Genomic DNA, 144,179 nt, shown 5'->3' on the forward strand with positions numbered 1-144,179 from the left:
TGTATGAAATATTACAAGCATATATTTTTGTGTAGGTGCCCAAAAAATCTATATATACCTTCGACATAATGGAAAGTAGGTAGATGTGCACCGTAAATATATAAGTAAAAACAGTGGGTAAGTCATGGATGCCGCTCTGCTGTACAGTAGGTTACAAGTGGGTTACTTTAATGGATGGAACTAAATTTGAATCCAATGATATTATATCATTGTATACTAAAAACGATTCTGAGCGGAGATGGTTTATCTGTCTAGGATATATTATAGATTATTAAAAATTTTCAAATCTTAGATTTAAAAAGAAAAAAGTCGCTCAAATGTTTTGAAAATTTTACCATGTCTAGGTAAGGTTAATATCACCACCCAAATTTAAAGTTTTTACGAATGTTTTTAACCGAATTACAACAAACAAAACTCCCAAAATAAAAATGTATATAAATAGCTAAAACATAGTTAAAATATTCCGAAATTTAAACCGTAAGGAACAAAATCTAAAATACAACAAAAAAGATCTCTTGTCAATTTTCATTTAAATTTGAAGTAATATTTCTGGTAGAAAACGTCGTCCGTAATTATTTAATATTATAAAATCGCTTACCGCTTTCATTTCGAGTACCGTTTCGAAAATCGAAAAATGACCAGCTCAAGAATATTACCTTTCAGAAAAGATGTTACACTTGATACCTTTGAGCAAGTTTAGAGGGAGAAAAAGTGTTGACAAAATAAAAAATAAAAATAAATAAACATCATTGTAACACCAATACATTCCTCGCTCCGCTCAGAATCTATAATATAAACAGGAAAATGACATCTTATTTCTAAATATATGATTATGCAATAATTTAATAATAGATTTATCTGTTCGATATATTTTTATTTAATAATAATAAAAATTATTGCATTATAATAATATAATTATTGAACTGCAGCTATCTGTTCATTTTTATTTGCAAAACAAACTAATCAGACGATACAATATTCGTTGATATGTTTTCAGAAAATATTGTGCTTCATATTTCTTCCTTGTTTTCCATTCATATTTCTATGCAGATTATTTTGTCTTGAAACACATCATACTATATATAGGCACAACTACGTCTGAGTCAGTCGCATATTTTAAAAACAATCATAACGATATACTTAATATGATGGTTGCATCGCTATTATAATCGTTAGAAAAGAAAAAAATTCTGACGTGCGGTAGGTAAGTATAATATTATATTAAATTATATTATTATATCACGTATATATATAATATAGGTATTATTATTATATAGCTATTATATATACCTATTATACGCGTGTATGAAGAAAGAAATAATCGCACGCGAAAAAGCCTACACGCATACCCACACACGCACGCACATGCCATATATGTATATATATATATATAACGGTAAAGCGTATAATCGCTGCTTATACGACGAAATCGCGCAGGTCCGACTATATATATGTACGTACACATACGCCGCTGGGATCAAAGAGACGATGACGACGTTAGATGAAGACGTGCCGCTTGCGGGATATAATTAACCGACTATTTTTCTGCGATTCCACTGCGGACCGAGACGGATTTAATTGAGACCTTTCGCCCGACGGATAATTCCTATATACCTCACACATCGTATAGGTTTATAATGCGCAGTGTATACATCGCTGAGGGACGACGACCCCCGTCTCCACCTCCATCACCACACTATACCTACACCACCGTGGTGCGCGGATGGAGTGCAGTATATTATACATACCTATGGTATAATATAATATCGTGTCGTATATCATACTATATGTGTAGTTTTTGGCGGACAAAAGACCAAAAAAGGGGCGTCATTCAAGGTGCAAAATAAATATATATGGGATAGCGTGCTGACGCGCGAGAAAAACGACGTAATAATGAAAATCCATCTAAAATTATCATAATAATATACCTATACCTATTATATACAAATTATACGCGTGAGTCGCGGCCGGGCGATACGACTAAATTAAACATTGTTTATTATTGAATTCATATTATTATGTATGTATGTAGGTACATTATATGAATATCTATAGTTATACGCGTTGTAGGCCATTTCAGCGTGTCGTGCACTATACCGTCGTCGTAAAAACATCACTCTGATCGGACGACGAACGACTGCGGCAGCAACAGCAGCATCATCATCAGCAGCGCGACCGTTCGCGGCGATGACCCGCGGGGGTCTCGGGGCCCGTGACATAATAGGCTGCGGTTATTAGGCGTGCACGTCAGCCCGAGGATCGCATCACATACACTCGGTGTATAACCAATTACGAGGTTCGGGAGGCGTGTCGTGTAGTCGGCGGCGGAGGCCGTTTTCTCGCTCGCTCTCTCTCTCTCACTCGCTCAGTAGTATATATATATATATAACTTACCCGCACTCCCAGCCGTTCGTGTTTCCCTCTAGTCGATGCCGCCGCCGCCAACGACGACGACGATGACGACGACCACGGCGGGGCATTAAAGTCTCCGACGTCGAACGGTTCGCGTGCGCACGCTCTCCTCCGTATACGTATACGCAAGTGCATGTCTCGCGATCGTAAATTACATCGTATAAGCATGCAATAATAATACCAATATATTTATATTAAAGCAATATCGATCGTACGCGACGCAATTCGAAAACACTGTGACAGTGCGTTTCGCAGGACCGGTCTAAAAATAGCTCCGGACCGACGTGCTTTACGACCGTGTTGCTGTTGCAACTTGCATAAAATATTCATATATTACCGACGGACCTGCTGCAACTGCAGTTGTAAATCATATTAATATGATGAATCGTGATCTTCTTCAATATAGTATCGAGTGCAGATGACATTTTGATTCATCTCGATTTGATGTCCGTCGCCAGTCGATAACTGCGTCGCGGTGGCGCGCGAATTCCGTCGGCCCTCGGCGGGCACGGAAAGCACGCGTGAGTGACGATAACGAAACGCGAACAGCCGACCGTGGCTGGCGGTATACGGGACGGCCCCGGGGGCATGCCGCCGGTTTCGTAGGGCTCCACTGGCCCATTATGCGCACAGTCCGGACGGGTATCATCATCAAGGCGTTGTTTTGGAACATTTTGTTGGCCGTCAACTTCAGGTAAGCTATAATAATATTAATATACTGCAGGTATTAGGTGCTATGTATACTATGATTTATGAGAAGATATGACTTCCGAGTTGTGCTTTCGTACATCTAATATTATAAAATACTTATTTGTTTATAGTTGTAGAAACTATAATAGTAATAGAAACAATTAACTATACCAATCAAATTAAAAAATACACATCCAGCCACTCAGTGGAAGATTCAGATATATATAGTACCTATATTAGGTACATACGTTACATAACATTATATAGATTTCGTGCACTGTCTTGTAAATTTTAGTAATAGGTATATAAGAATTAAGAATATATATTATAATATATTATAATATATAAGTAATATTATGAATCAGTAAGACACTATTTTAACATTTTAATAAAAGTATAATGCTTAACGCTGCACTATGTATTTTTTTAATACTTGTTATGTTATGGAAAAGTTATTCGTTTACAACATATAAGCATGTGCTCAACATTTACCATAATACCTGGTATTTGCAGGTACTCTGATTTTTGTTATTAGGATTTATATTATTATACATACAGTTGACTTAGCGATGCTGTAATAAATTAACAATCAATTTTTTTGGCATATATTGAACTTATACCTTTATATCACATATTACATTATATTATTTCTCCCTTTAATAATAATTATAAACGTTTTACTTCAGTCTTCAGACATATGATTTTTGAGTATTCACTATCCACACATTAATAATTCAACTGTATAAATACATCTATTTTTAAATATACAGCGTATATTATATTATAATTATACTGAAATCACTAAAGACTGTAGTCGAAACGAACAAAATTAGCATATTTTTTTTTGTATTTATTATTTATATAATACATAATATAAGCTTCAATACTAAGTTATTGTTCTACAGTCAACACGATGACACTAATCCTATATATTTTATAAGCGTACTATATTATTTTAATCTATTTTACTTCTCATGTTGTTAGGTAGTATAAACAGCAAACTCATAATCGTTGTTGAATAAATGGTCCAAACTAAAAAAAAATGCCACTTTATACAATAAAATTCAAACAGAGCTTATAGGTAATCGCATTTTCCGGATTTTTGTTCTTCTTAAATCCTATTTATAAACCGAACCAATACATCCCCCTTTACCGTGTGATTAATGCGATAACCGTCCTACAGACCCCAAACCACGACGAATTACCCCGGAGGGCTTTCCGTTATTCGGTTTACAACCAATGCGAGAGGGAATTCGACGAACAAAAATGTATAATGGACACTAGCGCGCTTATCGTGGGACGTATTTCATTTTTTATCGTCGGCAACGTAATAAAATACGATCGAACTATATACATCGATTCACCACTAAATCGAATAAAAATCGATCCTTTTTCATACAGACTATATATAGTCATAATATACAGCATATTTTCAGTGAATCCAGCTACTTATACATATGAGTATATGATGAATTAACAAGCAATGTACTCTGTATGTATAATATCATGTATGAGTGTGTCATTAACCAAATGTTGATACCTAATTAACTATATTAGGGAAATGTATATAAATGTATACAATTTTGTATTTTATATTTAAATTTTACTTATTATATGATGTACAGAAGGCTAATAATATATTCTTAGTTACTAAAGCCTAAAAACAACTTTATTATTATTTCAACAAAAACAGCTTATGTTTTATGAGTTTACATTGACTCATCTGCAGTATATAATAGGTATACCACGAAAACCATTATTGCTATATAAGGTCCTGAAGTAAATTAGGATTAAATGAATGTCGCACACGTTCGAGTATAGTATCCAAAAATGACATTCATCGGAAAAAGAATAATGCTACTGTTGCTGAAATGTCACATTTGTGTGCCACTAAATAGTGGCCTGAAAAATGATTTAGGCTTCCCAAAATTAATATCATACTTATTAGATATATTATTATCAAATACATCATAGCAGTATATGCAATCGAAAATTAAAATGTATAACATTATTTTTTAATTCAACTCAATATTATAAATTTTTTTTAAATAAAATGTCATTAATTTAATTTTTAGTTTTTTAAACAAAATTCGTATTTTTATAACTTAATCGACTATTTACATTTATAATTCTGACGTAAAATTACTTTTGGCAAAAGGCTTGGGAATAGGGCAAATGTAAATTATATATAGTGTTTAAACCACGTACCTAAATCTCATATATATGGAAGGAGCTACTTTGAATTTATACATTTTTAAAATTTGTAAAACTTAAGTTATTTTTTATTGTTTAAAATTAAAACTAGTATTTATCAACAATTTTGGATTGGTTTAAGATATATTGCTAAAATTTATAAGTAACTCTTAAATCAAATTTTAACTATTTACCTTCATTTAAATGATTCAGTGTGTATATTTAAAATAAAACTGTTTGGCTGTGTTAAAAATAGTTAATAATTGTAAAAAACTAGTTTAACAACACACAAACGCGTGTGATATCAAATTTTAAATAATATCCACGTACTTCTCACTCATAATCAAATAGTTTGATTGTGTTAATGACCGTTTATATCTGCTGAAGTACAGACAGTATACTTATCGTATTGTATAGATTGTTTCTAATAAATCTAGAAACCCCAAATAGAAGACTGTTGCGGATGTCAGCCCATCGGAGAATGCTTCACTGCACGCGCGCGGGGTGCACCTCTGCAGCAGCAGACGAGCCCTTGAGGCATCATACGCGCACATTGCCGCACACCGCAACGTTATAATAATATTACAACAACCAGTTGGAAATACCTTCGAAATACTCGGCCGGTCGTAAATAATTACGCCATTTAAAGAAATTGAGAGAGAAAAGAAAAAGTCAAACGCTCGTAATAATGTATTTATCGGCGTTTCATTGTCGAAAAATCGATTATAAATCAAATTCGCTAAAAAACGGTTTCGCATATCATATGTATATTATATATTACATACATATCGGTACGTCCCGCGGCAATGGCGTACGCGCGAAACTCTCGAAGTCATTTGTATAGTAATACGTTACGTATATAATACTATATTATATTTATATGCAAAAGCAAATATAGCATATGGTATATTGGTATATATATACATGTTGTAATAATAATAGTGTATACGTTTTTGAACAATACGTAATAAACATTCACCAAACGCCGCTTATATAGGTATAGTGTATACCTATGTATTAGAATACAAATATGTACCTACCACTCATGTACCTACCTTACATACATTAAACATCCACCATGGACTATATTATATTGTCACAGTTTATTTTAATTCTGTCGATCGATTTTCCGGTCGAATCTCTTAGCTCACACCAACGCTCGACATCGTATCATAATATTGTATTATTTTATCGTCATTACAATAATAACAATAACAATAATAATAATAATTATTATTTATTATTATGATAATTGTACGATGGTCTCGGTATACTGCAGACCATAGTACAACACTATATAATATATTATACAGCTCTTATAATATTACTTATGTACATGTCCTTAATACTATACATACCTACGATACGGATTAATGATGATACTGCAGGACTCGGGAAATATACGTTTGACTTACCTGCGGCCTGTACAATGCAGGTACTTAAAAACCGTATTGTGCGCGCGCGCCCGCTGACCGTCCATGAACATCGTATTATTTTATGCATATTATTATTATTATTATATTATTGGGCACGATAATAATGTATATATTAAACCGGCAGTAACTATAATAATATTGCCGTATACTGCCTCGTCTTGTGTCTTTGCGACGTCCAATAATATAATGTACGACGTCTGTCCGTCCGTCCGTCATCGGGCTATAAATGTTTTGTCAAAAGACTGTTATAACACTGCTTCTTTTACTATTCATTGAATACATTATACCTACGTGAAATCGATCAAAGTCGGTGTCGTTATTCGTATAACGTAAAACGTACCTGCAATCCTTTTTTTAACGATTTATATTGAACATTGAACTACCTAAAACACTATTAACGAGTACAGTTAAAAGCTAATAATATATCAGCGCTGATAATGTACAATAATAATATAATATTATGTCGGAGACCGGAGTAGTGATTGAGGTATAAAAATTCCCAGAAAAGCTCGTGCATATCAAATTATGATATAATATACAAAGCGTGATAGCTAGTTGTACGAGCACAACAAAACTGTAGTTGTATGGCTATGGTTTTTTTTTTTAAATATAATACTTGACTATGTTATTAGTTATTACTTAATTATATATTATTGTTTTCTTGTGACCGATTAGCTTACCCCGGCAAACGTTGTTTTGTCCATAAATCGCTTTTATTAATTATAGTTGAACGGCTCTGCCCGTTAAAATAATCACGAGTTAAATACCCTCCAAATTCCAAATTTTTATTGAATATTATGTATTATTATTTATTGAACGATGAAAAAAATGTGTAGCCCGTATCATTAGATACATATATTATGGTAATTTATTGTTAATTTTTATCTTGGGGTAACTGATGAAGCCTATGCAGAGAAATCAAGTGTTACAATATGATCGCAGCATAATATTGAGACTGATGGAGGTGAGCTGTTTACATATAACTACTAACTATAGGTACGCAACTCACGCTTCTCACAGAGTTCTACAATAATATTATGTATCCAAAATTTGAAAACGAGACCCATACAACTTTACTGAACTAATAAATTTTAACAACTCCTACCATTAAATAGATTCAAATCTCCGCAGAGGAAGTAATAAATTAGTGTAAACACTTAACGAAAATTATGATGCACATAGTAAATAACACGTCTCGCAGTTTTCTTATTCTCTACATACATACATATTCGATTAATAACTGTGGACTGTATAAGAAAATTAATTTAATATATTTTATTATGCCGAACTATAATTTAGATTCATTTTACTGCACCATCGTGATCGGTGAAAAATGGCTAACTAACTTTTATATGAGTCATGCGATAACACAACGGCATAATTTACAAATCTTATCTTATTGTGGATTTGTCCCAAACAATACCTACAACGACTACAACATTTTATGTGATATACCAACTGAATAATTTAGCTTCACCAGTTTGCAGTTTTTTGTGTTGTACCTTACGGGGGTTATTTTTTATATTACAATTAGAGATTGCTTGTAGATAATTAGTCATTACTATTGTGAATATTATAATTACAATAATTATTTTTATTATTAAATGATTTATTGATTCATTAAAAATATTTGTTCGAAAAAGTTATAAGGCATGATGGCATGATTTTACCCCATGTGCCCGAGTAAAAAGAAAATATACTTACTTTACTATTAGTTACTGTAATAGCAATCATTTATAAACAAAATGAATTTGTTTCCAAGTTGAATCTTAAATGATGAATTCTACATCATAAAACGAAACTACTAACAAAATGTCATACTCGATCAGAGGTTCCGCTGGTTCCGGCTTGGTGATGACGAATCAATCAGTCAGGACAAGTTATTTATATATTATATATGATACAAACGTACTAGTAATAATATCATATCGACATATCCTCTGTTAGACGATAACTATACATAGGGTTATCGAAACTAAATTTTAATATTCGTCTGTGGCCGTTATGATTTAACGAAATCAAACGGTTGATATTGGTATCTACCTACGGCAAAAAATAAATATAATTTTAATTAATGACGATTAATCATCGTATACTACTGTATAGATATTCCGATAAGTATAGCTATTATTTTTTAAACTGTATACATATTACAGAAACACCGAAAAACATGTAAAGGTTCCACAGCATTTCTATATGACTATACATGTGAATTACGTCATCGTAAACATCCGATGTCAGCGCCATTAACGTATTACGAAAACTCGTGGGTTGGACGACCATAGATCTCTAAGGTCTATGCGTTTTGCTCGGTAAATGAGGTACATAATAACTACAAATATATTATTTCACCATATTATTATTATATATATGCGTGTGTGTAAATATATATATGAAAACATTTTTTTGTTTTTCTTAATGTATAATATATTTGCATTGTTAATTTAAGTGAGATACAGCTCGTAAGTCGTAAGCCTTCGCTAATAAATCAAGTTTTTATTTCTATACGTGAAATGCATATTAAACACTAATTGAGCTGAAATGATTTGCTAAAAAATTATTGCGCGGGATAGTTTTCCATTTTATAACATGATGTTATAGCGTATTGTCGTGTTTTGTTTCAATTATAATCAGGACAGGGATAAGGAGGGCTAAGAGTGCCAAGGCCCCGGAGTCCTCTGAGAAATAGATGGCCCAAAATGTATTTAGTATACCAACTGCAATACACTATATACGTTATACTATTTAACTATAACTTATGTTATAGTACTATAATTTTCTTAAATTGTTTTTTAAAATGTATAACCTGAACAAAAATGAAATAAATTAATATATAAAAATATTTAATTTAGAATTTTTAAATTTGTATTTTCCTAAATTATTATTTTTCTGTTATGAATATGATCATTATATGTATAGGAAGGTACAATATATAGATGGTATATTTATGTAAGTTATGGTTATTTTAAGTTTTTCAATTATATATTTGCCTATTTATATAAACTATCGAGTAGAACTTCGTTAATCATTAATAAAATAACACCATTTGAATAAATACCCATTTTTTTTTCTTTTCCGTGACAAGCTCCGTAATTTTCTTGTCCAATGAAAAACAAAACATAATAATATAAGTACTTACGTCCGAAATATAACATATATGCTCTGTTTAGTCTCAGGAGATACCGATTCTGTAGCATCTACAAGTGACATCCTGTTGTCAAACCCAGTTCCACAATGGTAGCGCGTGACGCGAGGTGATGTGCAGAAGAATCGATGTTTGTCAGGTCACAGCTTGTTGTCTTGTTGAACAGATGAATAATAGATATAGTCACTCGCAGTTCTACGCACCAAGTCGCAATATATACATTTTTTAACGAGATCAACCGCAAATCTGAAGAGTTACTAGCTTTCATAACACATTCGAGTAGTTATCGCACACGTCAATTCTTATATATATATGTAGGGTTTATAATATCGTCACAGTGATTATAATGTCGAACACGGTTTTTTATTCGCACTGTTATTATAACGTTGAAAAGTCATTGGACGGGTGGTTTTTTTTATCATGTCGGCTGGTTGTAAAATATGAGACCTAACACCATCACTCGTATACTATATGATATCATATAATGTACAATTATCGTCATAAAGATTTCTCGGACGTCCGCTGCATGATGTAAATTTTTCTCAACGCGATCGACGACGATTTGACTGAGTAATAATAGAATATTTTACAATAAATGATAATCATATGGTATGCAAAAATAATATATCACCTAATAATGGTTCGCGAACAACTGACGGTGACTTTCTATCCACCCACTAAAACTTCGACCACGATACAAACTGGGAGATGAATACTACTTATAGGTATATTAAGATTTTGTGTGTGCTAATGTTTATAACGCACATTATTGAGACGAAATTATTATTATCCTTACTGTAAGTTGTAACCTCTAGATACCGGAGTAACCACGCCAGTCGTCAACTGCTGCAGTAAGCGACGAAAACCGTTAAAGTCAATAGTGATTCAACTCCGTATAATACGAATATGTAGTATTTTTTTGCTTGATTGTACATATTAATTATGCATAATTATTATATGATTATTAATCCATTATTTTTTATTCCCAACAAATTCATGAAAACGAATTGGATTTTATTTATTATTCTTACGAATAAGATATAATAATAATTATAACCTACCTACCTGAACATCTGGCCCAGAAAAAAACCACTAAAAAACAAAATGATGGGGGTACACCTACAAGGGTGGAAAATGATCTAATATACCCGAAGTATTATATATACATACATACATACATACATACATACATACATACATACATACATACATACATACATACATACATACATACATAAAGATATCAGATGAAGTACCTATATACGCGCGCGTCCAGGTGTTTTCGCAAGCCTATTATATTTAAGACAATCTTCTTTTATGAAATGTGGGCAGTAAGGATAGTAACCGGCAAAATGTTTCAAAGGGAGGTTGTGTAGTATATAGTATTATAGATATAAGTTTATAAATCGGGCTAAAAGGATACATAATATTATTACATTACACGCATCTATAGCTATGTCCTATATATATTATATACAATAGGTAACTGTGTGCCTAGCCCACAACGAATTGCGTATATTCTGTATTTATATATAATATATATATATAATAAAGTGCTTAACACACACATATATATATATATATATATATATATATATATATATATATAGATATATTATCGCGCTGCAGCAGATTCGATTTCGATTTTTCAGTTGTCTTGTTTCGATGACAGACACAATTTTTTTTCAAAAACGATAATAGGTCCACGGTTATACAACAGTATGCTACATTTGTTTACCGAAGCGTATTTTTTTATTTTTCTCAATGAATCTTTCATCATCATCATAAAAAACACGTTACGGAAACTGGTTTTTAAAAATGTTCGATTAGCCCCGAAAAAAATAGCAAGCATTCGATATACCTATATTATACTGCTGATGATAGGAATCTGTAACATCCGCGGAATCAACAAAGTAGATGCATTATAGGTAGGTATCTTCAAATACGATGTCTGATATGCGCCCGCTGTAAAATATTACAAATCGGCATAATACTTATAATGTTATGCTATAATATATTATTGTAGGTAGTAACATATATTATATACCTATTATAATATCATCGATCGTTTCCTATCCATGGCAACATTGCACGTATTAAGCGCATAATAAAATATAGGTATAGTAATTTTGTGTTGGTTTTGGCGAGTCTTACACAATAATAGACTCGTCGCCGTCGTCCTTCCTGGCTGCTCTTGATAGTCGAACCGGTCAGTGCTATATATTATAAATATTATTGTATAATACTATACCTACATATTATTATATTGTATTTCAATGGGCGGTGTGCATAAACTACTACTGCAGCAGCCGTCCCTATTGATATCGGTGGCCCCGCGGTGAAAAAAGACGAGAGATTACCAAATGTACACCGTGCTGCACCCGAGGATTACACACGTTCAAGTACAAAAAAAAAACAACAACAACGACGACGACGACAACCACGGGCCTTTGTGTGGCTGATTTCTCGTCCGATTTTTCGAGCAAATCTCCACCTACTCCTCCTCTAGTAGACGGCGGTCTGTCTCTCAGCCATGAAACCCTCTGGGGGTGTGCGAATTGAACATTATTATATTTATTATATTATATTATATACCTTATTATTTATTATTGTACGGTTTTTTTTTTTTTGTATTGAACGTGTGTCTGACGAGACGCGGAAAGACACACGATCGGGCGTGGAACAGGGGGTTGTGGTTGGACTGGTTGAGAGGGGGGGGTGAGGAGGCCAGAAAGCGGCAATAAACAGTAACGACAATATAATTAGAGTGCGCTCGTGAATGGGATATTAGGAGGTCCGTGTCTCGGTTGGGTGCCGGAGATATTCGTGCGGTGTAAGCGTACATATATTATATATATTGTAATATGTATATCATCGGTGCAGTATAGCGCCAGCGGGATACCATTACGGTAGCCGGATAACGTTACCGCGGTCTACACCAGGTGACCAGGTGCAGCTTGTAGAATAATATGTATAGTGCTATCCGGCAGTGTGTGTGTGTGTAATAGTCGTCGTTGTATTATATATGTATTAATTTATGTGTTATAGTCAGACAGTGGTGATGTTGCTGCGCAACAAAAGCGATCGCGAAAGAGACGACTATATGAATGTATCATGTATGACAATAATCCACGGATTTTGATGTACTAGGAAACTATAGAAAGCAATAAAGATATGAAAATCTTTTATTTAGTAAATAATAATACCATTATATTACATTTAACTTAACGGCTAACGTATAGCTAAATAAATACGAGCTTGTTAAAATTTAGTGTTACAAAATCGGAGAGGATTCGATGAAAAAACTATGTGTATTGTCCATAGATTTTGTTTCGAAAATTTCCTCGACCCTGTATTATATTATCCTGGGTGTCAAGTACTACAGTGAACTGGTGAAGTTTAGTTGTAGATTATAGTTTGGAGACAGGTAGACAAAATAAAGTTAAATGTTACGCCTCATAATTATATATTATGGTGAGGAGTGGGTTAGAAAAGTAGTAGTAAGTAGTTAGGCCTTTTTTCCATCTGGTTCCAAACCAATGATTCTATTACACTTACGCATAATGCATATGAAAGATGTGACCTATATATATATATATATACTTATATATAAATTATATACACGCGCGTTCTTCTATATAATGATGTATATATATACATAGATACATGTCATTTTTTATCCAAGGAAAATGTAATAATTCTATTTATAAAATATCGTTTTAAACGATCATCCCATAAAGATGAAACATCACAAAGAGTCGACGCCACTCCGCCATGCGTAAAAGTACGAGTATAATAAAACGAAAGTCTGGCTTTTTGTTGGCCACTCCGTATGTAAAATATTTTCCTTTGAAAAAGAAACACCGTTTAAGTATAATTAGGTACCACTGAATAAATAGGAAAAGTATTTTAGTATTATATATTTATATCTCGGACGCGTGGTTTAGTGACGCTGATTTTTTTAATTTAATTTCTTGTTAGGAAATCAATTATATTTAATTCTAAAACAATGTTACAGATATTTTTATAAGTAAGTGTACGTACTCACAATTTATGGTAGATCTGCCAATAATGAATCCCCTATTTTTTACTGAACATTATTAAGTGAATAATTTTTTGAACATTTTGATGTATGCCTAATTTAAAATTCAAACGATTAATTTCTAAGTTATTAAAATGTTTGCAGGAAGTATAATAGTTCTTTGCAGTTTTATAAAAATATAAAATAGATATCTATTTATCTTATGTAGTGTTGGATCTAGTATTAATTATACTTAGGTTCTTTATTTACAAATTATAAATGTTGTTAGATAAATATTAGTCACCAACATTTTCAAATCACCATAGCCTACATATTTTACAAACCTATTATCATGAACCTATTATCCTCAGTACTCAAAGTTGATAAATCAAAAACTACTCACATGAAGTTTCAAAAAATGTATCTACTAAATAATTAATAGTAGAAAATATTGGTTCTTCTCGTATTTCAAAAAACAAAAGTTTATATCTCCACATTCTCCACAGGACACCCCTTAAGTCCTTGAATAGTAAAAAAACTCTCAATGAATTTGAAAATATTTTTCAATAAGAATATTCCAAAAATCCAAAAATCCAAAAATCATATGTTTAATAAATTCATTATTGAAGAAAAGGGGGTGAGTAGACACGTTCACCAACTTAACCACTCTATATATGTATACAAGTTCAAAGTTTGGCGCTATTATATTATGTTAAATTATTTTAACAGAACTAAAAATAAATAGGTATTAATTGAAATAATATTTTAAAACTCGACAGAGTCGTGTTAATAATCGAATGGACAGTTTACCGCTACAACAGCTATAATAGGAACGCAAACAAAGAGCGTATATATGAAGGTTCAAATTGTTATTAATCGACAAAAATCTCATTCATCTGTACGATGACCGTCTCGAACGAACAAGTGTTATTAACGTTTGATGATTCAATAATGTTTTAAGAACGTGGCGTTTTCAGTTGATTGATGTTCAGCCGTACTTTGCTTAAATAGCTGATTTACCATTATACTCAATGGATGGATATTTTATTATTAAGTGCTATTAACCTAAAGTATGTAATAAGCTATATTAAATATAATGTTTATTATATACCATGCGTGGAAACACTCCAATTTTTTTTATATTAAAGCGAAGATTTAATGTTTCTATCAAATTAACGTTTTCATTCCTCTTGCAAAAAAAACCTAGTCAAACTCGCGTTGTTTTAACGACATCGGTTTTACAGAATTATTTTTGTTTTAATGCTGTGTACAGGTTTAGTCGCGGACACAATAAATCAAAGTCAGATAAAAATTTTTCGGACTACCTATTTTAATTCCAAACGGAAAAAACTAAATAGCTTTTTATGGTACCTGTATGTCCTGCAGGTATTTTTATTAATTGATAAACGAGTATAATAATTACTGCACGAGTTATGAATAGGAACCATTGGTAACTACATTAACATTTTTTAATTTTCAAATTAATTTATTCGTATAATTTTTTTGTCCATTCGCAATTATTCCAACCGTCGGAATCGTCGGATTCAGAATCGTAAAATATAATTTCTATAAGCTGCGTTCATTTTAATCGCCGAACTTCTTTGAAGTTTGAATTTAAAATGAATACGTATTGCTTTCCATTTTTATTATTCGTTTTCGGGTAATATAATAATTATGATAGTGAATATCATAAAATATGGCTTGCAATATTATCATTAATATAGTGTGTACGGCTACCGGACATTGCGCCAAACGTGTTTTACGGGGTTAAAAATCAAAATCTTACCATACCCAATAATTATACAGCCACTCTAATTAAAATATTATATATTAAAAGATACATAATGTTATACTTAATAATCGAACGCGTACATTACATTTTATGTATGGGTAACGTTCGTACACCATTAACGTCGATGTTCGTCATTATTATGGCTTTTGTTTATTTCATACCTGTCATATTTTACTGCTCGCCCGACTATACCTAATATACTGCAGCGATTGATTTCGAATGGTCGTTTGTTCTTGCGTTCCTTCAGATTTTCGTAGCGTGTGCATAGTTTCCAAGAACTTATATTATATTAGATTATGTATGATAGCTTATACGCAAACAAGACACAAACATATAATCATAATAATAATAATATAAGTTTATGTCCACATAAAATGAGTATCGATCAAAAAAAAGCAGAAATATTTTTTATATATCTATAAAAGGACGCACGCCGTGTTGTGTGCACATTGAAACTAATAGTTTCTGACATGATGTAGCTTAAGCGAATATTATGACAATAATTATTACGAGACTCCGTCGTATGTATTACCTGCAGTGTACGAACGTTGAACGAAATGTGACGTAACAAGAGGAAACTGGGCGTGGGAAGATTTTTAGTCGCATGATAATAGTCGTGAACCGTAGGGTACACGCACGCCGCGACCACGGTCGAAAATCGGCCCGAACGTCGGCCTTTCAGCAACATCAAAACGATTGACCGTGGTACATCGTACACAGCGCCGCTGGTATATACCTACCTCGTCAAACGTGCGATGCGCGAATACATGTTACCGGGTAATGGGTATAGGCGAGGAGGGAGGGTTTAAACTCTAAACAGTGTCACCAAACGGACAGTCCGTCCACGCGCGGCCGTTACAGTACAGTGCAATAGGTATATAATATAATATAATACTATAACAATCTCTGTCGCCGCCGCAGCATCTTTCGGGCGCCCGACATAATATTATGTATATATAATATACACATTACACATACCTAGTTAGTAGTTGGTATCTATTTGGAACCGTCACCGTATACCTGGTCGTCGTATGTTATATTATACGTGATTTTTATTTTTACTTAATTCGTGAGCGCGAGCGCGCGTGTGTGTGGGTGTGCGTGTGTGCGCTTGTGTGATGCGTGTGTACTGCACAGTGTGCCCCCCGGAGAATATTTCAGCTCATTTCACACGCGACTCACGTTTTTGAACTCGTTATAAATTATAACCCATAGCATGAATATAAGATATATATAGTCTCTCTAATAAACAATCATAATACTCGGAGCGCATCAACCGAGTATATTATAATACCTACCAGCCAGTGCAACTATCAGTCACATCAAACAGGTTCTAAATCAAATTTCCTTCTTGGTCCCAAACCCGAACCACAGTCGCAACACGCAGTCGCTGTTGTTGTTGTTTTATTATTATTATTATTCGATATAAACGTCTTTTTTTTTCTTTTCATAATAGATATATGATATTATTAATATATTATTATTATAACATGTATAGTATATGCGACTATCATCGTCGACCCTCATCGTGTATATGGGACGTACACCTTCACACAAAAGATACTCTAATGGACTTATATATATATATATATGAGTTTTTTTTTATTGTATACTAAAGCATTAGTACATACATAATGAGAGACTAATCGTCCTCGTCAAAGAGAGAGAAAAAAAAACCCAATAAAACAACACAGCCATATTATTATATTCCGTAGGTCACGCGCGACATCGCCACTGTCACCGCCGTCGTCCGCCGTGTCACGCGTGGGCTGCCTACAGCACGCCCGGGTGTTGGGCATATCACATATATTATTATAATATATTAATTAAAAAACGATAAATGGAAAACCGACATAATAATATATTATATTGTTATTTGTGTTAGATACGACCGGATTTGTTTCGTATACACACATGTCACGTGTATTTATATACATATAGGTATGGGTACCTATAAGGCTTAAACGCATGGTAATTATTGTTATAATCATATGCGCACTCACTCACTGTTCGATAACCATAACAAGTTTCGGTAGCAGACGTGACCGATATATCTGCCGGTGGAATGGTACCATTATTATTGCCTTGGTGCAGTGTGTATGTGTGTGTGGTCTTTATGAGTATCTTTTTTATCAGGCGAAATAATTGCACGGATGCCTAACAATAATATATTAATTTATGCTCAGTTTTCTATCGTCTGGCAAAATTATTATACGGACCAAATGGACCAATAATAACTTGTTACTCGGTTGCATGATTAAATAATATTATATCATATTTAAATTAGCACGTATAAATCAACGCACTAGTAAGTAATTATAAGTTATAACATCAATTCCAATAGGTATAATATTAATAAGTGTATTACCGATATTATTGGCATGTTTTCCAGTCAGTTTATTATGTTGATAAAATATAATCGATCGTGTTTTAAATATTATCACCAGTCGGTGTGCAATCGTTGATGACTTGGTCTTGGTGAATTGTATTCATGTGGCTACTGCCTTGCGACCTTGGGTCGGACTACTTTTATTGTTCAGTACCTACTGCCTTTTTTAAATAATATAGCTAATATCCGATCGATGAAAAATTATTTCACATTATGTCTGCCTAATAAACCAACGATACGAAATGGCCGTAGAATACGTCGCAGTAGGAGTTAATTGCTCATAATACCGCTACCAGTGGTGGTTTGGAGGGTATACGCGGGTATACGACGTATACCCGTGAACCATCTTGGTGATTTAGCGTATACCTAATAAAAGTAACACCAATAAGCACGTATACGCACGTACACGCTCGTATACCTACTTCATAAACAGAAAAAAATCCATAGGGAACAGTTTATGTTTAGAAAATTTGTTATTGGTAGGTTAATAATAACATTGATAATTGATTATTATTTATAGCCATCGATTATCGTCTAGGTATATTCATTAGGAATCAAATTATAATATATCTACAAGCGACCGTTGACGTTTCTATACAAGAATATACTAGTTAGTGTGGCGAGTGCTATTCCGGCTATTCCGAGTGCAGACTTCCTGCGGCATTGCTCGTCTTCCGTTATTATTTATTTTACATTTTGTTTCTTGTAATATTTTTTTTTTTTTGTGGCTTGTGAAGTGAAGTGTTAAGTGTTAAAAATATGGATTCTACACACTCAAAAGAAAAAAACACTTTATTTTCTTATTTTTCAATAAATACAAATAAAAAAATCCGTTAAAAAATGTTGAGGTAAGTAACTATAAAAATTAATAAGGTAATACATTTTAAATTGTATTTATTTTATTAATTCGTTTACTTTTTATGCCATTTAGGTGGCGTCTAAAGAAGTAGAAACTCAATTATTGCCATCTACCGCATCCACACCAAAACCTACGACAAGTAGTCCTCAGCTGATACAATTAAAACCGTTCGGTAGAATTTAAGTTAATAAGTTAATAGAAATCACTTCACGTTTCAATTATTTGAGTCAAAGTAGTACCTAGTATATACAAATTACATAAAAATTATTAATTTTTTTATAATTAATATTAATTAGCTTTAACTAACATAAACAAAAAACATATATTTTACTTGGATGTACATGGCTGTAGGTCCTATTTACTTAACATGACTGTACATTTTTTATTTAATCTATTCAAACAAATTTTAATTTAGGTACTCAATTTAAAAATTATAATTCAAAATCCACTTGTTCTTTTGTACTCAATTCGCCAATATTTTAAATTTTTTTTAATTTTCAATTATAAAACCGAGGATAAAACTATTCACAACCTAAACATGGTGACTTGGAGGGCTTCAGACAACTGGACCCTCCCAATAAAACCACCATGGCTACTGAATACTGGCTATGCAGACTTATTAGGGACAATATGTGGACAATATATTCAACATCGAGTTAACAGTAAAAAGTTTTTTTTTCGCATACTTGAGAATAGTTTTAGAGTCAGCTCGTTTATCATATTTTGTAAATAGTGAGAAAAAAAATACGATTTATTTAAATTTTAAATTATTATAATTCTTTTTAATATTATGGTATATAAAAACACCTGAAAAAAATTATTTTAAACCATTTATTTTACTATAATTTAGATATATCAAAGGAATATTGGCTTTTATGTTGCAATATATTGATATATTGTATAATATTATTATTTTATAAGTATGTGTATTGTCTTAGCTGTATATTATAAAATCTATGCTATAGTGCAATTCAAGTATGCAATTGTGTACCATTTATTTAAGGAACACTTATAACTTATAAGTTATAGTGCCATAATTTGTCAACATAATAAAACTTTTCAAGATTTATCTCACCATTATTAAAATACCTATAAGTATTCTAAAAGAATACCATTTGGTAATTTGTATTATTTAAAATTAAAATTAAACTTTCAAATAAAACTTGTTTGAAAAAAAATATGATATTTTTAACTCCTTTTTATTAAGTATAGGTTCTGTTAAAGTTATATATTTTATATTATTTGCCTTTAAAACCGGGCAATTATTGAATTTTCCATAGAAACTTTAAATACTTGGATAAACCAAGAAATAATATGGTATAAAATTAATACACATTTTTTTTTTTATATAAAAGCTTATACTCGTGAATATGAGATCTAGAAAAGACTTGAATATTCGCGAGCGAAGCAATTTTCATTTTGAGTGATAAAATCTGATATGTTTTGATCCTAATAAATACACAATATAGTCATTGTCAAAAATTCTTGCGCGTATACCCTCCAGTTTTTTTGCCAAAACACCACTGACCGCTACATAAACGCTATACAAGGTATAGGTACTATAAATTATATAACTATGTAGTTAAAGGAAACAAATATTATATAAACAGGTAGTTATTAGATAATTTTTATTAGTTTGAATAAGATAATATGGATGCGTATTAGATGAAAAAAAATGAATCGATTTTTAGTCATTCTTTATCAAAAATGTTTATTTTTGCTTTATTTGAAATATACAATCTGTACCTATGAGGCGCAATGAGTACATGATATAAGAGATACATCGGTTAGGTTATGTAATAATATGCAGTAACTATACTGAATAAGATTTATTTAACAATACTGTCTAAAACTCTAAATTATACCATAATCATGCTATATTATGCCGTCGTGTTCTGCTAATAAATCGTTGTTGTTAATTTCTGTATAAAAATACATTTTACCCACCAGTAGTTAACTTATGCAGGACACGTAGGATTTATTTTCCGAGAGGGGTTGTTCTAATATTAATTTTTCCAAATTAACATATACTACTGATTATACTATAGAAGTGAAGACAATTTTATAAAGAAACATTTCCAAGAAATGTTCTACGTACTCTCGTTGGGTATTATATAAATTAGTTTTATTTTTTCTGAAGAAATTATATCTCAAACATGTATGTCGTTTTCTTATAACTCCATAGAAAACTCCCGAATCAATAGCATATATTCTGAAAATAATTATGGAGGAATATCTAATTTATATATGTTATCTCGACTAATTTTCTTATTTGTAATTTTACATTTTATTACGATAGTATTATGTCAGGGATCAGTGGCTTATTAGCTTATATCATATTTTAACATGTACCTACCTATTATATTGTACATGGATGTATATTATAATTATAATTTATAGGAAAATAATTTTTCATCAAAGTAGAGATCTACCTAATATCAAAATATAGTAATTAAATTGCATTATAAAATATTTAAGCAAGTCATAAAGATTTACTGTTGATAAAATACTAAATAAGTATTGATTACATTTTTATTCAGATTGAAGATAAAGCTGACGATAAAAAATAATTGATTGGTATTATAAAATATTATATTCACTGTGACAATTACTGAAACATTTTCCTTTTTTTAACCCCTAAAGTACTAAAAAATCAAATTTGCACTCCTCTCATCGACTTGAAGATTGAAACAAATTACTAAAAAATGAATCACTATAAAAATCAATGCATTTTTAAGATCAAAACCAGTGTCCCAAATAATATTCATATATATATGGAAATATTACGTTTTTCGTATTTGATGTTATTTCATGTTTGTTTCTATAAGTAGTACCTAGTTATAAACTTATTATTAAATTGGGTAAAGATTAAGAATCTTTACATAGTTATTTGAATTAAACTTTTCTTCTAGATTTATTACGCTTGTTTTCAAAAGTTTACATATCGTCGTATATGTATGTATTTCAAATATTTATTGCAATAAATTCATATTGAGTGTAGACAACTGTCTAATTATAATTACTTTTTATTGTGTACAATATTTTATATCTATATAATAAATATAGCGTATCTGCAAATCGTTATGCGAGTACTTAAAACTTTCAAGCCTTTTTTAATAGTACAGCATACAAGTGAAATGGGATTATTATAAATTATTTAAACAGTATAGTTACAGATTGGAAATTATAATTATACCATATTCAACATGTTAATGCAACTATAATGATGTATTCCCGTTTCCGATGAATAATTAATAACATAATAATTCAACTAAATATCGTAACTTGTCATAGGTATTCGTTGATGATACATACTAAATATATATTTCATTTTATTCAGAATAAGCGCAGGGAAGGACTTAGTTACAGCAGATTAACACAATTTTAAGTTTAAATGAAAACAAAACAATAGATTATACTACATTGATATAAACAAAAGTGCATACTTTAATATATCTATTATACGTTGTTGTAATTGATAATTTAAATATATATTTATAGAGTTTATACATAGAAATATAATATAGTATATAAAAGATAATTTTGGTATTCATTTAATGAAAACAATTTGAATACCGGGTGAATTTGTTGAGTATGACAAAATTATATTGCGTCCTCGTCCATATTTATTTACTTTTTTCTCAACATAAAGAAATTATATAGATATTCTTAAAAATTATAAGAAAATATTATTTTTACTAACTTTTAATTAATTTCGCTTTTGCGTTCATAGCCTATAATTACCAAATACCAGTCGATCTGCGGTATATTCTTAAACTTTTACTAAATTTATGATAAAACCATAAAACCAATATAAATCAATATATCGTTTAAATAATCAAATAGAACCCGAGAACGTACCACCAAAAATTTGATAATATACTATTTTAATGTTATTTATAAAAATATGTATAATCAATGAGTTTATAATAAATACGTTTGATATAATATTAAGTAATTATATTTATAAATTATACTGGGTGTAACAGCAAAACTTGACAAATAAAATAACTTTTTTTCTAATCAATTTTATTTTTACTATACATAATTTTCGACGTTTGCTTTGCATGAATAATATGAAATTTTTCAGTTTTAGTTTTAAAAACTGAAGATTAAAAAATTAAAACCAGATGTAATTTTTATATAAATAATTCAAAATAGCCAATTTTATATTTAGAAAAATGATGATTGAAAATCATTTATTTAAATCTTATAGTTTATTTAAAAATTTTATTTATTTATTAAATAACGTTGATTCAGTCTAAAAAACATTTTGAATTGAAAAGTGTATACTTTTTAAAATATTTTATGAAAATCATATTATTATTTTTTCTAAATAAATATCTTGTTAAAATCTTATTAAAAAAAAAAAAAAAAAAATAGTTATAGCTTTTCAAATTACGAGTTACTTCAAAAACTGTTGAAATTTACATCAACTGTATAAAAAATAAATTACTATTGTTTCAGACAAATATTTTAACAATCAAGTTTTTTAAAAACCAGATTTACAAATTGATTATTTTGAATTTTTCAGGCCTCCCTGTTCCACTCCGTATACTCGTAGTAATAAAACGTGTAACTAAGAATATAATGAATGCCTATAGGATATAGTGACATCATTATTTTTAAATTTCAATAGAATAATATTTTTGCGTTTATAAAAAAAAAATATAATATTATGATGAAAATGTATAAATTGGAATTATATTATTATTAGATAAGTAAAATATAATAAAACAAAAAATAGAATAGAAAAATGTTATATAGTATATGATGAACAGTTAAGTTGTGGGTTAGTTTAAGCTTTTGTGGGTACTGTGTTTGCACTTAATGATATTCATATTATCTATATTCTATATTATATAATAAATATGTATATATATAAATTATATGAACTAACTCAAAGTCGAATCGTTTCCCGCAACTATTGATGATATTTCAAACACGGTCTTATAGACCGCAATTTATGTCTATTGTTTCACAATTATTTATCAATTCATTGTAAATCCCTCACGGTACTGGCGAGAATCAACTGTGTGATTTTCATGAATTAGAACCGATTCATAATATAAAATATATTAACTGGAATATTGAAGCTCGAATGTCCGTTAAATATATGGCAATATTATTTTGCATTAAAACGACTCGTTCAGATATATTTAATGTATGGTATAACATTTAGTACTATTGATTTTTCCTATCTACACCTATATATAACAGGTCATTATATATACTTGTCGAATTCAGCTTCTGCAAAACCGTTTATCAGAATCGTAAATTTCATTCATGATTTTGAAAATAAAATATGTATATATTCTAAGAATTAACCTGTTTTTCAAGCACTTTTAAAATTAATTTATTGGAAAATAATCAAAGTACCTATCAAACATCAACGAATCGTTTATGAATACTAAGGAAATTGAATGGAATTTATATGTACATAACAGCGGAATTCAGGATCAATTAACTGCAGACACGGGATAATAATAATAATTGCTATATCAGATTTTTATTTTTGAATAATCATACAACCTAATATCGAATATATCTGCATTATCTATTATATTTTGCACGCATATAAAAAAATTATCGTTGAAACGAAAAATAAACAATGTATTATAAATTGCTGTATTTTAAAACCTTTTTTCCCTTGTTGTTAAATTAAAATTACTTAAAAACTTTAACCATAAAAAAAAATTACTTTATAAAAAAAGTTGTTTGGTAATGAAATACCAAATATCAATGCAATAACTCAAATTTAATTGCTAAAAAATTCTACGCACCAAACATAGTCTATAGTATTCGATGCCATTGTTTCTCATGCATGCCGTATACAGGAATTCTGTTATGAGTTCCATACGTTTTTTGTTAATGAAGCGCGTCAATCTCTGAAGGAAGGTCAATTTTTTTTTCGTTTACTACAGTGAATCGTAAACATTTTTAGTAGAGTATCACCCAAATTTGATCTGCACGTTTTTATAACACTATTAGTCGATTCATACAACGGAATCAATAATTTTTATAAGAACACAATGTCTAGTTTTCAAAATTATAAATGGTTTTTTACTATTTTCCTGTTTTATGCGTTAAAAAAATCTGTGTAAATGTATCATACAATCTAAAGAGCATGACATAAATTCAATTTTTTGAAAAAAAAAATTCAAAATACTTATATATATATATTATATGCCTTATACTACTATTACTAATAGGTATTATGTTGTTTATCCATAAAATATTGTGTTATTTTTTTATTACACTTTTGACATTTATCGGCAGTTTGCTGAGAAAACTCTCTGAGAACCATTCTGAAGTCGAGATAGTTTAAACTGCTGTATAAAATAATTTCAGTCTCGCACATTTATCTCCACTAGCCAGTGTTTCAGTGTTATATTTATTTTGAGTACCTGCCTTTGTATTTTACAATATACAACAAAAGAATATTGTTAATCGTGTCACGAAGGTTGCTCAATACTCACATATGCGTAATTATAGTGTAAAAAATGTGTCTTTTATACCGTAGTGTTTTTTTCCTAGTTTACCGGGCTATGAGTGCACAAGTGATTGATTTTCGTTTAATTTTAATCGCTGGAATTAATTGTAGAAAAATTTGTATTTGTTGGCATATTAGTACCTACCTATGCAACACCGTAAATTTTTATATACATTTTCAAATATATATATAATTTATTTATTAATATATTATATATATATATATGGTAAAATTCTGAAAATACTCTATACTGCAATATCTTACATCGGCTATTGTGAATAATGATGTTATTTCTATGATAAAAAAAAATCCTATACCTATATCTACCTACATAGGCTACATATATGTATTATATTATAGTATAATTATCGATAATTTATCGGTATGCACACGTACGACTTACAAACAGCTCATATTATTATTTCTAACATTAAAATGTTGAGTACAAAACATTTATTGTACAGTGCCCGTGTTATGCATAATATATATTGTATAATATCAAGTGTATTATAGGTATGATTCGTATGGAAATGCGGTTATGGACTAGACGCTGCCGGGAAATATGGTAATGGTACCTACCGTACAATAATGATGACGTATAATATTATCATGTATCTTATCACGATATTATGTATGTTCTCATTCGACTTGTCTTTTTCGGCTCCTCTGAAAATGACATCGAAACGATCGCAGTGCGGCGTGTAAATGCTTATAGGATAGAGGTCACATGATAATTATTAATTATTATTACTACACACAATTTTTTAGAGATTCGAAGCAATTATTTTAATTTTCGTTTTATGAAACTGTACAACTCACATATTATCTATGATAGTTTTATTATAATATTTTTAAATATACCACGTACGTGAAAAAAAATTACTTCCGAGTACCTAGGTATATTTATGATAATAACGAGTGAGCATGTTAGCTGTTGAATGAATCACGCTATATCATGATGCGTGTACCTATAGCTCTACTAACATACATAATAACTTAAGATATATATATATATATATAATATATATTACGTATGCGGGTACCTTTGCCATGCGCTGGGCTGTGGGAGTTTGAAAACTAAAATCTTCGTGGTTTGATAATGTGAATGTATATATTAATATGTGTTCAGTTTCAGTACATGTACAAACGCGTATGCGGTTGAAAGTTATACAGAATTAATTAACAAAATAGAATTTCTCATCCGAGTTCTCGTCCCACAGTCACACTGCGGACACACAACAAATACACATTGCTATCTAGACTCGGGTACTGGAGTGCCTATAATAACATAATAAATTATCGTAGTAACCGTATTTGCAACACATAAACCGTCTTCCGTTCGTTCGCAGATGTAATAATTTTTGTTTTTTTTTTCCACTAAAATTTTACACTCTCATGAGATATACCGCGGTATAAATGACAAAAAACGGTGTAATATTTTAATATATAATATAGTAAAATTGAGTGACATATTATGTATATTTAAATATTCAATACGACGTGTACCTTATACGTGTTAATGGAACGAGCGATCGCATCACCACCAAGTCACACATCTCTTGCCGCGAGTCGTTCAGATTGGCATTATTTTCTTGGCCGAAGTTGCAAAAATAATATTTCATCCCTCGTCAAACGTTTCCCCTCCCTCTTCTGTACACACTGATTGGGACTTTCCAGCGGGTAACCGATATTTTAATAATAATACCCTGGCGGCCAGGACTATCACGTTATTTATGACACGAATCATCCGGGAGCCGCGAGAGATTAAGCGGTGCGGTGCTCGACCGTCTTCTGATTAATATCGGGATACACGTTAAACGCGCAGCTCGGAAAACGTCCGATGATTAATTATTAACGACTGAGCTATATCGCTTAAATATTATATAATAATATACGTATTGTCTGCCAATTTTCGATGAATTTTGTCGGTCAGAATAATCGGCCCGTGTTACAAGTATGCATTATTATAATAACACGGTACCGTCGGTCAAAAATTACATGGGATGTAAAAGTATATTAAGTATCTATTATATCATAATCGAATATTATACCGAGTGCATATGCGCCCTAAATTGATTGCGCTGACGTAAATCAATTATGTTGTGTTATGACTTAAGTTCAAAAGCATAATTATATTGGAAATAAAATAATATTATTATCTACCGCTGTTATACGAGTAAAATTATATTTGCAAACATTATGCCAATATTACCAATACAGATAGGATTGTTGCACATCGACAGGCGAGTTATTGATTAACAACATTATTTTAAAAACTACCAATTCGACTCGCTCTGAGCGATGAACAAAAGCTATAAAGTTGTATAATATACCTAGAAGCTATTTTAATTTCTAGAAATGATTTTCAGTGGAAAATGTGCGTAAGCGCATACCGTATATAATTATATCTGCAGGATGGATGAGCTTAACACGAATCAGTCAGTAATTACTAATTAGTTAATAATATTAGAAAATATTCTACGAGTTTACAGTTATTTATTTCTACTTTTTATTTATTCAAACGATATCAGCATATTTAATTTTAATATTGAGCAATGATACAATGATTTTTATGATATAATTAACCTGACCATGATAATATCATTAGCTAATAGCTAGTCTAATAATTACTAATATACTAAATGTACGTGTATCAACTATCAACTATATATTCCCAGTCTCGTAGACCTTAGTTAAATAGTTAAAAATAAGTAAAACCTAACTTAAAAACAGCTCGTTGGAATTTCAATATTGCGATACGTCAACAGTTTCAGAAAAATTGTCTGCTAAATAATTTGCGTATACCAAAAGGGAGCCCTCATTTGAAAAATACAAGTTTTTATCCCGCAGAACATCCCTTTAAGTAGTACAAAAAATCTCAAGAATAACAAAATATGAGACTTGTGTTTGATTAAAAATTCCAAAAATCAGATTGAGAATAACGATATAGGATTATTGAAGAAAAAGTGAGGATCGCGTGAATCACCCTATATTATACAGTGCGATATGAACACGTTGTATCATACAACATATTATTTCGTATTGCTCATCTCTTGCGTGGTTATATTTTTATTATTATTATAACATTTCGACCGTATAAATGCAATGCGTCTAACAATACTGCAGGAATTTGATTTTGAGCCCGAAAAATCGACTTAACAAGCGACGTACGCATACCTACATTATATTATAATACCAGTTATATATTGACGGCGGCATCTGCATTCGGATATGATAATCAATAATAACGATAATAGTATAATAACATATTATACCTACCATCGAGCGTTTGTTTTTATTATTTTACGGAGAACCGCCGGCGGCACTATTCCGCGGCAGCGTTCGTGTAATATATTATTATGTGATATTATTGTAAGAAGGTGCGCGCCGCTGTCTCTCTGCGACGTCAATTAGCGACGGACGTCCTCGTCGTCGTGTCCGCACGCCCACCGGTGGTCACGAACGATTCCCACAAAACTGTATGGCGCTCGAGGTTTTTCATTCGTAATATTTTTTTTTCTCTCTCTCTCGTTTTATCACCGCACGATAACTCGCGGACGACACAATTTGATCGTTGCCCGTGTATAAAATATAACAATATAATATATATAGTAATTGCTAGACGTCGTAACATTATTATTACATATATATATATATGTGTGTGTGTGTGTGTGTATGTGTGTGTAGTGTACATATACGTCGTCGCCCGGTCTTATATATTGTCCGTCATATAATATATGTATATTCATACGTGTATAAAGTTACTCTGGCCTCTGGAGAGCCCACGACAACTGCACCGCCGCGGCTGCAGCGCACACATACGCCGCCGCCTATTCCTCGGAAATATAATTTAACTGGATAAAATAATATAATAATATACTTTCGAGACCAGTCGACCGACCGTTTCCATTTCAGATTCGCTCGGTGATAAAAACAAATAAATAAATGTGAACGTCATGTGAACTCGGAGACTGTAATAATAATTATATTGTGTACATCACGACGAAAGTAGCCGGCATACTGTGCAGCCACCGCCGTATCATGACGAATCTCTTGGTGAACATCACATCATATAGATTATTGCGCTATCGGACAACGATCGAAATTATACGCCCGTGTGGTGTATCGGGTGGATAAAAGAACAGAGTTGTCTTTGATGAGCGGTTAATTTTCTATTTAAAAAAAAAAAAAATATTTGGTGACGGGCGCGAGTGGTTGTTCAATATAAAAGTGAAAAATAATCATTACCTACATAATATTATAATATTATGGTATATAGTAATAGCGTAATACTATAATACTTATAGCATCACTGTGGGTCATCAATTGTTGGTTGCTCATGACTTATTTTATAGGTTCGTTTAGCGACTGGAACTGCGGTGTTTGCTGATAAAAAATACGGAGCTATTATAAAATGCTATAGGCTTGAATATCTTCTACACATCACGCAAAAGATTTCCATACAAAATATTTTTCAATGTAAATTTTAAGCGCGACGCCCTTGAATACGTGAGTCCTTGGACAATTGCCCCGCTTTGACCCCCCTCCCCCCCAATTAACTCCAACGGCCCTGCTACGCATAAACATACGCAAGCTAGACAAGTCAACTGCATTACAGTTATAGAGACCTTAATTTTACAGTTGAGTTGAGTCCGGATGTAAAGTATTATTGTAGAATAGTAAATCAATTCTTGTTATTTATTATCGTTCGGTTTCCAAAATATTTTTCCACTATAATTCATGTAATGTATGAGGTTGTCATTTGCACATAGGTCCGCGCCTAAGTATATAACTAAAGAATAGATTTAAACTGTTTTGTGGTATAAGTTTAACTGCCGTTAAAACTAGCTGAAGTCGGAGTTGTTTGTGCGCGTAATACCACACCTAGTGTAATAGGCACAATCGTACATAACCTACCCAAATACAGGGTCCCTACAAGGAGGGATTGTTAGACCTGGATTTCAGGGTCCTGGCTATTTTAGGTGTCCGTTGAAATGAATTTGTATTTTTTTATTTCAAATGTTGATAGGAATACTTATTTTATACTAAATAATATTTTGTAGGGCTCGCAAAATTATTTAGTACAGAGGCCTAAATTTTTATGTAGAGGCTTTCCTACATCTAACTTAGTGGAAAAAAAAATAAAAGAGAGTGCCCAGGGTACACTAAAGGAATGGCTGAAGATGCTGTAAAAAAATAAGAAACGAACAGGTTGTTATGAGTTAGGATTATATCACACATGCAGAATTACTGACGAAAGGAAAAGGGCTAATTCTATATCACTTGCATATTATTATATATACGTATAACGTATATTTATTTTATTTTTCAGATTTAGTTTTAACCCTATAAAATACAACTCATTCCTACTGTATTTCATTTGCATTATTTACATACACGATTATGTGCACTTTGACAGTCATTATGAAATATGTTTGCTTTGACAAATAGAATATTATTATTTTGCTTGACCGCAAGCTGAACTTTTTTTTTATTTGCAAACAAATTTATAAAAAATGGTTTGTGGTATGAAAAACTATTTTATAATATACATTTATTTATTAAAACAATACACGATACATAATACGATAAATTTAAACTGATTTTTTACCTATACATTTCACATTGTTGCAATGCAAACCGGTTGAAAAAAATATTTTTAGTCTTTTAATAACATATAAATCTTTAAATTTTTCTGTTTGAAAACAATAGAACCAAACAAATGGATTTAAGATTAGTTTGAATATTGCTTTTTAAACATCGTTCGTTCAATCATAAAGTGGTTTGGTTTCTCAAATACAAATATCCACAATAATACGAAAAATACCTACCTAAGAGTATGTTTAACATTTTTGTTCTAGTTAATAATCATCATTATTTTATATGATATTAATTATATTAATAAAACTAAACTTAGAAGTTTATAATAGTAAAATATAATAATTATATTAATATGCCACCCATTTGCATTATTGACACCAAGTTCACGATATTAATAGGTATTATATTAAATGTTAATAAATAACAAATTTTATTCAACATTAAATAGTTTAACTTACATACAATTAATTGATTTTAAAACTTAAGTAGGTATAATACGAGTATACGACTAGCAATTAAAATCATTGATAATTTCTTTGGAAAGATTTTCGAATCGGACAGAACTTTAGGGTTCACTATTTAATTTCTACATACAAGTGACAACAATCACATTTTGAAATGCGATAGTTATATTTTTAGCCTAATCTTATTCCAATCAAAATACGAACGTGCGTTTAGAGGAATTTTAAATTTACACAAAACCTCTTTGCGTCCAATAGTCATTCCAAACAAACTCAAGACTACAAGACAATAATAATTTATTTCACACTGATAAATTAAATTAAAGCATTCCTTTGTCATCGCATTTCTCTTTGAATATATTTAATTCGTTATAATTTACTTTTATAATATTTTGTCATGAATAAACTTTAAAAATAATTACGAAATAGTTTTTGACTGACTGGAGATTGGACCTTCATAATTACATTTAGGCACAATAATATGACCAAGTATTTAATTACACATTTTGAATCCATTAATTTATTAAACAGACACTATTACACTAAACTTGGTTAAATACAGTATTTTTTTGCTGAATTAATTAGGATATAGTTTAAACTTTAAAGACAGTTCATTTATGTTTATTTGAACTTTGTAGATATCTATAAATTAGTTACAATATACATTTTATTAAATTAGAAAAAATAAATTTCGAAAATGCATTTTAATCTTTATTCAAATAAAAAATAATATTATTATTTACTAGTACATTACTTTTTAATGTGTATTGGTTGCATATTATAATTATTTACTTCTGCCGAAAACATAAAAAATATTTATTACATTTCGTATTCCAATAATAATACCATAATTTCCACCCAATGGCTGATGTCTACAAAAGGTTTAATCAATAAAAAAAAAAATAAAAACTAGTATGAGTATTATAGAATATTAACTGTGCATAATATTACCATAATTTTGTAGTTTTAGGTTTGAGTTGCGGTTAACATCACACTCTTCACTCATAATAATATTATAGCGGGTACCAAGGTAATGATAATAATAGTGTATTGTTATCTAACAATGATAATATTATAATCTAAGCAACACTGTATGGTATTCTATATTTTACCCATGTAACGAGAATTCGAAAAACATTATCTACGGACCTACGGTTGGTTAATATTTTTTAATATTTGCGAACAAGTAAAAGTTATTCATTTTTCACACGAAGAGGATTGGGTAAATGGCAATAATTTTAATCATACGGTACTGATAAATTTTAATTAAAAAAAAAGGAACATTTATATACACTAGTGCCCATATTTAAACGCGCCTATATCTGTAGTACTAATTAATCTTACATAACACTTTATGTAGCCATATTATGTTCCAACAGACACAGATCTTCATCAACTCCTAGGTGTTTTTGGTAGACACATATTATGTATCGAGACTCTGGACACCTTTTACCCAGATTCTCGATGAACTGATAATATAACCGGTTCAAGAAAAAAAAAGTCTTGTAGTTGTTTTTTGTTATATTAATATTATTTTATTATTTCTCCGTCCGTTTAGTGTACTACCTACATTATCAACACAGCATTTTATTGGAATCGTTTATTACGGCCCTATACTAATACAAATCTATATAAATAATACGAACGATATCGTTAATTTTAGAGAGTATGAGAATTTTCCTCTTTAGATTTCGAATGTTTAAACATGTTTTTTTATTATACATTATATACAAACGTTAAACATTGTTAAACGTGGTTACAGTCTCTCAATTTAAAATTAATTTCAAATCTTATTAAATTGAATTAAAATACGAACATTATTTGAATACCGGTGCAAAATATCTGGTAATGAATCGTATCTCATTTTAGACAATTTAGATGAATAATATGCGTACATAAGAACTAAGATTTAATTATATATTCTAAAAACGAATTGATTGAAATTTAAGACTTTAATTAAAAAAGTTTGTGTTTGACTGATATTCAGCTAATTAATTTCACTTCTAAACTATCATACGAGTATATAGTTTTTACAATGTATATGCGTTTAAGATTATCAAAAATAAATAAACAACCAATATTAAAATTATTATTTAGATGAATCCAAAATAGCATATACCTTCATCACGTCAACGCATGTACATACAACGATATTAGTACTATATATATTATATTTTGACATTTAATGCGTTTAATAACCAACTAATGGTTCGTTGAACCATATAATTAAATATAAACATTTTTTACTGTAATATTTATGTTTTTTATAAATATTAAATCAAATCCATTTATGGGTACCTACCTAATAAAATAATTTTAATATTTTACTTGCTTGATTGGCAACACATCCTAGGACGTACAAAAGAAATATTCATCCTATTTTCGAATTTATGTCATGTATTTTATAAGTGTAAGATTTAAATTTTTGATTTTTACAAAAAAAAAAAATATATATATGGTGAATTAAGAATATTAATTAGTGAGACAGAAAATATTTTTTTTTCTCCAAATATATAATATATATACATCGGTCGATAAATTAATTAGGTCAAAATGGTGTGATGAATCTTCTAGTTGGTCATTTTTCATGGCAATTTTATTGCGTTAGTTACGATGTCTTGAATGGATGATCCTCAAGGGATTTTTAAACAAACGAACCATACATGTATAGGATTACTTTCCACAGACACAAATTATACATAAAGTGACTGGAGTAAACGATCGAGGTAAAATTATTACTCACAAAAAGAGTCACCCTCTTATATAAAATAGTTTTAGGTACGATTTTATAGTAAAAGTTTTCAATTATATTCTCAATAATTTATTATGCAAAGTAAAAAGGTAAAACTTTTTCAAATTCCAAAATGCTTTTTCCTAACCAATTCATTTTGCAAAAAAAAAGATTAGGTGAATGTATGAAGGTGTTTCCTTAAACCGTATGAGTTGAATACTGTAAACATGATAGTAATAATACAATCATAAAAAAAAGTCGTAATTATTGAAATAAATAAAACGAAATTCAATAATTCTACTTATCCCAATTCAGAGTTATTAAGTTGTCAAATAATATTATATTTAAACAGTATGTATTTTGTAATTGGTCATAAAAACGAATGTATAACACGAGCTATATATACCTACTATCTTATATATAAGACGTGGTAGCTCTGTTTCTCTGTTAAAGGTGAAATAATATGTTGTGAATCATTGAAAACATATAAAATATCTTATGGTTTACACTGTTTTATACTGTTAGACAGTTTAAAAATAATTAAATTTGTGATATACTACGCGTGGAATGAATGTGAGATAAATTGGAGAGTGCTTTGGCCATTTGTGATTATTTAAAATGTTCCTTACAATGTTTTGATATACGTATAGATGACTCTACAATTTGTGCTTATACATAAGTCATAATCATAAATATGATAATATTTAATTCTTTAAAGTGAAATTTAGTTATATTTATAATATACCGGCACTTCCATTTTGATCCCATAAATATATTGCTAGGTATTAAATAAATAAGTATTTAAATATAGAGACTTATAAGTTTTCATCTTATTATCATATAAATATTTGTTTGATATTGAAATTTAATCGGATATTTGGGCTTAACAGTTTATAATACTTATTGATTTATTGAACTATGTTTGGTTAATTGCTTTCGTGATTACTACATAGTATTAGTAATCGAGAATTCGAGTAGATACTATTGAGTATAAAATAAACTAATACTAGAACCAATTCCCAACGTGAAATTAACTTAAAACTAACGATTCTAGTATAATTAATAATTATTATACATTGGTGTTTTGTACTATACTGGTAGGTCGTAGGTACCTAGGCACATACCTAAGGTTTGAAATTAAACATTCCTTTTGATTTAATACTATAAGTATTAATATAATTACTGTATTTTGTTTCATGATGTTCCTATAATCAAATTATAATAGATACCTATGGTTATGTTAGAAATACAAACTAAAACTTTTTGCTAAAAATAATTGTAATGATATGTAGATATAGTGATAACGATTATCACTATTCATTATTCTTATAACATAAATTATAAATTATTATAATCTAGATTTAATAAAAAATATTTACATTTTGTTAATGCTTGATAAATTGTTTTGATTGCAATAAATTGTAATACCTACGCAATGAGAAATATTGTTGAATCACCATTATGAATAATTTATGACATTATTTTCAGTAGGTATACCTATAGGATACTTTTAATAATTGATTGATTTTCCAATGTATGTATAACATGCAAAAATGTATTTCGCACATAATCAATATATAAGTAATAATATACATAAATATAATTTATGTAACCCAATGGCCTATGTCGCTGAGCGTTTATTTCGTTTTAATAATAATAATAAAAAATAAAATATAATTTACTTTTGCCGCTCGGAAGTTTAGTCTTAAGTTGCCATATCTCCTATAATCTTTCCATGAAAAACGTTATAACACTTAACGACATACCTATGGAATCATTTTAATTATATTTACAAAAATCGTTATTGTTTGAACATAAATATAAATAGTATTGTGTAGTTATCAAGTGTTTGTGATTTCAGGGCGTTGGCAAGCGCGTTTGGTGCCCAAGTAATTTGCAACAAGATAGTCGGACTGACGGCAGGTCAACGGAGGATTTGCGCCGCTGCGCCTGACGCGATGGCCGCCGTCGGTCACGGAATACGGATGGCCAAACAAGAATGCCAACAACAGTTTAGTACACATAGGTGGAACTGTACGGGACCGTCGAAAGGCAACCCGTTCGGACATTTACAAATCACCGGTAAGCTTTATAATATATAGGTCATGCATGTGTGTGTGTATCAGTTTTTCTCAAGAAGTTGATCGTACTGTTGAATATGTTTTTTGTGTTGGACCTTAAGTTGTGTGTCTAGATTGGTGATGTCGTACTTTCTGAGGTCACTATAATGAGTATATTTATTTGGATGTTAACGATATCATATTTGATCCATAATACTCTTTATAATGTATGTGATGTGCGCTTGTATTTTATCGGCCGTAGTCAGTTTGCATAAAAACGTATTCAAAATATAAACAAAAAATTGTGTAATTTGCACAAACATTTTTTTTAAAATGTGTTTGTATAATCTCCATTGAAATTCAAATCAATTTATATCTAATATTTCTATTCATTATTCTTTCGATAGTTTACCCAAATAAACGTTTAAATAGAGTGCAAAAGATAATTTTATTATAATAATAAGATAATTATTAGATATGAAGAGCTTATAAATTCGCAATATTCCATTTTAGTTTCTGAGGTATAATAACCTATATTCGTGCCGTTCTACGGTACGGAAATATTGATTTTAAACCTCCTTCACAACAGTAATAATGTAATACTATTAATACTTCAAAAAAGACATATAATATATTCTAATAAAGTAACAAGTAATAGTTAATAATATATTAAATGCATTATTTTTGTCAAAAATGAATATTTATACTGGGTAATAATAGTAATAATGTTATTACCACAAGTGATATTGCCCGATGAAGCAGCGGGTAGTTAGAAATGTCGAAAAATTATTTAATATTTTTATCCATCACTGTATTTAGAAAAAAAATGTCATGGTCTAGGCTATATCTTAAAAATACATGGCAATATTTATATAAGAATAAATCACGACAATCATTGAACAATATAAAACAGTGTTTAAAAAAAATAAAAGTAGTAATTAAAATATTTCTTTCAGTAGTACAAAACATATATAATTTTTGATAATCACCACTATCATGTACCTACACCGAAATCTAAAACACTATTTTAATAATGTATTATTGTTAAAATCTCGTTCAGCAACCAATAATAAGCTTCGCCAGTGTGCGAAACAAACCTCGAATATTTCGAGAACTCCCTCCTCGCAGCCGCGCGTCGCCAGCCAGCATGCGTTATCGATTCGTTGCTACTTACAATACAGACCTGTTGTCACTGGATATTATTCATCCAACATATTACCTATATTGTGATTAAAGCGAATATCAGCTATCTGGGTCATACACAAAAATTACGTCTTGGCGCGTCGTGGCACGTCTATTAAACCTATTTAATGTTAATATATATATTACTATAATGTTACATTATATGCTTAAGCAGTGGTCGCAAGAGGAGGTCGGAGTCTGTTTATATAGGCTAAAAGAGATTACCGGGGCTGTTACATCTTTGAAATGTAAATATTTTGACGCACCACTATGTACCCATCATGTACCCCGTGTACATAATATTATATAGTATCTATACATATTATAGGTTATAATGGTAGATACCAATAAATTATAATGTATACACTTCCTACACTATATCCATATAATATTAGTGTATGGCTATGTAGTATGTATATATTATGTACAACATGATATGTATATTTTATGTACTAGAGACTAGAGTACACTTTAATCTACAGAATAATTTCAACACATACACACATATATATTTTTATATCATCGTTCATTAAAATAACCTTAATTTATTAAATTGATGCTCTTGGGGCACACGTAATTATTGTGGCTTTGTGCAAGAGATTTGTCTGGCAAAGATAAAAACATATCACACATTACACATAGTGTTTACGTTACGTAAAATGAAATATAAAAAATTGTTATGGAAAAAATAATAACGAAAAACAACAACTCTCTGATAGAATCGTAATAATATTAATAATGTGTACTTTGTTCATGCGGGAGTACATGAGTTGAGTCTCATAAACAAAAGGTATATACGAATTGAGTCCCAAAAGACCAGGGACACAACTCGTGTATTTTAATCATGGTTTTTTTTAAACAATTAATAATTAAATAGATAACAATTTCATTTTTGAATGTATAATAATACATTAAAACTAAAAAGCAACGTAGAATCGAATTAAAATCAAAATGGCCAATAATAAAATATAGCCATATGAGGAGGTTAGGTAATGGATAAATATCGTAAACTAATCAAGAATTTCTTTGTGGAATATAAAAAAAAAATTGAATCTATCAAAAATTAGTTAATAGTAATATAAAAAACAAATACATAATTAAAATATATAAAAATAATTCATGAATCAATTAAACATGCGTCAAACAAAAATAAGGTAGTTTATACATTTTTTATACGTAAGCTTTTTACAAATTCCAACCTTGTTGTTTTATTTTCATTGTTTTTTTTTTTTTTTTTATTTAATTTCGTTGGCGATTATTCTACTTGTTTTTCACTTGGATCTGGACATAAATTATGCTCAAAACAAAATCCTCTCACGTTTATCGCAATTTATAATATTATTATGTGTAATATATCTAGCAATATAGTATCAGAGTTAGAAACCCCCTAATAAAAGTAACATGGAGTACCCTTAAAAGCGCAAAAATAATTATCCCACCCGACCAATAAAGTGAGACGCAGTTCGTGCGTACCTATACATTTTTAATGGACATAAATATTAGATGGCTATAAGTCACACACCTAATAGTAGACTGCAGTATTCAATGCAATATCATCTCTCCAGTACATACACCATTCCAAAATCATTTCAATAATCAATAACACTTTAATTTAAACCATATACATATGTGTATCGTCGGGAGTTATTCATTTCCATCAAAAAACAATAATTCGCATTTTTTTTGTTGTTCTGCATAAACTGAATTTGAATTGGACCACATTGTGTAGTGTGGGTTATGGAAATGTAATATGTTCTAAAATTTAATTTTCAGTATACCATAAAATAACCATCTTTATGTTTTTAGCGGAAATAATAGTTGGTAGAAACGATGCATGCTTGTATTATGTACATATTATGGTATGTCTATGGAATAGTGCATGGTGGTTATTTTCGATTTTCTTTAAATGTTGAGTTTTGGTCTTAATATCTGTTTTATCTTGGACAATTTTTTGTGCAAAGTTGTAAAAAAAAAAACAGTCAATTAAAAATAATATAGGTAAGCCTTGTCAAACACCTACCGGTTAATGTTTGAAAACCAATAATATCAATCGAAAAAAATACATGATAAAACCGGGTGTGCTAGGTGTCTGATTTATGAGAAGAGGAGTGTGTCGATAATTGCCAATAAATACATATACATATTAAAAATATAATAATAAATAATAATACCTTTGAGCAATTTTGGAAAAATATCGAAATTAACAATTAATGATTATCATAAATATTTTTATGTAAATTAAAATGTTTATATTATTTTATATAAAACGACAGTCGATATCACTATAACCTATGCGTGGATTGTACTTAAACGTCATATAATTGGTGGTTTAATGTTCAACGATATTCTAGGTTTAGGTTTTGTGTGTAGTTCAGCCCTTGAGGGGGCGTTATCGTTGTCCACATGGAAATTCTCTCTCAAAAACGGAAATACAAAATATTAGTTCTTAGATGAAGAAATACTCATCGTGTATATGGTTAATTATTATCATCATCATCATTCGTCATCAATGCACACGTTTGGCATTGCCGACCAAATCTTTCCAATCACCTACGTATAATATTTACGAATGCAGTTGTTGTTTCGGTTAAACGACCATTTAATATTATTTATCTGCAACGCGTTCGTGATTAAAATTCTACTAGAAATAAAACCATTAGCACCTACGCTCTACATATACCGTGCGTGTAGTGTGTATGATATGTAGGTATACAATTATAAATATAGCATAATAGATATGATATCACGATAATATAATTTAATCGTATCTCGTATGATGGTGGTTAATAGTATTTATAAACAGAACGGAGAAACGATAATCAATTTTTGTTTACTTAGAGAAATGTTTTGTACACATAACATATTTCTAAAAGGAATTCATTGTACGGCGGAAGCAACGAATACGCAAATATTTTTTTGAAACATATGTCTTGAAAAAAATATTTAAACAACGATTTTTCAAGACGTCATCTATTTATCTTCAATCACCTGCAGTGTAACGTTAAACTCAATATTATTTTTCTTTGCTCGTTGCTCGTTTTTTTGGTTAGGTTATGATGTGGAAATATAATAATATGCATACCTTATACTCCAGAGTGATAAATTTAAACACATAGTCGCATAGCATATCGTACTTTGAAACGATCTACAAACTTAGCGAATATTTCCTTAAATATTCTGAGAAACAACCATCATGAAACAAATTCCTAAACAGCTGGTAAAATTGATGCGATATTTCATATTATTATTATACGACGCATATTAAAATGGTATTATGTTTTATATTATACTCGCAAATACACAATGCACAAACACACATTATACTTTATCATTTTCGTCGGGTTTATACTCCTAGTATGGAAGACGTTACACAATAATCTCCGTTATTCGTCTTATTAAAAAAATATATAAATACATATATACGTAAACGTTATGGTGGTCGGGTTAGGTAAATCGTTAAAAAAGATCCGAATGGGCAACTGTTATGGTTATGACGTATGCATCGTGATTTTATCATATCATTGAACAGTAATTTTCTTAAATGTTTTCGAAAACATTTTTATTTTCACATAGTTTGATGAAACTGCTCACTAAAACACAGTATTTAAAAAAAAAATGTGCTCCGATTCGCGTTGAATAGTCAATTGGATAAATATGAATGTTGAAAACTTACTCGAGTATTAACTGCGGGTCACTTGATTGAATTTCATTAGAATACAAATGTGATGGAAGTGATGTGCAGTTAATAAATATAAATAAATATGTGAAGTCAGAAGTGTTTATTGGTTCAAGTGGCTGATATTATCGTCTACAAATCGTAGTATGATAATTAATATTATATACAAAAGCGTGTCGTTTATATTAATTATAATGACATTGATTGACGCATATCCAGTAATATTGTGGGTATAAAAACCAAATAAATATTTAATACCTAGTTAAAACACAAACGTTAAAATAATAACACGTTTTGATACGAACAATTTTTTTATTTAAATTATCCTTATCACGATTCAAATAAATAACTTTCCGTGAGTATTTGGAAATGAAAAGTATATATCTACTTATTATTTACATTTTACAGGCGTATTAAATCACGTAATTGCAGATTTTACGTTTGAAATATTGTCTCTATGAATTGTTACTTATTTATTTTTACTGTAAATATTAAAACCATTTTTTTTTAAACGATGAATTAAAATACTAAAAAAAATTCACAAACACGAGTTAAAAAAAAATATATATAAATAAAAAATATCTTAGATATAGATATACTACGGAGTTTAATAGACTAAGTTGCTAAAATATAACATGTTATACGTGCTATCTAAAATTATTTATAGCTTTAAAATAATAATACAATTTGATGGTTTAATCATTCATTATAAAGTTATTACTTGTTTTTATGGAAATAAATCAAATTATTTGATTTTCTATTGGGAATTCATTTAAATTTATGAGCAATAACTAAACAGTCTAAACCTGATCTTTAATGGAATAAAAATAAAAATAATAATGCTTTTTTGCAATAAATTTTAGTTTATAAATGTTGATGTATTTACATTAAAAACGTAAGCCAATTAATAAAATATTGTTATTACTTATTAAACTTGTAAGTTATAAGGCTATAGATCTGAAAGTTAGTGCATTTTAAATATATCTAATCATTGTTTGATTATTTTTCAGTTGAAAATAAATAAAACAATTTTACAAAATTTGTTCAATATTTTTTTTTTATATATACAGATAATTTGTATTGCTTTACTTTACGTTTTCATAATGATTGGGTAGTTACTGTATAAAATATTTACTATGCACGTAAATTGAATTGTCTTTAAAAACGTTTCGTAAAAAATCGTTATTCAAAATACATGGATTTTCCAGTCTCTTGTATTTTAACTTTTTTTTTTATTGAAAACTCAATTCAAAGTTAAATTGCAAGTTAATGATTTAAACTTTACGATGTGTATATTATATCATGATGGTGTAATTGTATTGTATAATCTGAAATTTATATTATAAACTCATTACTCAATGTATTTACAATATTATCATAATCATATCACGATAAAAATGTTGTACACAAAAAAATATATATAATGAGTTTTTGACATTCGGAAGTATTTTATATTTTATACTTAAAAATAAAAATAATATTTATCTACTCAAAAAGAATTATTATTCCAGTGCTGATATTTTCTAATTTATTGTAGTGTGTTGGTGGTGGGGGGGGGGGGTGATCGATGAACCCACGTACCAACTGGCTACGGGTTTGATGTCTTTATTTTTTGTACTTAAAAGAAATAATATTGCATTCAAAAAAGTGCTGAATAGAACTTATTTTACATAACAATTATGAAATGTTTTAGATTACAATTTTAAAAATAAACATTCCATTACAACTATTTTTCCCTTGTTACAATTTTCCAGGTAACTATTAAACTTAAAAATAACCTTTTTAATGTGATGTATATTTTACTGTTCTATATCTAATATACTAAGTATTACCTGAGACTTTTTAAGCTTTTTTACTGTTCTAAAATTAGTTTTTCAAAAACATCCGTAAAAGGGACACGAAATTATTAAAAAATCAATATACGAAACTTCCCCGAGGGAGGTTAGGTTAAAAGCATTTAATACAAATTTGACCTTCTTTAAATTATTTATATTAGATTTACATTTAGTAGATTTTCCATTTTGAATGAGCATTTATTTTACAATATATTTACTTAGTACCTATAGTATCTCTTGTGTATTTAAAATTTAAACGATTTGGATAAAAGAATTACATCTCGAGTATCATTTGTTCTAAAATATAAAGAAACATTTTAAAGTTTTTAATGTTATGAGCTATACTCATATAAGTATATATTTTTTATGATATTACTTTTTAATGGGCTGTATATTGGTGTATAAATTATGATGATTTTATGGTGTTACTTAAAAAAAAATGTATTTGTTAATATTAAACTTAAAAAAATTAAATATAAAATAGAGAACTTGGAGAGAAAAAATGACTTGACTTTAATGTGTGTTTTAAAAATACTTCTTAAATAACAAAATATTAATAAAAAATAATAAATTCTTGTATTTTGTGATCTAAAAATACAAATAGAAATTATGTGTAAATGTAAATTATCTTTTATGGTTGTTTTATATTTACTATTTCAGTCATATTTAACATATTATTAGTATAGAAAGATGAGTTGTATTTTTTTTGCGCTGTATTCTTGAAATTAATATTTTATTTGTTATTAGTTGGGCTTGGATTTTATGCAATTGCATATTCTTCTACATTTGACTAATAATAATTCTGATTAATAACATGACGGAAGTTCTGTAGAACGTAGATTCTGCTTTTAATTTTTTTTTGCATATTTGCATCAAAATGCATAATAATTGCATATCTCTGGATAATTGTATAAAATGTGCATGTTTTATAAATACTTAATTAAATATTTTAAATTTTACTTAAAGTTTGATATATTATATCGAAAACGCCGACATTTCTCACAAATATAACTCGACCGAATAAAACAAAATATTTTACCTAGGTACTACAGGGAATACCGGCGACAGACTATAACGTTGAATAACAATAAGAGCATTTTTTATTAGCATATATATATGTATGGGTAAATATATATTAAAAATTGATTTTCGGGACATAATATTTAGGTAAGCATTTTTATATTAGTTACTGATTGTTATTCGTCGCTGTAGTGTGTCCATGGTTTTCTTTTTTTAATATCAAACCTTAAAAAAATCCCAAAAGCGAACAAAAGAACATTATTATATAACCAAATAAAACAAACGGAGGTGTATTATTTTGTACTTTTTGTTGTATCGACGTATCATACAATAGAAAATCACAGGTTACTCAACATTTAGAAACTTTAAAACACATAGGAAACTATAAGTTTAAATCTAATAAAGAACAGGTTAATTGACAATTAAAAAAGAAACTGTTATATTTACTCAAGTTAAAACAAATAACCAACATTTAAATGAGCTTAACAATGATTTAACAACTTTATGGTAGCAAATGACATTCCTTAATGGAAATTAAAAAACGTAGAATTCAAATCTTTTTTTTAAAAGTATATTAAACTAAAATCATTAGCCAATGAGTTGACTGAACGGAAAAACTATGTTCCATTATACAGGGTGATTCTTTTATCAAACAACACTTATATGATGTTTGTGTGTAAATACCACTTAACATACACCTATAACACACAAACACCACCCAAAACCACCCAATTTTGGGAGGCTATATCTTGTAAACGGATTAACGAAAAATGAAAATTTAAACGTGAAAATTCATTGAAAAAATATGCTTTTTAGTTTATGAAATTTTAAGTATAGGTTGTCATTTGAAAATCAAAAGTTGATAATGGTTAACCTGGTAAATATAAGGGTGAAAATATTTAAAAAATACATAGTTCTAGAACAAGATATTTCTAAAATTAAAAAAAAAAAATTTTAAAAAAGTCAATAGTTTTTGAAATAATGAGTGTTGTTTAATAAAAGAATCACCCTGTATTACGAAAATCAAGGAGAAAATAGAGAATAGTTTTATTTCGTCATTAGACGAATCTGTTGATGTCCAACTGCGCAATATGTCACAAATGTAATAATTGGTTTTATTCAGAAAATTCAACAAAACTGATAGTTTTAATTGTTGAAAATTTAGAAAATACAATTTTACAAACAATTTCGAATTTATTTTATGACTCAATTAGTATATTATTGGCAGAAAAAGTATTGAATAACAGAGTGTTATTGTATGTCACAGTCTAATAACTTATAGTTATAAGTGTTTATTATTTTGTAACTACAGTAGACGCCGTTTATAAGACTCACTTTGGGACCGGCATCAAGTGAGTCTTATAACCGAATGAATCTTATAGGCGAAGTGAAAAAAAATTAATTACGTATTTATAAATTTTATTTTACTACATAATTATTATTTTGCTTTAATTTTAATACTTTAACACATATTGCTTATTACATACTTATTATTGAATAAATTTAATAATCCTGATAAAAAAATAAAATTATAATAGGTAAATATTACATATAAAAATTATAAAGGCTGTATGTATAATGTATTTATTATTTATTTAAAAAAATTATTTTGAAATTATATAATTGCATTATATGCAGTTATCCACAGTTTTATTTTTTATTTTTAAAACAATTATAATAGTCATTAAATTCCACCATAATCTTATAAATGCTTATTGCAGCACTTATTTAAATAAAGCTTGGGTCGTATTGAAAGCGAAATCTATACGATTTCCTAACACTTTCACTTAACCTAATCGTCCTAATCTAACCTAATCTACAGCTATAATAATGTATGAAACGTGTTCGGTTTAAATATCCGCTCTTCGATGAGCATTAATTGTAAATAATAAATGCGTAGGTACATTATAGTATAACACTTAAATACTCGTATGTATACACGTGTATGTGCCACCTATACATCTGATTAAACTAATTTTTAACAAACGGCCAATATTATACCAATGATAAAAGTATTTGATAAAATAACATTTATTATTGTTGCTTTCGTTATATTCTATGAAAAAAATAATATAATAAATATTCTAATAGCAAAAAAAAGTAAAAACAGTAAAAAGTAAAACATGGTATGGTATATCGACACAAATAGTTGGTTACAACCAACTCATACTCTTTTCACATAATTTTTGTTTCTCAACTTCAACTTAACTATAGTCTTAATAAAATGTACCTAATATCAAAGAGAACCTACAATTACTTCTTTTATGCATTTTTAAGCCGACATATTACCACAATGGATGTTTTACATTTACTGCAATTGGTGTCCTGGAGAATGGGATCTCCTTGACACGCTTAATTCGGGTTTTGTTCTTATTGGAAAATTTAAGAAAACATATGAGGATTTTCTACAGCTGGTTTGTCTATCTCTATAGACATCTCAAACGATAACCAACTACTCCTCTCCTTATGGAAAAAATAATTTGACTAATACTAACGTCTAATATAAGATATATATATATATTATATTATACAGTTAGAATTGTAAAATTACCTACACCAACATATCAATTATTGGAAAATGGAAAGTAACCTTTATACCGTGGCGATCAAACGAGGGCTGATGAGCGGGATATATTATCCCCCATGATCTTTTTATCAATGTTTAAAACCTGATAACCATAAATCATGTTTTTATAGCCAAATAGTGTGTGTTCAACATCAGCCATATACCTAATCTAACCTAACCCTCCCCATGACAAAACCATTTGACTGACCCTATGTCCTATCACATTAGTTTTGTTGTATTATGAACGATTAGTATTTTAATATAAACCGTATTATTGTATATTTGTATGTAATATACATAGGAAATTTCTACCGAATGACGATACTCTATTGATAAATATTATAATATAGTTGATGATCGATCGACCTCATTCGCATTGAGACGCCTTGTCGTCGTGATAACAGAATTATTATTACCTATAATGTATTTTCTCGTCACGAGTGTACCTATACACACATGCATACAGCCATGCATGTACTGATGAACACGCGTACGCACTCGATGGCATTATAATATTATGGTGTTCGCGGGCTCTTGAAACGACACAATGGGTTTCAAGTTTTTCGACCAATATTTACCAACCTAATTCCGATGACGAGAAAACACTCGACTGGTCATTTACGAGTGTGCTGCGTATTAACACCTCCTACCCGGGTTATGGTAGTTTAGATAAGTATATAACATTAAACCTATACCTATTTTACGTAGACACACACACATATATATATATATATAATAATATAATATTGTGTTGGGCCGGTTGTATTCATCACGAGAGGCGGTGGCGGTATATAGTAGTATATACGGACACTAAAAACGAGTGTTGTCCGTCGTTTGAATTTCGATGTAAGTACGTCTCAAATTTATAATATTAGTATTATTTATTATTATATATATATATATAAACACACACATGCGCGCGCGCGTAAATGTGATATTTTACGGTGGTAAATTAGTACGGTATGTGTATAACATCGATGTACCTTGTGCTATTACAACGGAATTATCCGGAGCCGTGTATACGTAATATATATATATATATATACATTTTTTTTTTTTAATGGTTGTCATAAAAGTCGCGGCTTATCCATTAGCACATATGTCGATTGTTCGTCTCTGTGTTCGATTCTCGCGTACTATGTGTACCTATATATATATATATATATATGATGCGCGCGCGCGCCCGTGTGTGTGTGTGTGTGTATTATATTATATTACATTATACTATTATATAGTCTTCTCCCACCACGTGCCCCAAAGCGGCAAGGCCCATAAACTTATTTTGTCGGTGTATATCCATACATTTTTTCCCGTAATTTTTATTCGTATGTTCTTCTTCTTTTTCGTCTCGGTTTTTTTCCTCACAGGTGTTATATATTTTATATCCATAATACTGCACACGTGCTATTAAAATTCGTTTCAGACCGCTGTTTTGTGTTATTGTTTTTTTTTTTTAGCTTGTAGTATTAAGATTTTTGTTTCTCTCTTCTTAAATCAAATCTGCGCTGCAGGCTGCAAGGTTTCCGGGAAGTAGAACTACAGTCGTGCCTCGAGCCTCTGACCGTTTCGATTACGACGTGTTTTCTTTGCTGATTGCCGCGGGTAATAGCTTGTGACCAGCTTACCTGCTTCTGCTCGTCTTATTGGCGTATCGATCGTTATAACTTATAACTAACGCTAAATAGAGCAGCGTTAAATAGAGATATTATTCGGCCAGTACTCATTAATTTATCCGAACAAAGGGATGGATTCAAGTGGTTCTAAAAGTTTATTTTGCAATTTTTCTATAGAGAAGTATTGTTATTTTTCATCAATTCTGATATTCCGAATCATAATAATTAAACTGCCAGAGTCAAAAGTTAAAATATATTGATAGCGCATATATTAATGATAATTTGGACATTAAGTCATACTTAATATTTTTGAGATAGTTTATAATAAGGCCACCTACTTTTCACAATTAATAATTATATTTTGTGTTCAAAAAAAAAAAAAATAGTAAGGAACTAGCTACTTATAAAATACAAAATAATTGTTCTAAAATGATATAATTCAATATTATTCTTGGACTAGTGTCTACGAATAAATAGTAATAATGCATAAAATGTGAAATAAATGCATCGTTCGTGGTAAGCGGCTTATATTCTGACGGCCACTTTTATCGCGAAGACGCGCTCCAATGTAAATAAAATCTATGTTTTGTACCGAATCACGTATCACATGTCATGTTAATATGTTATACCGCATTATTTATTTTATTCGTTTTTAATCATGTCAACTTCAACGCATCTTTTAGTCAGTATACTATTATATTATAACTAGCTGATCATAGCTATACATACTCTATGCGTGATTCAAAATTGTTGGTTAATTCGTCGTTTACAACACATGATCAAAACTTCCCGTGACAAATTTCCGTGGATTTACCCTATCTTAATCTCCATAAAACGTTTTAACACAGTCATTAAAATTCGAGACTAAAAGTATCTATTGAATCATAATATTTTATCGCATTTTTAGCTTTGTAAAGGTGAAACAATTTTTAAAATTGGTACCTTATAACAAATTGCTAATTTCATATTCTTCCATACTAAATTGTATAACTTATAGCAACTATATAATACACAAAAATATATTAATATTATTATTATTTCTATAATAACTCAAATTTGCAATAAAAAAATTAAGGGTGACTTATCAAAATAAAATATAGCCTATAGATTCATAGGATTGTGTAGCTTTCTGATGATAAATAATTTTAAAATCAGTTAAATAGTTCCAGAGATTAAACCGATCAAACATTATTATATATAACTTTAAACCGCTGCAAGAGTCAAATTTAGAAAAATCATATATTCGATGGTTTTCGCATTATAAAATTAACTTACTGACACAATTCTATACTAATATTTTCAGTTGTTCTGGCAAGGCGATTTTTTTTTAAATGTTTAACCTTTTTAACTCCGTTAAGGGTTGAATTTTTAAAAATCTTTTCTTATTGATTGTCTACGCCATAAAACAAAACTAACTTCCAAAGTTCATACTCATCACTTTGGCTGTTCTGACTAGGTGATTTTATCATCTTTACCCCTTTTAACCCCGATAGGGGTTGAATTTTGAAAAATCCTATCTCAGTGGGTGTCTATATTATGAAACAAAACTACTATCAGTACTATCCAAATTTCATACTCATAATAGTGTCAGCGGTTTCGGCAATGAATCACCCAAGTCAAGTCATTTTATATGTATTTACAGATTATATAAATTACTTTTTAGCGGACCCCGAATTATAGTAAGTGTATTATGCCATGTCGAAGAATAGCTGTTTTGTTAACCACGGACCGGAAAAACGGACACGGATTATACGGTTAATTGAAACTATACTGAAAATATGATATAATAACAATATTAGGCCCTTGTGTGACATGGTGGTTGGCCTCAGTCACAAACGTGTTTTGAGGTCAATCGACGCCTGGCCTAACTAATTCCCGAAAGGATGACCACCCGGATTTTCATGACGAATCCTCACCTTATTTACAAGTGTTCCGAACTAACCGTACTCCCACCCCTAAAGTAAACATCGGTTAATAACCATGCAGTTGAAACCTTAAGTATGAAAAAAAAAATAATAAAATATAAAATATTAATGATATCACGGATTATAGACAAGAAAACTGCAGTGCTAGGGTAATACCACCTATGAAATAAAAAGCTACACATGCATAGATACATAAACATTAAACATATTGTTTTAACCTTGTAACTGTCTTGCAAAGTTTATAGATACTTTGGTAGAGTAGAACCAAACTGTATATCAAGGTGTTATACTGTTAATTATGTCTTTAATTTTCCGGTAATATTGACAACGCCCGATCAGCGACGCGTTCGTGTCTGAGAATTTTACCATTATATAATATACTTGTAGTAGTCCGTTGTTTTTAAATCATAATATAGTAGGTAACTTACCTAAGGTAAGTATAATTTTGTACAAACATCGTTTAATTCAAACAATACATACTTGTTATACTTGCTCGTACGCTGTCATATACTTTAGGTAGATACTGGATACACGAATAGCGCGGGGATCGCGTGTTTTTTAATTGGACCGTCGCTAGGGGATATTTTGTTCTTTATATCTATCTACTATAGTAATAATATTATGCTTATAATATATGTACATTTATGTACCCATTTATTTACACGAGGCATGGCGTGTGCGGGGTAAACACGCGCTATATATAAGCTGTACATAATAATAGTAGTAATAATAATAATAATAACATATACAACAATAAGCATTGTCTAAAGTCTTGATCGCGCGCGATATCCACAGAGAATGGCTTAACCACGAATAAGAGAGGTAAAAATTTACCCGACAAACGATAATAGCAATATTTACAATTAAACAAAACACTGCATTCCTTATGTATATATATATATGTATTATGTACTAACCATATGTACAAAGGTAACTTATATATATATATGTATATAGGTATATTATATTAAAATAACACTGCATCACTGCATATATCAGTAATACTGATTTTACTGTAATTGCGGAAACAGGTTTCCGTCGAAAATAAATCCTCGTCAGAACTCGTCGGTGGAATAAATTATGGATTTTGAGTAAAAAATATTGTTATAGTCCATTTTATATAAATTGATATTTACGAATAAGTACCTAATAATAACTAATCAATCTGCGTACGAGCACATGAGTTTACACACAATTTTTACACCCCACGGATCGACAGTTTATATAACTATTATACGATTTGGTGCTCGTTCGATTTCCACGATATATTTCACCTCACCCGCGTCAGTTATTAATTTTCACGGAATTCGGTGGCTTATTCAACATTACCACCACCATAAAATTATAACCGGATGAATATTATTAAATAATTTTATACTTTAGTAGCAAATGTAATACTATGTAATCCGTTGAAATTTATAAATAATCATTACATTTGTACATTGTGTAGTAGGTAATATCAATATTATATTTTTAGTAAATACGAAATATTAATACTTACAATTAAGATCACACGTAGTTTAATTTAATCGTTTACGCATAAGACATTCCTTATTACCTAATCACTCTTTTAAACTTGGACATAACAACTCGCCGTTTTGTACACTTCATTTCAGGGGCGTGTACAAGGGGGGGGGGCGATAGGGTCGATCACCCCCCCCCCCCCGGACATTGTTGAATGTGTTTCATGTATAGGTGCTTACATATTTTATTATATAATATTATATTAAAAAATTAAAAATACAGTGCATATTTTTTCTTAATGGAAATGGAATAAATGGATAATGGTTATCAAAAACCTGTTATCAATTAAGAATGAAAATAAGACTGATTAAAATCAAAAGATTAGAGATATCGTGGCTATAATCACAGATATATACAATAATTATTATTGTTGTTGTATCTGTGGCAGTGTGTCTATAATAATAATTAATTGTGATCGTCTACAACTTACAAGATTATATTATTATTATTTTTTTTTAATGGTCCGCACTCTGCAACCTTATTAGACATTAGTATAATACTATGCTATGGGTTATGAAAGTGGGTAGAAATCAATTATTGAAGTTAAAGTATGCGAAACGATCAAAAAATTTTGATCCGCCAATTTATTTATAATCTGTAGGTACACTGTCGTTTATGTACAAATTTTTTTCATAAGAACCTATGATTTGAGTTCAAATTTTGCCCCCCCCCCCCCCTGGAAGAAGAACTGAATACGCCTCTGCATCACTTAATAAGTGAATCTGTGACCTCTCTCATATTTTATTTAACTGTCATGCCCTACGGCTTAAACGAAAAATTCTATTTAACACTCTTAAATCGTTTAATATTACTCTCAATATTTACTCTATTTTAAACATCAAATCAGAAACAGCTATATAAACAATAATCATATTTATATTGGAGGCTGGCTTTATAATATAGTATATGAGAATTAATATATTGTTAATCTAAATTCGTATTATTTTTATTTTTTGTTTTATAACTATTAAGTAATCATAGTTGTATTCTACTGGCTTAAAAAAAAACTTACAATATTGCTATATACAGAAATAAATCAATAAAGTTTTTTGTTGAAGCTGGACCATAATAATATGGAAATAGAAACATATCTTATTGGTTGAACAAAGTATATGCATTTTTTAGATATGAAAATGAGGTCATTTATAATGTATAATAGGAGATAGGAGTGTTCAGAAAGTTTCATATTCCAACAATTTTGTCAGGTTAGCATTACCATCTAATCATCTTGTGATTAATGATGAAAATGAATACGTACTCTGTTTTTATTGTAATTTAGATAATAATACAATTGTGAATAATACATTATGATATTCAAATTTCGTATTATAATAGGCATTATAAAAGTTTAAAAAATAGATATAAATAAAATTATTAAATCAAAGAAATTTGTATATGTATTTTCATTTATGCTCATTATTATGTACTTGGAGTTACCTAGTAAGTTTAAAAGTGTATAGCTATTAGTCAATGTCACACAATAGATTAAATATTAATAAGTAAGTTTTTAAAAACATTTTCTGGTTTTATAATATTTTGTAAAATAATTGCTGTTAAGTGACTACTCACAATTTATATAATTGTAAAACATTCAATATTCTTCACCTACATCGAATCACATCTATTATTTTCATTAGCTCTTAGACGTATTATATAAAAAAAATATAAAATAAAAATCGTTTTTAAAAATATCACAATAAATCGATTGTCACTTTGTGTAGAATCGTTTTTCTAAAGCGATGCTTATCATTATTTTTGAATTTAAATAATCACAGAACTTAATGCACACTATTGTCGTTTTGCGAAGCTACAGTCAATATAATATTGCTGTTCGGTTTTGTAGATTATGATAATAATGTTATATCTTATATGCATTGAATATAATATTTACACAATAGTACTATTTTATCGAACTATATTTCAATAGGTACCTACAACGACGATTACTGTTCTATATTTCCATCACTTAATGTGCGAATAGTACCGAAAACATTGCATGGTTAATATACGATTAAACTGGAGATTTATAATGATATAATATAGTTTGCAGCGATTATATATCATTATTGATTAAATGCTAAATACCGCAGTCGACTTGAATATATTTATCATTTGCGTATCTCCTGTGATTTACGGTGGCTGTTGTGCAGGGTCGGAGTGTGAGGGGACACTGTATTTATATCGACCGACATCGCAGTAATCGCCATTTCACACATGACTGATGTTCATGAAAGGGGAATGGGGGGGGGGGGGGGGGTGTGAAAAATCGAACGTTACAATTACAGAAACGGACTAATGAAATCCCGATTGCAGAGATCCGTGTAATGATGGTCCGCGAGGAAGTGTCACGAAACTGTATCACGCACTCACCGCAAACTCGAACGAATATTATTTTAAAAAAATACTTCTAAGAAAACTCACTCAACGACACGCAACGGCTTTATAACTTCTACTATAGCTGCAGCTTAAACGTTCGATATAATATAATAATATCATTATAATATATCCAGTAGTGACTAGTGAGTAGGTAACCAGTAGGTAGTATATAATATTATACAGATCATATATAAAAAATAATTTTGATAATTTCAATTTATTTATATCTGCTCCCTCCCCGCATTAGTGATAACCATGGGCTAAAAAATAATCATAGATATATAAAACAACACTTTTTGAAATTCTAAACACCTCCGGAAACTATAATAAAAACAAGGAAGTGTACATTGGGAAAGTTGCGAGAGTTTGTACATACATTTTTATAGATGAAATGAAACAGAGTCAACAGTAATTCTTGTTGGAAGAAAGCCTATAAGAGGCGTCCAATGCAACAAGATTCTTATAGTTTACAATTTTACATTGATATTATATTATGTAGATACATTAATATTATATTATTATAATTATAATTATTATTACACTAAAAGGCAAGAGTGCTTACGTGAAAGTCGTATCGATATTAGATTCCATCCGACGACGCAATTTTAAAATTCGAACGGCTTTAAAATTACGCACAACATTATATGAACGTATAATATATTAATATGTATGTATATAGATAATTATATGCAACTATACCATCCCCAGACGCAATGACCTACATCTTCTTCTTCTTGTTCGTATGAAATCAAACACAATAATATATATCTAATATATAAAATATAATATGTTGTATATGAAGGCTATACATGTATGTATACATACGTGTATGTCGTATATACGTATTGACACGATATACGACTATATTGAATCATATTATTTTACTTGTCAGTAAATCGTTATTTCGATATCGTAACGCAGTCGGTTTGTCAGTCAGCCGGTGTTATTCGAACAAACAGCCCACAAAGTATTTCATATTGTTGCGAGGGAAATACACATCATTCAGGATGTGTATGTGAGTGTGGGTGGGTGTGTATAATATAACAAAAGCACCTATAAGGCTATAAAGCTTCATTTTTGCGAGTTTTTCAATGATTTTCGGAAAACTCTAAAAGGCCGCACAAATTACGTATTGTTCAAAGATTCTAGTCTATTTAAGATCGACTGGGATTCTTTTTTAAATTATTGCAATACTATGATATCGTTGATTCAAAAGTTTCTGTGGCCCATTTTAACTTTATATTCTATATCGTGGTTTTGATAAATAAATATATAAATAATTTTAATTTGTTTGCTTATTTTCTCACATATATGATCTAGATAGCGATTACGATAATAAATATTTATTCTTTATAGCTAATAGCTGTCAGTATATATATATATATATTCCAAAACTTGGTCGCCTAAGTTTGGATAAGTTTTAATGGCTGTGGTATATGTACTCATATTTACACAATATTTCGGTATGTTATTTAATTTTCAGTGGGTGGTTAAAAAGTTTAATAAACAATACTCTCCGAGACGGTAAATTCAAGAACATCACAATATTCACAACCATTTATTAAACATTTACATTGAACAAAATTAAGCATTCATAAAAAAAAATTTAATCCCATTACTGACGTAGTGGGCGCATTTGATAAAAGTATATAATATACAGCAAGTATAATTTTTTAATTGATATAATATGCATTATGCTATGTGCATAAATGGGTTTACTTTTGGTAAAATATAAATTCTGAAACAATTTATAAGTGTTGCTATTAATTAAAAATATTCAAAGCCGAAAATGATTATACAATTTTAAGTTCTATAACTCGTCACAATATGATAAAATGTGGTATGTGTTAATACAAGTATGCCATTAATTTAACGATAAAATTAGAAGTATCATTCAATTAGTACTAACATTAATTAAATAATATAAAACCGGGATTTGGAAATAAACAAACAATTTGACAAGATGTTATTTTTTATCAAAGGAAAACGTTATTCGTTTAATTTTATTGGATGGATTAGTTTACGAAAAACATGAAAGTTTTAATTTACGAATAATTGATTTAGACAATACGATGTTTCAATGTTTGTTACATTAAAAAATAATATTCACCAACTGCTGTAGACAGATTAAAATATATTATTATTGATACAAACTATTATCAACATTGTATAGTGCCAATCACATCTGTATACTAACTGCGTTATGTACCTTTGCCCTTTGATAATAAATTCTAATTCGTTTTTGCAATATTTGCTCATATTAATATTAGATAATTTTTTGCTCTTCTTTCTATACAACTCAAAGTCATCAACATTTTTTGAAAGAGGAATATCTGGTTTATATTTTAATTGGTAGATAATATTATCACAACAATTTTATATTTACAATGGTACCAGGGACTTTATGATTATTATAACTATTATAATACCGGAAATGATAGGTTTTATACCTAGATAGGTAATTCTAATTTGATGTTTTATTAATGTAATTTATAAATTATAATAATAATTTGAACTCATAAATTTTATTTCTAAAGATACTAATAAAATATTGGCCTATAGTAGAAAAAAGAAACAGTTGAGTTTGTATCATAAGACAAATTAGAAATAAAATTACTGAGAAATTAAAAATTGAATACAATTCAATAACAACATTGTGTGAAGGCCAGATATTCACTATTTTAGAATTCTAAAAAATGGTTAATTTAATTTTCGAATTTTGAAGCTAGGTATGTAAGAAATAGATTCCAGGCGCATAGATTCCTGCAACTACTCTTTATTCTTTAATACATATAGAACTATCTGACATTAAAATTAGGGGTTCATAGGCTATGGGAAGAGTACAAAACACGGTAGGTAGTAATATTACTATCGATAATTGTATTAAAATTTCGATATCATGATAACCAGTGGCCATGATAACCGAAAAGTACCATGTTTAAAAAAATCATATTTAACGTATATACTATATACCTATATACTGTAATATATAACCCAGGAGGTTCAGAATTTGAGCCCTGGCCCTGAAAGTACGGAAACTTAATTATTTTACGAAAGAAAATATATTATGTAATATATACAATACCTATTACAATTTCATTATTTCAGATTCCTGACATCCATTAAGTGTCAAACAAATTACAAATTTGTTTACAAATAATTGATTACTTTAATTAACTTGCCGATATATATTATCATACAGGTAATTTAATTGAACACTGTATCAAATCTTTATTTTGCACTGTTTTTGTAAAAAATTGAACTTCTCTTCTCAGGCAGATGCGCTCACAAATGTATTTACATAGGCACATGGAAACCTATACAAAACAGTTGAACGATATTTCAAACTTTAAAAGTCCTTATAAGTCGTATTGCGTCATTGTCTACGAGGCGGAGACGAAGTTTGAGCTGTTTTGAGTTTCCAAATTTCAAACATATCCACCGCCTTGATGATTATTCGTCTAGTGCGCACTCAAGTCGTCCACCCTATAGGATTTCGCTTGCGAGATGCGTGGCCATCTGATGATGCTGTGCTTTCGGATTAAGTATATTCACTTTCCGGTTTTCAACACACCTGAAACCATTCAAATATATATATATATATATATATATATTATTATACAGCAGGAGTTCGATACTGATGAAAGCATGAAATATTATTTTTTCCAACGGTTTGAACCTCTGTCAAGGGCGGCATCTCTTTTCGGGCAGTCGCGATGTCTGGAGAGAGAGGACGTTATTCTCCACCTGAGCATGGCAGAAACCTACGAGTGCCCACTAGAAATTCTGCCAAACACACAAGTGTTCCAAAACCTACAGTCCCAAAAACCCAACAGTACCAACCAACCAACCAACAGCTAATGGCCTCAGTTGTCGAAGCTTAGAAAAAAAAAATTCCAAGCCGCGTTGGTAAACCACACACGCGCACAATAATAACAACACATATTGGTATTATAATCTGTAGTGATAATGTACTATAATAATGGCGATTTCGTTATCATAACACACGAGTCGAGTCGTACATTGTACACATATCCATTATATTATCATCATAATGAAACTGCACTCGGAAGTCGGCTGGACGACGACCATCATTGCAGTATATATAATAATATGGAGAGCACTTAACTAACCTAGATCGACGCGCGCGATGCACCCCGGCCACAGGCATCATCGTTTCGTAATCTCGCTCTCTCGGGTGTGTCAGGCTGCACACTAAGGTGAATAGAGTGTTGGAGATAAGTAACGAAAAACAAAACAAAAACGCAATTACATACATTCTACGCTTGTATTATTATTATTATTATTATTGTTGCTCTGTATACATATGGCATAGGTACAGTGTAAAACTGGTTTTTCATTATCTATACGCGCGGTAATTGAAAGTCTGGATGTCCACATTGCACGTCCCCCACACCGACCGCCGTGCAATAGTGGCAGCTGTAATGTTATACTATCTCTCTTTTTACCGAACGACCGCGTGAGTACATAATATAATATCCTCTCCACATGCGCATCTATCTACATATACATATTATATTGAATATTGATATATATATAAATATATAACTTCTATATTAGAACTAGGCCGCAATAAAATTCCAAATTTATCGTTTCCGATCGAAAAAGAGACGACGTGGACGTGTGTAGTAAGACACTGCACGTTACTGTATTACATATCTACATTTTAATACACACTCGTCACGATGCGGGGGACGATAGAGAGAGTGCTGCTGGATGGGGGGAAGAGGTAGAAGGCCATTTGTTTAGTCTCAATTATTATTATTATTACGAGACGGCACTGTAAGATCGAATTATAACCGTTTTAACGCACTTATGCTTTTAACTCAGTTATAGATTTTGTGATCTAAGTGTACATATTATATTAATAAAAATACGTACGTTTCCACAAAATATCGTTAAACCGATTTTGTGTATATGAAACAACAGACCTCCAATCGATATTCGATATACATATTATTATATTATTATACCGTACCTGCCTAATCAAAAATTTGATGATATCACATACGATAATATTGTCTATGTTATACATTATGTCCTTGTCCTTTATACGAGAGAGAATTTACGCATGATATAAACATCGTTTTTTGTAAAGTATTTATTATTTATAAATGTTTAAATGTTTGATGTTGTCTCATAAGCAAAATCGATTATCCTTCATCGATGATGAGTTTTAAATTTTAACCTTCCTGTTTTTACTACTGAGAAGTAATCAATTCTTATAATTTTTCCTTTTTTTTCAACTGATTCAACAAGCATAAAAAGAGGGTAAGTCGTGGATGTCTGTGGGTTACTGTAATGGATGGAATTACATTTGAATCCAATGATATTATATCATTGCATACGAAAAACTATTCTGAGTGGAGATGGTTTATATAGATTATTAAAAAATTTCAAATCCTAGATTTAAAGAAAATTTTTTACGAATTTTTAGCTTAAAATTATTTGCTCGAATTTTCGTGATTTTTATGTATTTAGTCAAAATTTGAACTTTAAATGCTTATAAAAAAAAAAATCACGCCTATGTATTTTTAATTTTTTTCAACTGCTATTTTAACAATATGTTAGGAGCCTTGTATTATATTTTCAAGCTTTTCTATCCAACAAATACATTTTTATCGATATTAATTTAAAAACAACTAATAATTATCAAAAATTGCATATGGCTATAAATCGTTCAACTTAAATCGAAATTTTTTGAAAATTGCATGGTGAATAGAATATACTTATATAAATATTGGATGAATATTTCATGTATCTATGGTCATTTTTTTTTTTTTTTTTTTTTATTAGAAATAAGCCTCAGAAATGGCCATTGGCTGATATTCTTTACATTATTTTTACCATAATTTTTTCATAGGTCTATGGTCATTTGCTTTAAAGTTACATACATCAAAAACTAAAATCTTTTTAGTTTGTTTATCCCGATTATTTAGAAAAATATTGAGAATTTTTACTTTTGATCCCCCTAAGTACCAACTAGATTCATTTTAGAAGGTAATAAACTGAAGTCAAAAATCGAAGTATTTTTACTGCCCCAAAATCTGATGACAGACACGAAAAATAATTAAAAAAAAAAAAAACACACACATCATGGTAAAATCAATACATTCCTTGCTCCGCTCAGAATCTAAAATATAAACTATCATCAACCCTCGAACATTTGTGAATAAGTATCTTTAACAGCGTGGTTTCAACCGATAGTATATCATTATATCAAATCCACTCAAAATCGATTACAGTAGCGAATGCTATAAATTATCGTTGTTCTTAGACTGAATAACTGCACACAATACACTAATATAAAAAAATTCTACACTGAGGTGAGCGAAACGAGTGTACCAATATCTGAGCAGTGTAATATATTTGTATTCTGCTTATTTTTATTATTAATATATATAATTAAATATAATAATATTTTTTATAACATAAATTTGTGTACACATAATTGCATAATATTATAACCAATGTTATTCCTTATCCATTATTTACCGGTTTTTATGCGAATAAACGGTTAAACAAATAATTGTATTATACTAGTGATACAATAAGCGTAAGAAAAAAAATTATATGCACATACAATAATAATATATATTATACTATAAAATATAAATTTTTGGTTTTTCGATCACACAAAACGTTCGTATAAACATGCACTCATACAGCTTATCATTGTTTGAGCTAACCTACTATGAATGATTAGGTATATTTATTCGAAGTTTGCAAAAAAATGATTTTTTATATCCGACAGGTACTAACCTGCAGCTGTAAACGTATTTTCGACATTATAATAATGCTAAATAAAATGCTCAACATACTTTTCAATCATAATATACGATATCATAACATTTATAGTAACCATGTCTGGTATTAATGTAATTTAATATTATATCAGCGTATATACATATTATAATGTATTTTGTTCACATTTACATTTATAATATAGCGTTGACATGATTGGTTTATTTATCGGTATTTGCAGGGTATAAAAAATGTTTAACTATACTAAATTGCATAAACTCTGTTACCTACTCTCTTTTTACGCTTAAACATTCTACAAACGTATTAATTAATTAATCAATCAATTTAAACGTATAAAAGCAATTATTATAAAATGGCTCCAATATAATGCATATAATATATATTATATAAACATACCTAATAAATGTATATGATAATATATTTATAGACATACACTCGTTGGTTGTGAATTCCTATAGCCGTTTCTTATGCATTTATTATATTATATCTGCATAGTACATAATATAGTGATAATGTTGGAACATCACTGATAATTACATTCATGAATAACTTCCATTAATTGCATGCAAATTCATTTACGCCGTACTTTCAAAAATGTTAAAAAAATATTTTATCATAATTTTCATGCGTACCTACTGTTGAAATATTCTAACTAAACTCCATTAAAAATCACATTTACATATTTTATATAAAATACTGTAACAAACGGTTTTTAGAGATTTGAATCGTACGTACAACATTATGATGATAAATTTACATGAATTATTAAATTAATAAACGTTTTGTAAGCACGACACGTGCATTTTTAATTAAAATTTTAAAGCATTGTCTAAATATTTTTACTACTATTTTTTTTTAATTATTATTATTATTATTTACAAAATAACAATAAAAATAATAATAAATATTTGTATCATAACAGTCGGGTAAAAATATAAACTTATAGTTTATAAATTGAGAAAATTGGTTTTCGTGTATTTTTGTTGTGAACCCATCATAATTTGTGTATTCCAATATTGACACACGCGTGAATTTAAAAACTTAAAATATTTACTATGGGTTTATTTAAAAATTGCGATAAAATTAAGTACCAAAGTTTTTATATGATCACAATAGTTGTTCACAATAAACAATATGTCAATTTACAATACATATACGTTACCTGTTTACTATTTAGTAAGCTAGTATATTCAATATCCATTCATGTAAATTTGAAATTGTATATTATAATACATCGATACATGAAACTACACATCGATAAATGTCCTTTACACATAGTTGATAAATAATGGATAGGTCATCCGTTTATTAAGCACCCATCGGGCATCGTTTTCGAAGTTACAGTTTATGCCCCAGCAATACCACCAATGCCATCGTTACCAGTAAAAAGCAATTGGTAATCATTCTAATATTCGCTATTATGTACTATATAATTATTGTAATAAAATAAATATTATTTGCTGTTGGAAATTTGAATCATTGGATTATTTGAAATTTTCAAAAGTTTGAACAGAAAGTATATAGACATATTTTTCTAAGCATGAGAGTATAATAATTATTAATTTTAAATAATTACATTTTTTTTAAATAATGAAAAAAATAACTTGTTCATAGTATAAAAAATATATCACCTCATAGCTTATTATACGGAATGCTCTGTAGAAAGGATGCTGCAGATAGCCTATATATATATATATATATATATATATATATATATATATATAATATATATAATGCATTATTGTCTATGATTAAATTATTATAACAATAATAAATAAATAATTATTGATTATGTACCGTATTATACACGAATCTTCGTTTCTATTCAGTATAATAATATTTACATCGTAATATTATTAACTTCGTACCGATGAAAAGTTTAAAATCTGTCGTAAGTACGTGCGCTGCAGCGACGCAGTTAACTATAATATAATATAGAAACTACAAGCATAGAAATGTCGCGAAGTCCATTATGGTTGCAGTCGCTGGTTAAAGCTGATTAAAAACTTGACTTTTATACAGTATAGGACTTTCACGATAGTTCTATGTAATATTGCATTTGCGGCGCGAGTTCTAAGCACATACTTATACATACAAACACATATTCTCAGGGGTATAAGTGCATAAAATAAGTATGTGTGTGTGTGTGTGTTCGTGGAGAGGTGGATATACGCGTGTTATAGTCCACTACAAACAAATATTATTGCATTACTATATAAATTATATTAAGTATATATACAACAATAATGTAATAAAAGTACAGCCTGCTGTAGTAGTCCACACTGAGAACCATAATTATATATTAATTATGTGTATATACCATAGGCTTTAACATCCGACTGAATCATTTTATTTTTCTCTTCTTTGTGTCTCGTTCGCTCTCTCTTTAACTCTCGCTCACCAGTTATCACGCTGCTCTTTTTCAACTCAATTTATTTATTTGTCTGTAAATCGATAATGTCGATGCCGACACGAATGGCAAGTTAAGCCCGAGTGTATCATCAACAGCAGCGCACTATTATTTTATATAATTACGCCACGTACAGCGTTGCAGAGGGTAAGACATATCGTTCGCGATTACTACAGATTTTATTTTTATTTTACATACATATAAATGATATAGTTTATAAAGACAAAGTGTTTCAATTATGCTTTGTCGGGTTCAATATGAGCAACTTCGTGAAAATCTTATCCTAACCATATTATATTAAATTCTTTACCAAAACTGCAGTAAAAAATTCCTATTGAATGCATATATATGCATAATCAATAAATATAAAATGTGTTATATTATACGCGGTGATTCACCACTCAAGCTCCCCCATCATTTTAATTAGTAATGCAGTTGTTAAAAATCTGATTTTTTTAATTTTTAAATAACTCTCTGTTTTTTAACATAATTTGTTTTATACTATTTAAGAAATGTCCTGTAGCGTGAAAAACATCTGTTTTTTAAATGAGAACCGTCCTTGTTTACTATTTAAATTATTCATCAAATATTTTCTTTTGAAAATTTTTGAATTAAAATTTAAAGAAATAGTTTTTTACTCATTTAATTTTTTGTATTAAGAATACAAATCATTGGTATTACTAATCTAGACTATGGCTATACACAATTTTTAATAATATTCCTATATTATTTATTGCTTATTTTACTCAGCTTTCATCGAATCTCTTATCTCTAACTATTTATTTATAAATATTATATGATAATAGATTTTATGTTGATCTATTATCCTTAATACCTATAATGTTTAATGACTAAAAAAAGTCACGTACTGAATTTTAAAGTAAAAATGGGTGGTTTTCAATTATAAAATAGAAGTTTGTATAGCTATAAGACGTCAAGACACGCCCTAAAATGTTAAGCGAAAATTTTCAAGTAGGTATTTAATAATTTAAAAAAACAGATCTCGATTAGCTAAATCATCGTATAACAAAAAATCGTAACTTGTGAATCACCTTGTATTATTCTTACTTCATTTTATTATTTACATTTTACTGCGTATGTAATATGTATATTAGATAACGATTTAAAAACATAATAGGCATCTTAAGACTACAGTGCTACCTTTATTTATCTGCGAATAATAAAAATAATTACCATAATATAGTTTACGTTGAAATTAGCATATTTTCGCGGAAGTACTTTTTTCTCTCGTTCCGATTACGATATAATATATATAATATTCAAGGGATCAGCGTTCATCTGAATCTAACGACCCGTAAATGGTACCAGCCACTTTAAAAATAAAATTGGAAATTCGCACAGAGTGCACAAAGCGTAGCAATGTACACACTTTCACAGCGGGACGAATGTACTTATTCTGTTATATAAAAGTGTGGTATATAAAGGCGTCATTTTTGCTGTGTGGGGCGCATGGCGTAGGGACAATAAAATTGGCTCCTACCACATTAATGCCCTCTAATACCCCGTCATAATTACTTTTAATATTATTATAATGTGCACGTTCATTATTATGATAGGAATATACATTTTGAAATATGTATATATATATTTTTTTAATACGTTATCAATCGATATATATTATTATAGAATTATCTTACTAAATAACGGCTATACTGGTGAAGTATCACACCGGACATCATCATAAAAGCTATATGGTACAACGCCTGAAAGACAAAATTAACCCAATCTAGCTATATGATTGAAATCTATACATTAAATACATTCGATATGAATGGTAATGGAAGTCGGAAATAAAAAATAAAAATTGAGAATATTTACGTTTATTTATATTATATATTTAAATTAGGTATATTACGCGGCCCGGTCAAATGTTAAAATTATCGTGTCAAAAAGCTCACACACCCGGAAAAAACTGAAATAGTGAAATGATGCCCTTGACATACCGTCAAGTATTACCATACTTGGTAACTATACCATACCTACACAAATTATAATTAATAAACCAAGTTTCCTGCATAATGTGTTATTAATAAAATTAAATGTACCACGTTTTAATATGCCTCGCCTTTATATGCGATTAACACGGACGTTGAAGGAAATTTCCGCAAAATGTGACCTGATGTTTGTACTTCATATAATTTTCTCGCTGCAGGCCGATCAGCACAGTAGTCAAAATATCAAACTTTTTGACGAAGAATAAACGTGATAATACGAGATAGAGAGACAGGTAGAGAGAGAGAGAAAGAAGAAAGAGTCGTTGTAAGTTACATGTGCAAGAATTTGATGGCAAATATTTACCCACGTTCAGCACACACTTAAAATGTAAAATAGCCTCCCCCTTCGATAAGCTATAAGCTGCAGCAGCTGTTGCTTGATACTTGCATTCTAATTTATCTATATATAATATACAACATGTAAATAGGTATAAACATAAAGAATAATACATCTTATATACTTATGTATATAGATATGTATTTTTACTTTGAATCAAGCTCAAAGTCATTACTATCGATTAGATGTTACATTTCACACAACTGGCTATTGTCTCTAAAATGTCGATCGAAATGAAATCTAATGAAAACTGTGATGTGGTCTAGAAAAAGCAGCGTCATGATAAATTGATAATGTACGAGTATTATTATATTATAATATTTCATTAGTTTTGGTTTTAAGTATTAGTGATTAAGTTTTGTTGTTCAAAGTCTTATCTATTGCTTGTAATAACGTATCAAACAATCGCATCAACGCGCCGTGCAAATCGATAACGCGATAATGCTAGTCAGAATGTCAGACGATTGCAGTATGTTCGGTTGCGTTCCGATCTCGAAAAAGGAGTTCTGTTATATTATTATCACAGGTATTTTAATTAATATTGAATACACTAGCTAGTGATTGTCGTCGTATAGATTTATCGTAAGGTTTTATTTTCCGATAGAAACCGAAAACGTTGTATTATATAGTACAATATAATAAATTTACAATACGACGACAATAATATGACTTTAAAATATCTTAAAATAGATATTATATCGATACCGTAAATCGTTGTTCAAGTCACCAAGAAATCGTCAGTCAAATACTCAAATTTCGTGATTAAAACGATTGAACGATAACATATTATATTCCAGGTTTACTAATTTATCGATGGTTAAATTGTTCGTTCATCTGTAGGTATAAAACTCGAATTTTGTGGGTCCTCCGTTGAATAGAGCTGCGCAGTTTTGACGATAATGGTTATAATATAATATCCGTGCATAAAACGCCGTGAAATGATAATATAAGAAAATGTAACGTGTCATTAAAAGTCATAGGCATAAATCTATTAAAATTTCAGAGAGATCTCATATTATTTGTAACATAAACGCAAGACGTAGGATCTTCTATCCCAGACAACTAACAGGTGTCTTTTTTTAGAGGGATAGAGAAATATTTTATGCAGGCTTAGCCCTATACCCGATTTTCACCTATGTCTACTGAATATTAAAGACGATAATTATTACCGTTGCACCATGATACAACGGCGAATGCGGTATGAGGTTTGCGGTATGGAGTCTCTGAACTTGATACAATGATCCCCTCACCCATAACCGAGTAATCGGTCATATCTTAAGGGAATAAAACTCATAAATGTATAATTTCGTTTTAATAGTACTACGATACAATAATAATAATAATATATTAAATGCACCAATACGTATAATTATTATATAAAAATATTTGTATAGTCTGTATACAAAATAAATATAAACACAAATTACATTTGAATTTTGTTTCGTTCGAATCGTATACTTTATAGCTTAAATATAATTGTTGATAAATTTAATGATTTATAAATTTAACTATAAGTTATAAATAATATTATGAACCAGTCACCGCTGTCGTCTGAAATGGGTCTATCTTTCTTTAAAAAAACTTAAATACTAACCAATAATAATATTATATTATACTATTACGGTATGTTGAATAAATTATAAATATTTTACGGATTGCATTTTTTTTTACGGTTCTAACCGTTTCCTGTTTATTCACACTAATAATACTGTAAAAAAAGGCAATGTCTGTTGAACGACGAATGGAAATAAAAAATCTAATTATGATACCATGAACGGTTACGTCCTAATAGAATGTATTTATTGGTTATTAAAAGAGTGTATACACAATAACCGGAGCAGTATTAAAGACAAGTATTTTGATAATTCAACGGTGTTATTAATGGGGATGCGGTGTCGTTAGGGTTGTATATAATTAGAGCAGAGCATGGAAAATTCGTGTTTATACACCAGACCAAATCAATATTTAATATTTTTTCGTCAGAGCCTCCGAAAACTTTGAGAACTGACGACATCTTGCCGTTGCGGGGCAGCGATGATATTGTATTTACGTGGTAAAATGTTGCTTCCGCGGCGGCGTGTCCCATTTTATCGATCGGACGCGCGCGCTGACCGAGGAGGCGCGAGGCGGTGGCCTCTCCGAATTAGGTATATAATGTGGCGAAAAAAAACTCAGAATTTCGCTTGTAAAGAATTTTGGTAAGGTCGTCGCACCAAAGATATTATTCGAGAATTAATCATATTCCGTGGCATATTAATTTGTATGGTGGTGTTAATTTATAAGTGCCTATTACAGCTGTGATGTTGTAGTGCGATGTTTGATTCCAGGAAGTTCGTCAATTTTTCTCTCCTTCCCCAACTCCTCCCATCAATAGTATTCCGTTGGACCGGAAAAGTCCAGTAATGATAATACAACATCTAAATACGATTACAACTTACCTGCGCGCCAGAACGGCGTGTGTGCCTATATACATAACTACTCGTGAGTTCTGCGCTTGTTTAACCTCAGCTGATTTAATATTATTATGGGTTATCAAATTATCACCACGCGTACTGATCAATCTGCAGCCAACCGTAGCATCATGATAAAACATCGACGGTGGTAAAAAAAAATCGTACTTTTGTTCGAATCGCTTGATTGATGATGGAACTTGTAAATATAATAACTGTAATAATAATAATAATATACAATAATAAGGACCGAACAGATAAATCCCTAGTTTCGGGATCCACCCCCGAAATTACATTGTACGTATTTATTAGGTACATTGAATATATTTTAGAAGTATTTGGCGTCCATAAATCAACTCATTCCTAGTCTGGCAACCCGTGTCATTGTATTATATATATGTATGTATAACTGTATAAGAAAGTATAAAATATATCTATAATAATAATAATAATAATAATAATGTATTACAAAACATTTTATGGTAATGCTGTGACCGCAATAAGCTTTTTGTGCATAATTAATTGCTAGATGAATGTGATTTTAAATTTTTATTCGAGCTCTCGGCAAACAGACTTCTCGTCACGCGATGTATACCTCACCTATAATGTGCACCTGATGTATCTTGCAGATTTTGTTTCTAATCATAAATTTTGAGGCTAACGGTATCAAAAGTAAGCGGACGTTTGATGATCTCGAAATTATGTACCACGCAGACTACGAAGTCTCTAATGAATAATGATGGATGACGAACTAATAATACGTCCGGTCCTATGGAAATTTGATTGTTCAAATTATTGAGTAATGTCAGTAATACCTTATATAGGTCCTATAAGCAACGGAGCAGCAAGAGGGTATTATACTTCACCCTCCTGAAATATTTTTTTTAGCATGTTCTCTCATATATTTTCTAGTTGCGCCACTGTGTATACGCAATCTATTATGAGATGTTTCACTCTTTATATTATAATTAGGTAGATGTGATTACGCCTTAAAATTTCTGAACAACGGCTCATAAATAATAATCGTGTTTTATATATCGTATTAACAGCAATAATAATATGATCCTCGTTGATCATTGTAAGTACCTACATATATATTATTATTAGGCGCACAGTCTGATTATTTCTAATTATTTCCAACCCGACTGTGGAAAACAGCTAAACGACCGCGACAGTGGCGTGACGTGAAACTTGTTGAATCTAGAGCCTATAGATGGTGGAAATCACCCCTTTTAATGCTTAAACATATGAAAATTATATAGAAATAAAACTATATAGTATAGTATAGTTGTCAATTAATTGTTTAAATATACCTATAGTTATAATGTCTAATAATGCTATTGAAGCTGATAAAAATATTATAAACAACAACATTGTACTTACTCATTGTATGATATAGTGTAAACTTAAAATTAAACTCTTTGAGCTTTACTAACGATTTAATCTTTATTTAACGATGAAAGTCATGAGTTTCTCCAACTTGGACATCTTTCATATCACTGGACCGTGATGCCGTTAACAATTAATACTCTCGCATCGCTTGACACGCCTAAATAATATTATACGTGTACATCCGATACCGTTCTGGCAAAAACTTTAGGTAATGGTATAATATAGTAAATTTATAAAGTCACGTGCAAACAGCATAAAAAATCCGGATCGAGTTTCATCGTTCTGAAAAATTAATTCCATATTATTATGTTGTTTCTTTGCCTTGACGTATCCGTATATAATAATTTTTTCTACTTTATATAATATTCTGTGTTTTTTTTTTTATACAATTTATACCTACATATTCAAATGTAAATTATTATTATATCTTAATAATTCTTAAATATTTTGTGTACATTTTTTAACCAGGACACGTGTTTGTCTTAAAACTTTAAGATACGACGATAACAATATCGTGCCACGTAATCCAATTTAAATCGAAGAACGCAGATAGCGTAGTTTTATTCTATTTAAGACACGTAATAACCTGTAATTTATTCATTGATTGACATCCATCAAGCAAATTACGGCACGAAATGTCATATTATCATTATTATACGATTCTATTATATACTATCATAACATATGTAAAATAAATAGCTAATATTATATCATAGTGCTACTACAGTACTACATTGCATTATATAATATTACTATATGTGATGAATACAGGTAATATATGTACAATATACTGCGTTTATTTTTATTATAGTTCTTAAACAGGGGTAACTTAAATATCCTATACTGATATTGATGATCAATTATTGTTGTTTTCGTTGTGACAGCCTATAACGGTTGGTAATTGGTATTAATATATGATGAAACCTGTTGAAAGATTTTCGGGTTTGTCTTAAAATATAATCAAAATTATTGAAGAGCAATGTTGATTACAGAATAAAACAAGCTAATAATTTTAGAAACCAAATTTATTCAGTAAGTTCATTATAGTTTATTATTTTAACTCTACGGAAAACGATTAGGCATACATAATAAATATAAAAACATAATATTTGTAATTACTAAATTGTAGTATGTACGTATATGTCACGGACAGTGATGAAAGATCAACGAAAAATGCAATAAATATAAATTGAGAAAGCGATCCTTTACACCCTAATAATTTATTTCAATATCAGGTTTCTGGTCATCAGTATATTCAGGTAAATCAAAAATCAAAACAAATGTTTGAGTACCCATAACTGATAATATTTGGGTTGATATGGGTACAGATATGAAGCCAGATTAAATCCCATTCCAACCACTGATTGAAAAAATATTCCTGATAAAAATTACTGTCAAACAACTAATTAGGAAATCGATAAATTCAAAATGATCACATGAAAATTGTAAGATAAAAAATTATCTGGGTTTTGGTTAATTCAGGTGATGTTAAAATAGATGTTCAGATTATTATATGGATTTTTCATAAAGCTTTTAAGGCTGTTATAGATTTATGTTAATTCGGGTACCTAACCTCTGAGAAAGTGATTAAAGAGACAGTTTTCTTTGGAAGAAAAACAATATTTGTTTAAAATATTGTTTGCATATTTGTTAACACAACTATCGCCGAAACTTCATGATCAAAAGTTTTAAACATTTTTCGTTATAATCCATAGGCTTAATCGTAACTTCAAAACTTTGACATTGTATATGAACATAAAAATATAGTTGACAAAAAATTCGGTTTTAACATTTATTTCAAACTTAATTTTCTTAGTTCTTGAATTATAATTATAAATTGTTTATTCTGTTTCTAGCATTCTGCCATGCGTTTTGAATATGAATTGGTCTTTGAGAGTTGAAATCAAAAATAGTGAAACATATGTTTCACTGAATTGTATGTAAATACATAGTACCCATATCCTGATATAAGAAATTATAATTTTACTCCGATGAATGTTTTGTTTTGTAAATAGGAGCGGTATAATTTTTTACCCTTAGGTTTATTTCCCAAGTGCATGTAAATTTCAAAAACTAATATCTAAGTAAATATATTTTAAAATTTTGTTTTAAAAATCTCCACTGTTAGTGTGCAGTTTCCTTGGAAACAGTGCCTTATAAGATTTTTGAACATTGTATTATCAATTAATACAGACTATGATAACGATGAACTTTTTTATTACAAACATCAAACGAAAAATGATTTATGTACTATGATAATATATGAATGCGATACTCATTGTTAGGTAACTAGAATATTCAAACATTATTCAACGTGCCTGCATAAAATATTTAGTATTTTAATGAAATATATATTTCAATTTCATAAGTCCGAAACGCCAGGTGATTACTAATTTTATAGGTAATATTGTAGTGATATATTTTTAAGTTTACTAATATTCCATTTACGATTTAAAATACCACGGTCCACGATATTAATTCTAATACCTACTTATATATTTATATTATTTTTAAAGATGTTGTATTCTGATCAACCGATCGACTAGTAATATTAACTCCATACGAATGTTTGTTACATGTGAGAAACCAAACATATTTAAGTTAAAAAAAAAAGCCTAGTACAAAAAAAATTCATCATAACATTATGAATACGTATTAAGTGAGTAAAAATTACATAAATGAAAATATAAATAAATTGTATTTTTGTTATTTACAATAATTAACGAAAATTCTATTTCAAAATGTAAATATTGCAAAAAAGTAGGCCGATGTTTAATCGAAAATTAAAAAATAAAACTTTTTCCTCGTTTGTCAGACGATGATATTCATTATATGTGTAAACAACTACGAACAGGATATTTTATTTTTAAGTGCAAACCTGTGTTTTGGCAATGTTAAAAGTTTATAATACAAAAAGCTTAATTTATAATATTTTATGAATAGTTGACAAATAATACCTACACTTATTTACACCTAACTTATAACAAATAACTCGTACTTATTCGTACTATCTACATAATTAGTCACACCTTTACCACCGGAACTTAGAATTCTAATTTTATATAAGACTTACAAAATGTCTATCGAGAACGTGTGCATTACATTTTCCCATCATTGTTCTTTGGTTTGTATTTATTGACCATAACAAATATATCAAAAATAAATTGTACTTAATATACCGATCATGGTTACTTAAAATAGATTTGGAATTAAACTTAGGTATTATAAATTATTGTTTATAGTTGACAATCTATTGCTAATGATATAGCCAACCGTCGATTATGGAAAAGTGTAACTCTACATTCATTGGGTAAAAGTGAACTGAAATCCGGTACAAACTTTTATAATATCCTCGAAGGTGAACTGTTTCATAGTGAAAATAATTCCAGTATAACATCCTTGATTCAGCTGAAGAAGTTCAACCAACTCCACTGCGATAGGGTAGATCTATACTCTGATATTGAACTATTTAAATTTTAGGCACAATCTGTGTAGATCTGTCGACTAACTTTTTTGGGAATTATCAATTATTGTCGTTCGAACGCCGTCATCGTGGTGTTCTAGTTACGTACTGTTATACTATACATAACGTATTCCGTTGAACTTTCTAATACTATACAATTAATCTAGTAGTCAAATTAAATACGGCATAGTTCGAAGTAAAATTTACTAAAACTTTTAGGTGAATGTCTCCTATATATAATAGTAAGGGAACCAAATAATAATGTGGAAAAATAATATAAAAGACAATTTCTCAACCATCGTTATATTATAGGCGTAACTGGCATTGTTACACTCACTGCTTGAGCTAAATAAAATGAATTCCTTATTTATCATTAATAAATAATAGTATTTTAGTAACGAATCAGCATATTGATATGAAAATTCTTAATGAAGGGTACAACCAGGGGCGGACTGGCAGGACGGGTAAGTGGCCATACCCACCCAGGCCCTCTAGACATTTTATGTTTGGGCCTTGAGCTATATTTATTATGTTTAATAATTTTTCAATTCCACACAGTAATCATTACCACGAAAACGAAGACTACAATATTACAATAGGTACTATTTACAAAAATTAAGTAACTGGAACAGTCAGACTGCAGCCGCGAAGGCTATGAAAGTTATTTTAGATTCATTTTTGGAATATGTGTAATTTATTAATTTTTTAAAACAATATTAGTAATTAGTATTAAAAATAGTGTTTAAATTAAAAACAATACATTTTTTTATTTCTACCTGAAAAAGATTTAACATTTTAATATTGAAGGAACTTGTTTTTTTATTATGTGGAACTTGGTTATATAAAAAAATTTTTTTATTCATTTTATTTGTATAATAAAGTTTAAACATTTTAATATTGAAGTAATTTGTTTTATTTTATTATGTTAAATTTAGTTGAGTATAAACCTACAGATTTTTTTCATTTTGTTATAAGTTCCTTAAAAAATGATTTTATTTAAAATAAACATTGTAACACGAGTCTCTTATCTGGTAGTTTTAAAACTTATACCCACCTGGGCCTTCAGGGCCTCAGTCCACCCCTGGGTACAACGCCAAAAAATAAATGTGTAACTAAATTATGTTCACGACACGATATTATGTCCATGACAACGAAAAATATAAATAAATTATATATATATGGTTATTATAGTACCTTTATAGTGATTAGTGAGAGCTTTATTTTAATATTATACAGTATGTTCACGATATGAGGTAACACTAATTATTTCATCTGGATGACCTTTGATTGAAATAGAGTTTGTGGAGGTGATTGTATGAACCTGAATACTCATTCTCAGGTGAATTTTAAATTTATAACTCTCTCGGTACGCAAATGCATACACTGTATACTATAAGACTTATAGTATAAGTCAATTGAATTTATAATTATTGTTCAAGTTGAAACGATTATTGGTTATAATAATATTTAAAAAATATTTTTATACATTTACTGGTACATTTACAACATTAAATATTTACGATGATAAGTTGATTTTAACTTAAAACTTAAAAAAAAACATAATGTCTAAAATTAATTTTTAATGACATGAGAGTAAATAAAACAAACAGAATAAGTAAGAATACTCACACAAAATACAAACTTGAACCTAAAATCTCATCAGTTCATGCAGGTCAACTTTTCTGCGAGATAGTTCATTTTCAGAAAAGCTAGATATCACTAAAAACTATCGAAGAAGTTTCACTTCATAGCGTAGTGATGCTTACTCGACCACGTGGATTTTTTCTACCGCCAATCCTATGATATTATTAAACTAGATTTGTGTTGTTTGTTCACAGCTAGTAGAGAAGCGGCTTACATGTACGCTGTGATCAGCGCCGGTGTGACGTATGCGTTAATGGATGCGTGCAGTAGAGGCAACATATCCATTTGCGGATGCGATGCACACTACCCAAGCGCCCTGGAGGACGGACCGGCGGCATCAGCGTGGAAGTGGGGTGGATGCAGCGTTGACTTAGGTTTCGGCATGGGGTTCGCTCGAAAGTTCCTGGACGCCCAGGAATCGGACGCTGGCGATTCCCGGAGTCTGATGAACTTGCACAACAACAAAGCCGGCAGAAAGGTATAATAATAACAACAATAATAATAATAACAATAACAATAGTATAATAACGCGCGTTCTTACATTACAAAATAACAATGGATCACTATTGGCTGTGGTCTGTTTAATAACCCCGAGGTAGTTAACAAATTATTAGAGTGCATGTATATTAGTATATTAGTGTGCCTTATATATTACTAATAGAAGGGGTTTAAGATTTTCAAAGCCTAACCTATTTTGTGATCTAACCACAATGAAAATAATATAGTTTCGTTTTAACCATTTTTCTATTAAGAAGTATTAAATTATGCTGAATATTTTAATTATATTATTTTAACTCTTATTCCCAGGTCTAAGCTAATATATTCCTGACTATCATCTACTTGTTTATATTTATTGGACATTATATAGCGTATAAGTTATAAACTAACTATATATACGACTGGAATTATATATATCACACCTATCTTCAAAAATTTGAAGAATACTAATAAAATATCAACACAAATAAACAATATTCGAATTTGGAAAATAGATTTTCTCAATAAAAATGTAGAGTTTTAGTTTATTATTTTTTAATTTCAAAGAAAACCATATAATCAAAAGAAATTATCTGTTTTATTAAGTTAGAGGAAATTTTTTTTTTTTTGAATTTGGCAAATAAGGAACGATTCTCTATTACACAGAATATCCAAGAACATTTTAGCTGGTTATGCATGTCAATGGTATTACGATTATGGTCACACGGCGTTCTGTTTAGGCAATTCGGGTACACCAGTGTCGTAGATTAGTGTATCAAGACGTGTTGTTAAGACACAAAGCTTATGAATGTTGTTATACGTCTTATTTAATAACTATAAAATGTATTTTGTTCTGAAAATCAGAATTAATTTTTAAATGTATGTAATATGTGTGAGGACGAAAGTACATACTGTTATAACGTGTATAACAACGAATAATACTCAAAATCGGAATGCATTATTAATCCGTACGCACTGAATTAAATAACTTTGATGATAAACGTATAGGTTAGGTTTCTTGGTTTGTACCTATAATATGGTGTTAGCACTCAATTCTATATATACGCTCATAATATTACACAGTTCAGATATAATGTTAAATCACACGATTATGAAGACATAGAAAATAATAATAATGATATTTTACGTCGTAGCCAAGTTGGAGTATTATAAGTTATGACTAGTTGGCAAATTGATTTAACCGTTCCAAGGTATTACTATAAAACATAATATTCAAATATTTTAGTTGAAACAATAAGTGTATACCACTATACTATACAGTATCATACATGTATTTATTAAAATCAATAATGAGTTCAATATAGAAATTATAATAACAATTTTCGTTTGCCAAGAATACCTACATTTATTTTAATTTATTGGGGTACCACATAGTATATACTTGATCAAAAATAGTAAAATAATACTCCCCAATAAACCTTATGGCTCTCCATTATACATGATATAGGCAGAATTGTGGAAGTAAGATATTGAGTTAATTTTAATTCTATAAAGTGTTGACGAACACCAAATCTAAAATAAACTTAGCTGAGTTAAAATTATTATTAAACTTTCCGTGTGCTGGGGCATATGCCAAGTCACCAAGGTTATTTTACAAACGACGACGTTATTATTAATATTATAATACTTACGAAAATGCAAAGGTATAGAATAAAAAATTCATTGTTACACTGTACGCGCAAAGCATGCCTGTATATTATAATATCATGGTATAATAATGTAAATAATAATTTATAATTGTATAGTACCCACAGATCGCGATTATAATTATCCAATTGACCAATTATTAAACGTATAATAATATATATATTTTATCATAGTACTTACCCACTAAAAAATTGTACGAGAGGGTTAGGATGGATTCGGATTTGTTTTTGAAAGCGTGTAGGTATAGAAAATAGTAAATCATTATGTGCTGCTTCGTCTTCTTATGTTCAAATACGAAGGTCATTATAAAGAGTTAAATTTGAAATATAAGTAATATTTTTGATTGTAAATAAATTTTATAAATGAAGGTACTAGGATTTTCAGCAACCAATTAGTACATACGAAATTCGTTTAAATTTGTTGGTTATTCTTATTATTAAATTTAGAAAATATTGGATTATTTAAATAATTACGAGTACATACGTTTGTATTATACAGGATTTTTTGGAACAGTGAAACTTTTGTTTATTTAGAAATCCATTGTTACATAATTTTAATTTTAATAATTTTATTACATATATAATATATCATGAAAAAAATGATTTGTTTTCCATTTTTAACATTTCAAAAGCAATATGAAAAATAATATTTATATTATGACAATAGGTTTTTCAAGAGTTAAATCAAAATTGCATTATTTTTTAAAGCTTATTGTTTTTTTTTTATTAAGACAGAACCCTTTTTTAATAGCTTGTTAAATTGTTTTTATGTTGACGTATAATGTATATAGACTATACAATGTATAGTATACGTGTATAGTATACATATCTAAATTCAAACGAAAAGTTTCTGAGCTATTGAACTTTATATTCTTAAGAAAATAGACCTAATAATAATTTTACATAAAATATAAGAAAAATGTAATAATTATTTATCTAGTTATTATTATACTAAGATGACTTTTACAAATTATTAAATTGTAATAAATTAATACTAAAACAATATGATTCTGTATGCCATGGAACTGAAAATATAGTTTTTTAGTACAGTTAAATTCAAAAATCAAAATTTATAATTAATTCATTATTCAATTAAGTTATCAAGCTAGGTGAAACACTCACACGAATGAGTGTCTAAAGATACGTTTTTATGTAAGTCCCGTTTTTCTTGTATTATTAAATTATTCATAAACATTTATCAATAGTAAGTATTTTTAATAACTGTATAAACTATAATCTGCGCATTATTTAAATTAAAACATACCTACTATGATATTAAAAAAGAATTAAAAATAATTTTTGAAACTAAATATAAACATTGGAGTTTACATATTTTTTTACTTTGTAGTCATTTTATTAGAATTGCCAACATTTTTCAGCTTAGTAATTTATTTTTAAAATATAATACATTTTTATTTTAGCTATGGAATCTTTTATTTTATTATTCACTACATTATAAATAATTATACTCTTTGTAGGAAAATATAAATGTTCCACCTCAAAGGCAATGTGACGAGTTAAAAAAATTAAAGTAATTTTACGGTTGTAAATTCTATCAGTCAACTTAAACTCATTTTTATTCATATAATTATGTATGTCAAAAAAATGTAATATGTATCTAAAATTCACAATAGTCACCTACTCTGCTAGGTTCTTATAAGAGTTAGGACTTGCATTAAAAACATATTATTATATGTTATATAATATTTTTATGCAGTTTTAATGAAACATTATAGTTTTAATTTAAAATTTAATCGGAGAAATTTAAAATGATTAATCGTTAAATCGTGTCATAATAATTGTTATACATCCGTCTACCAAGAGTTTATATTATAATATAATATATGTATATCAAATATTAACATGATGATGGTCTCCTGACATATCATTTGTTTGCAGATTGTCAAGATGCTGTTGAACACCGACTGCAAGTGTCACGGGGTGTCAGGGAGTTGCACGATGAAAACGTGCTGGCACAGTTTGCCGCACTTCCGGGAAGTCGGCAAGGCTCTCATGCGAAAGTACCGGAAGGCGCGCAGTGTCCAGGCCGCGGGGACTGCGGTCGCTGTCGGCGGTGGTAATCCACAGAGAGCTTCTGGAAAACGGTCGTCAAGACGTTTGAGGCTCAGACTCAGGTCGGCCAGGTCAGCGGCGGCGGGGTTGGTGGACGAGGAGGAGCCGAAGATCACCGAGCTCGTCTACCTGGAACAGTCACCTAACTACTGCGACCGGGACTTTGGCACAGGGTCGTTGGGCACATACGGCCGTTCCTGTAACCGGACTTCTGAGGGTGAGTTTATTAGGATAATATCATATAAACAATCGTTCAGCTCCTTTTTTTTGTTGCTATTTGACAAAACAATTAATCACAGTGCATGACCTATATTATTACCTATATATTGTAAGCATACTATTATTACTTACCCACTACCTAGTGAATCGATTGGCGTTGGCATCGTGCGACAAGTATTCACCGGCAGTAATATTTTTCATAATAATTTTAATCAATTTTATTACGCATATATTCGTCGACGGAAATGTTTTCTAATTAAAATATCGAAGCAATGCTGACCGATCTTTCCATGTACATAAGTACCGAAAATTATTTCCGGTCGATAAAAAGTAAATACGATTACTTTGTTCCGTTTTTCTACTGTGTATACTATTTTATATTTGCACTTAATATATCTGAGGCTTTACGAGACAAAGCCCATATTATGTCACTTTTAAGAGGAAATTTATGTTATTTATAAAATATCATAATCTTGTTTTAGCAATTTTTACAACAGTTGGCAAAAGGAATCTGAAACACATGTGACCAACTATTAATATCATAAACATTTGGTATTGTAGTATTTCGAAAAAAATTAATATAGTTTAACATCGATCCTTATTCTCATGCATCGTGTACTTATACAATTCTCTCGTCGCACTGAGTTTAATCAATCCATCGCTGAATCGATTATTGTTATACTATTTTTGCTTTGTACACATTGTAACTATCTCTTCCGAATTTGATAGGCACGGACGGCTGCGACCTGATGTGTTGCGGACGAGGGTACAACACGCACCAATTCACTAGGACCAAACAGTGTCGGTGCACGTTCTATTGGTGTTGTTACGTCAAATGCGACACGTGCGTGGAACGGACCGAAGAATACAGTTGTAAATGACGTTCTCATATATTATTATGTAAATTATATAATATTACTTGTACTCGTTACGTTGTTTATAAACCTTTCATATTTTTTAGTATTTTACGATTGTGTCTATAATATAATATTTTATACGGCATTTCAAAAATGCCATACACAATATTATTATAATAATAATTTATATATTATACAGTGAAACCTCCTTTAACGGGCACTTCCCAATAACGAACACCTCCAAATAACGGACGGAATTTTGGGAACGGAAAAATGTGTACTCACTGTATTTTCCTCTTAACAGCGGATACCTCCAAATAGTGGACGACATTTAAGCGACCCAAAGTGCCCGGTATTTAGAGGTTTCACTGTATATAGTTTTATATTTTATGAATAAAATTACCGTTCAAGTCGTGTACAATATTATGAGCGTTGTGCATTTGAGTCATATATTTTTTCCTCTAACCAACTTTCCGGTGACCACCTAACCAGCAGCTGCCATTTCTATGCATTCGATACAGCTAAACATAGATGAAATAGTTTGAAAGCATTAAATTGATCTAAATTAATTTAACCGTTAATTTTCTCTCACTTACTTATTCCGTTCAATTAACTAATAAATTAACTTAATTTCTTTTTTCTTCGTGTAATATTGACTTGCTTTCCTTAAGTCTCAAGAACTCTAATAAATGTATTCACTTATAATTAATTTTAATTTTAAAAAAGACTCATGTAATAATTAGAAAATAAAAATGTAGCACTTATATTGGAACTACTACTAAGTATAATTAATAATTAAATTTTTCTTTATTTACATTATATAAGCCCTTTGCACTCTTTGCAGTTTGTAGCCCACAAAGTGAGCGTATAAAAAAAGTTCCTTTCAACAAAAAAATGTTTTGGTATTTGTTATAACAATACACAAACTTTGAAGCAAAAGAAACTTCAAAATTATGGTTATGATTACCAAAAATGTGGGTAAATTTCAGAAGTAACTAACTCACACAAAATGTCATGAACTTAAATCATTTTATTTCATACTTTTTGAGCTCGTTCATTATGAGAGTCGGTGAGATATTTGTAATCCACCAACAATATAATACACAGATACTACAAGTGTGAATCAAGTGCAGGCTGTACTTGACGAGTGTCAAAGAACTTCATTCATCATCAGTCTAGTTAAGCATTTGATTGAAAGTATTCAAATAAATTTATAATATATTTTAATGCTTCTTCATATAATTTATATTAGTCACATACATTTTTATTAATTTAATTTATATATATTATAAACTACCAGCCAACTGAAAAAGCTACTTTTCAATTTTACAATGATATATGTGTAATCGTTTATAAGTAATCGAAATAATTCTTCAATTATCAATTTTGATATTATGGTGGGAAATTGGATCTATCTTATAGTATTTTAAACAGGTAAAAATGCATATAAGCTTTAGGATAAATACGTAGAGAAAAAAAAACTAAAAATTGATTTAATTTTTTTTGGTGTAACTAAAAACTAATAAACATAGCAACTTTAAAATTTCACAGTATATTTACATTAAACCATTTTTTCTATTTATAATTTAATTTTCAAAGTAATTTTGACTCTTTTTGAGAGGTTAAAAATTGAATAGATTATTAGCACCATGATTTACCATTATATATACACAGGTATATTCTAACTGATCACATTATATCGAAGCTAAGTCACCCGCATGTAACAAAGAGATTGAAAATGTCAACTCAATATCTATATATACAACAAACCATACATCATGATACCAAATATTCTTCTTTTTTGTCATTATTTAATCATGTATTTGTAATTTTTTTTTCCTGTATAAGTTCAACAGTATAAGATTGTATAGGAATAAAATAAATTACCTGGGATTTCACCCTCTAAGACCTATACTCAGACTAACACATAAAAACGCCACTGTTTTTTAGTTATACCCAAGTAATGTATAATGTAAACAATATTATCACCGTTTTCATCTGATTGAATCATATATCACTAGGCGCGTAATATAGCGTAAATGTAACCTATTCAACTAGAAATGATTTTGACTTTTGGGTACAGTGTTACGCTGTAATTATGAACTGTATTCTGTATATTATTTAGATGTCATTTATGATGTTTAAAATACACTATACCGACCAAATTTCACCATATATTTTTAATAAAAATAATATATCTGAATAGAATTCAAAAGGTTGTGCAACAGAATATGTAAATACATACCGACGTAATAATACTCTACATTTTTTGTTTACATATTTTTGAGATAGTTCGTGTGACTAGTGAAGGGTGGACATTTGGACAATATTTAATCACTATGTTGATCATTCCAAATATTTTTTAAATATTCCGTGATTGTTATAATTGTTTATAATACTTACTAAGGTATTATTAGAGCACTATATAGATGTATAGTATATACATCCTATATAGTGCCTTAGTATTATACAGCATAATATGTACGATAATATAAAGTCGTGTTTCACAGTCTGATTCTAACTCGTGGTAGTGGCTGTAACGTGTGAGTAAAAAAAAAAAATTAATAATTCCTAATAAAATAATATCACAATAATAATAATAAAACAATCTCACAACTACTTGATGTAATGAAATTGATTTAATTTGTAATAGTTGATTTTAAACAACATTTAATTTTTATTTTTCATTCTATCCGTATAAAATGTATTTTTTTATTGAGATACCAATTAATTTGTATGTAAATATAAGTGTAGTTGATGAAAAAGTATTATTATTATTAATTATTACATATTGAGCCTCATATTATACCTATATAATAGTTATATAATCGAACCGTAAATAGTGTAGTGAACTTTTTATTTTGAAGGGAGCCTTTTAAGCCTTACCTAGTTTCCACCCTCAAATACGCCACCATAATATATATGTGCAGAAAATCGTTTGTGCAGTGCTTCAAGCGTTTTTATCGGTCAACATATTATACTAATTTAAAATATTTTAATGAAACTATGAAAAATAATATATCTTAATCTTTTAAATGTATTCAGTTATAAATGATTAGAATTAATGTATTGATAACAGATAGAAAACATTGATAGCGAATAATCCATAAGTCATCATTTAATAATAGCTTAAAAATTCAATTTAACAATTTTTTTTTTGTATTTGTTCATTGAAACGACCCCTAGATCTTCGTCAATGTTTATCATCACAAGTGGGTAAGTAGGGAGATCATGTGATCTATTTTATTTATGTATATATGGTCTAAACATATATGGTCTTCAGTCTTCACTCCCAGTGGAGTGGGACCTAGTTGGAAACCGGATGACGCAATCGGATGACAGCGTGAGGATTTGGTGATCGCATAAAATCACACAATTTTTTTTTGCAATTTGCTGTGAATCAAACCGATGACTGTGTGAGTCATAATCAACTGCGTGACCACTGCGCCACTCCGGCCCCCCAATTTAACAATAAGCAATTAAAATTGTTCATAAACAAATTAACTTATTTTAACTGTAAAACTCTCTTTTTCTAATTCATAGAAAAAAATCAAGCTTGAAACACAAAAGGCGATTATATATAATAATATAATAAGTCTAATGGATTCATTATTATACCAAAACCATTGCAAATTTTATTTTAAGTAGCAAATGATTTAATACATCTATGAAGTAATAATAGATATTTATTTAATTTTTGGAAACAAAAAAAAAATCTGTAATCAATAGTATTTAATATTACTAGTCTGGGTCAAATAAAATAATATAAATTTCACGTTTACATTTTTTTTTTTTTTTTTTGTGATGATTTAAAACATTAACGCAATGGCCATTCGTTAAAATATTACAAGATGGTTAAAACTCTATAATTATTAGATAATTAAGTAGCCACAAATAAAAATTTGATTGTTCAGATTCAGTTTTCACAAGAAATTGATTATAGTATAATTATAGAGGTCACTACTATTTCAAAGACAACGGTTTTAATTTTTAATTTTTATATTCATTCAAATAAAATATAGATTTTATATTTATGTATTTATTATTACTTATTTAACAGCAACATATGATCATTCTCTTAATATTATAACATAAAATAAGAAGACAATGTATAATATTTTTAAATATGCAATACAAATGATTGAATTTGTAAAAACAAACTATAATTCAAAATAAAAATAAAAATATAATAGTTAAATATGATATATTATGATATAAATAATTATGTAACAGTATAATTCAAAATTATTTGCATGAATTATATTATTATTATTACTTATTTCATGTGGTTGTTTTTAATGATTTTATTATTCCTGTTTTTTTAAATTATATTTAAACTGATGTTCAATTGTAGGTAATTCTCGTATCACTTCACTGAATCAGAGTCTTATAGCATCAGATGCCTTCCCGCAACCAGCAAAAGATACGTCTACCATGCCTATAATTATGGATGTAATAAATAGAGTAAAAAAAACACATTAAATTAGCTATATACAATACAAAGGGATAATAATAATGATCGGGAAAGAACTAACAAGTGGATTTTGTTTTATCGCTGCGGTCGTCTCGTGTCCTTAATTCTTGCGTATATTGCAGTGTCACGTGATTTTAAAACCTCGAACACGATATAGACACTTGACTACACACATAGATTAAAGTTACAGCTCGAGAGCTTCGATAAAATCTTATGAATAAAGACAAGATCGTCAATAAGCTGGTATTATATACACATGCATATACGTGTGCATAAATAATTTATATATATATATATATTATATATTATATAAGTATAGGTATGCAATCAAAAACGGGCTTCAACTGATAAGCTTATATAGTTTCTAGAACGTATCTATATGTATTTTCTTCAAATATAGAAATCAATATTTTTTGGTGAAATTTAATTTTTGTGAGGATTTTATTTAGTACAATTAATTATTACATTGCACTATACATTATAAATACTATAAAAAATTTAAACTTAAATGCTTATACCTGCTCTACTTTACTTTGAATTATTTTTTAATTATTTTGCTAGTCTAAAATATTCAATTGGTCTAATAATTAAGTAGGAAGTCTCTGAATAGTGAATATATAAGTAATAAGTATAAATTATATTGCGTGTTAAATGTTTGTGTTAATAATTTTTGGCTGTTATATTTTTTTTTATACTAGATGATACTTCTGGTTTTTACATTATTCAATCAATATAATAAATTGTTCTTTTCACAGAATATATGTCTTTTTTGTCATTAATGACTTCAAAAAAATCACAAAATATCCACCATAAAAAATTATCATATTATTTGAAGTAATAAATTAATTTTATTAATACACACTTTTATTTAAAAATTTAAAAATGATAAAAGTTAGTTTACAAAGCCTTTATTAATTGTCTATTAAATAATAAAAATAAATGTGTACGTAAATGATTACCTTTTTTATAAACAAAAAAAGATATATATGGACATCATATTCTCAAATGTGTAATCTATATATTATTGTACCAATTGTTATCGTTAAAAACGGATAAAAGTGAAATAATTACCTAGTACACATCTTCTATACAGGAATTTGCAAGAAATTAATTATAACGATGTCTCAAACTATAAAAATTATACTATATTAATATGTTTATTACATATATAAATTTAATTATGTTTGCGCATAATTTATATTTTTGTATATCATATCACCTACTGGATATAATTGTCATACTATATAATATTTGTTTAAGCATTAATTATCATTTATTTATATTAAAATACATAACGCTTTGTTGATCTTCCTGTACTATAACTTTGGATAACACTTTATACTATAGGGTACCTACTTCATATTTTTATAAAACGTATACTAAGGCGTCATCTCAGCAAAACTTATAATGGCGCCCCCGCGATGGCACTTATTCAACTTATTTAGAATATCTTCAATTTTTGATTAATTTGTATTCGCGGTAGGACGTTCATTCTTTTTCAAGTAATGAGTTTCACGAAAATTCACCTACACCATCGTTGACAAACAAAACACCAGAACAACGTGGGATGTAGCCGTCTATCCGGTCTACCGTCTACCCCTATACATACACCATCGTATATCGTACATAAGATTTTATTATAATTTATTTCTTTATAAATTATGTGACACGTGTTTCCATTCTACATCCGTAGTCAATTTTCATCTAATTATACAGACTTCTGAAACACGTCTACAGGGTTCATAAACTTTATCATTGGGATGGCTTTAAAACATTCTTTAATTTTTATTATAATTGTCTCCGGAGGCAAAAACTAGTCTTAATCGGAAAACACATGTTGACGACAATGAATTTCTCTTAATGCGAGTAAAGCTGTCATTAAACATCTTTACTCAAATAATTGCAGACCAAAATAAATAAATAGTTTTATTTTTAAACTCTGTTTTGTTAAAATAACATTTCTAAACTACTAAATAATTTACCAACGTGGTTGGAATATTTATCTTCGATTTCCAACGAAGAACTGTAGACTTTATTTTAACTGTATACGGCTGTTTTTTTTGTTCAATTTACTTCATTTTATTTTTTTAAGCAATTTGGTTAGCTATTTAAAAATCAATATGGAGAATATAACCTAACCAACCTAAGAGGTTAAATAAATTATTAGCATGTAACAATTTTTTGTAAAAGAATTTTTCACAAAACAATTATATTTAATTATAACTAACAAGAAGTATAATATATATTCCACTAAGTAATTATTAGTTATATACACCATAGTTTTATTAACAATTTACTAACAATTGTTTAACTTTTATTTGGTTAATTATATAACAGCAGTTCCGCGGTGGAAGCCATCCGATACACACGTGTCTCTGTGCGCTCCTCTCGTAATTAATATAATCGCACTCATTAGCGTTCACTGTTCAGTGACAATGAGTAAATCTTAGTTGTACTTTAGTGTTTCTTTTTTCGCAACCTACTAGCAGTGTTTTTATTATGATAAACTTACCAACGTCGCTTGTATAAGTTCTCCAAAATCGTCGTTTAAAATCCTTACATAAGTTCGCCGTACTCACATTACTGCGTTATTACGCAATAGTGCATACGAGTTCTCCTTATCTGCGACCGCCACCAGGCGGTCTAGATAAAACAAACACACGCCGCCGCCGCCGCCGCAATTTAATTAATTATGAATAATATTAATAATAGAGCTAATCAGCAAATCGGTCAACGCAAAACAACAACGTCCAGTCAGCCAATTAAGTCAAACCCTCACGCTTCTAATACCAAATATGACGACGCAACTTCAAATAAAAATCCAAATGACAATGTTACTCATGCTACTCAAGGTAAAAGAAATCTCTCTTCATCTTCTCAAACCTCATCGACAAGCGATCAGGTCAATATTATATCGCAAAATATTAAAAAAAAAAAAACCAAACTGTTTAAATCAACAAATCGGTTTGAAATCCTAAATCAACTTGACGAGCCTGACCAAAACTCGTCTTCTCAACAGCTGCCTGACGAACCAAACAATGATATCTCAGACGAAGTTTTCAAACCCCCACCTCCTATTTTTGTAAGGGGCGTGTTAAACTACTTAGACCTATGTACATCGCTAATTGAATTAATTGGTGTAGATAATTTCTTCTGCAAAACGTCTGCTGACCGTTTAAAAATTCAAACATCGAATCCTGAATCATACAGGGCACTTATTCACTTTTTAAAAGATCAAGAAGCGGAATTTCACACTTACCAGCTCAAACAAGATAAACCACTCCGTGTCGTCATACGTAACCTTCATCCAACCACTAATGTAGACACAATTAAAGAAGAACTAGAAGTTCGTTTGTTTGAAATAAGACGTGTTACAAATGTTCTCCACAAAGTAACAAAAATTCCACTTCCGCTCTTTTTCGTAGATCTAGAGCCATCAATCAAGTCAGCTGAAATCTTTCATCTGTCCTCACTGTTGCACACGAAAATCAAAGTCGAAGAGCCCTACAAGTCTAAAACAATCAGCCAATGTACAAACTGTCAGGAATACGGTCACACAAAAACCTACTGCGGTTACCCTTCACGCTGCGTCCGCTGTGGCTCAAATCACAAGTCCCCCGACTGTCCAAATCCACGCTCCGATCCACCAAAGTGTGCTCTCTGTAGAGGCGATCATCCTGCAAGTTACAAAGGCTGTTCCATATACAAGGATCTCCAGCGTGCCAAAAAACCATACACCAAAAGTAACTTTGTACCAACTAACACTAGATTTAATACCACAAATGTTAGAGATAGTCATCCAATAAATGACACCCACCCAATTCAGCCCGATTCTCATTCCCCCACCTATGCCCAGGCTACTTCTGGTAGGTCAGCTAATAATCCAACTCCTTCAACCGCTCCTGATTTAAATTCTACCATCACAAACTTCCTTGAGGATTTCAAATCACTGATAAATCCTCTAATATCCCTACTCACCAAAGTAATCGAAAAACTTCTTGCTAAATAAAATGTCAGACAAAGCTACAAATAAATCACTTTTAATACTACAATTTAATGCAAATGGAATAAAAAATCACGTCAACGAACTCCAAACAGTTCTTTACAATTCACGCATTGACTTAGCACTTATTACTGAAACCCATCTCACCAAATACTCCAACATTTATATACCAGGGTATAAGCTTTTAAAAACCGACCATCCTGATAACACGGCTCATGGTGGTGTCGCTATTCTCATAAAAAATGCTATTCAATTTCAACCTCTTCCACATTTTTGTTTTAATTATTTACAATCCTGTTCCCTAATCATAAAGTTAAATAATATTCCTATTACTATTGCGGCCGTCTACTCTCCTCCAAAACATAAGATAACGTTTCAAAATTTTACTAATTACTTTAACTCTGTGCATAACAATTGCATTATTGGTGGTGACTTCAATGCAAAACACCATTCCTGGGGTTGCCGTGCAAACAATCCGCGTGGTCAGGTTCTTCATAATTTTGTAACTAGAGAAAATCTTAAAGTCCTTGCTCCACCAGGCCCAACATATTGGCCGACCTCAGCACGTAAAAACCCAGATATTCTAGATATTTTCATCACAAAAATCCCAAACAACATTCACTGTACTACGGAGAATATACTTGACTTAAATTCTGACCATTCCTCAGTACTGCTAACTCTTAATGTCTCTCCTCCTCTTCGACAGGAATCCCCGAAATTATTTAACCATACTACTAATAAAATCAAATTTCATGACCTTGTAGACCAACAAATCAAATTAAACATCAAATTAAAATCCTATGACGACCTGGATCTAGCTGTTTACAATTTCACAAACCTCATTCAAAGTGCAGCTTGGTCATCTACAGTCACCTCCCTCAAACTTTCTAAGACTCCTGCTATACCAGTCCACATTCGTGAAATCATTGTTGAAAAACGTAGGTCAAGGGCTCTTTACCAGCGAACCCGCTTGCCTTCACACAAGCAAAAATACAATAAATTAGCCAACCATCTAAAAAAATTGTTAGCTAAACTCAAAACTAAATCTTTTGAAAGCTTTCTAACTAATCTCTCTGCAAATGATGGTAGTCTTTGGAAAGCAACAAAAAATGCATGTAAAACTAAAGCCCCTAACGTCCCAATAAAAAAAAAACGATGGCAGCTTTGCTATATCTGATACAGATAAAGCTGAACTGTTCAAACTCCACCTATCTGAAACTTTCCAACCTCACCCTGATATTGCCTCTCCAAATAACATCAACTCTGTGGAAGAGTTTCTAAACTCCCCACTACCAGTTGCTCTCCCTGTCAAACATTTCACTCCGAATGAAGTTAAATATGCTATTGATAAATACCCTCTCAAAAAATCTCCCGGGTTTGATCAAATTACTGCTGAAGTTGCCAGATGCCTGCCAAAAAAAGCGATCATCCACCTCTCACATCTATTTAACTCTGTTCTTAGGCTCTCATATTTTCCTTCCCTCTGGAAATTCTCGATTATTATTCTGGTTCCAAAGCCCAATAAACCTCCTGACACCATTTCCTCTTATCGCCCCATTAGTCTATTACCTTTTTTCGCTAAAATCCTTGAAAGACTTTTACTTAAACGTATTCTACCATGCCTAACTGTGAATTCCATTCTTCCCAACTCTCAGTTTGGATTTCGATCTACCCACTCAACAATCCACCAAGTTCATAGAGTTGTAGATGCAATTTCTTATGCTTTAGAAAAAAAATTATATTGTACTTGCGTTTTTCTTGATATCTCTCAAGCATTTGATAGGGTCTGGCACCATGGGCTCCTTTTCAAATTGAAAAAATTTTTACATCCTGTATACTTCCTGATCATTAAATCATATCTTTCTGACAGATATTTCAGTACTCGTTTCGGTGAAACCCTCTCCAGTATAGCCAAAATATCGGCAGGCGTTCCACAAGGTGGAATTCTTTCGCCTGTGCTCTACAACATCTACGCCTCTGATCAACCAACCTCCCCGAATACGCTAGTCGCCGACTATGCTGACGATAAAGCTATAATCTCAATAAATAATGACCCGGTTATTGCCTCCCACCATCTTCAAAATCACCTCTCCCTCATGGAAGAATGGTACACCAACTGGCGGTTGAAAATAAATCAGTCCAAATCCATACATTGTACTTTTACCCTTAGACCTCCTACCTGCCCAGCTGTCTCCATTCATGGCATCCCTATTCCAAACTCACAAACAGTTAAATATCTTGGACTAACTTTAGATCGTAGATTAACCTGGGCCCACCATATTAAGTCTAAACGAACAAACTTAAACGCTCGTTTACGCCTTCTTAAAACATTTATTAACAATAACAAATTCACTAATATCAACTCAAAACTGCTCATATATAAATCTTTAATCAAACCAGTCTGGACTTATGGAATAGAGTTATGGGGTAATGCAAAAAAATCAAATATAAACAAAATACAAACTTTTCAAAACATAGCACTCAGGAAACTTCTAAACGCTCCTCCTTACGTCTCAAACCACACTATTCACACTGATCTAAAAATGAAACTGGTACATGAAGAAGCTATAGATCATTACCAACGCTTCCACAATCGTCTTTCCTCAAATAGCAACCCGCTAATACGTAATCTTGCAGTCCATACTATTCCTGGTAACCCACCCAGACGTTTAAAACGTAAATGGTGTCGCGACCTACTTGCTCACCCCCCTGCCCTCAACTAATCATTTACAGAGTATCAGTTGTTTAACTAATTATTCTAAAAAATAAAAAAATAAAAAAAAAAATTTAAAAAATTAAAAAAAAAAAAATCAATCAATTTGAGTGTCATTAGTGGATGACTTCTCACGTCAAGCGTATCATGTTGTAAATTCTCTAACCATATAAACTTATTGTGCCCCTAAGGTATAGATTGTTTATCTCAAATAAAGAAAAAAAAAAAAAAATTATATAACAGCATTATACATTTATTTTTTCTAATACTTTCAGTATACCTACTTATAATTTTGCATTTGCTTTCACAAGTTTCGAATAGAAGTTTCTGCAGGTTTAAATGGATGCGATATTAATTTAAATAATGATAATCTGTTAAAAAAATGCCTAGCTAAAAAAATTGCACTTAATCACATTTTATAATATTAATGGTTTTAGGTAAACAGATGTGTACCTACTATATAAGTTATTAACAATAATAATCACTTAAAATATCATTCTCCTCATTATCATAAGACGTGCACTGAATAAATTAAAATAGACATTTTTGTAAAAGATAAATGAATGTAAAAATTGTACATCATATTAACCTGCTTTTTTTCTATTATATTTTCAAAGGCTTCGTGAAAGCATGTTTCATTCATATATAATGTATAGCAATTAAAAATGCTATATTATAGAGATTAAAATGATTCACAACCATAGTTTAGTTCACAAAGGTATCATTCAATTTCTTTTATCATTTATTTGTCGTTTAACTGATATTTAATACAAATGTACCGATGCCGTTCCTCTGCTAATGCTAAACTGCAACCTCATTTACTCGTATTCCTCTTATTCCGGTTTTTTTTTTTTTTTTAATTTCAATAATACTTACTAAGTCGTCTAAATGCAAATAACGTTAATTGTTCTGATAGTAAAACAATAACCTAGTCCCCTGAAGTTTTTTTTTGTCACATTCTGCCAGCTCAAAACTTAAATTTGATACAGACATTTTCGGGGTACGATTAACTGCAAACCTCCCTAGAATAGTCTTTCAACCATCAGGTTAATCGCATATTAGTGCGCTAATGAACCCTACAAAATAATAGTGAAAATAAATGTAACTAAAGTGACATAAGTGTACATATATAATATATATAGTATAGTACCTATAAAATACAGACCCGAGAATACGTATTAATGTTTTAAAGTGTTAATTCGTTCTGGTTTTCGTTTTGGTAAATGTACCCAAACACATTTTGACCTATATCATAATATACCAAATCCTTTGTCATATATAATTTCATACTCAACTGACTTTTTATTTTTTAATTACTTATTACCACATAGGCTGCTTTAAGTAAGCAACAAAACATTAGCAGATCTTTTGTCATAACTCAGGCAGTAACAACTTTGTGAATAACCATAGATTCCGTCAATACAATCGCGTTAAGATCGTTTGAGCCAACTCTTACCTTTTGTATTTAAAAATGTATATTGGATCCTAGGCCTTGTACTGAACTTATAATAATTATTAGGTATTTGGTATTGAAAACAACATCGAAATGACATTATTGTCTTGGGGTTTTACTATTTAATAGTTATTGGCACAGCTGCTGTAATGCTACTTAATTGATAATAATGGAAAGCGTCATGACATTAAGTAAATAAAGTGATTCAATTAAAATTATTTTTTTTTAATATTCTTAAAATAGTCCTAAGTACGTTCAAATGGGAAAAAAAGTATTTTCGTGAGAACGGTATATAGATCGGGTAATTTCCTCGTCCAAACTGTACACGACCTTCGAAAATGTTCATTCAAATGGTAACCAGTATGTATATAAAAATGCAGTACGGATTTAAGGTCAATTTTCCCAATTGGACTACGCCCAGCATCGATTCTACCAGTATATACTACTTATACATTTTTACCTATGGCCACCCTGGTTATTTTGTTACTTTATTTATAAATCAAAATAAATTTAAATTTTCAAAATATTTATTTTTAGACATGTGCATATGAAATAGTATACCTAACTGTTAATTTTATTCACATAACCTACAGCTAAGAAGGAAATACCAAATTCAAATTTTATAAATAATATCCTAATGGGATAATCCAATATATTTATAGGTACATAAAAATATAGCATAACTAAAATAATTATTAATTACATATTGTAAATAATATAGTTTAAAAAGTAATATACTACCAATACTAACTTATAATCTAGGTATTAAATAACATATCGATTACCACATCTAGGATATAAAATAAAAATGTAATACACCATAGTATTATAACATAAAAATAATTATACGTGTATAATTGTATAGTTGTTTTTTTTTCAAAATGTTGTAAATAGTTCAGTAGTTTTAGTTAAAATCATATAAAATATTATTTTCCTTACGCATTGATGCCAAGTTAATGAAGTGTAAATGATTCTTATTTTTTAATTTATAATCTTTTATAAAATCTTTTATTATTATTATTTTGATTAATATATATTTTTTTTCTTTTATAAACTAACAAAAAAATAATGCTTATTTAATATTGTAAATATCATACTTATATGAATCAAAACGAATAAAATGTTGCGCATAAGTTAAATACTTTTTGAAATAATCTATAAAATTTAACACTACACGGCCAATTGACAGCTTATAAACATTAAAAATCATGTAAAATAACAATATCATCACAATCACTATAGTTGAATGTTCCAAAACGTACAAGTTCAAGTGCTATTATATACATACCACGATCATTAATTCATAAAATAAAAATTCCAGTTTCATCATACTCGAGAATCCGTGTACCTTTTCTAAATAAAAAAATTATAAAACGTCTTTTTCCCATACCTATTCAAGTTAAATAAATCGATCGCATGCGCGTTCAATTATGAAATGTATGGGTTGGCAATAAGTAATAACTAATTGGAGTAAATATAAACAATATCAAGTTGGAAATAGCTACCAACAAACAATAAACAGTAATAATGTATTCTTTATAGTGATAGTGAACGTTCAATTTGGAATGAGTGTCATATGATATAGTGATATTTTACACAGCCGAAATGTGCTTGAAAAATAATTATACACATATTCACAATATTATAAAACTGTGCTAACTGGTCGGTCGGTCAAAATTATTACGTGTCTGTAAAAATATACCTATAACATGATATCATAACTACAGGATATCAGCGTGTTTCAAGTATATTGCTCGTGTAGCGCGCAAAAAAAAATAAAAACACAAAAAAGAAAATCATTATTTTTGCCAGTCAAGACTTACTTAAAACCATAAGTTATACATTATATATTAATAAATTATATATTAGGTATATACGAGTACATATTATGTATTATAAAATCATGAAAAACCGATAAAATTATACATTGAACTACTAAACTTTCCAACTTGCAATAACTATTACAATCGGACGTATATTATTGTACCGACGTAGTTATTATAATACCTATCTATATGGACTTAAAGAATACCACTGCGAGGTCGTGCCAGAAAGTTCAACATTGAAATTTTAGTATACTACACTATTGACTATTGTTAAAACATTTACAAACATAATGCTATTCGTACTATGTAAAATTGTCTCAGCATTCCGGTACGACTAAAATGCGGGATACGATAATCAGTTCCGTTCAAAACGAGATTCAAGTTTTCCTTCTAACACAAAATAATGTGGTTTCATGAAACACTATAATCTAATCTAGCTGCAATTTCAAAATAACTTTCAAGACACTATGGACATTAATTTATGAGAACATTTGATATTTATATTATTTAAAGATCTTTACATGTTTTATCGTTACAATAAATAGCTTTCTTCTGTCAATTTAATGAAAAAAAAAAAAATAATAATAATAGCATTTAAGGTGCTCTAATACACGGCCTATGTAGACCAGACCGTGCGTGATCCCCAAGGATATGTTTAACGTCGTCCTTAGTTTTTCGATGCTCGCGCCGTTCGGTACATCCAACCTAATGGCCACGTATAACTATCGCAGAGGTGCAACTGAAAAATAATAAACAGACACTATAATAGTTATCATATACATATTACGCTTAAGAGGATGTGATATTCGCATGTGTTGTCTCCGTCTTACAAGTGCGTAACATGGACATTTTTACATTTAGCAGAACTGCAGAACACTTCTAGATCTGTAAGGTAGTTTAAAATTTAGAGTGAATTGATCTTTTATAAAAATTAAAGGTAACATTATTATCGAGTGCTTTTCATAGGCTTTTTATTATATTTTAATTTTAAAGTGAGGTATTTTAAAATTGTAAATTTTTGTATATCTTTAAATACACCTACCTCACTTTAAAATTAAAATATAATAAAAAGCACTCGATAATAATGTTACCTTTAATTTTTATAAAAAATCAATTCACTCTAAATTTTAAACTAACAGATCTTCACGTGCTGAATGTAAAATTTTCTATGTACGCACTTGTAAGACGGAGACAACACACGCGGGTATCACGTCCTCTTAATAACTCAAATTATAACTTATATATATATATTATTGCGAATTATTATTTAGGTATACAATATGTTAGGTATCAATTTATTATACCCGTTTTCAGTCGCCACCGTGAATTATACGAATTACGAGCGCGGACGTACCGCACGCGAACACCGTCAAACCCAAAAGGACGAAACAGACGTCCTTGGCAATCACATACGGCCTGTTCGACATACCGTGCAGGGCATGTGTCACGCACAATTCGACGATGTACGGGTAGATCAACATGTTGCACGTGTTACCCAGGTATCCGATGAGCCCCATGATCACCTGGAATCCGCTGGTGGCCGGTGACGCGACTGCGATGGTAACTGTTGATAAATCAGTGCCCGTTGATATAGTTGGTGTGATGACGTCGTATTATATTATAGTAATTTATAAATATGATACACAGTATTATAATAAAAGACATAATGTGTTTATGTGCTAGACCTTGGAAAGTCAATTTGGGTAAAATTGATGTACAGGGTATCCCGCGAGGATTTAGCCATTGCGATATCTCACGAAACAATGGAGATATCAAAATTATTCGTCTGGTTTTATAATAAGATTCACAGGGATAAGAACTACAATTATTTCATTTTTTAATTTATTTTAATGTTTTTGAAAAAAGTGTAAAAGATATTTTTTTTATTTTATTATTTCGAAAAAAAAATTAAAGATAGACGTTTTGTAGAATTTATTTTTTTGATAATATTGACGTTTCAAAATTTTATTTTCATTAATTTCCTGATTTTTAATAATTTTTCAAGTTTTGAAGAAATAAAATATGATTATAACTATTAGGAACGCGGAAAGTATTCTGCTGACCGTATGGGAATGCGCGTGGAGCGGCGGGTCACATGTTTGATAACATTACGGTGTTAAATAACTCGAAATTTTTCTCGAAACTAAAAAATAATTAACGATCGGGAAATTAATGGAAATAAAATTTTGAAGAATCGCGGAAAAAATGCCCACAGAAAAAAAATCCACGGAAAAAAAGCCCATGGAAAAAAACACAGAAATTATATATAATAAGAAATTATCAAGAAAAAAATGTACCTATGATGATGTATACCTACGTTTAATTAAAAAAATATGAACTTACAATAATAAAAAAATAATAAATTTGGTTAAATTTGACCTTGTTTAATTATTGCTTATAATTGATATAAGAAATTTAATTTCTTACTCTTCATTCATTCTAACCCACTTTCCCACAGCAAATATCTACATCAAAAAGAAATCGTTATTTTTACAAAGAAATTTGATATATTATACTATTTTGTTTCTAGTTCTATTGGAACATTAAAATTTAAAATGATTAGATCTATCGATTTGATTAATTCGATTATGATGCACGATCTTCTCGAAAGAATCCGGTTGCCTTTATTATTGCATAATAGTTTGTGTGTGTGGTGTGTCCAACTAATGTGATCAACACTTATCGACTAATTAATGACAGCATTTCTGGTGATCGTGATTTCCCAGTCAATATATTTTAAGTTTATAATACAAAATAATTTTTTAAACATGCTCACCTCTGTTTTTCCATTAATAGTGCATTTATCCAAATTCTAACTTTTAAAATTTTTAAGTATAGCCCAGTATATAGGTACCTAAAAATCGTATTTTAAAATTCCTGATTTTTTTATAATAGGTGCTTGGGAAGTGTCCTGTGTGGTGATACAAACATCTATTTTTTCAAACGTGGACCCCCTCTCCCACCATTTTCTCGGCGAATTATTTAATGGATGATTTTTTTTTAAATGTCGATCTATCAATTTAGAATGTATGCATACAAATGAGTTGTTAATGCTTAAAAAATCACACATTATCATAATATGACATTTATATATATATTATGCATAAATATGAAGGTCTTACCTAAAACCGAACACAACGTGAATAATATTTTGGTGAAGGCAGTCAATCCCGCAATCATTGACGGCGAGTAATACACAGTAGACGGTGGTTGACTCTTTTTAGTATCGCTTTTCACTGTCGCCAGCTTTATAGACGATACCCACAATAATGTGGACTCTATATTAAATTCTCGGTGAAACAACGTGACGTTCACGGCCACACACGACTTGACGATTGTCTGGCACCTATTTACAGGAATAAGTATATTTTTATGATAATCGCCTATAAATGACAACAATATATGAATAACCATTTGTAAGATTTTTGAATTTTATAAAGTGTGTTGTTATTACTAAAACGTATTTTTGCCCATTTAAAATATTATGCATTGATTACGTATCTCCCACTTTATCATAATAATTTTTTCAATTTTATCAACTTCATTAATATTCTCGATATTATGCCGGAAGCTCGTTTATTATATAATATATTATACGCCAATCCAATTTTTGTTACCTGATAGTCGGCATGATTACCGGTTCATCTTGTTGATCTAAATAACCACACAGGCCAATAGCTATGTACATGTTTGTTATTACAACCATTGAAATGTTCAAAAGGTTAAATGGCCTGATGAAATCATCCTGTTTGTTCAACCTGCCTTCGATTTTAAACACCTAAACCAATTTGAATAACACTTATTCCCATTCAACAAATGATATATGTATATATAAGCATCAAATTTCTTTGATAGTTAATAATTAATACATTTATAAATATACATATAATAATAATGATATATGTGTATAATATAAATCTATTTAATAATTAATCAACATTATATGTATTATAGTATATTTTAACATTTTTATGTACCTACTTTTTTTTTAAATATATTTTTTAGGAAATCATTATCTTAAAATTTTAATTTTAAAAGAATTAAATTAAATTATAAATTACAACAAATAAATAAAGTAATGGTAACTGACAAATGTTTGTAATACCATTTAATATTTTTGACTGACATCATGCTTGTATAGAATATCAGCTGACTTCTGTGAAATATATATATATGAAAAACTCTACCATTTCCTCAAAATTTTCAATACAAAATAATATTAAATATAATAAGTAAATGTTTAATGATAATATATACATATCTACCTGAAATACAGGTATAAATGTGAACAAAAGTATTCCAAAGAATTGGAAAATGTCCGTCAAATTTCCACATAACAGCCTCTGGCAGCCGATATCCATGTCTGACGTGAACATACTGTAGAAGATGAAACTCAGCAAAACGGTACATGCGATATTGCTGAGGACGTGCAACGATGTCTTAAATTCACCGTATGGCAATAACAAAAACACCATGCACACAACATCGAATCCCAGAGAAACATTAAAAAAATTCATCGAAAATCCCAAATCGGTGATCAGCTGCAGTAGACAAAGAGGTGATGTGCCCGATTATTTTGGTTTTTCGTAGCATTTATGTGATACAAAGTATAATATTTTGTAATATACTATAACAGTAATAGTGATTAAAAATGTTTACTTAAGTTTCGTAGCTTATTTTTATTATTTTTAAAAATGTTAATATTTATTTTGAATTTGAGACGTAATAATAATATTTATTGATTTTCAACTAAAATACAGTATTTTTGTCTTACGTTTAAACAAGTATCAATTATTATCTGGTTATGTGTCCGTTACATTCTGTATATGTTATCAATTTATCTTAAATGAAATAAAAATGTCATAAAGCTAGCTTATGTTAAAACCGATTGATTTTATAGGTCAGTCATAGGCGTAAATTTGGCTTGCTAGAAGGGGGGGCTAACGCTAAGATTATAATTTATAATTTATAACATTAGAAATTTATAACAAGGCTATACTATTTTTTAGGGGGGCTAAGCTCCCCCTAAGCCCCCCCCCCCCCAATTTACGCCTATGTTATAGGTATTCACATTATATTGGCTAATTGGTTCAGTGAATATCTAACACTAAGGCAAACAATTTCAAAGTATATGCACTTACTTAAAAAATTTTAATAATTCTTATGATTGAAAAGTTATTATCATTATTATTGACTATGGCCAAATTAAACAATATTTACAGGGTTGAATTAAATAATTAGATAACCTTCAGCAAACAATAATACACGATACATTATAAACAGTGTTGGAAATAGATAACTACAAAATTATCTAGATAAGATAAGATAATTATAACAAATTATTATATAGATAAAAATATAGATAATTAATATTTTTTTAGACTAATTTCGTATTTATACTGCTAGGTGTTTAGTATTCTTATATTGTTGGATTTATATCAATATAATGATACAACGGCATAATATTTATAACAACTATGGATTGTGCCTTTTATTTTAATCACAACATTTATATCAACGCCTCAATCCAAAATGCCAAAATATTCATACGCATATAACAACTAAGAAAAAAATAATATCTCAAGAAAAAGTTGGTTTTAAATAAACCATGTTTTGGCCTATATATTTTCGTTCACCAGTTTCAAAAGTGTGCTGTCATTTAATCTATTATAAAACTTTAAGGTAAAATTGCTATTGAAGACTTTACGTCTTTTATTGATATAATTATTATTAACACACGCGGGTACGATGGCCTCTTAATTATTCAACCTAATAATCGAGACTTGATACTCTATATTAGATAACTAGATAAGCATTGTATGCGAGACAATCAAAAATGTGTCAAGATGACAAGTGACAAGTCAATGTACCAATGAACAGCACTGTCTTGCTTATCACGTCAAAGTTTAAAATTGATATTATGTTACCTTTAATAGATAATGACTAACGTTCCCGGACATTATATTGTTATCATCTGACTAGCCATTTGCAATAATATCTGAATTTACAGCATTTATGGTAGATAACAACTTATAAACACATAATATTACGTATAGGTACCTCGTGAAGTGTCGACGACACAAATTTCGTGTACAGACAGCTTTTCCCAAAATTCAACGTCAGGTTCGTGGCGATAAACATAAACCTTTCAGTGTACAGACAAAATAATGGACATCAGGTATAAACAACTGGACCGTTCGTAAAAATTCTATATCTATATAATATAATAATAATATTTTTATAAATGGCTCGTCCGTTATCGCCTATTGGTGTGACATTTTACATGTTTGTATTATACAGTGTTAATCAATGCACAAATCACTTTGAGTGTGTGAATAATAAAAATATCATTATTATATAATACATTATATTTTATAGTATAATATAATATTATTGTTTACTTAAAAAACGGTGAAAACCATCTGATTACTTTCGGGCCATGTGTCAAGCTGTACTCGATCAAATTCTGATACGAAACTGTCGGCAATCTGTGTATTTGACATAGTTTATACCTAAAATGGCACTATAAAAAACATTTAAAATCAGATGTATTGACTTTTGACGGAAAATCTATTACTCCTTACGATACCCCTCCCCACATACACACACACATACGGACATACGTCACATTTCATCACACAATATTATATGCAGTTTGTATTTTATGAATGCAATTTTCCATGGTAAATATTGTGAAAATATTTGTATGCTCACCAATGTGGTAAAGGAATAAGTAAACGTCAATCCGGCGATAACGCACAACACAAAGCCGATTATCACACCCACCTGCTTAAACGCGTGCGGTAGGCACAACAAACCGAGTCCGATGGAATGGCAAACGAAGTATGTAAACGATAAATATAACCTGTAAAAAATAAAAATACAATAAAAATAATTAAAAATTAAATAAATAATACATATTTTGAGAAAATAATACCAAATTCGCCTTTTTTACGACAATGTATACGTATAATGTCTCAATGCGATGTATGTAAATCAGTACCTGAGAATACCAAGATTTTTTTATTGGGTCAAACACCATCATTAAGTAAAAGGAAACAATTAAAAATACAAAACAATTTCTAACTTTGATTTTATTAAGTATAAATATATTATGATTAGTTTACCAACTCAATAATCATTAGTTTAAGATTGTAAAAAGCGTTATGATTATGGCCAGGAACATTACACTTTTAGTAACCTCTAACATAACAACTCCAGTTACCTAAGTCTTTGCATAAATGTTTACTTTTATAGAAGATAAAGCTGTTATGAGCCATTGTCATGCAAAATTCAGCGGAAATAATTTTCATTTTTATTATTCTTTTTTTTTATTTAATACCTAAGGTATTTATAGAATTTTACTCGTTTTGAGTAAGAATTGTTTTGCGTAATATGTGCTGCAGTGGTTACAATACGATATGATGCGGGGAGGACTTACGTCTCAGTAGATGGGTGGTTGATAGGTGGATCGTAGTTTAGATAATTATGCATCATTGGGCCAGACGAGGTTTGCGATAAGCATGATCGCCATTCCGATTCCAATGCTGAAGTCTGAGGTATGCTGACCAAACTGGACTCAAACGATGTTTCAGCACAACTGCTGCTCGTGTCCACGTCTCCATCGGACATTATTTTAAAAACGATCGAGTAAATTCTAATGTACTAACATGTATTTTAGAAAATCGATTTTAACGCGTGAAATGAATATAATATTAATAAAAAGTTTTACACGCATTTGGCACTTAGCGAGATATCTGCAACTGCATATAATGTGCTGATAATATTGTATGCAGAAACAATACAAAAACAAAACATCGTTGTCTCGACACCAATTAACCTAACCTAATTAGCATACGGAACATATTGAAGCCAGCTACTATAATAAGGTTTCCAGAGAATTTCGTCAAATTTGTTTCACATGAAAACTAAATACGTATGATAATTATTAATTAATGATGCCGTTTGAAACAATATATTTTTTACTTTATACATAATATCTTAATATTATTATAAAATATGTAACGTTAAAACAATATGTTATCTTGTAATCGATTTAAATATTCATTAGGTAATATTTAAATTTTAAAATAAAATTCATCATGTTTTTTTAAAACATAATATACCTACTGTATTACCTATATTATTTAATGTTTATGAATTATAGTAAGATTTCTTGAATATGAAATAAATTAATGTACCTACTAAACTACCATAAATATATGCAAAATAGGAATATTTCCATTTACACCGACAATTCCAGAATAATGTTTAAACAAATTTAATACAGTAGTTTATTGATGACAGAGTTTTTCAAAAATAAACAAAACAAGGAATTTCAAATAACAGATGAATAGATAATTACATACTATAGCCAAGCATTCTATACCTATATTATTATTATTGTGGAAAAAGTGTTTATATTGTCTCAAAATACTATATGCGTCCACGAGGACAAACAATGTAACAACGACGAAATGGATTTTTAACAACCACGGTAGATATCTGGGGCATGTAGTCCTTTGATATCGCTCCAATTCAGAATAACAGTTATATTATATCTCTTGCAAGACTCCGACAAATATGAAAATATTTCAAATGCCTTTAAACTTTAAACGTATTTGAAAACTTCTTTGAGAATATAATAAGGTTTTCGTAATTACTTAAGGAGATAAAAATACATTTTCATACAAAGACTTCAAAAATACGAATGGAATATTACAAAACAGTCATGTTGGACTGTTGGCTGAGAAAACACTAATAAAGAATAAATTAATATTTTATGGCTGCAACTTAAAGTGCTCAACAATAATTAAATTATATATTTTTAATATTCTAACATACCTTAATTATTGTTACAGATAATTTACATTTAGTAAAATATATAATTTCCATATAATCTAAAATAATTTAAATTAATACTTAAGTATAGGTATCGAAAATGTTTACATTTTATATTTTAAGCGGATCTGATGTATGATTAGTTTTACGATGGTTTTTAAATGTTGTAGTATGTCACTCATCACATTTTAAAGCAAAATAATGGACAGTAGGTACTCTTCAAAATATACAGGAAAAATGAAAATATTAATTCTAAAAAAAAAAACGAAAAAATGGGATTTTATAATAAAAATTATAATAAGTATTTATATAACTCAAAAAACTATAAATGTTGAGAAATAACATTTTACAAAATGTTTAGATATATGAGTATTTGTTCTACACAATTTATATAACTATCAAAATAATATTATGTTAAATATTTGTAAGTTATTTATTCAGATACCTATTTGATATTTTTTTTTTTTTTTTTTTTTTTTTTTTAGGGTTAAGGCTTCGACAACTGAGGTCATTAGCCTGGGTAACTGTAGGGGAAGGTACTGTAAGTTTCAACACGTGGGTTTTTGGCAGAATTTTGAATGGGCACTCGTAGGTTTCTGCCATGCCCGGTTGGGGGGCGGCGGCCTCTCTCACCAGACACCGCGAAATGCCCAAAGAGCGATGCCGCCCGTGACCGGAATTCGAACCGGCGACAGCGTGCGTCGCAACCGACGCCTTAGTCCACTCGGACACTCCGCCCCCGATTTTGATTTTAATTTCCATAAATGATAACATTTTTGTATGCATAAAAAGCTTTAAAATAATATAATATTACTTAAAAATATATTATGCTATACAATTAAATAAATTGCATATTACTTAATTTTTAATTAGTTCGAATAGTGACAACTTAGATATTTAAACGAAAAATAATGATTTAATAATTTAATTATTATTCAAAAATATTAAACAAAACTCAAAAGGACTTGAAACTACTCGCAATAAAGACGTAATTAGTTATAGTAAAATTGTCTACATACAATTAAATTTTCAACTTATTAAATGTACTGTACCTACTAAGTACTTTAGTGTCCTACAAACTAACAGACATAATAAAGTTAATGATAGATTTGACTGTATTCGAGGAGGGACTATCAGTTTTTTTCGCATGGGCAATTCAATAAGTTATAAAACAGAATTTTTCGGATTATTCAAGTGTCCGAACAATGTTACATTATTTGGCACGTAATTAGAATAAGAATAAACTGCACGTAACATACGTATTACAATTTGTATGCATATAATTGTAATACAGTATTTTAATTTAGTCCCTTTTTTCATATGCCTGTATGCAAAATAAAACCCAAAAATCAAGTACTTTCGAAGCAAACGTATAAATATAATTATAAATGTTAAATAGCCTGCAATACTAGATTTATCATGAATAACAAGTTATTCATGATAAATCAAAATTGAACGATAAGCTGCAAACATGCATAATACATCCACATTTTACAAAATTAATATTACTCTAAAAATAAATAAATAAAATATTTCGACTTTAGTCTGGGCAAGCTATTTATAACTAGCATAATTTTGACAAATCCATATCTAATATACATTTGCACATGTAATAGGTAGCTTGTTTTTTTTTTATATAGGTTTATTACACAATAAAATAAACGATTCAATATGAACACATAATATCAATTGACATTTTAGATTTTGAGTGGGTCGAGAAATGTATTTGTCTGCACGAATTTCGTTGGTGGTGAATATTCAATATTTACCCCGAATTCCAGGAAAAGCACAAGATAAAAGGTTCGGTTGATAGTCAAGTTTGTATCGTCTTGGGCCAAGTGTTTGGGAAAAACTTGCATTATATAAAAGTAAGAAAATAACAAAGAGAGGATTTTTTTTATTAAATCCTTTTGTAGTCTCGACCACTCTTATCTCAATTTATTTCTGTATACCTACCTACGTAAATTCAATACATCAATATTTGGCTTCCTTAGTACATTACCCACTACCCACTATTAAAAGATCCATATTCATTATACACAGTAATATGAAGTGGAAAACCAATTACTTGACGATATTTAAATGCATTATAATATTTGAACCATTGTACTCGTAGTTCTTCTGTTGTTTTTATTGTCATATTTAAATCTTTCACTATTTTATTATTGAGCTATATATATCATCATGTATTAATCTGCAATCGTTGGACTATAATAGTTGTAAACTAAAAGTTCTAAATAAAAAAAAAAAACAAAAAAATATTGAACCATTTTATACGAAGAAAATCGTGAACGTTTACCCATCAAAAACAAATCTATCATGTTATGCTAAATATTTTAATCTGAAAAATAAATAATCGGGGTACTTTGCTGTAATGTATCAACTACTTACATCCTTAAAAAAATGTAAAAGTCTAAAAATAAGTGTTAAGAATAATAACAAATTATCCATGATTTATACAAAATAGAAATATTGAAAAAACCTCTAAAAAAAAAAAATTAAGACCATAATATATATATATATATTGTTTATCCCAACCAAAAGTTTCCATAATTCACCATTAAAATCAACAGGTTGATTTCATTTAAATCTTTATAGTAACTCAAAATTTGTAATCTAAATTATATTACCCACATTATCCGTCTTAATTATTTATATAAGACTAGTTACTTCCCAATAAGTATCATTGTATTTTATTATATCCATACAGCTATATAAAATAAAACTGTACCTATCACTAACAGAACAATACGTCAATATTAATACACAATCTAAGATTTTTGCTGTAAATTTAGTTATGAAGAAATGTATCGATTAATACAGTTGCTTATAATATTTTATTATGTTAATTATTTAATTTTGCTATAGACAAAATTAAATTCATATGGAATAATTCAGACGATAAATTATCAGCTGTTGAATTTAGTTTTTACATATCTCGCATAATATGTCAACTTTCATACGGTATATGCGTGCAAAGAAAAATGTAACCAAGATTTTGGAGATAAAAATTAATAAATAATATTATACAACTTACCTACATCAATCTATTTCAGATAATATTAATTTTAATTGTCATATAATTTGAAAAAAAAATAAAATAGTATGTGCTGTATGATCAAAGATTTTTGACTTTTCTCCTCCCCCCCCCCCCCCCCGGACATATATTTCATATAAAAATGTATTTGTAAGCATTATTTGGGAGTGAGGCGAAGGGGACGTGGCTCGTGGAAGTAATTACGTCCTCCTAGTAATCGGTTTTGTTTTAAAAATGTACAACGAATATTGGTGCACTTACATAGTGTCAATAATGATATAAAATACATAAATTGTTGAATATAATATACAGTTTATATACACGTGACATGCCACAAGCTGCAGTACTTGTATATAGTTGTAATAGCGTCATGCTCTCTGTTTGTTTAATGACCGACACAGGCGGACAATGTCTTCAGGCACCCGATAGCTGAGTAGCTGTAACGTACCTATACTTGTTTAGGTTAGGTGTATATCTATGTCAGACGTTTTAAAATAACCACTGTATCCTGTAGTTTGTTGTACGTACTAAAGATAATATGCGTTAGAGCTTAAAAGTATATAGAGTATGCGAGGTGTTATGTAACACAAACAAGCCTATCTAAGCTTTTAGATTATGTGCGAGAAATCTAAACTGTATAAACGAGTTATTACAAGTATATTAAATTGTAATCAAATTAAAAGGTAATTTAAATTTATGTATATTTATTTTCAAATTCAATTTTAATCGAGATTAACATACATATTATTATTTGACGTCCATGTAATCCAAATCGAATTATCTCTATGCGTTATATTATAGTACATTATATTATTATTCTATTATATTTTATACATCATCAAAAAAAATATAATTTGTATATTACATTATGATATCAAACTCAATTCAACAAATGGCATACCTTTAAACCATATAGTACAATTTTATCAAACCTTTATAGTTTTGTAACATTATAGCCCATAATATGTATAGTGAATAAATACAAATGTGGTGTGCATGAAATCGTCATCATTTTTATTTCAACCACTATACCATTTGAATAGCACAGCTGCAGATTTATCAAGATCACTTTTTGCATGTACCTATATATCCTGTAGAGAGGTGCCACAGTGCGACTACTGGCACAATAAGGGTTCATTTTCAGAGGGGTTATGTAATATTATATAGAGCGTGACAGAAAAAACTGACGAATGACATATATTTTGTTATAATCAATTTTTTATTTTATTTATAAACACTTGCGATACCTATATTTATAGTATACGCACAATTTTGTTTTCATTTTTATTTCCTGAAACTGAAAATAAAAGTTTTAAAATTTGATTCACATTTTTTAGAATAATTTAAAAATAACAAATTTTTAAATCTGACTACAAAAAAATGTTTGATTGTGGAAAGATCATTTATCCAAGTCAATTAATTAATTTATTTGAATTTTGTAAAATTTTATAAATATTTTTTTAATTAAATTAATTTAAAATATAAATTTTTTCAAAATATTATTTTTGGGAATTTCCTGACATAAGTATTTATTAATTATTTACTATCCATATAATTTCAAAATTTTTGTCAGATCTCTCTGTTATACCCTGACCCTAGTGTACAAACTATATTTATTGGGGAAGAATTGTAGACTATAGGCCGCCGTGACGCCGTTCTTTAGTGGCATTTTTTAAATATTCAAAAAGAACATCCTATGACCAAACCGGGTCATGTGAAGATTATTCGATTGTGCCTGACCCGATGCGACGACGAAGCGCTTTTATCTCGTGCAGTGAAATCGGTTCACAGCAAGCTAGAGGACTGAAATTTATGGAGGAGGAGGACTATTGATTGTCCCGCAAGACGTGGTACTGATTGTTAGTTGTATTTGCGGACAATAATATGCAAGATACTCTAGAGTCCGGTCTGGCTACACTATAGTGTTGCACACATTGTAGGTTAAACTATATAAGAACTATATAATTCGCGGTCTATAATAATATGCAGACAAAAATATCATAATTGTATAGTATTGTTAAATTGATAACACAATAATGTTCAGTTTTCGAAACGTTGTCTCGGCCCAACGCTATTGATAGAGCAAAGGAAAAATCCAGTGTACAAAACCGAATGCATTATCTATAAACAGCGATTTGTTTGATCCTGCAGCAGAAGTAAATAACATATAATAATATATAATCGCGATACAATATCTGATATTAACATTTAATAATGTTAATATTTAATTAACACCTAACCTAACCTATATAATGTCGAAATTATTGAACACCTCCCTCTATTAGAAAGAAATGAAAATATGCCACGGCAATATCATAAAAAAATATTTGCTGAAAATCCTTCTCGCGCACCCCTCGAAACAACCCCAGGATCCGTTATCGGGATTGTACGCGGGACGAATCACTATATAATGTGGTTTTATATCCGTAATATAATCAGAAATTTTGGGCGCTAAAGAATATAGGTCACGGTCATTATCAGGCGTGGTGGAATGATTTCGAATATTAATTCACCGGTTATGATTATTTTTGTAGCAATATTCAAGTTAGATTTCATTTGAAAATTTCGAGGCGGTTGTGCAGTGGTCCCACGAGTGAATCATAACAACAATTTAGCTTATATCTACGATCTATACATAGGTACATCGGTCATATTTATCGAACACACGGCTACGATGGCACTGATGCACGCACACCGTCACGTATACGCAATAATAGCCGTCATAATTACACCTTCAAAAACAACTGTACGACGAGCACACTGATTACCGTCGAGAGTGTAAATTGCATTAGCGTGCGATTATAAAACGAAACAACCCCATTACGTGTGTGTCATGTAGAATGTTATAGATATAGGTGCACGGAAAAACCGGACGGTAAAGTCTTCGGGCTTTTAATCTGCGGGAGGCTTAGATGGAAATTTAAAAAACTATCCGTTCATCAAACACGTGCCCCCGCACATAATAGATATTACAATAATAACGACCGATCGCGTTATAATCAAAAAATAAATAAATAAACAATGCTCTTGATTACCCATGCCACCCCTACCCCTCTTTCATAATAACACGAGTAGGTGGTTTATTATATAATGTCATATGTATACTTATGTTGTATACCAGATACCTACCTATATTATAACAATTATTATCAAACTACACTACCCCATCAATATACATTTATATATATTTAATATAATATAAAACACCAAATAACACACACACGAGCCGCACTCGTTTCCACGCGTATTGATTTCCGACTCTCATCGCCGCGCCGTCGGCCGACCCGGGTAAACAAACGCACACCCACACACACACACACATTGCGGCGGGGTAGAGAGGAAAATGTTTGCCATTTCTCATGACCAAGACACGACGACGACAATCGGTCGACGTATAATATATTATTAATTATAATGTCATTACGTTTGGTCGGGCGAACGAGTAATCGGCAAATGAAAATTGTACTCGCCGTATAGGGTGTCCCATTATATTAAAACGCGAAAAAACGTGCGGCGGCAATGGGGTCGTCCGGGCCCCACGAGTACGGCATTAGCGTAACCGTAAGCGGCTGCAGGAAAAAGCGCGCGCGCATTTGTGCGGGTATGCGCGCGCGACACCGAAGAATTCAGCGTTGGCCTGCTTTCCCCTCGTCCGCGCACTCTGCTTATACGCTGTGCGACGGCGGCGGCGATGACGTTAATGGTAACGCGCAGGCGGCGTATTATACCGCGGTTAGAGAGGGGTCGTGGCGGCGCGGCGGCCCGAAGGGGTCTTCATTGATCAGGGAGCAGCAGCTGGCCTCGAACGCGTTCAGTGTGTCGTCCGTGCCCGCGCCGTCCGTGTGCCGAGTGTGTTCTGTGTCGGTGCGCCCGCGTGTGTTTTGTGTGCGTGTTACGTAGTCGTCGTCGGCGGCGACGGTGGTGCGCGTGCGCTCCGAATGTTGTATAGTGTCGCGGTGCGCGTACGACGCCCCTACCGGGCCGCCCCTTGGGCCGCGAGTGTTCGGCGTACCGATTAACGCGCGTGTCCGTTCGTCCACTGGCTCTGTGTAATACGCGTATTCATATTACTACTACTTTCACAATTATTATTATTATTATTATTATCATTACAGTCGTCGACGTTAAAGTTCGCGGGGCTGTTGTTAGTTTGCCAAGTACGAGTGAGCGCGCAAAAGGACGCTCACGACACACGATGGCTCGCTGTGCGTAACAGTGCGCTCCAACGTGTGTTTGGCAATCGACCATCGAAGTCAACTCGCGAGAGGGGTAGGTGGTAGTAGACTCGACCCGAATACACACGCCTACCAGTGGACGGTAACCCGGAATGTCGGCCAGGGAACCGTACGGGCCAGGTTCGTCGTTAGGCGCCACAGGCACACGTTCACCGCGTGGCACACGGCGCATTGCCACTGAACTACCGACGGTCGACCGGTCGCCGTCCAGGACGTACCCGACGGGTGCGGGCGGAGGCGGAGGCAGTGGCCAGCGGAACAGTCCGGTGGGTCGGAGAACCGTCCGGCCGGGCGCCGGATCGCCCGACCACCACGGTGGCGGCGGAATCGGCGGTGGTGGTGGCGCCTACCAGTCAGGCATCGGAGGTGGAGGTCTAGGCATCGGTGGTGGTGGTGGAGGCGTTTCTTCGTCGTACTACCGAGACGATGACCTGAACAGTCCGGTGCTGCTGGACGACCGGGGACGGGCCATGGGACCGGGCGGAGGCGCGTCCCACCGGTCCCGGAGCGCCAGCCGGCCCGTCGACCGGATGGGCGTCATGCCGCCATCCCGGTACCAGTCGCTGGACCGCAATACTGGCGGTGGTGGTATATTGTCCGACTCCGGTGGTCAATACGGCCACGACCGCGACTACAGGTCTTTCGACAGAGACCGTGGTTATGGCGGTGGATTCTCGTCGCTGGACGACGATCCGTACGGCGCCGTGTCGTCCAGGGCAAGACAGTCACCCGGCGGCGGTATCAGTGGCGGTGGTGCCGGTGGCGGTCACTTCATGTCCAACGCCCGCGACACCGGACACTTTCTGGGCGAACTCCAGCACCAGAACACCGACCTGCACCGCGAACTGTCCAACCTCAAGAAGGAACTCGAGCTGACCAACCAGAAACTCGGGTCCAGCATGCACAGCATCAAAACGTTCTGGAGCCCCGAGCTGAAGAAGGAGCGTGCCCTGCGCAAAGAAGAATCGGCCAAGTACTCGCTCATCAACGATCAGCTTAAGTTGCTTCACTCGGAGAACCAGGTGAGATTCATGTCTTAATACTATTTTCCAATTTCCGATGACTGCGTCACAAATCACACATTATTGGGCGCTTGATACTTTTTCTATATATTTTGAGTGTTTGCGAGTCACAAATAATCTCAAGACGCCATTTTGGTGTCTCGACACACAACGCCTCCGAAGAACGGACGAGACAATCGGCCCACGTGGCACTGTATCGGGTTGGGCAAGATCGATTTGTAGACACATTTTATAATTATTAATAGTACTTGACGGCGGCGTCGGTGTAATCGGTTTACAACAGCAGAGGGGTTGGGTCTATTTTTCTGCTATATTGCTATTGTCCCAGTCGAGAATATTATTGGACGAAATAATAAATGAAATGAAAATAAAAATAAAAAATATAAAGGTAAACAACGAAGAGAATTGATCGATGATGAGCAAAAAACAAAAATCACCTGGGCACTTCCGCCTGTCCACGTTTTTTTTTTTTTTTTTTGGTGGGGGGAGGGATATGACGATTGTGGATCGCGGGTGTGAGCCACCCATCTCACCGTGTCAAAACGGATTTCTGACGAAACGTTAGCAAGATTACTGGGCCATTCGAACATACACGCCCACCATTCATCTTTCTGCACCCGGCACGAGGGTAGCGAAACAAAATATCCCATCATCATTTTTCCGGTCTCGTCGTTATAAAAGCACAAGATTATATCGTGCTCGTGCAGTAATAATAATATTTGCGACGAAAATCGTCTGACACACGATGATATCATCACCGAAGCGTGAATTTTAGCACACATCATACTATAGTCGTAGTTCACAGACATTTTTTATCCGAATATAATTTATTATTTCGTGCGCATCACACAAATACGCATACCTATTAGCCGAAAGTTTACGAACTCGTTATTGCCTTAACGCTATCATCATATTATATATAGGCACATCGGTGCATAGTGACATAGTGGGTCACTATAATGCGTGCAAACGAGGGGTCGTTCATACCTATTACCTTAACCGCGTACACTATTAATTTATTTTTAAACATTAGTTTGCCGGTAAACGTGTTTGATAGCGTTAAACACCTTATAAATTTATAATATTATTTCGGATTTGTTTGAACAACTAACAAAGTGTCAATCGGGTTTTTTCCGCACTCTTCGGGAATATGTTCCAAACTTTTTAGTACTACTTTTTGCAATATATTATTATTTACCAACAAAGTTTTCGTAATTTGTTTTGTTTTGTTTTTACTTATTAGCACTTTATCCTTTAGCCGAACGTGTATATATGATAACGCGTTTGACACATTTACGCATGCGTGCACTACGTATTGTTATACCTATTGTATCCAACTTGTGTAGCAAACAAAAACGAAAAAAAAATCGTTTTTGCCCGCCGTATATGCGTACTTTGACCTTTGTTGACGTGGACATCATGACCGCAACAAGGCGACCCGAGACATGTCAGCTCGACTACCTCCGCCCTAAACCGGTTAAACCTGCGCGACATCACTTCAACAACTATGAAATAATACAAAATGTACGAACATGATGTGCAGCCCAACAAATTTATGCGACGTCGTCTTCGATCAAATTTTCAGTCTGGTCTGAGCAAACGCTTATAGAAAATCGTCTGGTACGTAATAGTACGTTACACCCGCCGCGATGAGACATGTTAATATTGTGTGTCGCGTTATATAACTGCGTGTGGGTCGTGGGTGCCGAAAAACAAACGAAATAAGTTTATGACACGATCAATTCGTTGGCGTTATGTAATATACTTGTAAACGTTTCGTTATTATTATATTATTTATGTCGTATTAACGAACATCGGTGACATCGTGTTGACATTCGCGAATACAGGTAATTGCGCGCTATTCGCAGACGAACGGAATCGACACTAAACATATTTTACATTCACATCGCAACTTACATAAATAAAATACGCATTAAAACAGTAGAAATCCAAAATATTTATTGACGTTTTAATAAACCCGCTGAACAATGTTTGGCAGTCTTCATTTAAAAAAATATTCATGCATATCGCTTTTATAATTATAATATCCTATGATCAATAGCACATTTAAATATTCATGTACCTACTCGCATTTTTTTTTTTACACATTTGCAGCAACTCCCATCTTATTTGTTTCCCCAAATCAACCACTGAAATTGATACAAATCGATAATCAGCTGAAAAAACGGAGGAAAAAAACCGAAAAAAGCTTAGGGCGGCGGTCACGCATGCATGTTTATTACTGTTCCGCCATTATATATAGCACGTCGGGTGTAAAGTAGACAACTAAAGTACCGCACCTACGACCCGCAGAAAGGGGGTGAAACGGAATTCGATAGCTTTTGGAATTCCTCCTGAATAACATAGTAGGTAGGTACATCGCAACAATCCGGCGGTACTCGGCTGAATAATGCAACGCGCGCACGATCGAAGAGATATAATAATAATACAAAATCACATATAATGCAATACGTATTTGTATTGTGGAAAAATATGACGATACCTATATATAATATGTCGGCAGAGCAGGTGCAGAACAGGCTCAGACCGAGTTAGGGGCTGATTGTTCGCGTGCAACTATTCCTCGACATCGATGTTATTATTTTGTGCGATATGACAATGAGATCACGTCCCGTATAGTTTTGAATGAAACCTTAAGCGATACAATATTATATATTACTATTATTATTATTATTATTATTATTAATATGGTTAATCATAGCAATACATTCATCGACACACATGTCAATACTATCAACATATTACAGACGAACGGCGCGCACGTGAATAATTCGACTTTCTTCGGATTTCGGAATAAGTTATTATAGTTACAAAATCCAACTGCATCCAAACGGTAAGGTGTTATCTTAAGATGCTCTCATGACCCCTTCACCAGGTTTTAAGTTTTCAACATTACTCGCACGAGGTAGCATGTATAAAATGTCTAGGCAGAAACGATATAAACATGAAGATTATTTTTTATGATAATATTGCCGAGTAACATGTGTGGTTTGATTCAAGTGACTATAATTACTAAACGAACTAATAACTTAACTTATATATATCTCAGCTATATATTAAACCAAGGAGTAGGTCCCCTATAGACTGACTCAATGGGAACAGTCAATTGTCGGAACTTGTAAATAAAAGTGACCCCGTAATAAAATATAAAACATGAATATCATACAATTTATTAATATAAATATATCTTAATTATCCATATAACAGAAAAATAACGAGAAAGAACAAGTGTTATTTAATACACTTAATTTTTAATACACTTAATGTTAAAAATCCAACAGATAAATAGTGACAGCAGAACCGCAGGGTTTTAATTTGTAGATAAACTTGGTATTTTATAAATTATAATGCAATTATTATAACTTGTTTATCTACGTTTTATTGAGTACCACCGTACTAATTTTTATTACACTTTCTTAAAATTTCATGCGGGGGAAACCACGAACATCTACTACATCATTGTTATTAAGTAAACTCTTACTGCAATCTTTGAGACAGGGCGTACAAAAGTTGTCAACGATTTCATAAAAAGTAAAATAATTCAATCGATATTTTGAGTGTATGACTATAACAGTCAGAGTAACATTAACAGCCTAATACATACCTAATAATTGTATATGATCGTTGGTTATGACTCCAAGTTTATCGTAATATTTTTTCGGAAATTCAAAAGTAGTAATATGCGCTAAATGACCATATTTTTTTGGTTTGGAAATAAACCATTATGCAATATAGCTACCATCTATAACTATAATAATATTCCTACATTGTTCAAAATAGGTGTTCAGTCGATTTGGGTGCTCTGCGAATAAAAATGTTTACTTCATGTGAGTTATGTTCACTTCCAAAATATCTTTCATATTTTATTGACGTACCTACTTAATTCTTTCTTATGAATAAAATATGCAGGATAATACAAACATTTTTATTACTTGCTCATTTTTATACATAATATGATATATGTATTTAATTTTAATTTTTTAAATAAAAATGTTAAAAACCGGAGTACCTATAGTTACGGATTAGAATATAAGGTTTTGTATGAACTTCGGAGAGGCCTATAACTATTCGAGCACTCATTGTAATCATTGTATAAATGATTATAATAAATTATGTTATTAAATTATGTGATTTACTTGATAGTTGGCGTTAATTTAAATTATCATTTCGAACATAGGTACATACTGATCCCTACACCATGATCTCAACGTTCCAACGATATCTGCACTAGCTTTGTACAACTACAATAACTTCCACAAAAATGTCCTAAATTATCCTAATCCTCTAGTCGCCAAGCTAGCATCTAAAACCCTACCTGACAACCCTCCCCGTCGTCTAAAACGAAAATGGCCACGTGATTTTGTAACTAAATAAATCAAAATTATTATAAATACACTTATTATGTACAATAAAAATTTAATTTAACCAAAGTTCATATTGGAAGTAGTGTCAATGGACTCTCCCTTCCCTCAAGCCGTCCAGGCTGGTAAAAATTTTATCTAAATTACTTATTGTATTATGTTATACAGATTGTATATTTTTTTCTACTTTAATAAAAAAAAAAAGGTATATACATATGTATATATATATATATATATATATATATATATATATATATATAATATGTACTATACTCACAATTTCAACGCAAGTTACCCAACAGGCCAAAGTATTGATTAAAAAATAAAAATTATTACAATACAATGTTGTACTACAATGATAATTCTCCGCGATAATATTGCAAAAGTTCTCCCCGCTTGGGTCGAGGCTGATTCTGTTAGTGTGGATAACCCCTCCCTACCCCCACCACTACACACACAGAATGATTAATGGTAGTTAACGACCCAGGCGTATATACTGGCCCAGATAGGTGTGCTACACCTTTCGATCACTCGATAAGTCAGTAACAAAAAATGTTTTTAATAAATACACTGTATAGAGAGATAAAAAAAATAAAAATAAACGTTCAATAACTGGAACGGCACCGAACCGGAATGACAAAAGACTGTTTTGGAGCGTTTTGTATGTAATGCATATTAAATTATTGTTACGCAATATTGGAGCACATACGATTACATCCATATTGTTATATTAATATGAATAATACATAATAATGTACAATATAAAAACGATTGATAGTCGTATAATATCGTCGTCTTGTCTGTTTCTATTTCCAGAACATCCGGTCTACAATCGGTGGAGCGCTGGTTCGGAAACGCGTATAAAAATGAGATTATATTTCTAGGGGAACGCTGTCAGACGAAATCGTTATAGACTATGCGACGCCTGCGGAGGGTGTGTTATTATTGTAGAAGGCCTGCTTTAGTGACGGACAATTTTAGACGAAATAACGCGCGTCACGCGCTCGCCCAGCCGGCGCGGAGCCGGAAATTGAATTTTACCGCACACGCAGTTCCATTGTGAGTTGTCCCCCTTCTGACTTCTCCCATGCACCCCCTGACATAGGTGCAAGATGATACTCAGTACTCACTGGCGATCAAGATAAATATAGTGTCGGAACGGAAACGTGATTTTGTCCGATTTTCCGCACGCGTGTTGTTACAGGATATCCATCGTGACAATTTAACGTTATAATAACACGTGCAGCTACAGTTATGTTATCGACGCAGACGGTCTGCATATCCGTTTCCAATTGTCTGTTGCAGGAGGTTGTAGAGAATTATTGACGAAATCGATAAAGGCATCGCGAAAAATCACTGTAATGCTCGATTACATTATTATTGTTATTTCGTTTCCTGCGATTGGTTAGGTTAATTTATTTCGCACTAAGGCTCTCGGATTTTGTAGCGAATGCTTTTTTGATGAAGAGTATCAATTAGTTTCGTATTATTCTGATAGTAATGATTTATGAGTAAACTTAATTTAAATTTTGTCCGCTAAATGTACCTACTATTTTGCAAAATGTTTAAATAATTTTCATGAAAATTTCAAATATTTCTTCAGCTGTATTTTATTAGCCATGTTGTTTACCATATTACTACCAAAAATAGGTGTAGGGTACTGGTTTCCTGTAGAGTAGCTGAAGTTAAGAAGGACGCTGTAACGGATGTGTTAAATTTGAATTCAATGATAAAAAAAATCAATGTATACAAAAAATAATTCTGAGCAAAAACCTATATTATTATCATTATGTACTAAGTAAGAACGTAATATACTAGAATTGCCTAAACACATCTTCTTAAAGATGATACGTTTTTAGGGACTTTAATATAAATTAACGTAACGTATTTCAATAAATATTATTCATCGAATTTATATTGCTAGAATTTAATTAGATTTATTCTAATATAATTTAATATATAATATTGTGTATGTATAATGTACTAAACCCAATGAAGAAATTTAGAAATGTATATAACGTACGTACGTATATTTTATACATATATATTATAGATGAAATACCGTGTATACGCCAACTACCGAGTATTCGTTTTCAGGCACCCCTCTTTATAAGCCGTCCAAAGTTATTGACACTGCCTACCCCATTTGACCTAGTTTATCCCATTTATTTAAACCGTATATACACACACACACACGCACATATATATATATTATCAACCCTAAAAAGGCGTAAAACATCATGATGGTATACTGTTCGTATTTTATCGCTACAATTGAAATTGCAAATGTTCTAGCAAGTTATATGATGAAGTAGATATATGTTTTATATGTCTTAATAAGTACGTACCTATATTTTATTTGGTAATGATAATTTACTATGTACCTACATAGATTTGAAAGAGAAGATCGACACAAAAATCACAGTCTCTATTGTCACTAAAGTTCGGAAGTAAAATAATTAAACAGCTGTTGATAAAAAAAAAAAAAAACGCAACACAATATTGACATTTCTAACGAACATCATAATACAACGATTTTAACACTGGAATTTCAATTATATAGTATCTATGTAACAAACACGAAATTTTTCAATATTCCGTTACATATTTTATGGTCCAATCGAGCATAAAATATGATTTATGTAGAATGGATTACTCGTACACATTTTTTTTTAAATATATGAATGCGTATATAAGCTTAAAACTTTAAGCAGTTGATTTCTTTCTGAATAATAGGTACGATTTATTACTTCTTATACTATATTTTATGCTATACTTTCCAAGAGTTAAAAATAGATTAATTCACTCCACAAACACACACACACATGTGTTACAGTATAAGGGTTGTTTTGTGTTCGTGCGCACAACAACGAACCGTACGCCGCGGAAAGAGGGCTAGGCAGGGCATCAAACAACAGGGTTGGTGCGGTTTTGCCTTTAAAAGCCACACGCCTTAGGCGGCGGCGACGTTGGCCTATCGATTATATTATATGTGCGGGAAGATAGTATTATTGTATATAAAATGCGTTTGCAAGTGTGTGCGTGCATATATGTGTGTGTGTTTGTGTGTGCATGCGTGCGTGCGTGCGTGCCACGGCCAAAAGAAGTCGCACCACTGCAATGGACCACAGCCGTCTTTTGCCCGATTCTCTTGCATGATTCGGCGAACTAATAACTTTATACATATACAAACGGCGCCTGAAAGTCTAAGGCAAATAAAAAACAATGTAATAAATGTCTTAAAGATAAATTTAAAAGTCTGTAAAGAAAAGTACAGATTTATTTAGCTACCCCATTACCGCGTTATTGCGGATTTTAAAGGGACGTTTCACGGTGGCGTAATAATTACGATTTTTCTCGGAAAGATGTGCATTACACATACTTTTGATTTTTTAGCGTAACACCCTAAAGCATCCATGTATGTAATTAATTCCTCCCTCCCTCAATCAGGGAAAATCTCAGAATATATATTTATTTTTTTATTTGTAGGTACCACTAGTTGATTAAAAATTAATTTATAGAATTGATTTTAGAGTAAAATTTATTAACAATGAGCACATATTTCATGTACAAAGATATAAATTACTTATTACTATAGAAAAAGAAATCAGGTAGGTAACAGCTTACTAATTTCGAAATTATTAGTATAATATTATGAGTTAGATTATTTTAAATTTTCATCTAATCTATGTATAAGTATATAAAAATGTCCAATATTGTATGTTATTTCCGTGTAAATTGATTTACCAGCACCAAACATTATATTATACTGTACATATTAGGTAAGTACTAATATCAAAAAAAGGCTCTGGGGAACCGATCATATTTTTCTTCGTAGTTACACCACAGTCATTTTTCATATAAAAATACATATAAAATGAGAATGAATGACCAAAAAATGCACGTCATTAGGTGGTCACACATATCGTTAAAGTATTACATGCCGAAAATAATTTTGAAAGTATGCACCAACACATATATCACGTGGACTACACACCACATATTGCTACATATAATATGTATGGACTATATATGATATAGGTAATATTATTATTCATCAAATCATTTTAAATTCTGAAAATTAGAAAATGTATCATATTATATACGACAGTTACAATGATGAAAAAAAGTCCGATAGGTATTACAAATTTTTATAATAACATTATACCTACTTCTGGAGTATAATAATATTTGTTAATATTATATTAGATCGCCTTTGTGTACCCCCTGGGTTCCCTTAGTCTTTACTCTTTTTCGAAAACTTCTTATCAGCTCGGAGCGAGTGAGCAACCAACGAACATTATACGGATACACCATGGTTTTACATTAATAATACGTAGGTATTATAATTTTTTTTTTCGAATACAAATATTATCATCGATATTTATTTCGTTTGTTGGCGGCTAAAATTGGGTCAAACTGGAAATAATATATATATACATATCATATATACGCGTACAAGACATTTATATATATTTACGAAAAATATTTATTAAAGTCTGCTTGTTTGGGTTTGGTCCAATCATGGCGTGTATACTTTTTCACAATATTTTGTTTTATAGTTATATATAAATTTCCATACGCCTATATATACACATATTAAATATATATGTATATGTGTGTATTGTATATATATTCTGCAGACAATTCGTAACAGACAGGCGTGTCGTCATCGGCAAAGCACTCGAAACGCATTAAAATATATTTTTATTCTCTTTACACAATGGTCGTTTTAAACGCATCCTGAAATGTGTCGTATACGTATCAGCGTATCACACATTATATTATATGATATACGAGCTAACGGAACTTTATGATTTTTGAAGTCGGCTATATAGATTGTGGCCTGTATCGAAATACGCGTTTTGTGCTTAAGTATATATAGGTATATATATGGTTTGGGATATTACAGTGAATACATCCTCATTATTCTATCTGTACGCGTCACAAAACGAAAAACAGATGTACGACCCAAATCCTTTGATCGACCCAATAATAGCAAAAAGACGTACAAACGACGGCCTATAGGTATACTTTTGGTATATACATTATATAATTTGCGCGCACGCTGCAACATTGAAATTAGCTTGCGTAAACCCCGACGCCTAAAATATAATAAGAAGTGGCATAGCCAGGATTTTTCTTGTGGAGGGGGGAGGGGCGTCATAATGGGTTTACACAGAGTTGATTTAACTAGGATTTCTGATAAGTTAAACATACTGATGCCGTGGTCTTTTATGTTTCGATTCCCCGAACGGCTATTCAAATTTTTATTTGCAGTAACTTTTATAGACGTTGAAAACATTTTTAATTTTCTTAAAATGTCGGATTTTTTTAGTGTGTTTTTTTATTAAAACATTGTTGGTACATACCTATAATAATGTCATACAATCACCCGCGACGAAAAATTATTATAACTGTTTTAGTTTATCGAAATACTTTTTGAGAATAGTTCACTATTTGCTGACTAGGAAAAAAACCATTAAGTGAAAACCATACCAGCCATAACTTTAATAATATTCCTACTAAGTTAGAAACGAAAGCACAAATCCATTTTGGTGTTCTGCGGAAAAAAATCTGTAGTTATTGTAAGTTATGTTTTCTTCAAAAATAACTTTAATTTCCTATACTGATGATATTAAATTCTTATGAATAAATAATAATATCGTTGTATAATAGTTTTATGAAAAATTAAAATCAATATAATAGCAAACTCCTGGTTGTAATCATACGCTATAATATCAATTTGGATTATCTCTTAATCATTATAACATATAATATTATGTATAAAAGTATTCTTGAAGTATTGTTTCTTGTTAGTGTAATATTTCAATCAATACCAATATTATTCTATTAGGAAGACAATACATTCCGTTAATATTATTTAATATTTTCTAATTAAGATTCACGATATCGTTACGCACTGCAATTATTTTGAATAAAATATGATTTATATACACCGTTTATATTATGTATAGGAATATTTTACCCAACTATCATCTTAAATAATAATAGTGTATACGCATGGAGACCATAGAAGCTCCAGCGTAGCATAACATTTCCAATTGATTTTTACTTTTTTACCATAAATGGTTTTGTGACAAGCACCAGATTATAAATTCTGTTGCACTTCTATCAAAATCACGTGCATACTCGTACCTATAACAACTGCACGTGGTACACCTACACTATTAATAATGACTGCGAAAACGTCGCAAATTACGTATAAAATAATTTCACATTATTATTGAAATCTCTACGTTCAGCCTAAAATTGAAATAATATAACAACAATTAAAATATGGAATAGTAATGAATATATGGATACAATATATGTACCTTTATGCAATTAAATACTATATAGTGTATAATATTAATATTTAACACTATATGTCTATGTCTTTACGTACGTATAATTTTATTTTGATTATCGTTAATGTGAATGAGAAACGATTATCATCCATTCACTGTGTTCGCGGAGAGGACGGTCTTAATTAAATCACAGTATGAATGGAACAATATGTTGGTCACAATGACTAAATTATAATGCTAATAATAAAATACGACATTATGCAGTATAATTATAAGCTCAGGATAGGTACAATAGACAGTTGCCCAGAATCTGTTAGGTGCCTCGGATTTTAAATGGACCCAATTTTTTCTTATATAATCATTTCCATATTACTGTATGGAATATAAATTATAACTAACAAAGTATTCTTTGAAGAATTATTCCTTATTAGTGTAATATTGTAATCAATACCAACCGTAATGAATGTCGAATGTGTATTCTTATTAATAGATACTACACGTCTGCACAGTATCTACATAGTACATACACCCTATAACAGCAACACAATAAATATCAGTACAGCACTATATCTACCCCACACTTCATAAATAAAAACTACACATTATGATAATTTTCAAAATTGTATAAAAGTATATACCTAGTCATAAGCATAAATTACTTGAAATTACAAATATCGTAAAAGAAACCAAATACTAAAACATAATATAATGTTCTTACTTTTAGCTTAAAAGAAAAAGGTAAAATATTAAGTAAAAGGTCAATAGACTAATAGTAAAACAAACGTCATAAAATTAGTTCTGCTAAATAAAAATTATTTAGGTTTGTAAGACAGTAATAAAATAAGCTTCCTCTTAACGTTTTTGGTAATAATTTATATAATGTTAAAAACTTAAGAAGACGTGATACCCATTACCCGCACATGTGTTGTCTCTGTCTCACGAGTGCGTAACATTGCAAACACTATTTAGCGCGGGATAGAACCTCAGTCTGTAATCTTAGTAGAAACACCAAAAGTTAACACAATATAGAAGATAATATTTTCTGTGTCGTAGCGTTTTTATTTATTTGATTATCTTTAATAATAAAAAGTTATAATACTTTTAAAAATCTGATATTTTTAAGTTTTTCAAACTTCAATAACTTTTAATATATTAGTCTTATCAAAAAAATAAAAATGCCGCGACACAGTTAAAATGCTCCTATTTTCACGATGAAAATTTGGTTTCTTAATTATAACTTATAACTGTAGACTTCTAGATTCTTTCCCGCGTGAAACAGTTTTTGTTATGTTACGCACTTGTGAGATGTAGACAACGCATGCGGGTATCACGTCCTCTTAATACATTTTATATTACATCAGTAAAAATATTTATTTAATTTTGTTTTCAATGTGTTATTGCTACATACAAATTATAAAATAGCGATAAAAATTTTTTATATTGTTCGTTCGTTAATGAAAATGTAAAGTCTGGATGGTTAATTAGAAGAAACTGGCATACACATGATAACATAATCACATATGATATATAAAGCCTTCTGTATACGCGAAACAATAATAAAATAATATATTATGTGAAGAACTCTAACATTATACGCCATGTCACCATATGAGATATGCATAATACTTCCTCATGCATATTGCGTATTATAACATTATATGCTATTCCGAGAGTGAAATGCAAACAGAAAACTTTTTGGATTACAATTTAAGTTGTTCATGTCACAATGAATAAAATGGATTTAACTATTTATAAACTTAAAAGAAAAATCTTTATTCCTTTTATCCACTAGTTATTTTTATTATTATTATTATTTTAGAAAGAGAGAGAAAGAGAAAAAAGCGAAAAATAGAGTTTAACAGAGATAGATTGACAAAGCTGTGATTAAAAGATAGTTTAATTATAATAAGATAAAGGTGATCAACAGAACACGTAAATATATAAAAAAAAAATAGAACCGGTTGCAATCGATTCAACTATGATATATATATTGTCACATTCATATATATAAGTATATAATAAAAAAATAGACAGACCTTACCCATACCATAGAATAATATAGAAACGACACATAATGTGTTAATGTGTATCCGAAGTAACAATTAGTAATAATAGTTATTGAAATGCGATTTTCGATGATTAACTTTAAAACAAGAAATATCATCAATTTTATCACTATTAATTTTTTATTCAAACTCTGCTCACAATTTCGTCGTCCGCGTGTCCACTCTGTGGTGTCATTGCCTCATATGTTAAATGGCCATTTTAATAGTCTCTATACATTGATTTACCTGAAAATTTCCAAATTTGAGCCAATCTCATATTTTTGATACGTCATATCGATGACATATATTATATATGTAAAACTGGCTACCCAGAGCCGTGCCGCTAAGATTTGGCGCCCAGGGCAAAATTAAAAATATTTACGCTCATAAAGTTAAAAATATTATTAAAAAAAATGTTTAGCACCCCTTAAAACCCATGCGCCCGTGGCGTATGCCCCCTAGGTCTCCCCCAGGAACGGCTCTGTGGCTACCTACCTATATATAATAAACAAAGCTAACCATTGTGGTATCTAATGTTCTCTGGTGCACCGTTCTTTGGCACAAGCAGGGCCCATCCATTTTTTTTTTATTATTATTCTCAACGGACATTGTACAGTGTACACTTATAGTCGTTACAAACCATGAATATAATAATATATTATTAAACTGTTGTACGCAGACCACTACAATACATCATACCCCGGTTTTTCACCTCGTCCCCGTCGTGTATTATCATTGTTTAATATTATTATTCGACATGACGGGGGCGAAATTCCGCACGCACAATATAATATACAGTATAAGATTCGCTTTGAAAATCCTCGAGGTCGTACACCGGGAACAACGGTCGGTTGGCGGTAGCGGAAGCTGCCATAAATTAACCAGACGCGCATTAATAGCCAATTAACGGGAGACTAGTATATAGTAGTGTACAAACAAAAACAGGACGAAGGTACTGCCACTTCGACCCCTATTCGATATATTCACGCGCGTGCGGGTATGTATGTGTGTGTCGCTATAGTTAACTATATTATGTTTCCTAAACAACGGAACGGTGTACAAAATAACCGAATAAGCAAGAGAATGTATAATATTATTATAAAACGCAGTTCTTGACAAAATGATTTAGCCGCCGTCGTTTATTGTACGAAACTATGAATTTGATAGTTTTCCGGGACGTCCATTGTAGAGAAGACGCGAATTTGGACGAGGAAAAACTACGCGCCCAAACTATTGCAACGAATTGGTGAAGAGGTGTAGAGTGGAAACACAATTTCGTCCGTCATTATCGCTGCTCGCCGTCTGCGGATATAACCAATGTAAGACGTACGGACATAATCGTATGCGCTTCGTAATGTATATCGTAAATGTTTATCTATAATGTATGTAATATTATAATATATTACATACATTATAGATAAACATACGCATGCGCATGTCTGTTTATAATATGTCGTTTACATTTTTCTCTCCTCCGAGTGGTATAGATTTTTTTTTTTATCGTTTTTTTCTTTTGACCCGGTTCCGTACGACTAGCTAACAAATATATTATAGTGTGCACGTGGTGCGGAGCGTTTGAAAAAAATAAAACGAAATAACAAAACTGTCAAGAAAACATCGTCCATCCGCATTGGGGTAGACGTTTGCGCGAATAAGACGTCCCGGGCTCAGACATTTCCCGTGTCCATTGGGCCGAGGGGAAGGGGGTGCTGTTCAGTGTTATAGGTGCATACGAATGAATAAACACATGTCAAAATGTCAAATTGCACTTTAAGCGTTCATCTATTTTTTATACGTGTGTTTGTTAAAACAATATAAAAGTTAATTTTCGTTCGACGTTATTTCTCGTTGCGCAACCGCCGCATACACACGCCCGCACGACAATCAAAATCCACCCCCCCCCCTCCCCCCATCACACGACCCGTAAATATAATAATAATTCGTTCGGACACACGCCTTCACGCTGAAAATATAAGGAGCGAGACCGTGGTCGACATACAGAAGAATAATTAATAGGCACGCCCGAATATCGAGGATGGGTCCATTAATAATCAAGCAATTATTTTTACTGCAGACAAGATGTGTATATATATACTATATAGCTAGTATACTATGATATTAAGTTGTTATTTATATTAGAGGACTATGGGATTTGTATGTGATATAAAATAGTAAAATATCCTTGGCACGTTGTTAAGATGTGATAAAAAAATATGCAATAAAAATATATACGATTAATTAATTAATTTACCAGGTTTATTATAAGTAAATGAAAAACTTCTAAAAATATTTTAAAACAAATCGTGTTTGCAAACAAGCTTGCATGCAAGCTTATATTAGTTGGTTTTTAGTCTCAGCTTTAATAAATTCATTTAATAATTTTTAAACTTTTATCGTTAAGGACAAAAATTGCTGATTTTATTCAATTGAAATTATAGGTTAGGTTAATTTAGTATACCTATTTAACAATTATTTTGTTTAAAATGTTTAAATATATTATAAACATGAATCTATCATGTAAATATACAATAATAAACAGGCATGCATTACAATTAAATCCCCAGAAAACCCTATCAATTGTTCGTCAAAACAAGACTTATTAGCAACTGACAAAAATTAATAGGTACTTTTATTGGTTCGATTAAAAAATGCGAATATGTTTGATTTGATAAGGAAGTTTATTTTGAATCTATCAAAACTTATATTCAATAAATTCAATAGTTTTCAATATATTTTTAAAATTAAAAATATTTATTCATCCCGTCATTTTTCAAGCGCAGCTCCAGTCATTGTAAACTTTTCTTTATAAAATAAAAAAAAAAAAAGGCACCAATATCCATATATAAATCGTAATCCTTTATATGACATCAAGTATAGTAATATTATAGGAGGGGGACATCGTAGCGTTGTCGTCGCTCCGCTTAATATAATATACACTCGCAAACCGAACGATGACGATAACGTCATGGCATTTTACTGTGATGTTATAAAATATAAATATCATAATATTAAAATATATGCCATTATAGCGAACATAATATGGGCAATACTCGTCACGATTTTTATAATATTGTTCGTTTTCTTGTGATGGGTATCAGAGATTTTTCTGCACAACAGCGAGTAATATTATTATATTATTATCTTCGGACATGTTGTTTATAAGTCAACATTTCCACAACAAAACAATATATTACATACGCCGTATTCGTTTCGATCGAGTGACGTGTGCACGTATGCTGCAGTTTAGGTGTTTCCTGTTTAGTGATTATTTCACGATACCGCGGGAGACTCGTGCAAAATATCGTATTAACTACAATATTGTCTCCTTGAACTTTTCTCCGGTCAAACGCGCGAACAATGTGAAATTAAAAATAAAACAATTATTAGACTTCGGCGAACTGCCGCACGCTACCGTGTTAGAGCTATATGTAACAAATTAATATTAAGTACGTATGAGCCGAATTAGTTCTCACACACACCCAGCGCATTGCGTCTCCTCCACCCGACTCACGATAATATCGTTTTTTTTTGTTTTTTTTCCCAGTCAAGCGTGATATCGTGTTACGATATTATAAATTATAATTTTTCCTTTGTGAAATATAATTAGTTATTATAATACTATAAAATGTCGTCGTTTGTGCAATAGGTACCTACATGTTTTGTGTCCGGACCAAACGTCCCGACCAAAAAAAAAATTCTCAAACAATATAATATTATAAAATATATATTATACTGTATATACAGGGTGATTTTTTAAGCATGCTCGCCCCATTTTTATGCTTAAATTATGCATACATTCAAATTTTGATTTTTGGAATATTTAAGTGTAGTTAAAGGCGATATTTTTGAGTACTTAGATTTTTCACAACTTTTAAGGAGTATCCTGTAGCGATACCAACTTTGGTTTTTCAAATGACAACCTATATGTTTTAAAGCAAAATGTGATTCAGATAATTTTTCTGAAAATTTTGACATATTGCAATCAAAATTCGAACGAAAACTTCCAGAGTTATTCTACTTGAAATACTAAGGAATAAGGATAAAAGTCTAATACTTAAATGCCTACGTTGTAAATGGATACACGTACATATTTCGCATTTGTGCTATTGTACACTATTGTTCGGTATTTTATTATAAGTAGGTATACCTATGCTATACAAATATTAACGTTGCCTATAAGGTATAGGTAACATGGATAAAATAAAAAGGATATTATTTTATTCATATTTTCTTTTCTTTTGAAAATTGTCAGATGCAATATTTGGCCATTTAGTAATAAGTAGTGATTATTAACAAATATTTTATTTTTATATTGTATACCGAATTATAATTATCGTATCCATTTACAACGTAGGCATTTAAGTATTAGACTTTTATCCTTATTCCTTAGTATTTCAAGTAGAATAACTCTGGAAGTTTTCGTTCGAATTTTGATTGCAATATGTCAAAATTTTCAGAAAAATTATCTGAATCACATTTTGCTTTAAAACATATAGGTTGTCATTTGAAAAACCAAAGTTGGTATCGCTACAGGATACTCCTTAAAAGTTGTGAAAAATCTAAGTACTCAAAAATATCGCCTTTAACTACACTTAAATATTCCAAAAATCAAAATTTGAATATATGCATAATTTAAGCATAAAAATGGGGCGAGCATGCTTAAAAAATCACCCTGTATATATATATATATATTGTACTTTCCGTACTTTTGTACCAGATCTCGTTGGAAACTAAATCCAGGCCGGTAAATGGTGCGACACACTATTATGATATAATAATGACTCGCCGAGCACGGGCAGTAAAAGTCTTATAAACGCAAAGTACCGCAATCGTAGTCTAAAATCCGGATTGCCGCCCGCAATTATAAAACTGTATACCGGGGATTACCTACGCGTCAAGAAAATCGGATTAGACATATAGGCGCCCATTGAAAGTGTGTAACATCGGCAAGAAAACGGCTGTATATAATAATGTATTAATGTGTATTGGTCGACCGGGTATTGTTTCCTTCATAAAATTCGATGATTATTATTTATCATACACAAACGCTTTTGTGTGTTGCGATCAAATAACTAACACTCGTACAACAGTCAATTTAAGTGCAAGGTTGATAATCATGCATTAAATATCAAATAATAAATATTGATACCTTGTACGGCGACCACTTTAATTTTAACGCTTTTTATTTGTTGTTGTAGAAACAATCGATGTTGGTACGTCAACTGGAAGAAGAGCTAAGAATGCGAATGCGGGGGCCAAATATGGAACTAACGCAGCAAGTAGAATTGTTGTTGAACGAAAACGACCACTTGACCCGAGAAGTGGCCATCCTCAGAGAGACTATCAAGGTACCTATAAATATAAACACTATATATTATAAAACCCCTTTTGTTGTCCGGACAATGGTGCGAGTCCCCGTGTAATAATATTAATTTCGGTCTACAGGAATTAGAGCTCAGGATAGAGACGCAAAAGCAAACCTTACAGTCTAGAGATGATAGTATAAAGAAGCTTTTGGATATGCTCCAGAATAAAGGCGTTGGTGAGTAGTAATATGTTATATATGCATTACTGTGTTGTTAAGACTGTTCACCTGAAAACAGTTCAACGCTAAAAAAAAAAAAAAAATTGTGATAATAATAACAACACAACATAAATATGGCACTTGATATTTTTATTTTTTTAAAGTAATAAAACGTTTAACGGCAAAATGTAAGATGCGTTTGTTTTAGCAGGCAAGGAGGAGGAGAGACAGTTATTTCAGCAAATGCAGTTGATGGCACAAAAGCAGGTCGTTTCAAACGTTCGCAATCAGAACTTTCAGTTAACAGCCAATTCAGTGTGTTTTGCCTTGTTGTATCTTCTCATAAAAACGAATATTCTCTCTTTTTCTCTCTTAAGCACACCAAACACATATATACACACATGCACTACTTCCAGAATTATTATATAGTATAATATACCACACGAAACGCCTATTTTATTCAATTATTACTTAAATAATAATTTACCAAGCTTGCTGCAGTTGTGTTAATAGACGTTTTATTTATTTTTATGTTGTTGTTGTAATGTTGCTGTACGTTGATTTGTTCGGGCCGGTTGGCAACTCTAATATGGTTTTCATTAATATATAATAATATGTACGTACTTATTGTTTGTAATTATTTTATTCACACGATGAGACTAAGACGGGACAACTTAGGCCTCCAAGGTCTAACGCACTGAATCGGTTTAATGAATGTATAGGTATGAAATTAGTCGTTTATAAAAATATATTATGGACATAACATATGCTACGTTTTTTTCCGAAAGAACTGTGCCAAAATGTTTTGCGTCTTAATGTCTCGTCTCTCCTGCTCATCAAAAAAAAGTCATCATCATACAATATATTGTGATAATATTATCATAACATTTAGAGTTACCAGCCCAAGAACTCGTAGTAGATTCGCACTATAAACGCATTTTATAATTATTTTTATTTTATAAAACACCCCTCCAAGATAAATTACCAACTTCGAAGTAGTTATTATTATTATTATTATTTTTTTATTTATTTATTTATTTTATTTTTTATTTTTGTTAGTGTGTAATTCGATGGCTTTATATGTAATTGCTTTGGATGTTTGTAGGTGGTAAAGTGGTAGAGGCGATTGAATTAGAGGCCCGTCAAGTTGATTTAGAGGCACGACTGTTAGAGAGTGAAAACCTTGTCCACCACTTCCAGTCTGTTATCAGGAATCGGGATCAGGAACTCAACAGTACGAAGCGCGTGAGTACACACACAGAACCACACTCACAATGCAAAAAAAACAAAATAATTAACCCAAACGTACAAACGATTAGAATACATTCGAGAAATTGTTTTCGATTTATCGTATAGTTTTTATTTTTATTTTTTTAAGAATAAATTGATTCTTATTGGGTCTTGCATGCCGGACCGTGTTTCGTAAATGGGCTCCTGTTCTCGATACCAGTCACCTACCACAATATACGTCCCTCCGGTAATGGTGGTCTCTTCCGTCCAATAGTCCGAGAACTTGCATGAGGACACTTGAAATGGATATTTTTATTTTTATTTTTTGATTGGGGGCGATTGGTGGCTAGATACTATTACGTATTCCACTCTGAACCAAAACCCTTTTTTGTGAAACACGTATTTTTTTGTTTGTGATTCGACCAAACAGGACCTAAAGGCCACCAATGACAATCTAAAAGCACTACAAATGGAGCTTGAAAAAGCTTACCAGACACAAAACGTGGGGGTGGCTTCCAGTGGCACGCTCACGGCCATTTTGGAGACAAAGGATGCTCGTATAGCGACATTGGAAAAAGAAGTTGGTCTTCTTGAACAGGAACTGGATAGGATGCGACTGTACGCCGGGTCGCCAGGCCACGTGCTAGACAGGAGTGTCCAGTTCGCGGCAGCGCCAGCGTTCAAGCACCAAGTGAGTAGCCAACGGACTGACCGCATGCGACTCCGGCGGACATCTCTTGACCCTGCTTGTTTTTCACCATTTGTATGTCATGCACTTTTCAACTTCTTGGTACATCTGCAATATAATGTGACGATCTTGATTTGAAACTTTAAACTATTTTTAACTTTTCAAACCACCCTTGGAATGCTTTTTGGACTTGAGCTGTTGTGTTCCTCCTACCAAAAATACAGCCCCCGTTAAAAAAAAAAAAAAAAAAACGTTTATGGTGTATAATAACGGGTGAATATAATAGGATAGGTGACTTTAACTATAAACAGACTGGATAACGATAATATTTTATTATTTGTAAAGCACATAAGTAGATTTAGATTGTTGCTTATTTAGTAGCGTGCTACACTTCATCACATAAAAGGTAAGAGCAATCTAATAATAATAATAATAATAATAATAATAATAATAATAGTAATAACAACAACAATAACAATATACCTGTAAATTGTAATCTAATACTAGATAAAATTGTGTAAATAATATAATATGATATACCAGCCACCAGGTATCTTACTTAAAACAAAATGTTATATCATAATTGTATTTATAAAAATATAAATAATTGAAAATAAGTAATATAAATTAAATAAACTCATTTACTATAAAATTTTATTTAATAAATTAAAATATACCAATAAACTTTTTATTACTTTTAGAAAACTTTTATCAATATCTAATTATTTTTAATTTAAAAGGTACATTGAAATAAAAATATCCCTAACAGTTAAACTCCAACTTACCAGTTGGGTGTTAAGTAATAATGAGATAAATATTAATAACTTAAAAACAACTGAAAATAAATATTTCTTAAAAAGTAACAATGGTTATTATTGAATTTGCATATTTGAGTACTCAATTGGATAACATGTATTGAAAGTTATTAATAATTGATCTGGAGATGTTTATTATTAGAAATACCATAGATAAATACAATAATCCTTTTAACAAAATATTCATGTTTAAATAACATGTAGGTACTAAGTCCTTACTTTAAATTATTTTCTTACAATAAATTAATCATATTCATAACATTATAATATAAGACACAATATTTACGTTGAAAACAATTTACATTGCTAAAGCATGTTAGATAACCTGACCTTTCATAAAACATGATATATTTAAGATTCATTTAATTTTTATTTAGTATCCATGCATGATTACAATGAATAAAACATTCTCATCGATGTTCACATCCTGAAGTCATTACCATAATAATACTATATTAGCGATTCCCCGTATAATGGTGTGTGCTAAAACAATATATTATCTAATGCGTTCATTTGAGTGACATTGAGAGGATATGACAGCCCGCTGTAGTTGCATAATGTGATATTGGTATCGTGTACAGTTAGAAGAGTTCCGGTCGGAAATCCAAAGACGTGATCAAGAGATTGTGGCCATGAGTGCCAAAATGAAAACTTTGGAAGAACAACACACCGACTACCAGAGACATATCGGAGTGCTGAAAGAGTCATTGAGTGCAAAGGAAGAACATTACACAATGTTACAAGCGGACGTAAGTGTTATACAATCAATTTCTCATTTGGGTTATTTTCCAAATGCATACTAAGCTGCTATAACCTAAAGTGAAAAGGAAGAAATAAATCAAAAATTATTTAGGTATATTTATAAGGTAAACCAGGCATCTAGAACTACCAACAGCATCGTGTTCTAAATAATATCTAGGGTTTACATTACATTTTTTAATAGTTTAAATTCTAATTTGTAATACTACTAAGTAGCTATTTGTAATTCAATTAATATCTTCTTTGTATTTTATAATATATTATTATAGCTCACTATGATTAAAAACCTTAACAACTTTTGATTTACAAACTATACTTATATAATTTATATGTTTTACTTGAGTATTTCTTTACCAAGTAATTTATCTATACATTAGATATATCAATACATATTTAATATCAAATACAATATTATAGTTCATTATTTATTAATAATCATTTTAAAAAATATAAAAGCATTATGTACATTCTATTATCGTAATATCACAGTTTTAAACTTAACATATTATTATAAAATGTCAATCGAGACAAAAAAGTTTCAACAAAAATATTTTATGTACTAATTTTTAAATCAAAAATATATCTTACGATTTGAAATAAATTAGTTAAGTCAAAATTTGTTAAGACAGTGAGTTTGAATATCAGTGATACAAAAAACATATCATTATATTGGCTATTAAACAATAAAAGAAAAATAATATTGAGTCAATATTATTGACTAAACTAAAAAAAGGTATTTTGAAAAATGAGTAACTTCATAAATGAATTATTTATATATTTTCAATGTCGTCACAGTTTAATCTGTTTTATTTGAATCTAAATTTGTAATGGTTTTATTTTATATGCATGATTGTACTTCTCTATTTCTATCTATGTTTATTTCTCATACAATTTTTATAGCACTGTGCAAAATTATTATATTATAAAAGTTACAACACAAAACAATATTACGACAAGCAATACTATAGTCGTTTTAGAAAATATTATGTTAGGAATTTGACTAAAATTTCAATTATATAAAATTATTTATTCATAAACAATATTTTCGTAGGTTTCAGAGATAAATAAATTTATTCAAAGCGTTTATAATTACATTATTTAAATTTGACAGGTTGAAGAATTACGTTCAAGACTTGAAGAAAAAAACCGTATAATTGAGAAAAAAACACAAACCGCTTTGCAAGCTACTCAAGAAAAAAATAGAGTGACAAATGAGATCAACGAACTCAAAGATCACGTGGATATTAAGGATAGAAAAATTAATGTCTTACAAAGAAAAGTAAGAGTAAATCTATATTTTATTTGCCATGCGTTCTGTAGTTATTTAATAGTATAATTTGTATTTAGTTATCAAAAATCAGTTAAAGTATTATTATTTGTTGTGTTCATTTTATTTATTATTTATTTATTATTAGTTTTGTATTACACAATTAAATGCAAAGGTTTGTTTTGCTCGGCTTATTATATCCACCACAGTATTATTGTAAGTAGATTTATTAAAACGCTTACGATTACTACAGTAATTGTAACTTATGTTTGTATTCAACATTTTAGATTGAAAATTTGGAAGACTTATTAAAAGAAAAAGACAACCAAGTGGAAATGGCCAGAACGAGACTGGCGTCACTTCAAGCACACCAATGCTCATCTGAAGGTGCGGTTACAAGTTTAGAAGAGGCAATAGGTGACAAAGAGAAACAAATGAACCAGTTACGAGAACAAAGAGATCGAGCTGAACAAGATAGACAAGAAGAAAGAGAATTACATGAAAGAGACATCGCTGACTTCAAACTAAAACTTCATGCATTGGAAAGCGAAGTCGAAAAGATTCACACACGATTAAATAGAGCAAATTCTGAAAAAAATCGTTTGGAAGAACGTTTGGAACAATCACAAAGTGAACTTGGAAAATCAAAAGCTGAATTAGAAAAAGCGTCAAGTGAAGTGAATAGAAGTGGAGCAGATTGGGAGTATACGAGACAGAAGTTCGCCAGATTAGAACTTGAAAATGCACAACTACGGCAAGATTTGGAATTATCACAGACGACATTCGGTAGAAGTACGCTGACCAAATCACAAGAAATGGATAGAGTACAAGACAGAGCTGACAAAGCACTTGCAGATTTGAGAGCAGCACAAGCTGACCTCCGCATAGCTCGAGCCGATAATGATAAGCTATTGGGTGAAATAAAGACTTTACAAGAAAAACATGAGGTTTCTCAAGGCGAGATATATAGGTTAGTTACGAAACTAGAAAAATCCCAAGGTGACATTAATAATGTCAAGGACGAATATGAGCGTAATCAATCAAGTGTAACTAGAATCCTCGCTGAAAGAGAAAAAGCTTTGGTAGAGTTAGAAAAAACTAAAGAAGAATTAGAACGATCTCAGAGCACATTAGGCAAAGCACAACTTCAGCAAGAAAAATTACAAATGATGTTAGATGATGCACAAAGAGAAACCGATCGAGTACAAGATGCATTAAATAAGTCTACGAGTGAACTCAGAAAGGTAATTTAAAATATACATATTTCTTGTTATATTTTTTTTTAATATCTCAAATCTAAATAAATTTAAATTTATACACACACACATATATATAGTGGCATATTGAAAAGGAACAAAATACGTTTGAGCTTACCAATGTTCAAACACAATTAGACAAAGCACTAGGACAAGCTGCACGTTTACAAAAAGACAAGGAAGCTATTCAAACAGAGTTCGAAAACTTAAAGGCTAAATACGAAATCAGCCAAGTAAATTCAACGTAGAAAACTAAATAAATATATTATCCCAACTAATTTTCTTTTATTGTTTTAGTCAATGGTAGCCAGGCTACAGAAAGAGAAAAATCAATTATTAGACGATAGTGAGAAAAATAAAAATGACGCTGATCTATTCCATTCACAAATAATGAAATACCAAAGAGAAAAGGAAAAAATCCAAGCTGAACTTGATCTCACCGAAGAAAGATTTGAGAAAGCACAATCGATGTTTAAAAAAACACAGGTATACCTAATTAAACAACTCATGTTTTTACAATATTTATGAGAGATTTTTCATCATTTTTTAAATTATTAATTAGGTGTTTCGATTAAATTAGTTAAAACTTTTTAATCTTGCTATTTAAGTTAAATTTACTCACATAACATTAAATTAAAATGATAATTATTTAATTATACTATAAACATTTATTTATTCTAAGTTTGCATTTTATTATAGCTACTATTATCATCATCTGCTCAAATGTTTTTATTTTTTTTCTATTTACAGCTTGAGAAAGAAGATGCTATAAATGAAATTGATTTGCTAAAGGAAAAAATTGAAAAATGTCAAAAAGCCATGTACGAAGCAGTACAAGACAAAAATAGTGCTAAAGATGAGTTAGATAGAGTTATGGAGAAATACGATAGGTAACAATTTTACGGGAAAAGTTATAAATAGTTAACCAATAATACTATTTATTATTATTATTATTATTATTAGGTTACAAAATGAACTATACCAAGTCAAGAAATCTTTAGAAACGGTCGAGAATGAAAGAGATGATGTTAAATTAGAAATGGAAAAACTACAACTACATGCTATGAAAGCTAGGGATGATCAAAGGAAATCTAAATCCGAAATACAAGAGCTACAGGAATCATATGACAGACTAGTAATTCAATTAGAAAGGACTAAAGACATAGAAGACAAATTCAAAGACGAAAAAGATCACCTAATGGATAACTTGGACATGATGAAAGAACGATGTGACAAATTACAAATGGACGTAAGAAGGCTGTCAGCAGAAAGAGATAAGTTACAAACAGAAGCTATGAATAATGCGTACGAAATGGAAAGAGCGCATTCCCAAGTTTCTAAAACACAAGTGTTGCTCGAAGACCAACAGAAGGATGTAAATAAACTTTCAATTGAACTGGAAAAAATATCCGAAAAATACAACAAACTTATGATTGAGTATAAAAAATCACAATCGGATATTGAATTATATAAAACACAGGCATCTACATTTAGAGATGAAGCAGAGAGATACTCAGTTAGACAACAAGAAAGAATGAAAGAAGAATTAGAAGTGTTTAGAACAAAATATACTCAAGAAATGGAAAAATCTGAAAAACTACAGTCAACGTGTAAGAAACTAGAAGATAAAATACATGATATAAATATGGAATTGGAAAAGAGTAAATCAGAATATGCTAAATTTAAAAAAGAAAATGAAAAGTTCATATTAGATCATGAAAAGTTACAAATGAAATGTGACAAACTAGTAACAGACAATGATAAATTAAGAATAGAAATTGCTACGGTTGGAGAGCAAAATAGTTTTGACTTAGAAAGAACTAAAGATCGCTATGCAAAAACCAAACAATCACAAGAAAAAACTGAAATGGAGCTTTATAGAACTCAAATGGATGTAGATAAACTAAAGAAGGAAAATGAAAAATTGAAAACCGATTTAGTTCGTGTTGAAGCGGAATTATTACAGTTCAAACCAGAAAGAGATTATGATAGGTTTATGAGAGACAAACCCGTATTAGGAAGGTCACAAAGTACATGCAAAGACTTTGGAGATTTCGACCGCACCATGTCCGAAGATCGATTGCGAGACCGTCTCGAACAAAGTCAAGCAAAATGTCACAGGATTTCTGAAGAAAAATTAAAATTAGAAACTGAGCTACATCAAGTAAAACGAGCACTAGAACAACAACAAATGTCATTATCAAATGCTGAACATCACGTAAAAGAAAATATTGTCAAGGTTCAACAAGACTTGAATCAAGCATTGAGGGAAAAAGAAGTTCTCAAGGAAAAACTAGAAATTAAAGAAAAACAATTACAGGAATGGAAATCACGACTGGATAGTTCTAGTATCATACTAACAGAGAGAGAAGAGCTGTTGAAACAGATGAAGAACAGTGAGAGGCGTTTGGAAGAGTCACAAAAACAAATGTCTAAACTTGACGTGGACTTGAAGAAAGTAACTTCTGAAAGAGATGAGTTAATAAACATGTTAAAGAAGTCTCAGTCAGTGTTGTTACAATGCCAAGACAAATTACAAGCTTCCGAAAGAAGTTTGGAAGTAGAAAAGGATGAAGTTAAGCGATTAAAGGCTGAGCTCAGAAACCAAGACACAAGTGCCAAACAGAGTAGTGAACAAGACTCTTCTCGTTTAAGAGATCTAATAAGAACAAAGGATAAAGAATTAGATACTTGCAAACAAAACTTAGCGATCAAAGAACAAGAGACAAAAACTCTTCAGCAGGCTATACAACAAATGCAAGCGGCATTAAGAGAGCGGGATCAAGGAGTGGACAGTGAAAGAACTAATTTACAAAAATCTATAGATGCACAACGCATAATGACTGAAGAACTCCAAAAGAAACTACAGACCGCCCAACAACAGATAAACAGTAAGGAAGCTGCCATAACCGAGCTTAAAAAACAACTGCAAGCTCTTCAGACTGAAAATAAACGAAAAACTGACGAATACACTTCTAAAGTCACCTCGCTAGAAAAACAACTTCAAATCTCGGCAACGTCGAACGATAATGCCTTGAAAGAAGACGTAAGAAAACTCTTGGACGAACTAGATCATACTCAGAGTGAGCTCAAAAACCTTGCTTTAGAAAAAGATAAAGTATCACATCAAAATCAACAGATTCGAAACGAACTTGAGAAGAAGCAGGTTGGCCAATTGGTTTATATCCACTTAGTATTATTATTTCAATCCAAATTATACAAGATTATTATTTATTTATAAATAAATTATTATTATTATTATTATTTGAATGTACTTATCATTTATGATTTTTATTTTAATAAATTTTTTATTTTTCTTCGTTATTATTATTTTCCCCCGTTATTTATTGCTCTTTTATACTTAATAACTAGATATTAATGGTTTTATTTTTATTATTATAATTAGCTTGAATTACAAGAAGCTCAAAAGAAAGCACAAGTAATAGCATCGAAATCAAACGAAGAAACAAATTCGTTAAAAGCACAATTAGAAGAACAGAAAAGACAGTTAGAAGCGCAACGTCGACAGCTTGAAGAACTTAGAAAAAGTGTCGATGGTAGGTCAAGACAATTAGAAGAAAAAGAAAAACACGTAGCGGAATTAGACGCCAAGTTAAAAAAACGAAAAGAAAATTTGGACCTTTTAGAATCTCAAATAAACAAAGTAAGTTCTACTACCATCTTAAAATGTTATTTAATTTTAAAAATGACAATATTTCAGGGCAAATCACAAGCTGGGGACAGTGATGTAATCAAAAGACTACAGAGCCAAATTGAAAGTTTACAAAAAGAATTGGAAAAATCCAAGGAAGAGGCTAGTCGATCGCAGACAGATATGGAAAGGCTGCTACAAGTAGTGCAAATGGGTCAGGAAGAACAAAATGCGAAAGAGAAACAAATTAGAGAATTGCAAGAGTACGTACACAACACAAATTTTGATTTCATGTTTTTTTATGTTTATGTTTAAATGTATTAACATATTTTTAGAGCTTTGAAAAATGCACAATCTAAGATGAGAGTACCACATCCATCATCTCAGCAGCAGCAACAGCCACACCCTTCGAGACAACCGAAAAAAGACGATGAGGTAACATCAATAGTCCAATTCGAAAACGACGCCATTAATATTAGCTGACGATCCCTAATATATTTATATTAAACGATTTTACTAATAAAATAGTCATCGCTCTAAACTTTAGTACAACACATTATTACTAAAGTAACCACTAATAAAATTAAAAACTTTTTTATAGGTTTTTAACTAGGTATCAAGTTTACAGATATTAAAAGTAAACGGTTATTATATTATTTTTAACCTAGTATATTTTTTTTTTTTTTAAATTTATGTCCACTATAATAAATAGAAAATATTCGTTTAAAATAAATAAAACTTTACACTATAGATAAATACGTATCCTTCCATTAAAATCACATCTAAACTTGCACTTTAAAGTATAAAATATTTACTAATAAATTTGGTATAATATACTGTAGTATGAAGTTTTGATTAGGATTTACGTTTGTTTCAAACTTATTTTTACGTTGAAATAATTTGTATGCAAAAATGAGTATCTAAAGCAATATTCATAAGAACATTTTTAATTATATCGAGTACAAACATTTTAAAGCGCTTAGTAAAAATAAATATTCAACCATTGTAAAACGCTTAAAACATTATTATTTCAAAATACCGTAAAAATGTATTGATTTTTCTTGTTTGTTTTAACCAATCAAGAAAAATTAAATAAAAAATACGAATATCGTATATGAAACCTAAAAATGAAATTTACATATTATGTCCTAAATGAGCTTATAAAATCAAATTTTAATAATAATAAATCGTATGGCGTCGTTTTCAAACAATTTGTATATTTAATCATAATATGATAACAATTACTGTACTAACCCAAAATTATTTATCTTACCTTTCCTTGATCTTTCCACTGGTTATATTTTATTTTTATTTTTTATTTATTTTTGCGTACATAGCCTGGCCCTGCAACCTTTTTGAAAGGACTATTCCAATAAACAAAAATAAAAAAAAAATAAACAAATAATTATTTTTTTAATTTGTTTTATTTTTTACTTAAATCATATCTCATCATAAGACTTATTTCAATTACAAAAAGTAAACCGTTTGTGCTGTCACAATTTAGTTAAGTTTGAAAAAAACTAATTTATTTGTTTACTATTATTGAATAATTGTTTTCGTTTCGTTTTATTTTATTTTGTTTTATTTTTATTTTTATCACAAAAATTGTACATACATAAATATTACCTCGTTGAATTCGCTATTGCGATTTGAATATTAAACTAATTTCATATTTAATTATATTATATTATGATAATGTAAATATTTATTAAATCCAAAGGAAAGAAAGTGTTATAATCCGGTTAATTGTTTTAGAAGAAGGGCCAGCTGTTGAACTCTTATTTTTGTAGTTACCATTGTTTTGTTTTTCTATATTTATTTTTTGTTATTATTACTCCATCCCCGTACGTCCATTCCCGTAGACTATAGACCTACCAGAAGACGTCGGAACGATAATCGACAACGTCGAACACGTTAAATGCGAACTAGAACGCAAATTCGCAGAAGAACTGGAAGAATTGTTGGATGTAATACAGCTTAAAAATGATCACATCGAAGAACTTCAGGAAGCGCTAAAAGAGAGCGTAACGATCATATCGGAACGCGAGGACGACTTGTTCCAAGAGCAGATCAAACGAAAAGACATTCAGGATCAGGTATTAACTATAGTAAATTATAGCAGACAATTACGAAACGGTCCACTTATAGAAATAAAAAAAAAAATACAACTGTTATTTTTGACACAAAATTTAGGCAGGAAAAAGTTAGACATTTTATACACATACCTATAATGATGTTTAAAATAATAATTTTATGCTGTATAATGTATATAGACATAAAAAGTTTTTTGTATAAAACAGCACAATAATAATAAGAATTTTTTCCATGTTAATCACTCGAATCTTAAGTAGGTATAACATAAAATATTAGTAAAAATAGAAAATAATTTGTAAAATGTTTTCTCGGTCGATGTAGAGTAACACAGCTATATATTGTATCTATTGACTCAGATAACTATGGTATTTTGACTTATATTTCAATGTATTTTTAGTTAAATTTGAGAAACTGATTATATACGAAAAAAGCACGATTTAAACGTGAACACTAAAACCTAGATTTATTAGATATGTTTTTTTTAATTTTACCTCAGGCTAGTCGGTTTTACATCTAGAGTATATCACAAAGATTTTTTTCTAATTTTGTCGACTCCTATAGGTAACTAAAGATTAGCTCACACATGCATTTTGTTTAGATTACAAAAAACATTATATTTTTTTTATTTAAATAGTTATCATTGGTTACATACTATAATATTACTCTCTATTAAAATTAGTAGAATTAATATACCATACATATTTTTTACAAATGTATTTTTCTTTTCTAAAAAAAAACTTTAGCACGGATAACGTCATACAGGGTAGCTAGTATAATATACGTGTATGTTTAGTTGCCTATAAAAAATATATTAAGGCGTACACATTATTGTCGTGTCTATATTAAATGGAACATATTTTATTATTTTATACTTTTGTTAAATTTAATAAAATATTTTAATTTAATTTTCTCATACAACTTCGATGTAACATGATGATATTCTCGTTCAATAGTAGTAAAAGTGCAACATTAGGTGGACGACACATTAATCTAATGAATATTGTTAAAAGAAGATTGTCTTTACAATTTTACATAGAAACTATATAATACCCCTTAAAAAGATTTAGACAAATAATAATAATTGTTTGTATTAAATAGGTCTGTAGACTGGAAGAGCGATTATCTTTGGCAGAAAGCCAATGCAAAAATTGTCGTGGGCTGTACAAGAGACTGGAGGCGTTAGAAGAACAATTATTCAGTCTTCAGTCTGAGAGGAGAAATAAACTTCAAGAGTTATCGCAATTGAGGTACGTAATCGTGTAAAACAAATAGAATATTTGTTTCTGATATTTTAACACGCACGAAACAAAACTAATAGTTTTACCTTGTTTGAAATAAACAGGTAATAAAGACATCAAAAAAAGTCCAAAAATGTCAAATAAGTAAAAGCATTAGAATTTATTTGAGCCAATATAAAACGGTTTACTTTTACTGCAAACTTTATTTTATCTTGCAGAAAAAAGATTCGACCCTGTCTTTGTTTTCTACCAAAATAGAACTATCTTATGCCAACTATACCATACATTCTAGACATCGGATAAAAATTCTGAAAACCTACTTACATTTTTCACGATGTTTTTTCGAAAACTAATTTCTAATTTGCCAATTTTTTGAAATTGAACTCCTTAACCCTTCACAAATTTTTTAAAATATGGATATTAAGAACTTTAAAATGTTATTAATATTGGAGTTAAATAATTAATTAAAAAATTTAAGAAAGCCATTTTCAAGTAAATTTTAGGATAAATTCAAGTAGATTTTCAGAAATTCTATCACATAATTAGTTTAGTTAATATGATTGACTAAATATTGATCTTTATATAACCAAAAACAAAAACAAAATAATTAATTTTTATTTTATGTACCTATAATCGTTACATACGTCATACGTGCACTGGCAAAAACACTCGACTATTCATTTTTTATACACAGTTACTCAAACTAATGATAATTTACTCATCCATTTACACGACCCACGTGCAATTTTACAGAAAATTGCCTATACTGAACTCCTTAAAAATGGTCGGGATAACTTTGTTAGTAGTAAGTACCTAAATTACAAAAAACAAATCGTGTTTCCATTTCAAATAGTTAATGGTTAAAAACGCTTATTAAAAAAGTAATTCGCCCACTTATAATAGTATTAGTTCAAAAATCATATATATCATATTATATATGTATCATCTATACATATTACAGAATACAATACATTTTTGGTACGATTCTGCAGAAAAACTATTAGTTTAAAGTTAAAATTTATAATATAGTGGTTTAGATTTGGTCGTAGCCAGTAGGTGTACTCGCGTTCAGTGTGCTTTTCGGTCATTCAATTAAATTAATTATTATTATTATAACTTGCCAATGAAATTCGATACTCGTGACACTCGAACACATACACACAATGAAAATCCGACCGATGGGTGCTATCGATCTTGACAAGAGTGTACACGTGAATTCGTGTGGGTATCCCTTGTGTAGATGCCTTGCTTACCTATATCGAAACTGAGACACAGATTTGTCAACGTGATACTCGAATAAACTTTGTTGGTTTTTTTTCTGTTCAAAACCTTGACACTTTTCCTTTGTACAATATCATAACACGATGGTAAAACATCGACGTTTAAAATTCAAAGACACTGAAGAGCTCCGAACGTAGAACACAGGCAAAAACCACTCGGTAGGTAGGTATGATAGACCTGAGTCAATAGTCATTGACGATTCCGCTTATAGTCGTTGTATGACTGTGCAACACACTTGTCAGG

At 30.5% G+C, this 144,179-nt stretch overlaps 3 protein-coding genes across 13 annotated transcripts in view; 2 read left to right on the forward strand and 1 right to left on the reverse strand.

Moving 5' to 3' along the window:
- The first annotated feature begins 2,463 nt into the window (after window positions 1-2,463).
- Wnt2 (Wnt oncogene analog 2) lies at window positions 2,464-80,213 on the forward strand. The gene is made up of 5 exons (XM_089220447.1): window positions 2,464-3,106; window positions 36,085-36,305; window positions 74,692-74,975; window positions 78,541-78,931; window positions 79,663-80,213. Exons 1-5 carry the CDS (start codon window positions 3,036-3,038, stop codon window positions 79,812-79,814), a joined length of 1,119 nt encoding a protein of 372 aa, XP_089076573.1. The 5' UTR covers window positions 2,464-3,035; the 3' UTR covers window positions 79,815-80,213.
- A 14,520-nt stretch (window positions 80,214-94,733) lies between these two features.
- Window positions 94,734-100,983, reverse strand: LOC107166560 (proton-coupled amino acid transporter 2-like). Its single transcript, XM_015515284.2, has 8 exons — window positions 100,974-100,983; window positions 100,661-100,782; window positions 100,320-100,404; window positions 98,525-98,800; window positions 97,877-98,037; window positions 97,382-97,605; window positions 95,564-95,823; window positions 94,734-94,998 (listed from the first exon to the last, which is right to left on the reverse strand). Exons 3-7 carry the CDS (start codon window positions 100,398-100,400, stop codon window positions 95,570-95,572), a joined length of 996 nt encoding a protein of 331 aa, XP_015370770.2. The 5' UTR covers window positions 100,401-100,404; window positions 100,661-100,782; window positions 100,974-100,983; the 3' UTR covers window positions 94,734-94,998; window positions 95,564-95,569.
- An 8,955-nt stretch (window positions 100,984-109,938) lies between these two features.
- brp (ELKS/RAB6-interacting/CAST family member bruchpilot) overlaps window positions 109,939-144,179 on the forward strand; it is a 38,407-nt gene continuing 4,166 nt past the window's right edge. The window contains exons 1-17 of one of the 11 annotated variants that reach the window (XM_089221516.1): window positions 109,941-111,394; window positions 129,331-129,480; window positions 129,578-129,674; window positions 129,865-129,971; window positions 131,317-131,577; window positions 132,971-133,138; window positions 134,260-134,427; window positions 134,703-135,659; window positions 135,752-135,904; window positions 135,969-136,157; window positions 136,422-136,561; window positions 136,635-138,837; window positions 139,078-139,335; window positions 139,393-139,586; window positions 139,659-139,758; window positions 141,186-141,419; window positions 142,516-142,664. In XM_089221516.1, coding sequence (XP_089077642.1) covers window positions 110,465-111,394; window positions 129,331-129,480; window positions 129,578-129,674; window positions 129,865-129,971; window positions 131,317-131,577; window positions 132,971-133,138; window positions 134,260-134,427; window positions 134,703-135,659; window positions 135,752-135,904; window positions 135,969-136,157; window positions 136,422-136,561; window positions 136,635-138,837; window positions 139,078-139,335; window positions 139,393-139,586; window positions 139,659-139,758; window positions 141,186-141,419; window positions 142,516-142,664 — 6,458 coding nt within the window. In that variant the 5' untranslated portion in view covers window positions 109,941-110,464. Of the gene's footprint in view, window positions 111,395-129,330; window positions 129,481-129,577; window positions 129,675-129,864; window positions 129,972-130,761; window positions 130,902-131,316; window positions 131,578-132,970; window positions 133,139-134,259; window positions 134,428-134,702; window positions 135,660-135,751; window positions 135,905-135,968; window positions 136,158-136,421; window positions 136,562-136,634; window positions 138,838-139,077; window positions 139,336-139,392; window positions 139,587-139,658; window positions 139,759-140,660; window positions 141,420-142,515; window positions 142,665-144,179 lie in introns of those variants that run through there. The other 10 variants (XM_089221518.1, XM_089221517.1, XM_089221519.1 and 7 more) reach the window with 10 other exon arrangements.

The sequence above is a fragment of the Diuraphis noxia genome, unplaced genomic scaffold, assembly GCF_037042655.1.
Source record: "Diuraphis noxia isolate RWA-SAM2 unplaced genomic scaffold, SU_Dnox_SAM2 contig0002, whole genome shotgun sequence".
Lineage (NCBI taxonomy): Eukaryota > Metazoa > Arthropoda > Insecta > Hemiptera > Aphididae > Diuraphis > Diuraphis noxia.

Excerpts from the sequence above, each read along its gene's own strand:
- LOC107166560 (XM_015515284.2), bottom strand. The coding sequence starts at position 100,400 with ATGTTTATCGCCACGAACCTGACGTTGAATTTTGGGAAAAGCTGTCTG. Across the intron at positions 98,038-98,524 it reads CATTTATACCTGTATTTCAG|GTGTTTAAAATCGAAGGCAG; the intron begins GTAGATATGTAT and ends AAATTGGTTTAG. Across the intron at positions 95,824-97,381 it reads CACGTTGTGTTCGGTTTTAG|TTACCATCGCAGTCGCGTCA; the intron begins GTAAGACCTTCA and ends ATTTATCAACAG.
- Wnt2 (XM_089220447.1), top strand. The coding sequence starts at position 3,036 with ATGCGCACAGTCCGGACGGGTATCATCATCAAGGCGTTGTTTTGGAAC. Across the intron at positions 3,107-36,084 it reads TTGTTGGCCGTCAACTTCAG|GGCGTTGGCAAGCGCGTTTG; the intron begins GTAAGCTATAAT and ends TTGTGATTTCAG. Across the intron at positions 74,976-78,540 it reads ACAACAAAGCCGGCAGAAAG|ATTGTCAAGATGCTGTTGAA; the intron begins GTATAATAATAA and ends ATTTGTTTGCAG.